Genomic DNA, 144,179 nt, shown 5'->3' with positions numbered 1-144,179 from the left:
CCTGAACATGCATAGCCTCTCACACATTGATGAATAGTATTTTTCAAGTCAAATAAGATGTTATTGGTCGCATACACATACACTGAGTATACCAAAGATTAGGAACACCTTTCTAATATTGAGTTGCACCCCCTTTTGCACTCAGAACATCCTCAATTCATCAGGACATGGACTCTACAAGGTGTCGAAAGCGTTCCACAGGGATCCAGGCCCATACTGACTACAATGCTTCCCGCATTTGTGTCAAGTTGGCTGGATGTCCTTTGGTGGTGGACCATTCTTGATACACATGGGATACTGTTGAACATGAAAAACCCAGCAGCGTTGCAATTCTTCACACAAACCGGTACGCCTGGCACCTACTACCAGTGGTGTAAAGTACTTAAGTAAAAATACTTTAAAGTACTACTTAAGTTTTATTGGGGGGGTATCTGTACTTTATTTTACTATTTATATTTTTGCCAACTTTTACTTTTGCTTCTCTATATTCCCAAAGAAAATAATGTACTTTTTACTCCATACATTTTCCCTGATACCCAAAAGTACTCGTTACATTTTGATAGGAAAATGGTCCCATTCACACACTTATCAAGAGAACATCCCTGGTCATCTCTACTGCCTCTGATCTGGCGGACTCACTAAACACAAATGCTTTGTTTGTAAATTATGTCTTGAGTGTTAGAGTGTGCCCCTGGCTATCCGTCAATAAAATAAAATAAAATACAATTATGCGTCTGGTTTGCTTAATATAAGGAATTTGAAATGGTTTATACCTTTCCTTTTGATATTTAAGTGCATTTGAGAAATTCCATTTACTATTGATACTTAAGTATATTTAAAACCAAATACTTTTAGACTTTCTGAAGTAGTATTTTACTGGATGACTTTCACTTTTACTTGAGCCATTTTCCATTAAGGTATCTTTACTTTTACTCAAGTATGACAATTAAGTACTTTTTCCACCACTGTCTACTACCATACCCCGTTCAAAGGCACTTAAATATTTTCTCTTGCCTATTCACTCTCTGAATGGCACACTTACACAATCCATGTCCCAATTGTCTCAAGGGTTTAAGTTGTCTCCTCCCCTTCATCTACACTGATTGAAGTGGATTTAATAAGTGACATCAATAAGGGATCATAACTTTCACCTGGTAGGTACATTGATTAGTAGAGTAGTGATACTAATGCAGTCGTTGTGTGCATCCCAATCAAGGACTGCTTTTCTGCCTGCCCTGTGCAGCGTGAGAGAGAGAGGCCATTTGAGAGAGGATGGAAGGTGTCTGCAGGCAAGCGCTATGACCTATTACTTAGTGAGAATGGACTGGTGACCAGAAGATTGCTGGCTCATACTCTGCTGTTCTCCTTTGCCCTTGAGCAAAGGTAATTAACCTGGATTTGGCCAGTAAATATCTAGCAGCCCCCCCTCTTCTGAAAAGTAAAATTTTTCAGAGGAAGGAGATGTAATCATGTGACACACTTCACCCAACATTAACATGACTAAGAAGGGGCGGGGGGTGACTGACTGACTGTAGCATGCAAGCAGAGAATGCGGCTGTGGGGGATGTCCTCCTGTTGGCCAATCAAACCAGTCAAAGGTTGAACATTGTGGAGGTCAACTTGTTAGAGCCAGGCTTCCCCTAGTCTCTACCCCTCGGATGACTCCTGTCATGATCTCAGCTGGAGCAAACAAAATGAAGCCCCACTAGTCCCGCCTGGGCCTTGCATGCTTTATTGTAATGGCAGCCAATGGCAGGTCAGGCAGGTTTAGTCAACATCTCGATCACTGATCCCAGGGTATGTCAGTTTGAAGGTCAGTCTGTGACTAAAGTGATTCATGTCCTTGCAGGATTCATGTTATTGCAGTTGTCTTGAGTCAGTCCTCTCGGCTACAGCAGCTGTCCCACTCTTTAAACTGTACCTGCTCCTGCCATACTTCCGCTTTCTTAGATGCTGACTGCTTTTCAGAGTATTTTTACTCAGTCATTATAGTATTTTTGCCCTTCTGATGTATTTGCCATATGTGCTGCCTAGTGAATGGAGCAACCTGATCTCTGTCTTAACACCACATTAACACATCCCAATGAAACTCTACGATTTCCATGAAGTGTGTAATGATACATTAGGCAGCAATCTCTCACTCACTCAGTATTTCTCCTCTCTTTTGTTCTCTCTCCCTTTTTCTCTCTCTCCACCTCCCTCTCTTTCCCCTCTACCCTTTTCTCTATCTCCACAAATGTAGTTAGCTTGAGGTTATAGGACTTTGGATCAAGGGTTAATTAGATGTTAAGTTCTTTTTATGGAATAAAGTATGCTTTATGAGTTCAACGCATATACAGAGTGGATGGAAAATCTGTATTTTCTAAGGTAATACTTGAGTGATAACAGAATTGGGTAACATAAAGGGGGTATTTTCAGTATGTAACCTAGGTGTTTTTCAGACAGACACACAGTCAGACAGACAGACAGACAGACAGACAGACAGACATTTTAATAGAAGGGTTAACATGTAGGGTTAGTAGCCCATGAGTAACCCTCAGCTTGTATACCTTGTTAGCATGTCAAGACATAGCATTAGCGCTGCACAAACACACAGCAGCTTGTGCAACTGTATTTACATGTCAGAGAATGGCTAGCATTTAAGTAGCTAACGCACATCTCAAGTATGTTTAAATCAGGGACGTGCTCAGGCAAAAAGATTCAGCAAGTGCCAAATAAAGCGGCTTAGACTTTAATGAATGAAATACTTAACCAATAGCTACCCGTGCTATCTGCATTGACCCTTTTTGCACTAACTCGTTTGACTCGTCACATACGCTGCTGTTACTGTTTATTATCTATCCTGTTGCCTAGTCACTTTATCCCTACCTATATGTCCATATCTACCTCAATTACCTGGTACGCCTGCTCATCGACTCGGTACTGGTACAGTGTGTACATAGCCAAGTTAGTGTTACTCATTGTGTTTTTATTCCTTGTGTTATTATCATTTTTTTCTCCTATTATTTCATTTTTTTTCTCTCTCTGCATTGTTGTGAATGGCCCGTAAGTAAGTTAGTATACACCTGTTGTTTAACGAAGCATGTGATAAATGAAATGTAATTTCATTTGATCCGTTACTGATGCTAATATACAGCTTGTGTAACATGGTTCGTCTATACCAGAGCTATTCTATGTCGGTCCTGGTTTTTGTTTCTACCTGGTAGTTAATTGCAATCGCCTGGTGTCCCAGGTCTGAATTAGTCCCTTATTAGAAGGAGAGGACGAAAAACAGAAGTGTTTTGGCTCTCCTGGACCGACAATGAACAGTCCTGGTCTACACGTACACGTACACGCACGCACACACACACACACACACACACACACACACACACACACACACACACACACACACACACACACACACACACACACACACACACACACACACTTGTGTCTTTATGTGGTTTAGCAAAGCCAGGCCTCTCTCTCTCTCTCTCTCTCTCTCTCTCTCTCTCTCTCTCTCTCTCTCTCTCTTTCTCTCTCTCCCTCTCTCTGTGTAAGCCACCTGCCGTTACATTCAGCAGCGTTGACCTTGGTGATTATGAGATCAGGCCTGACCTACACCCCAAAAACAGGTTTAGACTGTTCCACTTACTAACTTTTCCTAGGGAATCTCAACCATCAGAGGCCACATCAACCTATCTGACACACATTCACCCACAAGAGAATAAGGCCATGTTCCTCTGTTCTCACCTGCTGATGTTGCTCATTCACATCAGTTGTGGGTGTCTTGTGTTTTTGTCCAGTGTATTATGCCAGGATAGGCCAAGCGTAGGGGAAAGTGAAGCAGTAGCAGGGTTCATGATGATGACTGTCTCTGAGGCTACATCAGGTCTGTGTAGTAGCAGCAGCAGCACAGTAGGTCACCATTAACACGCAGAGGCTTAGCACTCTGCTGCTGAAAGTTTAGCGCTGTGTCAACCTGCTCTCTCTGCTTTTAAAGTAGAATGTCAGGCAATGGCTAATGCTATTCAGTTCACATGCAACCACATAGCAAATACGCTGCTGCTTCCACCGGTGTTACTCTGGTGCTTGTCCACACTGGGGTGAGACATGGGCTGAACTAGCTAAGGGATTCTAACATATAGCTAGCTTACCCACCACTGGCTAAAATCAATAGGTTTGACGAGTTATCGCTGAGTGCTTTGTGAAAACGAATTATCACGTTAGCAGATAACTGTGTTGTTGTTTCTTGGTACTCTGATTGCCTTGAGAGCAACATGCATGTGTCTCTGGCTGGCATTCATCCTGCCTCACATTATACCAGTCCTGGATTCTCCTAACCATTATCAATTCAAACAGTGTCAGTTTTGTTTTTTAGACGGTTGACGTGCCTTGAACTTTGTTGTTGTTTTTAAATATGTTTTATTGCGTTACAGACGTTAAATAACATGCAATCCCTCATGCACTAGTGCCTGTTGGGCAGTGTCCCAAATGGCACCCTATTCCCTATTTAGTGCACTGCGTTCTTTTCAAAAGCTGTGTGGCTCAGTTGGTAGAGCAGAGTGCTTGCATTGCCAGGGTTGTGGGTTTGATTCCCACAGGGTCTAGTACCAAAAAAATGTATGACAAAATATGTCAAATGTAGATCATCCTCAGGGACAAGAGGAGTTGTTGTCATGTTATCTGCTGCTGTTGTCACTACAGCTAACTGAACACCATGGCTAATGCAGGGGAGAACTCATGCATGACTGAATGCTGGTTAATGAAGAATTGTGTATGGGTGGTGATACCATGAGCTACAGTGTCAGGCAATACCAATGGTATTACATTGAGGGGCTAGAAATGCTACTAATTATTCTTGTCTGATGGCATGTCATAGCTACCTGTATGGGTGTTAGTAAAAAAGCACTGTTTTAAATAAGGCAAAGGATCATATTTAACATTCTGAGTAACAGATGAGCAAATGTACTCTGAGCTGAGTAGGGGTGGGGTGGGGTGGGGTGGGATGTGTGTGTGTGTGTGTGTGTGTGTGTGTGTGTGTGTGTGTGTGCATGTATATGTTCATGCATGCATGTGAATGCAGTAGACTGGCTGGTGTTTGTGCCCTGGGAGCAGTAGGTAGTTGTTTAATGAAGGCGTGGGAGGATTGCTCTTCCTACTGTACATACAGGCCAGGCCAAGCTGATAAGGGTCAACTCTGTTTCAAAGGCCACAGGAGCGAGGTCTCACAAACACTAGCGCTCATGAGGGTAGTCTCTTGTCTCTTTCTTTCTTTGTCTCTCTCTCTACCCCCCCTCTCCTTGTCTCCCTCCCCCACCCCCTTGCGCTCTCTCTCTCTGTCTCCCTTGATCATACTCTGCAGAACTCCTAGCACGGTCTCAGGGAGAAAAAGAAAGAAAGAAAAGTGGGTCAGGGCGACCTATTTTTTCCCACAGTTCACGGAGGCAGAGAGTGGCAGAGTTATCATCAGTTAGACTGTAGAGGAGGGAGGAGAGCCGAGCAGAGCCTGATAGGGAGGCAAGGCCCTGGCTGTCACGAGACACAGGCAGAGGCAGCCACTCAGAACTGGGTCAGCAGCAGAGGCTATGTCTTGTAAACGGCTTGTCATACAGGGTAGAAAAGCTGCAAATGAACCATAGATTATACGCCCCAAGCTGAGCGCTGTGGTCTCTCCTCACCATTCCTCAGCCGTACATCACACAGAGACACACACCACACACACACACATACACTACACACCCTACAGAGAAACACACACACACAGAGGGCCTACAGTAGTGTATGAGTCTGTGAAGAACTGCCACCTCATATAAGCTCCTCTGTTCCCCCCTTCATCTCTAGTAATAGCGTTTCATTACTGCAGTCAAAACTGACAAGCTCAAAGCCAAGCCAGTCAAGCCACACACAATCAGAAGAAATGAAGCTCTTTGCATTCTCTTCTTCTGACCTCAGCTTGTTATTTGTCTAAAAATAACCCAGATTTCTCCCAGATCTCTTCCCTCCCTCATCACATTCAGGTAAGGGTATTTACAGTGCAGTTGTCCGTGTTCAGTGGTAGGCCTAGCTAGCTCCTGGTGGATGGGTGATGGGACAATACTAATGCTCACTCCCCCTGAAACGATAACCATGCATATCGTTTGTATTTTCAAACAACTGTCATCTGATTCTGTATTCCCCTGTTATGTAATAAGATGTGTTCCTGATAAGTCAAGCACTACACTCTTAGAAATAAAGGTGCTATCTAGAAGGGTTATTCAGCTGCCCCCTTAGGAGAACCCTTTGAAGAACCCTTTTTGGTTCCAGGTAGAACCTTTTTGGGTTCCATGTTGAACCCCTTTATGTTCCTGTAACGTGCGTCGTATAGAGGGGACCAAGGCGCGGCGTGTTGAGTGCTCATGATTATACTTGAATGAAAACTAAACACTTTTACAGAGAAACAAAACGACAGCAAACAGTTCCGTCAGGCAAAAGACAACAAAACGGAAAACAACTACCCACAAACACAATAGAAAAAACCCCAAAAAGAAACCCCAAAACAAAAAGGGAGGGTAGGGAGGGTGACAATTGTCTATGGCGGTTCTAGTGCAGTACCCAGAACCTTACCATCCAGCAGATCCTCCAGCAGCGGAGGTGGCTCTGGTTCGGGGCGTAACCCCCGCTCCGCCCGCAGATCCCTCTGCTTCTGTAACACCGGACCGTGGATCGACGTCGGAGGAACCGGACCGTGGATCGTTGTCGGAGGAACCGGACTGTAGATCGCCACCGGAGGTTCTGGGCTGCATGCCGCCGCCGGAGGTTCTGGGCTGCAGGCTGCCGCCGGAGGTTCTGGGCTGCAGGCCGCCGCCGGAGGTTCTGGGCCGCAGGCCGTCGCCGAAGACTCCTGGATGCAGGCCGTCGCCGAAGACTCCGGACTGGGGAGCGTTGCCGGAGACCCCGGACTGGGGAGCGTCGCCGGAGGCTCCGGACTGGGGAGCATCACCGGAGGCTCCGGACTGAGGTTCCGGACTGAGGAGCATCGCCGGAGGCTCCGGACTGGGAAGCGTCATTATAGGTTCCGGACTAGGGACCATTGCTGCAGGCTCCATGCCATGGATCATCTCTACAGGTTCCGCGCCATGGATCATCACTGGAGGCTTTGTACCATGGACCATCTCTACAGGCTCCGGGCCGTGGATCATTCCTACAGGCTTCTTGCCATGGATTATCCCTACAGGCTCCGGACCATGGATAATCCCTACAGGCTTCTTGCCATGGATTACCTCTACAGGCTCCGGGCCATGGATTACCTCTGGAGGCTTCGTACCATGGAACATCCGTACAGGCTCCGGGCCATGGATCATCACTACAGGCTTCATGCCATGGATCATCTCTACAGGCTTCGGACCATAGATTATCACTGGAGGCTTTTCTCGTGGAGCTGGAACAGGTCTCACCGGACTGGAGAGACGCACTGAGGACCGGGTGCGCAGAGCGGGCACCGGCCGTACTGGGCTATGGAGGCGCACTGGAGGGAGAGTGCGAGGAGCAGGCACAGGACGTACTGGGCTATGGAGGCGCACTGGAGGGAGAGTGCGAGGAGCAGGCATAGGACGTACTGGGCTATGGAGGCGCACTGGAGGGAAAGTGCGAGGAGCAGGCACAGGACGTACTGGGCTATGGAGGCGCACTGGAGGGAGAGTGCGAGGAGCAGGCACAGGCTCACCACAATAAGCACGGGGAGTTGGCTCAGGTCTCACCCCTGGCCCAGCCAAACTACCCGTGTGCAGCCCCACCCAAAAAATTGGGGGCTGCCTCTCGTTCTTCCCCGGTAGGCTACGATACCTGTCTATTATGTGGCCCCAAGTCCATTTTCTCCTTTCGGTCCACTCCTTCATCGACCAGGTATCCATCTCTGCCCGGGCACGCCGCTTGATCCAATCGTGGTGGGTAGTTCTGTAACGTGCGTCGTATAGAGGGGACCAAGGCGCGGCGTGTTGAGTGCTCATGATTATACTTTAATGAAAACTAAACACTTTTACAGAGAAACAAAACGACAGCAAACAGTTCCGTCAGGCAACAGACAACAAAACGGAAAACAACTACCCACAAACACAATAGAAAAAAAAACTACTTATTTATGATCTCCAATTAGAGGCAACGAGGACCAGCTGCCTCCAATTGGAGATCAACCCAAAAAACAACAACATAGAAATAGAAAAACTAGAACTTAAACATCGAACTAGAAAACATAGAAAACCACCCAAAACACCCCCTGTCACGCCCTGACCTACAGGACGTGACAGTTCCGTGTAGAACCCATTCCACATAGGGTTCTACATGGAACCCAAAAGAGTTCTCCCTGGAACCAAAAAGGTTCTACCTGGAACCAAAAATATCCTATGGGGACAGCCAAAGAACCCTTTTGGAACCCTTTTTTTCTAAGAGCGTAGCATGTGTATGTATGTATACAGTCAGTCAGTGTGTAAGCTAAGCCTTCATCTGATGTCATCATCTTACATCCAAGGCAATCTTCATTCTACATCGAGGGGCTAAATTAAGAAGGCCATTGATGTTATGGGAGATTAACTACTGAGCAACACCAGCCCATGCTGATTCCTCTCACATCCTCATTAGTGTTGGAAGATATTATGATAGTATCGTCTATCGGCAATGATTGACAGCCATCGACAATGATTGACAGCCATTGTCGATTGTGACGAGGTTGTGATGTGACAGATGATGGTTTAGCCTATTTGAACTTGACTGGCCCTGTACTCGGATACAAGTGACATTCTGAGTAATTTGCCTATTCCTATTTGCTATAGCCTATTTTAATAAATATGTTAAATACAGAATACAAGAGGGGAATGTAGGCCAGAGAGAGAGAGAGAATTCCACCAAAGCAGCACAATGTTGGATGCATTGGCCTTATACCCTAAACCTATTCATTTTTTTATATAGGCTATATAACGGACACTCCTTAACTATCGTGTGTCTAGCAGTTTAAAAAAAATGTATATTCCCTTCTATCTCCATTCGATAGGCAATGAATAGTACTTTGAGCTAGGCTACGCTTTCATCATTTCATGCATGTATGGCTTTCTCCCGATCAAACAATGAATGAATCCAACGGAGTTCCATCTAAAAAAGTTATTTGAATAGCCTAAAAATGTAAGGTAGCCAGAGGACTATTAATGAGAGAGGACATACAATATCAATAGCCTATAGAAAAATCGAATGACAAGTTTAAATTAGTTTCAGCTTATTAAGAAAGAAATGATGTGTGGGGCGGAAGAATCTCTCCATGCGAGGTTGAAAACCAAATGGCCCATCCAATCATAAAAGCTTTAAGACAAGTAAAAGTTATGAACAGTAGCCTATTTCCTAAATATTCGAATAGCCTAAGAATGTCCGTCCTAAAGTTGCCACTTTCAAAAAGAACAAGAAGGAAAGTCAGAGTCTATACTCAATTACAGCTTTATGAGACATTGAACAAACAATAATATGAGCGGAGGATTAGGCAAATAAACTATTATTATCCAGTTCAGAAGAAGGTAGATTTTGCTTCTATCCAGCCCATGCTTTATAACATAACTCAGCAAGATAGCCTGTACCTTATTAGTTGACTGTCACTTTGCTTGGTGATGTGCTCGCCAAACAGACACAGACAGACACACTCTAACCTGTTTCATGCTAAAGCTCCACCAGAAAGGAATTTTTGAAAATATTTGCCTGCACTTAGCCTCTGTCCAGGCTTTCAACAACATTGTGTTTCGTCATGATTCGTCCAGTTGAATCATGCTATTTTGTGCTATAGCCCAACAGTGGTTTTTAGCTGAGTTTTATTTAAAACATTTCACAGGGAAAAAAAGGTTGGCGAATAGGGGGCGTGACCATCAATATCACAATGTTTTATAAGTACATAATCATGATAGGACAAAGGTTGACATCACCCAAACCTAATACCCATTTAAACCCTGTGAAATACACCACAGTCACTATAAGTTATTGGTATTGACTTCAAAACAAATTTATTAATTTACTTGGCATTGTTTATGTCTCCAAAAAGACAAAGCAGGATAAGCAGCGGTTGACTTGACAAAATATTTTCTTAGAAAATAATTGCCTGACTTTGCTGAGCTGGGACCTTGGAATTGAAATCAGGGCTTATCCTTGGATTGGGTTTGTTTATGGACCAATTCAATGTTCAGACAGTCCGGTAGCTCTCATTCATATTTCACTATGTGGAACAGAACTCCTTGTAATGAATCTCCTAGGCATTATAGAAGAGAGGTTCCACACCCCAGTCTGATTTTAGGCTTCTTGTCCTCCACAGTTTGAGAATACTGTTGTCATATTGAAATTTGTGATTATTATCACATTAATAAACACAGTAGAGCTCATTTCTCCACTGTGTGTAACTGTTGATAACCATCATAGGATAGCTAGTGGTAATTAGATGTTTCACTAACAGCGACCTCATTAAGCAGTGGCACTAACAACACAACATAGAGTCATGTCCTGAGGTGGGGAGCTATACATGGAGTGTGTAGTGTAGGATTAGCTCTTAACTCTCTCTCTCTCACATATACACACACACACACACTGCTCTGTGAAGTAGTCTAGCCTCCCTTTGCTTGTTATTCCTAGCCTCTGAACTTGTCTCGGTAAGAGAGCACCTTCCACTAATTGAGGAGTCTGTTTGTTGCTCATGTCACCAAACAAGAGTCCCTGAGGACACTCATATGTCATTGTGTGTCTGTCTACATGTGTTGTGTGTGTGTGTCATGTGCGTGGCATTTGTGTGTTTCTCTATATTTATGTGAAGGTGAAACATACTGAGCAGTAAACCAGTTAGATCCAGAGCTAGGCCTGGCCTGGTCTCTCCAGCCAGTACCAGAGCAGTGTTTAGTGAGGGGGCTACAGCCGCCATGGTGCCTCTAGCAAATGGTTTCCAGCAGGCCTTCCTGCGTATGACATGTGATAACATTACAGTCATGAAAGGTCAGGCATGAAGGGAGCTGCAAGGGAGAGGGCTGGGCCGGTGGTGCGGAGGGGGGCTAGGCCTGTCTCTCCCTGCTGCTCCCCTCAACACAGACCTAGCACACACACACTGATACACGCACACACACACAACACTGAGATTCCTGGAAGTTGTATTAGCTTTAAAGGCGAAAAGTCCACCCTGCATTTCCTTCTAGTTCACATATTGAAACAGCATCTCTTGGTGCAGTGTAAATATTAGCTCTATTCCATGAAGCTGGCTGACCTGCACTGTGCATCATGTTGAAAGGGAGCAGTGCTCTGCCTCTGTGTGCTTTACAGTGGCTTAGGTTAAGTTTCCAGCCCAGGTGAAAGTAGCAGTAATGACTGGCTAGTATGACAGTACAGAATGAGAGGAGGACTTTGTTCAGTGAACCTTGGTGTAGGGATGTTTGAATATCCAAACGGACGTTAGTATTCAAATACTTTTTATTTTTTATTTAACCTTTATTTAACTAGGCAAGTCAGTTAAGAACAAATTCTTATTTACAATGGCAGCCTACTGGGGAACAGTGGGTTAACTGCCTTGTTCAGGGGCAGAACAACAGATTTTTGCCTTGTCAGCTCGGGGATTCAATCTAGCAACCTTTCGGTTACTGGCCCAACGCTCTAACCACTAGGCCACCTGCCGCCCCAATACTAGTGTGAGTATTCATTTTTGCGGCCCAAAAAATGTATAGGCTAATTTTAACACTGAAAATACTTTTTGTAAATTATAATAAAATATTCATGTGACGTTATTACATACAAGGATATACCATGATCAATTTAATAAATAAACATTTCCAATGTAGTTTTTATGACTTGTGCCCCCCATAAAAAAGACTGGTAGCTGTCTGGTAGTCTTCATGTGTGAAGCTTGTTGTTTATGTTGGCCAATCAAAGCGGCTCAATTTGTAGCAGGTGTAGTGAGAGTTCACTAACGCAATGCAAAATGGAATAACATTACAGAATTAAAAGTTAGCTGAAGGAGTAGGCTACAATGAGCAACCAACAGGTAGGCAGTTGGCACAAAATATGGCCTCAATTAGCCTAGCTAGCAAGCTTCTCTTGGCTACTCCAGTCAAGATAGGCACTGTTATATGGTATGATAAATAACATAGTGGCTGCTACAAGTTAGGTAGTCTTGGCTGTCTGCCTCCCTCTGCTCGCTCCCATCTCACTGGCATCTCCCCAGCTGCACTAATAGAGCGCAAGCCTCAGCCTCACCCTCACACAGCAGTGCTCAATATTCGGATACCCGCCAAAAATGTATGATACTATTCTAATAGTGAAATTATTTAAAATCCCCATCCCTACCATGGTGTTGTTTACCCATGTAAATGTCACATTTCTTCACCATGACCTAGCATTCCTGCCAGTCACCATGGTTAGCCTGTTCATATCGACTGCCAACTGTTTAGAGGCTTCTCCCCTTTCTAAGTTAGTTAGAGAGGCAACCTCTTCAGCTGATGATTCAACACAAAGCTGTCAGATATCTAAAAGAGAGAGCAATGGGATGTTTGTTTGGAGAACCAGTACAGAGTCCTTGTGCCAACAGCCCGGAAGTGAAGGGGGGAAAACAGTCTGGGATTTCCTAGTATGTACCCAGCTAACAACAAATGTTCCCACAACTTTAGAGAACGTTCCCTTAAGAGTGTCATTAGGTCAAGGTTTTCATAGGAATGTTCCTATGATGTGCAAGTAATGTTTCCAAGTGACTATTCCCTTAATGTAAAATAGAACTTACCCAGAACCTGGTTGCCATGTTCTCGGATCATAAGATATTCATTCATGTGGGGGCAGCAGGTAGCCTAGTGGTTAGAGCGTTGGACTAGTAACCGAAAGGTTGCAAGATCAAATCCCTGAGCTGACAAGGTAAAAATCTGTTGTTCTGCCCCTGAACAAGGCAGTTAACCCACTAGGCTGTCATTGAAAATAAGAATTTGTTCTTAACTGACTTGCCTAGTAAAATAAATGTGTCCTGTTTTCTCTGGGTTTGGAGAATATTCCATCAATGTCCCAACAAACATGGTTGCCATGTTCTCAGAACATAAGATATGAATGGTTTAAACATGTTTCATTGGAATGTTGCAAGAACATTTGTGTCCAAAGAAAAATTCATGACAAGATGTCTTGTTACTCTTGCCGAGCCAACCCTGATTGGTGAACCACTGAGACATTTGGGGCATAGCTCTTAGTCTATTGGCAAGGGATAATCACACACAGTGCTTTTAACATACACATCTCCAACTTACATATTTGACACACATGATTGCATGTTCATTTATACAGTAATTATTATTCAACATGTCCTCACAAGGGATGTGAACTCACAACCTCCTGGTTCATGTTACTCCAATTTTCCTGCTACGTCACCATGTCCATGTCAGGTCTAAGCTAATCTGACTATTCTCTAATCATTGATTTTATTTACTTATTTAAGCAATTGAAGGGCTTCCTGTATAGTTGTCTAATGTTGGTGGGGCATATTAAGCTGTTTTCATGATACTCCTGAATGACTATTATCAATAAAATATTTTCTTGAGTGTATTTTTAACAGAGCTGAGATTTATTTCATAGTGCATTCACACTTTTGCTTAGACCTATCAAGTTGTTTCAGATCTACACAAGTGCCAAGGTAGGAGGGGTTAGGGTTTCTTCTGGACAGGGCCTAACTATACTAACCCAATAAGCACATGCCCTAGAGATATCCCTTATTGGGACAGCAGATAGGGCATTTGATGTTGGTGGCCTGGGTTTGAGACCTGCTAGGGGAGTCATCCTATTCTCACATTCTATTGCACATTATACCGAAACTTAGGTACACTATATATACAAAAGTACGTGGACACTCCTTCAAATTAGTGGATTCGGCTATTTCAGCCACACCCATTGCTGACAGGTGTATAAAATCGAGCACACAGCATTGCAATCTCCATACACAAACATTCCAATAGAAAAAAGAAAAAGCATTAGCTCTGAAATTGAACTTTAATTAAATGAGTTGACTCTTCACATGGGATGATTTCACTGAACAACAAAAGGGAATATTGAATGATCCCCAATGATCCATCGCATCTCCCAAAAACGTTTTCAAAATACATCTGTAAAATGATAGTCTAGAAACTAAAGCTTTGGTTATCTTCCTCTCAGGCTTCCATGTCTTCTCCCTGGACCTCCTCAAAGTCCACCTCTTGAACATCAGACTCTGAGGCCTCATCTTCAGTCACTTTCCAACCTTGTTGAGGATGGCTCCTTGTCAGGCTCAAAAAGCCTCAAATTTGCCCGGATGGCCACCAATTTTTCAACCCTTGTATTGGTCAGCCTGTTGCGTGCTTTGGTGTGTGTTCCCAAACAAGGACCAGTTGCGCTCTGAGGTAGCTGATGTTGGTGGGATTTGGACGATGATGGAGGCAACAGGGGAAAGAGCCTCAACAAAGTCCCTTCCACCAGGTAGCTGATGAGATATGTTCGCACGACTGCCATCTTGCATCTACATCCCAAAGCGTATTTCGCCAGACTGCCAACGACCTTGCCCTCATTCAGGCCAAGGTGGCGAGACACGGTATTGATGACACCATAGGCCTTGTTGATCTCTGCACCAGACAAGATGCTCTTGCCAGCATACCTGGGGTCCAACATGTACGCTGCGGCGTGTCTGGTCTTCAGGCAGAAGTCTTCACGCTTTTTGATGTATTTCAGAACTGCAGTTTCCTCTGCTTGGAGCAACACTGAAGTGGGCAGGGCAGTATGGATTTCTTCTCTTACATCTGCAAGCAGAGTCTGAACAGGATGGCATTGTCTCCCTCAATCCGTGCAATGGCTACTGCTATAGGTTTCAGGAGTTTCAGGCTGCTTACCACTCTCTCTCAAAATGTATTATGCAGGAGGATCCTCTTGATGGGGCTGTTCGGCAGAATGTGATATATCCATTTCTTGGAGAGACTCCTTCCCCCCCTGGGCAGCATCAATGTGGTGCTCTTATTCTTCTCACTTTGCTTGGTGAGGTAGATTGCTGCTATTACTTAATGACCCTTCACATACCTAACCATTTCCTTGGCTCTCTTGTAGAGTGCATCCATTGTTTTCAGTGCCATGATGTCCTTGAGGAGCAGATTCAATGCATGAGCAGCACAGCCTATGGGTGGGACCAAGCAGGCTTCATGTTCGCAGCATTGTCTATCACCAGTGCAAATACCTTCTGTGGTCCAAGATCATTGATGACTGCCTTCAGCTCATCTACAATGTAGAGACCGGTGTGTCTGTTGTCCCTTGTGTCTGTGCTCTTGTAGAATACTGGTTGAGGGGTGGATATGATGTAGTTAATTATTCCTTGCCCACGAACATTCGACCACCCATCAGAGATGATTACAATACAGTCTGCTTTCTCTATGATTTGCTTGACCTTCACTTGAATTCTGTTGAACTCTGCATCCAGAAAATGAGTAGATAAAGCATGTCTGGTTGGAGGGTTGTATGCTGGGCGAAGAACATTCAGAAATCTCTTCCGATACACATTGCCTGTGAGCATCAGAGGTTAACCAATTGCATACACAGCTCAATCAAGAGATTCATCAACATTTCTCTGACTACGTTCCTCCATTGAGTAAAAAAAACTTCTGACTCCAGGAGGACCATGAGCTGTTGCTATCGATAAGGTGTCTGATTCATCATTTTCACCTCAAATAGAAGTAGAGGGACTTTTGTCAGAGGTTTCTTGTTGTGAGCCCTGAGGGAACTTTATGCACTTGGCCAGATGATTCTGCATCTTTGTTACATTCTTCACATATGATTTGGCACAGTATTTGCAAATGTATACAGCTTTTCCTTCTACGTGCCTGTGGCATTTTCCTGTAAAGATTAGAAGACAAAAATTTGTAAAACAAATACAATTCCATGTACAAATAAATAGTTAAGCAGTTAGATTTAACAACTCCTTTGTAATAAATGTTTTATAATGAAACATGTATGGAAACAGATGAATTAACACTCCTCAGTTAGCAGGCTCAAGCAAGCTAAAACCCACATGGTAGCAATAACTACTATCAGAAATTGTTAACAAGTTAGAAATTATTTAAACACACTTTGCTGTAGGCTACTATTTACTAGGTAACAAAAAATTATGTATGTCATATAAATTATATTCACCTCACCTACTATTGTAATAAAAACTTACCAGAAAGCATGTAGTCATTGGCTCAGACACATATAGTTGTGTGGGCTCAATAGCATCTCATTAGTGTACAAGATCTTGAGAATCAGCTGTACATGTGACGGAAGAGTGCACTGTGCATGCAGAGGGTTGCAATTCCATTGAATTGTGGATAGTTTAACCAAAAAATGCCACAAGACCTAGAATTGCCTTATGTGTATCCCACAAAAAAGGTTCACTGTTATAAGCTAACTTTTTTGATGAATTTAAGTAAAATTCCCCAAATTCCTGGGCTTAACTTCCCATGGAAAATTGCAGGAAAAATTCCTAGTGTTCCTAATGTTTTGTACACTCAGTGTACAGTATGTCTAAGGGTGTCCAATAAGTTGAAAAGCCTGTATGTTAAAAGTACTGTGTGTGTGTGTGAGTATCCCTAACTTTGGCAACAGACAAAAAGAGCTGGGAATCAGTGGATCAGTGGTTCACCAATCAGGGCGTTGATGGGCTTGGCAACAGTAACAGGGCATGATGTGTAATGTAACACATTTTTGGGGGGGAACGTTTCCTTGGCACAGTCAGCTGACGCCCTGACAACTGATACACAGAAATGTTCTTGCAAAATCCCCATGAAACGTGTCAAGAACATTAATATCTTATATTCTTAGAACATGGCAACCATGTTCTGTGTATGTTTAGTGAGGTGATGTTGGAATATCAAATCAAAATCAAATTAAATGAATATGTCACATGCTTCGTAAACAACAGGTGTAGACTAACAGTGAAATGCTTACTTCCCAACAATGCAGGAAAAAAGAGAAATGATAGAAAAATAGAAAAATAATAACACAAGGAATAAATACACAATGGTTAATGATAACTTTGCTATAGAAATGGGGTACCAGTACCGAGTCGATGTGCAGGGGTACGATGTGATTGAGGTAGATATGTACATATAGGTAGGGATAAAGTGACTAGGCAACAGGATAGATAATAAACAGTAACAGCAGCATATGTGATGAGTCAAAATAGTTAGTGCAAAAAGTGTCAACGCAAATAGTTAAAGTGGAACTGACAGCGGTTTAATTACTTTGTAAGATATGAAACAAACAGACAATCATAATATCAAAATTCCCATTTTATTCAACAAACCCAACGTCATAAGATGTTTTAAAAATAGGTTCTATTTGACTGAAAATGTAATGACGTACAGCAAAGCATTGTTGGCAGAATAGATGGATGGAGTTCAATCCATGATTAATATTAAATCACCAATAGTCCAAAAAATATTGCCATCAGGTTGTAAATCACAGCTGACCTGGAACATTGTTTACTGCCTCCACCCATTCGGGATGCATTCAGATGTATTTTGTGGCTTTTGGCGGATGCTTGCGAATGATCTAAATTCGCGCTGTTGCTACTTTCTGTAAACACACTCCAGTTCAAAGTGAATGATGGCAGTCCCGTGTGGAAAATGGCTTATTTGCATAAAGGCAAATTGCTCTGATTGGCTATGGTGCAGCGTTTAGCGTAGACTCCGGTCCTGGATGAGACAGATGTTTTTATTAGGTTTTATTTACTGCAGTGTCTATTAATTGTCCAAACGCATGGCCGATTTCCCACTCTATATTGATATAGAGTTGTCACAAATGTCTGACTATACATCATTCCCAAACATTCTATGAATTCATGAAAAATTACCATATCTAAGGCCTTCCTTCAGAAAATGTAAAAAAAGGTGTCCTATTCTTTCTGGGGGTGTATATGAACATATTTTAATAAGATTTCATGTGGCTAAAACGCTGTCAGTTCCACTTTAAATCGTTAACCAATAGCTACCCTGGCTAACTATTTAGCAGTCTTATGGCTTGGGGGTAGAAGTTGCTCAGGGTTCCTGTTGGTTCCAGATTTGTTGCATCAGTACCACTTTAAAAAATATATATTTCACCTTTATTTAACCAGGTAGGCTAGTTGAGAATAAGTTCTCATTTACAACTGCGACCTGGCCAAGATAAAGCAAAGCAGTGCGACACAAACAACAACACAGAGTTACACATGGAATAAACAAATACAGTCAATAATACAATAGTAAAAGTCTATATACAGTGTGTGCAAATGAGGTAGGATAAGGGAGGTAAGGCAATAAATAGGCCATAGTGGAAAAATAGTTACAATATAGCAATTAAACACTGGAGTGATAGATGGGCAGACGATGAGTGTGCAAGTAGAGATACTGGAGTGCAAAGGCGCAAAATAAATAACAGTATGGGGATGAGGTAGTTGGATGAGCTACGTACAGGTACAGTGATCTGTGAGCTGCTCTGACAGCTGGTGCTTAAAGCTAGTGAGGGAGATATGAGTCTCCAGCTTCAGTGATTTTTGCAGTTCGTTCCAGTCATTGGCAGCAGAGAACTGGAAGGAAAGGCGGCCAAATGAGGAATTGGCTTTGGAGGTGACCAGTGAAATATACCTGCTTGAGCACGTGCTACGGGTGAGCTGAGATAAGGCGGGGCTTTACCTAGCAAAGACTTATAGATGACCTGGAGCCAGTGGGTTTGGCGACGTATATGAAGCGAGGGCCAGCCAACAAGAGCATACAGGTCGCAGTGGTGGGTAGTATATGGGGCTTTGGTGACAAAAGGATGGCACTGTGATAGACTGCATCCAATTCGCTGAGTAAAGTGTTGGAGAGTATTTTGTAAATGACATTGCCGAAGTCAAGGATCGGTAGGATAGTCAGTTTTACAAGGGTATGTTTGGCAGCATGAGTGAAGGATGCTTTGTTGCGAAATAGGAAGCCGATTCTAGATTTAATTTTGGATTGTAGATGCTTAATGTGAGTCTGGAAGGAGAGTTTACAGTCTAACCAGACACCTAGGTATTTGTAGTTGTCCACATATTCTAAGTCAGAACCGTCCAGAGTAGTGATGCTGGACAGGCGGGCAGGTGTGGGCAGCAATCGGTTGAAAAGCATGCATTTAGTTTTACTTGCATTTAAGAGCAGTTGGAGGCAACGGAAGGAGAGTTAAATGGCATTGAAGCTCGTCTCGTCTGGAGGTTGGTTAACACAGTGTCCAAAGAAGGGCCAGAAGTATACAGAATGGTGTCGTCTGCGTGGAGCTGGATCAGAGAATCACCAGCAGCAAGAGCGACATCCTTGATGTACACAGAGAAAAGAGTCGGCCCGAGGTTTGAACCCTGTGGCACCCCCATAGAGACTGCCAGAGTTCCAGACAACAGGCCCTCCGATTTGACACACTGAACTCTGTCTGAGAAGTAGTTGGTGAACCAGGCGAGGCAGTCATTTGAGAAACCAAGGCTGTTGAGTCTGCCAATAAGAATGTGGTGATTGACAGAGTCGAAAGCCTTGGCCAGGTCGATGAATACAGCTGCACAGTATTGTCTCTTATCGATGGCGGTTATGATATCGTTTAGGACCTTGAGCGTGGCTGAGGTGCACCCATGGCCAGCTTGGAAACCAGATTGCATAGCGGAGAAGGTACGGTGGGATTTGAAATGGTCAGTGAGCTGTTTGTTAGCCTCTATGGGCTAGGTGGGACGCTAGCGTGCCACCCGTGGTGCACTCCATCAACAGCAGGTGCATTTCAAGAGCGGCAAATTTGAATCCAAATAAATGTCAAAATTCAAATTTTTCAAACATACAACTATTTTACACCCTTTGAAAGATAAACATCTCCTTAATCTAACCACGTTTTACGATTTCAAAAAGGTTTTACGGCGAAAGCATAAATTTAGAGTATGTTAGGACAGTACATTTACAAGAGTTGTGTGTAATGTTTTGTCAAGTCAAAGACAGGGTCACCAAAACCATAAAACCAGCTAAAATGATGCACTAACCTTTTACAATCTCCATCAGATGACACTCCTAGGACATTATGTTAGACAATGCATGCATTTTTAGTTCTATCAAGTTCATATTTATATCCAAAAACAGCGTTTTACTATGGCATTGATGTTGAGGAAATCGTTTCCCTCCAATAACCGGCAGTCAAGTCAGCGTCACAAATTAAATAATTAAAATTAGAAAACATTGGTAAAATATTATATTGTCATTTAAAGAATTATAGATTTACATCTCTTGAACGCAATCAACTTGCCAGATTTAAAAATAACCTTACTGGGAAATCACACTTTGCAATAATCTGAGCACTGCGCCCAGAAAAATACGCGTTGCGATACAGACTAGACGTCATGTTGGGGAGATCTAAAATCGAAAATACTATGTAAATAATCCATTACCTTTGATTCTCTTCATCAGATGTCACTTCCAGGTATCACAGGTCCATAACGAATGTAGTTTTGTTCAAAAAAGCTCATCATTTATGTCCAAAAATCTCCGTCTTGTTAGCACATGATCTAAGCCAGCCGGACTTCTCGTCATGAACGAGGGGAAAAAATATATTTCCGTTCGTTCAAACATGTCAAACGTTGTATAGCATAAATCATTAGGGCCTTTTTTAACCAGAACATGAATAATATTCAAGGTGGACGAATGCATACTCTTTTATAACGTATTGGAACGAGGGTACCCAACATGAACTCGCGCGCCAGGTGTCTAATGGGACATCATCGTTCCATGGCTCTTGTTCGGTCAGATCTCCCTCCAGAAGACTCAAAACACTTTGTAAAGGCTGGTGACATCTAGTGGAAGCAATAGGAAGTGCCAAAATATTCCTCAGCCCCTGTGTTTTTCAATGGGATAGGTTTAAAGTCAATACAACACATCAGGTATCCACTTCCTGTCCGAAAATGTCTCAGGGTTTTGCCTGCCAAATGAGTTCTGTTATACTCACAGACACCATTCAAACAGTTTTAGAAACTTTAGAGTGTTTTCTATCCATATATAATAAGTATATGCATATTCTAGTTACTGGGTAGGATTAGTAACCAGATTAAATCGGGTACATTTTTTTTATCCAGACGTGCAAATGCTGCCCCCTAGACCCAACAGGTTAAGCATGTCCCAGTTTAGGTCACCTAACAGCACAGGCTCTGAAGATAGATGGGGGGCAATCAATTCACATATGGTGTCCAGGGCACAGCTGGAGGCAGAAGGTGGTCTATAGCAAGCGGCAACAGTGAGAGACTTGTTTCAGGAAAGGTGGATTTTTAAAAGTAGAAGCTCAAATTGTTTGGGCACAGACTTGGATAGTAAGACAGAACTCTGCAGTAGATTGCAACTCCGCCCCCTTTGGCAGTTCTATCTTGTCGGAAAATGTTATAGTTAGGAATGGACATTTCAGGGTTTTTGGTGGTCTTCCTAAGCCAGGATTCAGACACGGACACCACTTGCCATGCAGTAGGTGAGAGAACAGTCTATGACTTGGGTGGTTTGAGTCTTTGCCAATTTTTAAGGCCTTCTTCTGACACCGCCTGGTGTAGAGGTCCTGGATGGCAGAGAAGTTGATCCCATTGATGTACTAGGTCATTTGCACTACCCACTGTAGCGCCTTGTGGTCGGATGGCAAGCAGTTGCTATACTAAGCAGTGATGCAGCCAGTCAAGATGCTCTCAATGGTGCTGCTGTATAACTTTTTGAGGATCTGAGAGCCATGCTGAATATTTTCAGCCTTCTAAGGGAGGAGAGGTGTTGTTGAGCCCCTTCACGACTGTTTTGGTGTGTTTTGGACCATGATAATTCATTAGTGAATTCATTACCTGCTCAACTACAGCCCCATCGATGTGGATGGAGACGTGCTCGGCCTTCCTTTTCCTGTAGTCCATGTAGTCTACTTTTAATATTTGATACATTATGAATATGGTATTCAGGGGAGGTTATCTATGAGATTATCGGATTACCATTGTGCGCTCCTTTGTCTTGCTGACGTTGAAGGAGAGGTTGTTGTCCTGGCACCACACTGCCACGTCTCTGACCTCCTCCCTTTAGGCCGTCTCATCGTCGTCAGTGTCAGGCCTACCACCGTTGTGTCGTCTGTAAACTTAATGATGGTGTTGGAGTCGTGTGCTGCCATGCATTTGTGGGTGAACAAGGAGTACAAGAGGGGACTAGGCACACACCCCTGAGGGGCCCCCGTGTTGAGGGTCAGCGTGGCAAATATGTTGTTGCTACCCTCACCACCTGGGGGCCGCCCGTCAGGAAGTCCAGGATCCATATGCAAAGGGAGGTGTTTAACTTCTTATGGCTCAAATCCTGTTAACGGGATTGATTTGACAACATCCGGTGAAATGGCAGAGCGCGAAATTCCCCCAAAAATTTTCAAAATATTTAACTTTCATACTTTCACAAGTGCAATACACCAAATTAAAGCAGAACTTCTTGTTAATCTAGCCACAGTGTCAGATTTCAAAAAGGCTTTAAGGCGAAAGCAAACAATGCTATTATGTGAGGACAGCATCCCATCAAACAACACAGACAATCATATTTCATCCCGCCAGGTGCGACACAAAACTCAGAAATAACGATATAATTCATGCCTTACCTTTGACGAGCTTCTTCTGTTGGCACTCCAATATGTCCCATAAACATCACAAATGGTCCTTTTGTTCAATTAATTCCGTCGTTATATATCCAAAAGGTCCATTTATTTGGCGTGTTTGATCCAGAAAAACACCGGTTCCAACTCGCGCAACATGACTACAAAATATCTCAAGTTACCTTTAATCTTTGTCCAAACATTTCAAACAACTTTCCTAATACAACTTTAGGTATTTTTTTACGTAAATAATCAATAAAATTGAAGATGGGATAAGCTGCGTTCAATACCGGAGGAAAACAAAGTGGAGCGTGCTTTTCAGGTCACGCGCCTCTATCAAACAGTACTCTTCCCTCAAGCCTCATTCTGAACAGGCTACTTCTTCATTACACAAAGGAAAAACATCAACCAATTTCTAAAGACTGTTGACATCCAGTGGAAGCGATAGGAACTGCAAGCAACTGCCTTAGAATTATGGATTCCCAATGAAAAACCATTGAAAAGAAAGTGACCTAAAAAAAAAATCCTGGATGGTTTGTCCTCGGGATTTCGCCTGCCAAATAAGTTCTGTTATACTCACAGACATCGTTCAAACAGTTTTAGAAACCTTAGAGTGTTTCTATCAAAATCTACCAATATGCATATCCTAGCTTCTGGGCCTGAGTAGCAGGCAGTATACTTTGTGCACACTTTTCATCCGGACGTGAAAATAGCACCCTCAAGCCATAAGAAGTTAATCCCAAGGTCCTTAGCTTAGCGATAAGCTTGGAGGGCACTATGGTGTAGAATGCTGAGGTGTAGTCAATGAACATCATTATCATGTTGGTGTTCATTTTGTCCAGGTGGTAAAGGGCAGTGTAGAGGGCAATAGAGATTACATCATCTGTGGATCTGTTGTGGCGGTATGCGACTTGGAGTGGCGCCAGGGTATCTGGGATGATGGTGTTGATGTGAGCCATGACCAGCCTTTCAGAACATTTTGTGGCTACAGATGTGAGTGCTACGAGGCGATAGTCATTTAGACAGGTTACCTTGGCATTCTTGGGCACACTATGATGGTCTGCTTGAAACATGTAGGTATTACAGACTGGGTCAGGGAGAGGTTGAAAATGGCAGTGAAGACACTTGCCAGCTGGTCAGAGCATGCTCTGAGTATGGGTCCTAGTAATCCCTCTGGACCTGCAGCCTTGTGAATGTTAACCTGTTTAAAGGTCTGACTCACATCGGCTACGGAGAGCGTGATCACACAGTCGTCCGGAACAGCTGGTGCTCTCATGCATGGGTCAGTTTTGTTAGCCTTAGGGTGAGCATAGAAGGTATTTAGCTCATCTGGTAGGCTCCCTTCACTGGACAGTTAGCTGCTGGGTTTCCCTTTGTAATCCATGATAGTTTGCAAGCCCTGCCACATCCGATGAGCATCAGAGCCAGTGTAGTAGGATTCGATCTTAGTCCTGTATTGACGCTTTTCCTGTTTGATGGTTCGTCGGAGGGTGTAGCGGGATTTCTTATAAGCTTCCAGATTAGTGTCCCACTCCTTGATAGCAGCAGCTTTAGCTCAGTGCGATGTTTGCAGCAATTAGGTAAAACAGAGTTCAGTTTTCCTGCATTAAACTCACCGGCCACTAGGAGCGCCGCCTCTGGGTGAGCATTTTTTTGTTTGCTTATGGCCCTATACAGCTCGTTTAGTGCGGTCTTAGTGCCAGCTTCGGTTTGTGTTGGTAAATAGACAGCTACGAAAAATACAGATGACAACTCTTGGTAAATAGGGTGGTCTACAGTTTATCATGAGGTATTCTAGCTCAGGCAAGCAGAACCATCAGAAAACTGGACATAGGAATGTTCTTGCAATGTTCTCAGGAAATGTCTAGAACCTTAATGTCTTATATTCTGAGAACATGACAACCATGTTTTCTGTATGTTTCATGTGATGTTGATGAAATATTCCAGTAACCCTCAGTGGATAGAATGTTCCCCTAACTAACAAAAAACTAGACACTCAAACATTAGGGGAATGTTACGGGTAACATTACAAAAATGTTCTCTCTCCCTAGAATTGTTAGCTGGGTAAATAACACCTCAAGTGGACCCCTGCTCTGTCCTGGGTCAACCAGCCAGCTAGTTATCTTACTGCACACACACACACACACACACACACACACACACACACACACACACACACACCACACACACACACACACACACACACACACACACCCCGTGTATTCCAAAAACACTCCTCTCCTGAAATGGCATTGGTGCTCCAGCCAGTAGAATGAGGAGGAGGAGTTGGAGGGAGGTTTAAAAATATATCCACACAACCAGGCCGTTCAGACATTTTGATATTCTGTCTCTATCTTGGTCCGATCGGGAGGTCTTGATAAATCTCTTCCCACCGTGGGGACAGATAAGAGCAGCGCAGATTGAATAAAAAATAGCTAGGGAGAGATGGAGGGAACAAGAGAGAGAGGGGTACAGAGGAGATCTGAGATGTCTTTTAAGTTTGTTTTGTCTTGCAGATCCAGTTCAAGGACGCCCGCAGGCGAGGCAGCGGCAGCTCTCTCTCTTGCCGTGCCAACGATGCCACTCAAGGTCATATGAGCAGCCCTGTGATATTAAACAGGAAGGGGGAGGGGTGACAGCAAGGGAGAATGAGGGGGGGAGGGAATAGAAAAACATCACCCAACCACCAACTCCCTTCCCTTTCTACTGAGTAGCAAGGAGAAACAACCTTTAACTCACTCCACCATTCAATTTCCCAACATTTGGTTCTAAAGTGGGTTTTGTTGGAGTGGGAGTGTGACTGAGGTGGTTTGGTGATCATGAGTAACCTTGCCTGAGACCTGAACAGTTGCATTGGCACCCTGAGTCACTGCCAAGGCTTTGGCATGGCGGCCTATTACGCTCTTCTGGCATACAGTGCAGGAGACTCAGGTTTGAACCTTGTTGATCACAGGGGCACAGGGCATTTTAAGGGCTGTAATGAGTGTCTTATTCTCTCTCGCCTCAGAGCCCAGAGATGCTTGGATAACTACTTATCCAACTGTTGTTGTTGCCAGCAACACACACACACAGACAGAGCTATTTGAGTGTGATAAATCAGGTGATGGAGGGATAGTACAGAAAAGGTCTTAAAGGTTCGATGCAGCCATTTTTATCTCAATATCAAATAACTTCCCTTGCTCTGCCCTGCTTTGTAACCTTTTGTTTAGTTGTTTCGGTGGGCTGTCCCTCGTCATCTCTTCTGTAATCAAAGTAGTCCCATAGTTCGCTCCTGCAGCTGCGGGTGTGGAGGTATGTTTTCGTTTGAAGAAGCCATTATGTCTGCATTTCTCTCTCTTGCATGCTTCTCAAAGGTGGCTCACGCTGTGTCAGCTACATGTGCAAGCATAGCCTGGCTAGCTACTGCCCACTTGAAAAGATTCAGATAAATTACTAGACAGACTCGATCCTCTCAATCCGTATATGACATGAGACACATTTGACAGTAGAACTGAAAGTAACACAAATTCCAGTACCAAGCCGTTTTTTATGTACTAGTATCAACAAAGCACAGAAGTTTTGGTATACTGTGCAACACTAAAAGAGGCCTCATCATTGTATCCTTGCTATTATGGTGTCTGTGACAGCATTGAAGCTATCTCCATTTTGAAGTAGTCCATTTTCATCTTCACGAGTGCCTGATCGCTCCTGATGACCCAGTTGGACATGAATCTAACAGGGTCACCAGGAGGGATCAGCCAATGAAGTTGGAAGTCCCACCCAGTTGACTACATTAAAATGGTGGAAGCCCTCATTGGCGCTGCCCATGCGCTGCCCATGCTAAAACTGCCTTTTGACCACCAGAGGCCTCTATCATTTTCTAAGGTAACAATTACTGTAAGCACCTTACTGTGATTGTTTTACATGAAAATGGTCATAAAGAAACAAAAGTAGCTTCTTAGCAAAGAGTATCTGGGAATGGTCTGAATGGGGAGGGGAAAACTGAAAACTAGTTGTTATCGGCAGAGAGGTTTGGAACTCTCTTTCTTATTGGTCTATTAACTACCGTAAAAAAAAAATTCGGGGGGGCACAATGGCAGTTTTGCGGGGCAAGAATGGAGCCCCAGGCCAGCTCCCCGCACTAGCTTGGAGGTGCGTGTTCCCAGTCTGGTACGTCCAGTACCAGCACCACGCACCAGGCTTCAAGTGCGTCATCCCAGTCAAGAGTCGCCAGAACTGCCCGTCAGTCAAGAGTCGCCCGAACTGCCCGTCAGTCAAGAGTCGCCCGAACTGCCCGTCAGTCAAGAGTCGCCCGAACTGCCCGTCAGTCAAGAGTCGCCCGAACTGCCCGTCAGTCAAGAGTCGCCCGAACTGCCCATGAGTCAAGAGTCGCCCGAACTGCCCGTCAGTGAGGAATCTCCAGAGCCGCCCGTCAGTGAGGAATTGCCAGAGCCGCCCGTCAGTGAGGAATCGCCAGAGCCGCCCGTCAGTGAAGAGTCGCCAGAGCCACCCACTAGTCAGGAGATGCCAGAGTGGCCAGACTGCCCGGAGATGCCAGAGTGGCCAGACTGCCCGGAGATGCCAGAGTGGCCAGACTGCCCGGAGATGCCAGAGTGGCCAGAATGCCCGGAGATGCCAGAGTGGCCAGACTGCCCGGAGATGCCAGAGTGGCCAGACTGCCCGGAGATGCCAGAGTGGCCAGACTGCCCGGAGATGCCAGAGTGGCCAGAATGCCCGGCGATGCCAGACTGCCCGGCAATGCCAGACTGCCCGGCGATGCCAGACTGCCCGGCGATGCCAGACTGCCCGGCGAAGCCCGAGTGGCCCGTCTACCCGAAGCTGCCGGGGTGGGTCGTCTGCCCAAAACTGCCTGAACCAGAGCCACCTCCAGATATAGGTGGGTTGGGGAGGGGGGGTGTAGCACAGTGCCGTCGTTGACGGCAGCCACCCTCCCTTCCCTCCCTTTAGTTAGGGGGATTTTTTTTGGGGGGGGGGGTTTGTTATTTTTGAGGTGCTTCCGGGGTTAGCACCTTTAGGGGTGGGGGTACTGTCGCGTCCTGGCCAGTATAAGGATTAATTGTTATTGTAGTTTGGTCAGGACGTGGCAGAGGGTATTTGGTTTATGTGGTTCGGGGTGGTGGTTTTTCTAAAAAGGGCATTTGATTTATGTATTCCGGGGGTTTTGGGCACTGTTCCTTGTTTATGTAATTCTATGTTTAGTCTAGGTAATCTGTTTCTATGTTGAGTTAATTGGGGTGGACTTCCAATTGAAGGCAGCTGTGTGGTGTTGCCTTTGATTGGAAGTCCTATATTAGTTGGGTGTGTTTGTCGGTGTATTTGTGGGAGATTGTTTCTTGTTTTGCTGAGTGTGCCTTTCAAGACTGTTTCGTTGTTCGTAAGTTCGTTTTGTTGTTTTGGTGTGTTCATTCTGAGTTAATAAATGTCAAGATGAGCGTACACATGCCTGCTGCGTTTTGGTCCTCCATTACCAACGACAACCGTGACACTTATAGTGTGGAAATATATATAACACAGGAAAATCTAGTTTTAGACTGCGCTGTGCCTTTAAAGTTACTTAACGTCTCTAGGGGAGGTGGGATGAAATCGTCCCACACTATTCAACAGCCAGTGACAAATCAGAGCGCCAAATTTAAAACCACAAAATGTCATAATTCAAAGTTCTCAAACATAGGACTATTTTACACCATTTTATAGATACACTTCTCCTGAATCGAACCACGTTGTCCGATTTCAAAAGGCTTTACAGCGAAAGCAAAACATTACATTATGTTAGGAGAGTACATAGACACAAAAAACCACACAGCCATTTCCAAGCAACTAGCATGCATCACAAATACCCAAAACACAGCTAAATGCAGCACTAACCTTTGATGATCTTCATCAGATGACACTCCTAGGACATTATGTTATACAATACATGGATGTTTTGTTCAATCAAGTTCATATTTATATCAAAAAACAGCTTTTTACATTAGCATGTGATGTTCAGAACTAGCATACCCACCGAAAACTTTCGGTGAATTTATTAAATTACTCACGATAAACGTTGACAAAATACATAACAATTATTTTAAGAATTATAGATACAGAACTCCTTTATGCAATTGCTATGTCCGATTTTAAAATAGCTTTTCGGCGAAAGCACATTTTGCAATATTTTGAGTACATAGCTCGGCCATCACGGCTAGCTATTTTGACATCCGCCAACTTTGGGGTCACCTAAACTCAGAATTACTATTAGAAAAATTGGATTACCTTTGCTGTTCTTCGTCAGAATGCACTCCCAGGACTTCTACTTCAACAACAAATGTTGTTTTGGTTCCAAATAATCCATAGTTATATCCAAATACCGCCGTTTTGTTCATGCGTTCAGGTCACTATCCGAAGGGTAACGCGCGAGCGCATTTCGTGACAAATTTTTTTTAAAATATTCCATTACCGTACTTGGAAGCATGTCAAACGCTGTTTAAAATCCATTTTTATGCTACTTTTCTCGTAAAATAGCGATAATATTCCAACCGGGCAACGTTGTATTCATTCAAAGACTGGAAGAAAAAAATTGAGAAGTCTCGTGAACGCGAATCTCCAGTCTCACTGTCCCCAGGCTGACCACTTACAAATTCTGCTCCTCTACTTTGCCCAGAGACAGCAGACACCCCATTCCACTTTCTGGCAGCTTTAGAGAGCCAATGGAAGCCTTAGAAAGTGTCACGTTACAGCACAGATGCTGTAATTTCGATAGAGATGCAACAGAAGGACAACAAATTGTCAGACAGGGCACTTCCTGCATGGAATCTTCTCAGGTTTTGGCCTGCCATATGAGTTCTGTTATACTCACAGACACCATTCAAACATTTTTAGAAACTTTAGAGTGTTTTCTATCGAAATCTACTAATTATATGCATATTCTAGTTTCTGGGCAGGAGTAGTAACCAGATTAAATCGGGTACGTTTTTTATCCGGCCGTAAAAATACTGCCCCCTATACCACAACAGGTTAAAGAGCCAATGGTTGTGGCCTCCAAATTCTCATCTGTTGACTTGTTTTGGCTGGTAGGTGTCATGAACGTCGTAATGATTGGACCAAACTGCAGCGGGTATGTGAAACATCTTCTTGATTTATTAAAGAAATGAACACTGAACAAAAGAACGACGAAAAAAACAGTCCTGTAAGGTACTCTGACTATACATGGAACAACCACCCACAAAACACAAGACAAAAACCCCTACTTAAATATGGCCTCTAATCAGAGGAAACGAGATACAGCTGCCTCCAATTAGAGACCAATCCTAAACAATACCACATAGAAATAGAAATACTAGAAAACCAAACATAGAAATACATAACATAGAACGAACCCAAAAAACCCAACAACACAAAACAAACACACCCCTGCCACGTCCGGACCAACTACAATAACGAAATGACCCCTTTACTGGTCAGGACGTGACAGTACCCCCAAACCCCCCCCCAAAGGTCCAGACACCGAATGCACCTTAACCATAAGACACCAACAACAACCCACAACAAAAAACCCAAAACTAAAGGGAGGGAAGGGAGGGTGGCCACCGTCACCGACGGTTCCTGTGCAAACATCCCCCCTTCCCCAATACTCCCCCCTACGGAGGTGGCTCTGGTTCTGGCCTTAGTCCCCATTCAAACCTGCCCACCCCCGCTGCAGGCTCATGACTGTAGACCATCGCTGGAGACCTCGGGCTGAGGTGCGTCGCTGGAGACCTCGGGCTGAGGTGCGTCGCTGGAGACCTCGGGCTGAGGTGCGTCGCTGGAGACCTCGGGCTGAGGAGCGTCTCTGGAGGCTCAGGGCTGAGGAGCGTCTCTGGAGGCTCCGGACTGTGGGCCGTCTCTGCCGGCTCCGGACTGTGGGCCGTCTCTGCCGGCTCCGGACTGTGGGCCGTCTGTGCCGGCTCCGGACTGAGGGCCGTCTGTGCCGGCTCCGGACTGAGGGCCGTCTGTGCCGGCTCCGGACAGAGGGCCGTCTCTGTCGGTTCCGGACCGAGGGCCGTCTCTGTCGGTTCCGGACCGAGGGCCGTCTCTGTCGGTTCCGGACCGAGGGCCGTCTCTGTCGGTTCCGGACCGAGGGCCGTCTCTGTCGGTTCCGGACCGAGGGCCGTCTCTGTCGGTTCTGGACTGTAGGACGTCGCCGGAAGCTCTAGACGGGGCACTGTCGCCGGAAGCTCTAGACGGGGCACTGTCGCCGGAAGCTCTAGACGGGGACTGCGCACTGAAGGCCTGATGCATGCGACTGGCTTTGGAGGCGTCAGACTAGTGACACACACCACAGGGCTAGTGCGAGGAACAGGAAGTACTGGACTGGGCAGGTGCACTAAAGGCCTGGTGCGTGGGGCTGGCTTTGGAGGCGCCAGACTGGGGACATGCACCACAGGGCTAGTGCGAGGAGCAGGAACAGGACGTACTGGACTGGTCAGGCGCACTAAAGGCCTGGTGCGTGGGGCTGGCTTTGGAGGCGCCAGACTAGGGGCGCGCACCACAGGGCTAGTGCGAGGAGCAGGAACAGGACGTACTGGACTGGGCAGGCGCACTGGGAGCCTGGTGCTTGGGGCTGGCTTTGGAGGCGCCAGACTGGTGACATGCACCACAGGGCTAGTGCGAGGAGCAGGAACAGGGTAAACTGGACCCTGAAGATGCACTGGAGGTCTGGAGCATACGGCCTGCACAACCCTTCCTGGCTGAGTGCTCACCATAGCCTGGTCATACTGAGGAGCTTTCACCGATTGCACCCTCCTTTGAATGCGTCTGGGCAATACAGTGTGCATTTCCGCATAGCTCGGTGCTTTCTCGAGCCGTCGCTCCCCATAATAAGCACGAGGAGTTGGTTCAGGCCTATTGCCTGACTTACTCCAACTCCCCGTGTACTCCTCACCTCCACCTGCTTCCCCGGCAGGCTGTTGCAATAGTCCAATAGCTGTTCCCAAGTCCAGTCAATTCTTGCCTCCAATTCATCCAGCGACCAGGATGCCATCACCTCCCGAGCACGCCGCTTACTCCACTCCTGGTGCTGCTCCCTTCCACGCTGCTTGGTCCGTTGGTGGTGGGTGGTTCTGTCATGAACGTCGTAATGATCGGACCAAACTGCAGCGGGTATGTGAAACATCTTCTTGATTTATTAAAGAAATGAACACTGAACAAAAGAACGATGAAAAAACTGTCCTGTAAGGTACTCTGACTATTCATGGAACAACCACCTACAAAACACAAGACAAAAACCTCTACTTAAATATGGCCTCTAATCAGAGGCAATGAGATACAGCTGCCTCCAATTAGAGACCAATCCCAAACAATACCACATAGAAATACTAGAAAATCAAACATAGAAATACATAACAGAACTAACCCAAAAAACCCAACAACACAAAACAAACACACCCCTGCCACGCCCTGACCAACTACAATAACAAAATGACCCCTTTATTGGTCAGGACGTGACAGTAGGAGTTAGAATACTGAAGGGATAACCCATACATTCTGCTCTGGACAGACTGGAGCTGCTAACAAAAGAAAGTCTTGCTTCAAGAAACCTTCTGATGTTTTACTGAAGACTAGGCTGTTTCTCTTTTTAGCAGCTCCATTATTAAGAAGCATTATACCAAAACTGAGTAAATTAACCTTGCCTACACAGACTAACTTCAGAATGGTGCTTGAGGGGATGGCTGCCGTTTTACGGGCTCCTAAACAATTATGCTATTCTGTGTGTTTTTTCGTGTCGTTTGAAACTTTTTTTGTACATAATTTTTCTGCCACCATCTCCTATGATCGAAAAGAGCTTCTGGACATCAGAACAGCGATTACTCACCTCGGACTGAATTAAAACAATTTATTTAACGAATCAGAGGCGAATGGTTAATCCACCTTTACCATCTGTCCTACTGGCGAATGTGCATTCACTGGAGAATAAACTGGATGAGCTCTGTTTGAGACTATCCAACCAATGGGACATTAAAAACTGTAATATCTTATGTTTCACCGAGTCGTGGCTGAATGAGGACATAGATAATATACAGTTGGCTGTGTTTTACGAGCATCGGCAAAACAGAACTGTAACCTCCGGTAAGACTGGGGTGGTGGTCTGTGTCTATTTGTCAACTGAAGCTGGTGCGCGATTTCTAAAATTAAAGAAGTCTCAAGGTTTTGCTAACCTGGGGTAGAGTACCTCTTGATAAGCTGTAGACCACACTATTTACCAAGAGAGTTTTCATCTGTATTTGTTGTATTTGTCTATTTACCTTCACAAACTGATGCAGATACTAAGACCGCACTCAACGAGCCACAAGCAAACGAGAATGCTCACCCAGAAGCGGCGCTCCTAGTGGCTGTGGACTTTAATGCAGGAAAACTTAAATCAGTTTTACATAATTTCTACCAGCGTGTCATATGTGCAACCAGAGGGGAAAAAAACTCTAGACCACCTATACTCCACACATAGAGACGCGTACAAGCTCTCCCTTGCCTTCCATTTGGCAAATCTGACCGTAATTCTATCCTCCTGATTCCTGCTTACAGGCAAAAACTCAAGCATGAACTACTAGTGACTCGCTCAATACGGAAGTGGTCTGATGACATGGATGGTAAGCTACAGGACTGTTTTGCTAGCACATACTGGATTATGTTCCGGGTTTCATCCGATGGCATTGAGGAGTATACCACATAAGTCACCAGCTTCATCAATAAATGCATCGACGACGTCGTCCCCACAGTGACCATACGTACACTACCATTCAAAAGTTTGGGGCCACTTAGAAATGTCCTTGTTTTTTAAAGAAAATCACATTTTTGTCCATTAAAATAACATCAAATTGATCAGAAATATAGTGTAGACATTGTTAATGTTGTAAATGACTATTGTAGCTGGAAACGGCAGATTTTTTATGGAATATCTACATAGGCATACAGAGGCCCATTATCAGCAACCATCACTCCTGTGTTCCAATGGCACGTTGTGTTAGCTAATCCAAGTTTATCATTTTAAAAGGCTAATTGATCATTAGAAAACCTTTTTGCAATCGTGTTAGCACAGCTGAAAACTGTTGTGCTCATTAAAGAAGCAATAAAACTGGCCTTCTTTAGACTAGCTGAGTATCTGGAGCATCAGCATTTGTGGGTTTGATTACATGCTCAAAACGGCCAGAAACAAAATACTTTCTTCTGAAACTCGTCAGTCTATTCATGTTTTGAGAAATGAAGGCTATTCCATGCGAGAAATTGCCAAGAAACTGAAGATCTCTTACAACGCTGTGTACTACTCCCTTCACAGAACAGCGCAAACTGTCTCTAACCAGAATAGAAAGAGGAATGGGAGGCCCCAGTGCAAAACTGAGCAAGAGGACAAGTACATTAGAGTGTCTAGTTTGAGAAACAGACGCCTCACAAGTCCTCAACTGTCAGCTTCATTAAATAGTACTCGCAAAACACCAGTCTCAACATCAACAGTGAAGAGGCGACTCCAGGATGCTGGGCTTTTCGCTACAGTCACGAGTTTCAGGACATGAATTATGAAGTAGATTGTTTTAGTTTTTTTGCACCTGCCCCCTGAAAGGTCTGTGCATGGACCTAATCGCCAGTTGAGCCATACCAAAGACTCGAAAAATGGGATCCGATGCCTCTACTTGGCACTCAGCATTAAGGAGATGGATTGATTGTAAGGCCCTGCTTACATCAAGCTGCCTCACTCTACAGAAACAGTAGATAGGCTCCTGCCCTATGGGCCATTCTGGTTCGGACAAGGCTACTTAGACAAGAAGACGGAAACAAATCTTTGGTAACACTTGGTGTATATAGGCCCCAGTAGATGTTTAACTAGTTAACTTAACAAACGCTGCTACTTTTCAAACTAGCTAACCATGCTGAAACCGAACCACAAACAACCTCCACCCATCTCAGTCAGTCTCACTTGTTTGATTTAGATCTATTTTGTTGTTGATTAAACGGAAAACAATTTAGAGAAAACAATCAATAAGGAGCAATAGTGATTGGCCAGGGCATAAATCTCGCTGCTTCCTGTTTGGCAGGCAATACTCACTGTATAATTTCTGCTGATTACTTCTCCCATTACTCAAAACAGATGTATTGGGAGATGATGAGTTATCCAATTAGGGGCCGTTTGTCAGCTATTTGATATCTGGTGTACTTCGAAACACAATGGAAAGTCCTCTATCTCGCTGTCTGTCTGTCTCTCTGTCTGTCTGGTGGGGCTTCCTAAGAACTTCTCCACCAGCATGGCTGATTAGACAGATGGTTTAGTGTGGATAAATTGTGGGACAGCTACCATTAAATTTAGTTTTTTTGTATATGAAGAACAACCTACGATTATCCTCAACCAAGGGAGAAAGCCTTGGGAAACTTGCTGTTCTTTCTTTCTTTCTAGACAAGTCTCCTTCTACCTCTCCTTTATCATTTCATCACATCTGCAGGCTATTGATAGAGAGGAGACATTGTCATTGACAAATCTCCCGGGGAGACAGAGAACGAGAGGGGGGGACTCTTTGAAATGTCAAACTCAGTCCCAGTGGAAAGGCTGTCAGTGAGCTCTGATAATGTCCAGTGTTAGTAAGAGAGAATGGCATAGGTGGTGGTTTGATATTAAACGTAATGTAACGCAAATAGTGACTTCAAAACCCTTCCTGACCCATTCCTCCTCCTTCTCACATTAGAGGTCAGACACACCGAGAACACTGACGGCCGATAGGTACTTAGCACAGTAGGAAGCCGTTCTTTCAATTGCTAGAACAAAAGACGTACCTGCTGCGTACCGCCCTGATACCAATGAACCTGCCATTTCTACTTGTAAAATTGGCCTACACGTCAGTGGCCGACAACTTGACTTTGAGCCAATCAAAGAGCACAAACCTCCACGTGGGGTGGCCGACAGGAGTGACAAGAAAAAGTAAAAAAAGAGGCTGTAATCCACTCCCTTTTCATCATAATTGTTCTAACTAAAACAATAACTTATATTTCTAGACCACGCTTTTAAACAAACATTACAATAATTCACTGTGGTAATTTTATGATAATTCTTCTGGTGTTCTCTGCATTGTGCATCGCATGAAGAGTGAAAAAATGTAAGGTAAAAATCAATACATAATAGTAAATAAGGTTATCCAAACAATAATTACATCCCTAGAGCAGTAAAATAATATACATACACTACCGTTCACAAGTTTGGGACCACTTAGAAATGTCCTTGTTTTTGAAAGAAAAGCACATTTTTTTGTCCATTAAAATAACATCAAATTGATCCGAAATACAGTGTAGATATTGTTAATGTTGTAAATGACTATTGTAGCTGGAAAGGCTTATTTTTAATGGAATATCTACATAGGCGTACGGAGGCCCATTATCAGCAACCATCACTACTGTGTTCCAATGGCACGTTGTGTTAGCTAATCCAAGTTGATCATTTTAAAAGGCTAATTGATCATTAGAAAACCCTTTTGCAATTATGTTAGCACAGCTAAAAACTGTTGTCCTGATTAAAGAAGCAATAAAACTGGCCTTCTTTAGACTAGTTGAGTATCTGGAGCATCAGCATTTGTGGGTTCGATTACAGACTCAAAATGGCCAGAAACAAATAACTTTCTTCTGAAACTCAGTCTATTCTTGTTTTGAGAAATGAAGGCTATTCCATGCGAGAAATTGCCAAGAAACTGAAGATCTCGTACAACGCTGTGCACTACTCCCTTCATAGAACAGCGCAAACTGTCTCTAACCAGAATAGAAAGAGGAATGGGAGGCCCCGGTGCACAACTGAGCAAGAGGACAAGTACGTTAGAATGTCTAGTTAGAATGTCTAGTTAGGGTAAACCGGACCCTGAAGATGTATTGGAGGTCTGGAGTGTACGGCCTGCACAACCCTTCCTGGCTGAGTGCTCAATATAGCCTGGCCACGCTGAGGAGCTTCCATCGATCGCACCGGCCTTTGAATGCTTCTTCGCAATACAGTGCGCATTTCACCATAGCTCGGTGCTTTCTTCATTCGTCGCTCCCCATAATAAGCACGGGGAGTTGGCTCAGGTCTCCATCCTGACTCTGCCCAACTCCCCGTGTGCCCCCCCAATTTTTTGGGGGGGGGATGCCTCTCGGTCTTCCTTAAATCCTCCATTGCCCTGGATATACTCATCCTCATCTCCTCCCATGTCCATCCTTCTTCACAGGGCTCCTTCCTCCGCTGCTTGGTCCGTTGTTGGTGGGTAGTTCTGTCACGTTCGTCGTATGGAGTAGACCAAAATGCAGCGGGAATGTGTATACTCATCTTCCTTTTTATTTTAGGTAAAAATGTGAACACAAAAAAATAACAAAACAACGAAGAAACAGTCCTGTAAGGCTACTAGGCTATACACGGAACAACCACCCACAAACACAGCGACAAAAACCCCTTACTCAAATATGGCCTCCAATTAAAAGAACGAAGAACAGCTGCTTCCAATTGAAGGCCAAACCAAAAAACCCTGAACATAGAAACAGACTAAATAGACACAGACATAGAAATATACTAACATAGAACATTGCCCCAAAAAAAACGAAACACACTAAACAAACACCCCCTGCCACGCCCTGACCAAACCACAACAACAAACAACCCCCTTTACTGGTCAGGACTTGACACCATGTAAAACACCAGTCTCAACGTCAACAGTGAAGAGCCAACTCCAGGATGCTTGCCTTCTAGGCAAGCATGCCTTTTAAAATGATAAACTTGGATTAGCTAACACAACGTGCCATTGGAACACAGGAGTGATGGTTGCTGATAATGGGCCTCTGTACGCCTTTGTAGATATTCCATAAAAAATCTGCCGTTTCCAGCTACAATAGTCATTTACAACATTGACAATGTTGACAATGTATTTCTGTTGATGTTATTTTAATGGACAAAAAATGTGCTTTTCTTTAAAAAACAAAGACATTTCTAAGTGACCCCCAACTTTTGAACGGTAGTGTACATACATACATATACACATACATACATACATACATACATACATACATACATACTGTATATATACACATACATATATACATACGTAACATAACATATACAGATAAATAAATACTGATAAAGGAAACGCATATAATTGTATGTGTGGGGTACAGAAATAAGGTAGTCATTTAAAAAAAAAAAACATTTTAAACACTATTATTGCACACAGATTGAGTCCATGCAACTTATTATGTGACTTGTTAAGCACATTTTTACTACTGAATTTATTTAGGCTTGCCTTAACAAGGGGGTTGAGTACTTATTGACTATAGAAATTTCAGCTTTTCATATTTAATTAATTTGTACAAATTTCAAAAACATAATTCCACTTTGACATTATGGGGTATTGTGTATAGGCCAGTGACAGAAACATTTATATTTAATCCATTTGAAATTCAGGCAGTAACACAACATAATTTGGAAAAAGTCAAGGGGTGTGAATACTTTTTGAAGGCGCTGTATGTCCTCCATTGCCTCCCTCCCTCCCTCCCTCCCTCGATCCCTCTCTTTCCCCTGCTCTCTCCCGCTCTGCTGTGCTAGGCTGTGTGTGTGTGTCTTTGTGCGTATGTTTGAGGGTGACAGCTGCCTAATTGGGCATTCTCCCGTTGTTGGAGCGGCTGCCTCTCTTCTCTCCTCCAGCCTGGGCCGGGGCTGCTGACGAATGGCAGCGGATTACAGATGAGGACACGGTGACCCCCCCGACCTTGCCGCGCTGTTGCGCGGGAGGGAGGAGGTTTAGGAAAGGAGAAGGGGGGGTGGGGTGGGGGGAGGAGCGAACTGCATCGGGTCACCGGAGGATGAGGACAGGGGAAGGTGGGGACTGCCAGGTGGCTGCACGGCTGATGACAGAGTGTCACATGACAGGGGCCCCATGTCAGTATGTCAAGGGCACAAGCCTTGTGGCACGAACACTGCGGCATTTTCCCCTTCTTTTATTTATTTATTCACACTCTGGCTGGGGTATTGGTCAGTCGGGCAGCAGCAGCAGTAGCACAGAAGATGGCAGATCCCTGAGTGTGAAGAATTTACATTTCTACCCCTACTCCCTTCCACCCCCTTCACCTCCGCCCCACCCCCCTGCTATGCGTGTTAGACTACCAAGGTGAGGTTGCGTCCTCTTGTTAAGAGCGATTAATGGCACTCGTTATGTACATAATGAAATATCCCTGCTGATGCATAGGGTGGCGTTCTCCTCTCTCTCCTATCTGTGCTCCACGGCTGGCCTGTCTCTGTGTGCACACACACTGGGACCGAGGACGCACTGCTCCTACCTCCACGTAGAGAGACAGACAGACACACTAGAGGAACTGTTTGATACTGTGGAGACAGATAAAGAGACAGAGAATGAGACCCCCCTCATAAACCATCTCTGTCAATTCATGGTTGTCGAGTTTGTGCCCTTCATTTGAAATGTACACAACACCATGAAGCAGTGTTCATGAAGTGTGTTCAGAGAGAGAGAGAGAGATAGAGAGAGAGGGAAAGAGAGAGAGAGAGAGAGAGAGAGAGAGAGAGGCATGGTTTGCCAAAGGTTCCATTTTGACTGTAGGTGTAAATTTAGCTCTAATCGTGTTGTGCTGTGAGTTATTTTATAACTGTTCTCCTGCTGCAGCTTTTTATGTTGACCTCGTTTTAGTAGGGCGAGACACTTCTGGGTTGTTACAGGTTTTATTTTGACCTCATTGTGTGAGTGGATGAGTGTGTGAGTGGATGAGTGTGTGAGTGGATGAGTGTGTGAGTGGATGAGTGTGTGTGTGTGTGTGTGTGTGTGTGTGTGTGTGTGTGTGTGTGTGTGTGTGTGTGTGTGTGTGTGTGTGTGTGTGTGTGTGTGTGTGTGTGTGTGTGTGTGTGGGGATTTGTGTTTGTGTTTGTATGTGTGGCTGTGCTATTCAGTGCCTGAGTCAAGCTGTGCGAGCTCTTTAATCCCACGGCCCGGTGCACGTAGGCCTGATTAGTGGCAGCAGTTATCTGTGCAGAAGACAGCACGCTCTCCTTTAGCATTTGGTCAGGTCTGGGGCACAGGGGGATGTCAAGTCATGAGAAAGGTGAGCGAGGAAGGAGAAAGAGAGAGGACGAACAGAGGGAGGGAAGGAGAGAGAGAAGGAGAAGGTGGATGAGAATGAGGGAGGGTAGGGCAGTATAGGGCCTGATTAATATTCTGCAGGAGCGCTCCTGCCAGTAGAGCACATTGATTATTACACTTTACCTGTAAACAGCCTTCACAGCTAAGGATGACATGGTAGGGGAGAATTATGTGTGTCTGTGTTCACCTCGCAATCAGAGAAGACTTGTGTTAGCTAGCCTACAGTGCATTGCTTAGGGTAGCATTCACTACAGACTGCTACTGAATTATTCCCGCTGTCGGTCTTTCTACTGTATGTATCACTACATAGCCTAGTCTGCTTCCATTACTAAAAAGTAAAAGTGATGATGGTGGATTGGTGCCAATGACTGTATATATAAATGGAAAACCACTTGATCAGGTGACACAATTCATTCTTATGTGAAGACTTAATAGCGCATTAAAGCCAAATGAAGTCGGTTAAGGTACTCCAGGAAGTGACGTTGCAGGCTAGCTCAGTGCTGCCCCCTCTCATTGAGTAACTCAAGTTGAAGGCCTGTACTGTCCTGCACACTGCAGTGCTTCAATGAGTGCTTACTTGTTACTAGTAACTGGAACACACTGTGTGTGTGTGTGTGTGTGTGTGTGTGTGTGTGTGTGTGTGTGTGTGTGTGTGTGTGTGTGTGTGTGTGTGTGTGTGTGTGTGTGTGTGTGTGTGTGTGTGTGTGTGTGTGTGTGTGTGTGTGTGTGTGTGTGTGTGTGTGTGTGTGTGTGTGCGCGCGCGTGTGTGTTGTTAGCCAGTTAGACCCTTCAGTCAGTGTAGAGGAGGCAGGGAGAGAGGGGACATGGTGTTATGGCCTACAGCCCTGGAGTTGAGATCAATTTAATTTACATTCAGGTGATTCATTTCAGATTCCCAATTCTACAATTTAAAAGTGCCATTTGGTTTCAGTGAGGATTTTTCACATTCTTGAACTGTAATTTTCTATTCACTTCCTGAATTAAAACGGAAATGAGCCCTAACCCTGATCAGGACAGTATGGAGGGATGTGTAGCTACTAGCTTGCTAGCAGAAGTACTGTAGTATAATAGCACTGAAGTGTTTGTGGTTTAGCTCAAGCTGTAGCACAAGCAGGGCTGGCATTGTGGGCGGGCCTTAGGGGGCCTGGCCCGCCGTACCTCCTTGCCCGTCCAAATAAAATATTTAAATATTTATCATTTATTTGACTGAGACGCTCTCCAACAGAAAGATGCATCAATCTCAGTTAAAGCATCCGATTGAGCGAAACAGCTCCCCTCCATGGGAATAATATGCAGACCTAAGCTTGTCGCCTGCCTTCGCCCCCTTGGGACAAATACTCTTATTGTTAGGGCGGAGACATGAGCATCTCGTCATTATATACAGATCTTTGGTTCCAGCCTCTTGCGAATTGGAAAGGAAAGTTTGCTCGTGCACAGTGCACTGTCGGGATGCTGGATTGTCCTAAAGTTAATTGATATTTGGCCAAAATTATATAATTACTCCTGTCTAAAACAAATCATTCAAAATACTTCACCAAGGAGCATGACAGCCACAGAGGATCATTAGCTTCTTTAAAAATGTTTTGCTGTGGATTGTTTCAAATCACAAGTGTGTTTGGGAAGCCCGCAATTTGGGTAGTGCACGTGGTAATAGGTCTAGCTGATTGAGTTGCGGCTGTCAGTGAAAAGCATCTAAAATATGTGTGAAGATAATGTGTCTTGAGTGTAATTTAAAATGTTGCATCAAGAAGAAGGGGAGGGGTGTGTGGTGAAGATATGGTGTGTCTCTCTCCAGAATGCATGCGTATGTAGGAAAGTGCCCATTTGGCAATGTCTGATTCTGATTGTCTTAACTCACCACGTACACCACACATTTTTTCTTCGCCTCATACAAGTCAACAAAGTCAGTCTTTTAGCATCCACTGCGAATGATAGTTCCACAGCATTTGAATCTTTCCAACACTTCTAGCCTCGATAATCACCAAGCCGTGGGAAAGAGCAAAATATCATGATCTGATGGTCCCATATATCCAGTGGAAATGCCATAAAAAACAGCTTTCTGTCCTGAGCTCACTGGCGCAGGACATTTTCAGGGCCCAGAATAGGCTAGTTGATACAATGTTAGAAGTTCGCAAGAGACAGCATCAGGCCAGACCAAGTGATGATTTGATACAGTGTTGCACTTCACTAGCAGTAGCTCAAGTCAAGACAGATAAAAGAGAGGCAGACAGGTGGAATAGAGAGATGAATGTGATTGAAAGAACCAGAATTTTCATCAGGATATTTTCTACTGTTTTTATTTGTCAGCTTTAAGCCTATGTATTTTACTTAGTAGACGATGAACGTTATAGACTTACTGCTGCATCGCTGACTTCTATGCTCTCATTTCTTTAGCCTCTAATGGATCACAGTGTATCAGTTTGTCCATATGGCAGAGGCTAGTGCCCTCGGCATAGTTTCATTTTAACTTTGAGATTTTTATCATTTTACTTCAGATTTTTATGATTAACCACGAGACAATGATTTTGAGAAACAAAAAAGTTATTATTGAAATGAAACTGTTCCAAGAAAATGCGCATATAGAAATAATCATAACTGCCAAGCAGATCGGTAGAAATGGTTGGATAAATAGTAAGCTTCCCCAAACTTGAAACTCACAAGCTGCCTATGGTCTTTACTATTACAGCCATTTCAAATATTGCGTGCACACAAAGGAGGTCCTGTGAGAAAACGTGCCCCCCTATGGAATTCAAAGGCCCATCCAACTGATTCGTTCTGGCGCCGGGTCTGAGCACAAGGAGTACTGGATCTGGCTTAGAGCTCCAGGGGTATGTGTAGTCCTAATCGTGTTGAGGTGTCCTGGGATGTTTATTGGCATATGTTGGCTTCTGGCCTGACAACTAGATTGGTGCTGCTGCTGTGCTGCCTGCCTGCCTGCCTGCCTGCCTGCCTGCCTGCCTGCCTGAAATTTTCTCCCAAAAGGTTATGCATAGTTGTTGTTTCCTTTAGTGGGTTAAGTGCACTTAATTGATTAAAGATTTGCGTTTAATTGTGTTACTCTGAATGAGATGATATTCTTAGTTGTATCAAGAAACAGAAAAAGTTGAATGGTGGAAAGAGAAATGATATAGCCCATTGTACCCAAATCATGCCCCACCCTGCCATTCCCAGAGCTCACTGTGGGCAGAAACATTAGAATGATTGAAAGACTCCTGGCGAAGTAGGTCACTGGAGGCATTATGAATTGTGAAACGATGGGCGAGAATGCAAAGATGTTCCCTCTTTTTTTGTCACTTAGTCCTCTGTCACAGGATGGCCATCCTATTCACAAAGCATCCCATAATTACTCATCCTATAATCAGCAGACTACTCCTTTAAACCAATAAAGACCTATGCTGCTGACTCCCACAGAGAGAGAGAGGGAGCTGTTTAGGATGGAAGCCAAGGATATTATGGAAATTGTTCATTAAAGGCCAGGGTTTTTTAGCATGGTTTAGTAGCCAATGTTCTGGGCAGTAGCAGCAGCCTGACACAAGGAGGGACAGATGATTTCAATGGGAAAGTGGCCTATTTACCTCAGCCATTATCATCATGATCGCCAGCCCAGTGGTCTGGTTCAATACCTTCAAAGGGCTTCTAGATGACTAGATGTGTCCTTTGGCTTCATGGCCCTGGGCTAATCAGCTGTTCTGGCTTCCAGTTCCTCCAACCTCAATCACCCTCAGCTGAGGCCGCTTCCCATGGAAAATGGCTTGTTGCTTTGGGGTGGGGATTTTTTGGTGTCTATTTTGAATAGACAATGATAGCATAAGAATAGCATGGTTGCCCAATAGGGATGAATTGGTATAGATTGGTAGCGGCCACAGCTCATTAAGATATGGGAATGTGTGCGTGTGTGTTTTAATCAACACACTAATTCCCCAGCCCTCTCTCTCTCAGGAAATAGCCCTTGGGTGGGTCTTCCACCACCACACAAATATTTACTATGGACACAAACATTTTGATAGCCTTGCTGTTCTATTGTGGACCCAGGGCCATGCAGGCCATCCATGCAGGCCATCCATGCAGGCCATCCATGCAGGCCATCCATGCAGGCCATCCATGCAGGCCATCCATGCAGGCCATCCATGCAGGCCATCCATGCAGGCCATCCATGCAGGCCATCCATGCAGGCCATCCATGCAGGCCATCCATGCAGGCCATCCATGCAGGCCATCCATGCAGGCCAGGGCACAGTGGGGAAAGAGTGATATCATCCAGGGTCGTCTGGATTTGGCTGTCCTCCCCTCTGATCATCCTGCCAGTCTGCTAGGCTCTGAATCGCTTAGATGACTCATCAATGTGCATGAATTATTTTCTGTTGTCCCACCGAGAACTCTTTGTACTGATGTGTACAGAAGTTAAACCCCCCTCTCCTCTCGTCAAGGCCTGACACTGAAATAGGCCAAGAACTGTAACTGGGGAACTCTGTTCGGTTCATGTTTAGTCAGACAGTGATGTTAGTGTTAGGTCATCACGCAATGTTCATATTCACATGTTAGACTGGGGAGTATGGCTGTTTCAACGGGATGGTGTGTGTTTAGAGTGTGGACGAAGTACAGCTTTGTGGTTTTGAGTCCCACGGTAATGTCGGTGCGTTTTGGAATTCTAACCCCTTTTAAACATTGTGTGTTTGAGCTACGGATTGCTAGGTTGTTGCATTGGATTTATCTATGTCTTCTGCATCTGCTGATACAAACCATTCGCTAGAGCGGTGTTTGTGAGCAAGGGCGGAAACAAAAACAGTTCTTCTCACATAAATGTCTGTAAAGTCTGAACTAATTGAGCTTCAAACTATTATGACCTCACTATGAAAAACTTGAGACTCTGACTATGCTTCTATGACTATGACGCTCACAAGCCACACGAGTCGTTAGAAGGGAAGAGATTCTTCTACATAGAAGATCATAGGAAATCATTGTGTCTATAATACTCTAATAAGCTCACATAGTTGTGTCACGAACTATAAAATTCACACAGTTGTCGCTAACTATATTATATATTAATTACACACTGGGCAAACAATTTATATAGAGACAGCATTCTTTTAAATAGATGTTTTATCATGTTTTGCTATGTGGACCTCATTTGTCTATAAAACTCATGAATGCAACTGTTTTGTGTCAAATAGTTTTGTCTTCTACTTGTAGCTCTGGTTGTCCTTAAAAGAAAATGGTTAAACACTTCCATGTGATGCAAGCAGATTAATAAAAGTGAATTTCAATGTTTTCACTGTGGGAGGCCTGGGACCAATGGAGTTCCTTTTTTCTGTAGTGTGTGTGTGTGTGTGTGTGTGTGTGTGTGTGTGTGTGTGTGTGTGTGTGTGTGTGTGTGTGTGTGTGTGTGTGTGTGTGGGGGGGGGGGGGCGTGCGTGCGTGCGTGCGGCGGCGGCGGCGGCGGCGGCGGCGGGGCGGCGGCGGCGGCGGCGGCGGCGGCGGCGGCGGGAGAGCATGTGGGAGTGTGTGCACTATGCATGAGTTGTTTGGTCAATGCGGCCTTAGAATTGGGTCAGAGTGCCCTAGTTCTTGTGTGTGTGTCGTGTGTGGGCCGCGTGCGTGCTTGTGTGTTTTCCTTGTTACTTGGTCCTGATTTACTTATCTCTAACATAGTCTTTGGTTGTGGTCTCACGCTGTTCAGTAGCATGTTATTCTCTTGTTTACCTCTGCCAAGGTTAGACAGAGCTTTTAATTTGACTTTCCCACTGTGTGCAAGTTCACTTGTGTTCCCAGTTTGAACAATTGCATTTGGTCAGGTTGGCTTTTTGTCTTATTTAATCATGTCAGGCCCGGGCCATATTGAATTTACAAATGGCCGTCACGCTGCATGTGTAAGTGAGGTACCCTGTTGAGTATGTGCAGCAGGCTGGCCTGCAGATTACATGATATAATAGTGTTTAGGCATCGCCTCTCCTTTTAAATTCCTTTAACCTTGACTCCCCTTTAATGCAGGGAGAACACATCTGCCAGGCTGGTGTCAGACGTTAGTGATACACACCGCTCGGGCTGCATTGTCACTTTTTATTAACGCCCAGAGCTTTGCATGGACACCAGCTGTTGCGTCAAGTGGAAAGCCTGGGCGGTGTGAATGACCTTGACTTTAACTGCCTGCTCCTGTGGCTCTTCCCCTTTTTAATTCTTTTGTTTTGACTCATACATTTTAAATGGCTTAAATGGATTACCATTCCTGACAATGAAGGTCATTTAGGAAACTCTCATTTTGAGGAGGGTGGGGAGGGTGATGAGTGAGGAGGGTGGGGAGGGTGATGAGTGAGGAGGGTGGAGGGTGGGGAGGGTGATGAGTGAGGGGGATGAGTGAGGGGGATGAGTGAGGGGGATGAGTGAGGGGGATGAGTGAGGGGGATGAGTGAGGGGGATGAGTGAGGGGGATTGAAGGTCAGGCTTGGATATCTAATCCCTGACATCTGCATCGTGTCGTATTCATTCCAGTTTTCTGGTTATTCCACAGATGAAATGGCTGATGTGCACTGAACTTCCTGTTCCTAGTGCTTCTGGAGAAACGGTGGAGAGAGAGAGAGTGGAGAGGAGAGAGGAGAAGAGGAGTGAAAAATAGAGAGGAGGGTAGGAGAGAAGAGGAGAGGAAGGAAAGAGGAGGAGAAGAAAGGAGAGAAGAGAAGCAAAGAGAAAGGGAGGAAAGTGGAGAGGAGTACAGGGGAGGAGAAAGGAGGAGAGGAAAGCAGAAAGTAGAGGAGGAGAGCGACCAGTCAGTCAGGGGGATGATAAAGCTCTTGTCTCCATAGCTGTCTTCCCTTTCGCCCATGGCCACTGTAGTAAAAATCACTTTAGAATGCGTTTAGGTGTCATTGCGTGACATTGTCAAAGATAATGGATAATCACCACGGTAACTGGAGTCGGTGGAGGGTGGCTCATTGGCCCTCTGGTGTCTCACCATGGAGATGGGGAGAGGGGTCATGTTTTGGGGGCCAGGAATGATATGACATGTTAACAGATGCGTAAGGTCATTTTCAATATATACACCAGGCGAGATAATGTAATAGTAATACACACGCCCGTATCGCCTGTGCTGCTCCTGAAAGCAGAGGGGGGTCTGGGCTTTAGGGGCTAGGCTTAGATGACAGGCTCCATATATTAAGGTCATTTATTTGTTCACAGTGCACAGTGCTGCCCCTGCAATTCCAGGCCTTTTTTACCTCTGTCATGGCTGCTGTCAAGGGCCCTGTCCTTCACAAAGTTCCTACCAACCCCACCTATCCACAGACAGGACAGGGCACCTACCTACACTTAGATTTACATTAGGAATACAGTCCACTTTAGGGGCCTTGTAACCCTTTATTACATTTTATTTCCAGTTGATTATTATATTTTGATGGGTTATAGACAAGCTCAATGTCAAGCCTAAAATACCTTGCCACCAGCCGGGAATATGTCCGGTTTTGAACATGCTGAAAGTATGTAGGCCAGAATGCCAGTTCATTTTCAGGGTCTTTCGCATTTGTGGAATTTTTTCCATGGTCTGATTCTCAAGCACACAAGCACAAGCACAAGCACAAGCACAAGCGCACACACACACACACACAAGCACAAGCGCACACACACACACACACACACACACACACACACACACACACACACACACACACACACACACACACACACACACACACACACACACACACACACACACACAGTCTCGACAACTAATCTTGTGTGGACACACAATTCAGTCCCATTCAAACCGGAAAACCTAACCTAAACCTATCCCTAGCTCCTAACTCTAAAACTAATCCTAGCTCCTAAACCTTATTCTAACCCTAACGCGAATTCTAACCTTAACCCTAAACCCCCAACAAATTGCATTTGACCTTGTGGGGAATATTAAAATGTCCCCAGTTGGTCAAATTTTTATTTGTTTACTATTCCAGTATAGTTAAACACTGACACACACACACACAAGTGACTATGTTAACTTGACGGTACACATGTATTTACGTGTTTACTGCTCCTACCAAAAGCATTCATTGTGTTCCTTTTTTAATTGAGTTAAGCCCTCGGGTCGGCCAGCATGGCGGGAAAATAGACCTAATCCTGCCATCTAAGATTAGCAGGACAGTAGACGTCAGATGGTCTGTCGCTTCAGTCCAGGGGGTGAGCAGGTTGGCTTTTGTTGTGGTCAGATTTGGGTCAACAGCATAAAGCTAGCCTTGAACTGTAATCGATGCTGATTGGCCAATCTCAATTAAATAATTTCTGATCTTGGCCATTCGTGTTCCTTGGCCAGACGTGTTCCCAGACGTGTTCCTTAAAACCTTGAGTTACAGGCTGGGGTTCCTTTCCTTTTCTTGTTCCATCCTTAGTATTTCATTGCAGGCTGTCAGTTGGGCTAGCTGATCAACTGTTATCCCACAACTAATTACATTATTTTCAAGGTTGCACTTTGGTGGACATTACAGTTGTGCCAACCTGTGGACCTGAGCCATCCCATGAGATGGATTTCACTCAGATTATAGACAGCCTACTGTGCTGTTGTTGATCCTAGCTGCTTCATTACGCATATTAATATATAGGTTAGACTGATTGCATCATCACTGACCTCCAGTCATTATGATGGGCTATACTGTCCTGTACCACGGTTAGTCTGCATCATCACTGACCTCCATAATTAAGGAATAAGGCTAAATCCTATCTGTCCTTTCGTTGCGACCCATATTATTTAGGTTAGACAGCATCATCTATGACCTTCATCAAAATCAAGGGCCTCATTGTAATCAAGGGCTTCACTATCCTGACTCCTGTCGTTGTGACCCTGTATGTCGTCCTTCCGGTGAGTCACGCCAAAGGTAGGGCAGGCAGGCAGCTTCAGGGAGAGACGTTGGGAGTCAGGCAGGCAAGCAGGAAGGCAGCTGAGGTGGAGGTGGAAACTCTCTGTATTAATTAACCCTGATGGGCCACGGCTCTGACTGTGTGACGTGGCCTGTAACCATGGAGACCAGCCTGACAGGGTTCACACTGCGGGTCTCTTAGGACATTGCCATGTCAACTGACAACAGTGGTCAGTCGCCTGAGTGTCAGTGTCTTGCCCTCCTGACAGTGGCACAGCCACAGTGTGACAGGTGCACCGGATCCACACACACACACACACACACACACACACCCACACACACACACACACACATAAACAAACACAAAAACACACACACCTGGCAGCTCGACCGAGCCATATCCTGTCTCTTCTCTGTGGAGGCCAGTGTCAGTACTGAGGAAACCTGTGCTGGCTTTGTACATAATAACCGGGCTCATGTCAAGTCAATGCAGTTCTGGTTTTGTGGAATACCTTCAGGGCTCATGTCATTGACAATGAGAGCTGAAGTGTGGGTCCATATCTTGTCCAGACAGGGATCAACTGAGGCAGGTGGTGATAAGGCCAGTGCTCTCCATAGGCACCAGGGCAGCCAGGACTTTACCCAAGTGGGAGAGCACTGAGCCACTATATCCTCTGCGGCACTGGTGTGTGTGTGTGTGTGTGTGTGTGTGTGTGTGTGTGTGTGTGTGTGTGTGTGTGTGTGTGTGTGTGTGTGTGTGTGTGTGTGTGTGTGTGTGTGTGTGTGTGTGTGTGTGTGTGTGTGTGTGGAGAAAACGGAGGCAGGGTAGTGTGAGGTGCTCAAGTGCAGGAGGAGTGGTAGTAGGGAGGGAGGGGGGATAATCCACTCAAATGACAAGCTGTATAAGAAATGATTCACAGCTCTCACAGGCCCTTCACTTTTGAAAGACAGCGCAGACGCACTGCAACGAGGGCCTTACAGCTTGAAGACCAATGTTTTCGAGGTAGTGGGCTTGAATTAAAAAATTTGAATAAAATCTGACCCTAATCTACATTTGTTGTCATTGATTCGGTTTAAATAAAAAAAGACACAGGGATTAGGGGTTACCATGTGCAGTCAAACTGAAATGTTGCCAAGTAACAGGCATGGTGGACAAGGTGTTGAAATGAATGTGATGTAGTGCTGCCGTGATGTAGTCTCTGCTTCTCACGCTGTTACTCTCTCTCTCCCCATCTCTCGCTTTCTCCCTCTTTCTCGCTCTCTCTTCCCCTCTCTCTCTTCCCTCTCTCTCTCTCTCTCTGTCTGTCTCTCTCTTCTCTCTGCTCACGTAGGTCCCCCCTCTGAGATCAGGAGAGCAGAAAGGCACCACAGAGAGAACCGCCCCAAGGCTTCCTGACAGACAGACATCCGAAACATCCACAACCACGGAATGCATCAAAATCACTGTGGTGGTGAAACCCGCTGACTCCTCGTTCCTCACCGTTCGCTGCATAAGCTTGTACCCGGGCATTCTGGGAGCATCCGGTGTCACAGGCACACAGGAATGCCAGTGATTGCTGGGTGAGAGCCCCTAAATGGCTCCCGTCATGGCCACAGTTTCTTTGTGTTAGTGTCATTTTCCACTGTGGAGAAGGGAATACTGTACATTGAGCCAGTGGAATCCAGAACCTGTAAAATACTCTAGAACCTGCCCATGTGCATCCTCACCTCTTATCAATATCTGGAAGTACTGTACCTGATGACCTAGTGGAACTTGTTATTCCCAGTAGCAGTGCTGAACCATACGAGGGGGATCCTAGTATTGAACATGACTCATGGGGAGGAGCCTGGCCCTGAGACACACACGGATTCAGCTGTTCTAACTTATCTGGAAGGTTTACTGATGCATCCCGTGGCGGCTGGGCCTGGGGCCACGGCAACCCGGAGATCGGAGGCTCCCCACGGGCACGGCAACCAGATGGAGCAGGTCAACAAGGCGGCCCGGCCCTTCCAGCTGCCCAGCCACAGCCCTGCTATTGCCGCTGTTCAGAAGGCCGGCAATGGGAACGGTCCCAAACTGCACCATGGGGCCTCCCAGAACCTGAAGAAGGCCCGGCTGCTCCGCTCAGGGCCCTGGAACGAGCCTGGGGCCCAGAGGCTGAGCTCTCCCCCTGTGGAGCTGAATGGCCAGGGAGGAGAAGGAGGCCTGCAAAACGGGGCCCTGGAGGGCTCTCCTCACGCTGGGGAGAGCACACTGCTGGCCTCCCTGCTCCAGTCATTCAGCTCCAGACTGCAGAGTGTGGCCATGTCGCAGCAGTCCACCAAACCCCCCAGTGAGCACTCCCCGCCCACCGATCCCCCTCCTCCTGCAGACAAGGAGCAGCTCCCCTGCTACGGAATGGCCTCCAGCCGCCTCAAGGGCCTGATGAGGAAGACCAAGCTGCAGAACCACAGCAGCACGCCTTATAGCCGGCGAGGCCACAGCCACGGCCACAGCCAGGAAAGGCCCTGTGAGTCCCCCCGCTCGGTGCAGAGCAGCACGCCTCCCTCCGCCCCCACTGCTGCTGCTGCTGCCACTGATGCTGTGTCCTGTGCTGAACGGCTCAAGGCTGTGGCCAACCTGGTGAAGATCCGCTCCAGCCCTGCCCCCTCTCCCAAGCCCAGTGTGGCCTGCAGTCAGCTGGCCCTTCTGCTATCCAGTGAGGCCCACCTGCAGCAGTATTCCCGGGAGCACGCCCTCAAGGCCCAGCTCTCTGGACACTCGGCCAGCGAGAGGCTGGCCGCCATGGCAACGCAGCAGACCCAGGACAAGAGACCGCTCAGCACAGGAGATGCTCCGCCCACTAGCGCCACCACCACCCTAGACGTGCTAAGCTCCTTAACCACCCAAAAGGGGACAACGACAACAACACTCCCCCGACTGGCACTAAACTCCAGCTCCAGCCAGCGGAGCCCCTCTTCTCTGCTGCCAGTCCACAGCTCACCACACCCAACCCCCCCCCCTCTGCCCCTCACCCTCACCCCCAACACCCAGACCCAACCCCAAACCCCCACTAGGGAGAAACGGGGATTTGATTCGCGCTCCACCAGGCCCCCCCAGACCTGTAGCAGCCTGCTCCTGCTGCTCCTCAACAACCACAACAACCAGAAGCAGCTGACTAAGAACGGGCACCTGGAGGACGACTGCGGGGTCCTGCCTGCCAGCCGCGGCTCCTCGGTCACCTCTGACAGTGAGTGCTCTGTCCAGGAGAAAAGCCTGGCCAAGAGAGAGGAGAGCTGCAGCGATGCAGAGATCTCCTTCTCCAGCTGCTCTCCTATTGACCTCTCTATGAGGAGCAGGGCCAGCACCAGAGCTCCAGAGACCAGGCCTAAAGCCACCTCCTCCTCCACCTCTGCTTCTTACTCCTCCTCTTCTACTGCTTTCTCCTCCAACTCTTCTTCTGCTGTTTTTTCCTCTGCCCCAACTGTCTTTTCCTCTTCCACTACCACTTTCTCTTCCTCCTCTACCGTTCTCTTCTCTTCCTCCACCACTTTCTGTTCCTCCTCGTCCTCATCCTTAGACAAACTTACTGAGTCCCTTCTAAACAAGTGGAAGCCGGATCCCTCCGGGCCAAAGGTCACCCAGGTTAAGAAGGAGCTTGAAATGAGCCCAGACCTTAAATCCCAGCCCAAGGTCACTCTCATGCAGCTCCTTCTGGAGCGCAGGAATAATGACAAGGTAAACAAAATTGTGGTTAATCCAGATTTGCAGCATGACGCAACTCTGTCCAGTCTGTCACGGGTCCCACTTAAATCACTGGCCCCCTGGGAGGAAGTCAGGATACAAAGCCCTCTGGACAGACCAGGCCCAGGCCTTCCCATGTACTCTCTCAGCCGAGACCCCAGCAGCACCCCGTCCCCGTTCTCCTACCCCTCTCCCTATGTCCAGTCTAGCCCTCTGGATCTATGTAAGTCTAAACCCTTCCCTGTTGAGAAAGCTGCAACTGAGCCGGCGTTCAGCGCCAGCAAACTGTTACAGAACCTGGCCCAATGCGGCACCGCCTCACCCTCCCCACCCATGGCTCCCAGCAAAGTACCCAGCCAGGATCTGGAGGTGGGTGGTGGCAGGCCTCTGGCCCTGCTGGAGAGGCTCAACGCCCCCATCCAGAGGAACACAACATGTACCCCCCTCTCAGACGGGCCCTCAGGCAGCGGCACACCGTCGTTCAGCCGTTGGGGGGAAGTGTCGCCCCCCGCATCCCAGATTGAGAATCTTCTAGAGCGTCGCACGGTGCTGCAGCTCCTGCTGGGAGCAGGTTCCTCCTCTACCTCCTCCGTGGCCTCAGCCACCCACAGAGACAGGTCTGGTGGGAGGGGCAGTGTGGAGACGGCGGCAGGGGGCTGCTATGAGAAGCCCCCTGGCACTTCTGTCATCTGTGACAACTCCAACGGGCCCACGGCAGCAGACATGAAGGTCAAAACTGAACCGGGGGAGGAGGGCCTGGACCTGTTGTCCTCTGCTGTGTGTGAGGATGTGACGAGCCAAAAGAGACGGGGAGGAGGAGCAGGGTATAACTACAGGCATAACCCATTCTCTGAACCCCAGCAGGACCTAAAAACAGAGCCCCGGCCCACTGAAGTCATTGCTAAATATGGTCTCCTGAGCCAGCTCTTAAAACAGCAGAGCGCTACCTACTATACCAGCGCTGCACAACTACAAACAGATCGCCGGCCCAGCCCTGTCCATGTAAAGGAGGAGCAGGGAGACTACCACCACCAGGGGCCCAGCCCTAAAAAGAGACGGCTCTGCTCGGAGCTGGCTGAGAGCCTGAACAATAGCAGCCCTCAGCGGGCAGTGGTGGACAGTGGAGGCAGCTACAGCCACAGCAGCCTGGTTCACAGCCTGGTCCATAAGCAAATACAGGAGGAGCCTGACTACCACAGAGCCCTGAGGGGCCCTAAAGTGGAAGAGACCCCAGCCAAGAGCCCCAGCAGTGAAGCTCTCCTCCCTAGGGAGAGCCGGGGCTTCAATGTGCTCAAACAGCTGCTCTTGTCTGACAACTGTCTGAAGGAGCTGTCCCAGCATCCCCGGGGCGGGCCCAGCCCCTCTGTCCTGCAGGCCAATGGTAAAGCCAATGGGAGCGTCCTTAACCTCAATCAGCCGGGCTACAATCACCACAACCTCCTCAACCTGCCTACCCTGCCCTGGCACCACCCCAACCCCCATAACTCCCTCAGTTCAGGGTCCCCCAGCCACCTCAGACCGCAGCCAACCCCCCCAACAGGGGACAGCAGCCAACGCTCCCCCTGGGGGCGCCACACAGCCCTCCCACCCCACCAGGACTCGCCCAAACGGGACCCCACTCCAGTGAAACGGGAGCCGGAGAGCCCAGGGCGGTGGGCAGGTCGGGACCGGGAGGAGGAGGGCTCTGATTCGAGCCCAGACTCCCCCCGGCTGACCCGCTCCAACCCCATCCTATACTACATGCTGCAGAAAGGCAGCGCTCAGCTGAGGAGGGAGGGGAGGGACCAGGCAGAGGGGACCCAGGGGTTAGTGCCAGGGGGGGTGAGGGTGAAGGAGGAGCCGGGTACTAACAGCAATGATGCCTACAACCACAGACTGAGCTCCACCACCACCTCCACCCAGCACTCCTCCCTGTCCCCTCCCTACAACAACGACAAGCACAGTCACAAGAACTATAGGCTGAGCGACTCATCTGATAAATGGTAGTTTTATGAACTAATGACTTTTATGAACTAAAACATAAAAATGACACAAGGGGGAAAAGATCGCAATGTTTTTTTTTTCTTCCTTTTTTTACTGACTTGCCAAATTCATTTGTAGTTTAATGAGAAGAAGTAACAGCAAGTAATGCAGGATTGAGGATTTTGAAAGAGAAGAACAGAGAAAATGAGTTCAAAGCATTCGTTTCATTATTGTATCATAATTCTAGATGGCTCAGGTTACAGGATGGGTGGTACGATATAGCTCTACTTCAACAGAATGTCAAATTATGTGCACCAAAATAATCGTCGAATTTTAACATTGCCCACTGGTGATTTCCATACAGTATGTATTTCACGTTCTCAAATGATTGAAAGAAGGCACCATTCATTTTACTCCTATGATTTGTGCCTGTATTGCACACATATCACTATTCTGTGTCCTCTTTGTTGCTACTCGTAAAACATTGATGAAGAACATTTCCAGCTACATTTATTATTGATGACTCCAAAAATGTTAGCGCTCAGTTCACTGCATATTTATTTATTTTTTAGATTAACAGAGAACATCACTTTTAGATCAGATTCTAAATAAAGTCATACCGGGGCAAGCACAGCAGTACATTAAAATGTACACGTTAGAGACATTTTTAAAGGAAAACCTTGTGAACAATGTTAATCAAATCTACTAAAGGTACCTAGAGCTCCATTCTGTTTGAATGCTCTGTATTGGTTGCTACTGTAACTTCTCCTCAAGTGTGATTTAAGTTTTTGATCATCAGTGAGTCGGCTGTCAACTGATAGACTGGGCTCATGTGGTCACAACGCATTGCATTTTGCTTTGATCTGAAATGAACTTGTTGGGGCTTCGTTTTGACAGTGCAAATGCAAGGTAACATTGTCTTAATAGATGGTAATACAACTGGTAATAGAGCTATTACTAAATAGTAGTAGTAGAGGTTATTTTAAAACCTTGCCGAGCCTACCTGTGGGACATACAGTGAGTGTGTGGATGGTGTTAGTAGTTGTATACAGGTTCGGAGCAACAGTTAAAAGACTGCAGTATCTGCATAACTGTTACATTCCAAATGAATTCAAAATGAACACAGCTCTCTCACACATACTTAATTTTGGTTTTGAAATATAAATTAATATTCTGAAATAAATAATACAGTCTCATTTGATACTGTACCCCTGAGTTTGCACTGTCAAAGTTTAGCTCTTGGTGACCTTAAAAATAATATGTTTATGGCATGTAATGAAAAACTGTCAGTGTTGTTATCCGTTGAGAATTTGACAGTTTGTGAAGTTTATTTTGTGTTTATTGATTCTCGTGCTTTATGGACACCATTTACTTTTTTTGCGGTTTCTTAGCTCATATTAAAATGTCTAAATATTTGCATGGAAATAAAGAGAAAACCGCAGGTACATTTGAAAGCAGCAGGATATGACGTGAACCTGCCACCCAAGAATCATTGAGACATTTTTGGTGTCTTTTGAGGGCTTATCTGATGTCTAGCTCCTTATTTTGATTGTACTGTTTCTGGTTTCAGTTTCACACACTGCTGTCATGCATTTAGTCTTACATGTGATATTTTTTTATACATATACATATGAAGTAGATGTTTCTTCTATTATTAAAACATTTTCACAATGGTTAAACATATTTGTGTAAATAGTACTTTCATTATGAAAGATAACTATTTTGTATTGTTGAAGAAAAATATATGACCCTAGTTTTTAATGCCCTGAAAAATGTAAATATGAATTCAATGCCTATTAATGTACATACATACAAATGGCAGAGGATACTATGCCCGTTTTTTGGTTGGTTTGTTCTTTGCATGTGTCTCTATGTGGTAAATGATAATCTATCTTGCGCCGTGTTGTGTAATACTGTCTGACTCTCCTCACTGCTGCCTGTTGCATGCAGACGCATGGGAACTACCTGTGTATCCCTACTGGTGATGGGGCAAAATGTCAAGTCTTAAAATAGGTATTTTTATCACAGAGAGGGTCATTTAGAACATGAACAGTCCCTAAATAACCACAGACTGCTGAGCAAGTGGAGAAAACGTGTGAAAATAAACGTGCATTGAATATTTTTGTGATTTTATTTTCTGTTACTGGTTGACGACAGAGCTCGGATGGACGGAGCTTGAGGGTTTTAGCGGATGAATGAAGTACAATCATCATTGTGCATCGTGCATCTGAAACATGCATTTGTAGCAAAAAGAAGTGTTTCGTTTTTCCATGTGACAACCTGAAACATTATTTCATTTTTTATGTTTGAATTTTTTTTGGTGTTCATTTGCACTGATATCTCCAAAATAAAGTACTAAAATGCTTGACTGAGTTATGCTCCTGTTTCACCTTCCCTAACTATAATATGTAATTATGTTACTACTGTATTTCATATTATTTATTTAATGGTTTATTCCTCACACATTGAATGTTTCTTATTTATTTGTTTTAAATTGCTCTATATTCCCACGCACATAAGGTCAGTGTCAGTGCGAGTCAGTTGCTGTTCAGTTTCCTCATTCATAGTCCATTCTGAGTAATGTGGACGTGATCTATTTTCTGAGTTCAGAGAACTTTGATTCTGAGTTCTTTGCCAGATCTTCACAAAGGCAGGAAAGGCATTGAAAAGAGTGAGGACAGGAGTGGAGGTCAGCAGATGTGCCCTAGATGCATGCATCATGGTATACTCTTTGAAACTGAATCCACATCACATTTCTTCCTCAGACTAAAATAGATCACATTATATTCTCGCCATAAAACCTGAAATCCTGTTTTCAGACATTTCATGAAGCAGCAGCTCTGCTCAGGGACAGAAAACAGCCCTTAGTGAAAGAGAAGGAAGAGAAAGAGGAGAGAGATTTTTTAAAGGTAAAGGAAGTTCACCCCAAACTTTCTTTGTCCCTGGGTCCTGAATGTTGAAGTCCACTAGGTGAACAGTCAGGTTTTTGTCCGTCTGCAGACAGTGCACTTTTGAAATCCTGCTTGGTTTTCTCAGCAGCCCTAGCCTGACTAGCTTCCCCTTTATTTAATCCTCCCCATGACTGGCTGCACACTCTAAACTCTCAGTAACCTTTCCCCTGGGTGAACTTCTCCCTCCCAAGATCCTTATCAAGCCCTGAACTGCCAATAACCCCTCCATTTCCTCCCACTGCCATAACAGCGGTGAGCATAAAGGAGGCAAGTCACAAGTTTAAATTGAGGTCAAGGTGTAAAACTTGACAATCGGCTGTTTGTCTGTGCTTCCCCGTTTGATTTCCTGACCTCAGCATGGGGCCAGCAGGATGTGAACGCAGCACAGCAGGTCACCAATGATAAAATGGAGTCAAACAAGGCCTTTTGATGTCAAGAGAACTTGTCTTTTCTCATAGGCTTGTCAGAGGCCTCAAAAACAAGTTCCCGGTGTCATTTAAAAAAGCTCACAGCGTGAAATAGATCACAATCGATGATTGTGATTGACGGTGAACTTCTTCAAGCTTATAACACATGCCGTAAATATCCTCACAGCATAAAAATTATCAAGGGTCAATTGCTCGCGCTTTTGCTTCAATTCTGCTTCCGGGTTATCTGTGTTTCTTAGGTGGATAACGTCAGTGCCTGATTGAAATTGATACTGTAAACATGAATAAATAAGTATTATCACTTTCAAATATATTATCGACTCTTTTGCGCTTTTGTCATGGCTGGCTAGCTAGCGAGTGTCGGGTAACTTTAGCAACTGTGGTGAAAGGCAAGAGTTAGCTGTTTATGCATTAGCATAGTGATTGCTGAATTAGCCGCCAGTTGGTTGGCTAGTTGTGTAGATGGCTGCGTTCGTGCAGATCTCTCACCTCTCACCCTTGAATTACAGTGCCTTCCACATTTTGTTGTGTTACAGCTTGAATTCAGAATGTATTAAATATTTTTTTCCTAACCCATAATGACAAAGTGAAAACATGTATTTAGAAATTTTTGCAAATGTATTGTAAATGAAATACAGAAATATGTCATTTACACACCCCTGATTCAATAATTTGTAGAAACACCTTTGGCAGTGATTAGCTGTGAGTTTTTCTGGGTAAGTCTAAGAGCTTTCCACACCTGGATTGTGCAACAGTTGCCCATGATTGTTTTCAGAATTCTTCAAGCTCTGTCAAATTGGTTGTTGATCATTGCTAGACAACCATTTTCAGGCAGATTTAAGTCAAAACTGTAACTCAGCCACTGAGAAACATTCAACTCATCTCCCAGTGTCTGGTGGAAAGCAGACTGAACCAGGTTTTACTATAGGATTTTACCTGTGCTTAAATCCTAGAGGAAAACGTTTATTTTTTATTCTGAAAAACTCCCCAGTCCTTAACAATTACAAGCATACCCATAACATGATGTAGCCACCACTATGCTTGAACTCAGTAATGTAACTTAGGAATGTGTAGCATTGGATTTGCCCCAAAAACTTAACACGGTATTCATGGCAAAAAGTGAACTGCTTTGCCAAAAAATGTTGTGCCTTGTTGCAAAACAGGATGCATGTTTTGGAATATTTGTATTCTGTACAGGTTTCCTTTTTTTTGCTCTGTCAATTTGGTTAATATTGTGGAGTAACTACAGTGTTGTTGAGCCATTCTCAGTTTTCTCCCATCACACCCATTAAACTCTGTGACTGTTTTAAAGTCACCATTGCGTGAAGAAAAGACAGAGAAAAGGGGGCGGAGGTCGGCCTTCTGAGAATTCGTAGGCGAGTGAGTAAACCTCCACTACCATCTGTTCTATTGGCCAATGTGCAATCATTGGAAAACAAAATGGATGATATACGATCAAGACTATCCTACCAATGGGACATTAAAAACTGTAAGATCTTATGTTTCACCGAGTCATGGCTGAACGACGATGCGGATAATAGAGCTGGCGGGATTCTCCATGCATCGGCAGGACAGAGAAGCTACGTCTGGTAAGACGAGGGGAGGGGGTGTGTGTCTATTTGTCAATAACAGCTGGTGCACGATGTCTAATATTAAAGAAGTCTCGAGGTATTGCTCACCTGAGATAGAGTACCTTATGATGAGCTGTAGACCACACTATCTACCAAGAAAGTTCTCATCTACATTATTCGTAGCCGTTTATTTACCACCACAAACCGATGCTGGCACTAATCCGGCCACTTATAAGAAATCCCGCTACGCCCTCAGATGAACAGGCAAAGCATCAATACAGGACTGAGATTGAATCCTACTACACCAGCTCTAACGCTCGTCGGATGTGGCAGGGCTTGAAAACTATTACGGACTACAAAGAGACACCCAGCTGTGAGCTGCCCAGTGACACGAGCCTACCAGATGAGCTAAATGCCTTTTATGCTCGCTTCAAGGCAAGCAACACTGAAGCATGCATGAGAGCACCAGCTGTTCTGGACGACTGTGTGATCACGATCTCCGTAGCCGATGTGAGCAAGACCATTAAACAGGCCAACATTCACAAACCTGCGGGGCCAGACGGATTACCAGGACGTGTACGCAAAGCATGCACGGACCAACTGGCAAGTGTCTTCACTGACATTTTCAACTTCTCCATGACCGATTCTATATTACTTACATGTTTCAAACAGACCACCATAGTCCCTGTGCTCAAGGGAGCGAAGGTAACCTGCCCAAATGATTACTGCCCGTAACACTCACGTCGGTAGCCATGAAGTGCTTTGAAAGGCTGGTCATGGCTCACATCAACAGCATCATCCCAGATACCCTAGACCCACTCCAATTCGCATACTGCCCCAACAGATCCACAGATGACGCAATTTCAATTGCACTCCACACTGCCCTTTCCCACCTGGACAAAAGGAACACCTATGTGAGAATGCTATTCATTGACTACAGCTCAGCGTTCAACAACATAGTGCCCACAAACTCATCACTAAGCTAAGGACCCTGGGACCCTGGTACTAAACACCTCCCTCTGCAACTAGATCCTGGACTTCCTGACACGCCGTCCCCAAGGTGGTAAGAGTAGTCTGCCACACTGATCCTCAACACTGGGGCCCCTCAAGGGTGCGTGCTTAGTCCCTTCCTGTACTCCCTGTTCACCCACGACTGCGTGGCCAAACTCAACTACAACACAATCATTAAGTTTGCTGACGACAGCGGTGGTAGGCCTGATTACCGACAACGATGACACAGCCTATAGGGAGGAGGTCAGAGACCTGGCAGTGTGGTGCCAGGACAACAACATCTCCCTCAATATGAGCAAAACAAAGGAGCTGATCATGGACTAAAGGAAAGGCAGGTAGAACAGGCCCCCATTAACATCAATGGGGCTGTAGTGGAGCGGGTGGAGAGTTTTAAGTTCCTTGGTGTCCACATCACCAACGAAGACAGTTGTGAAGAGGGCACGACAACACCTTTTCCCCCTCAGGAGACTGAAAAGATTTGGAATGGGTCCCCAGATCCTCAAAAAGTTCTACAGCTGCACCATCGAGAGCATCCTGACCGGTTGCATCACCGCCTGGTATGGCAACTGATCAGCATTTGACCGTAAAGCACAACAGATGTTAATGCGTATAGCCCAGTACATCACTGGAACCAAGCTTTTGGGGTCCCAAACATTTGTGTGTTGAAAATTCCTAACCACTTGTAAAATCTATTTGCATAGACTTCAAACAAACATACAGTTGAAGTCGGAAGTTTACATACACTTAGGGTGGAGTCATTAAAACTAGTTTTTCAACCACTCCACAAATTTCTTGTCAGCAAACTATAGTTTTCGCAAGTCGGTTAGGACATCTACTTTGTGCATGACACAAGTAATTTTTCCAACAATTGTTTACAGACAGATTATTTCACTTATAATTCACTGTATCACAATTCCAGTGGGTCGGAAGTTTACATACAGTAAGTTGACTGTGACCTTAAACATCTTGGAAAGTTCCAGAAAATGATGTCATGGCTTTAGAAGCTTCTGAAAGGTTAATTGACATAATTTGAGTCAGTTGGAGGTGTACCTGTGGATGTATTTCAAGGCCTACCTTCAAACTCAGTGCCTCTTTGCTCTACTTCCGGTGCCGACAGAGATGGCCGCCTTGCTTCGCGTTCTTAGGAAACTATGCAGTATTTTGTTTTTTTATGTATTATTTCTTACACTATTACATTTTAAGTCTTATTACATACAGCCGGGAGGAACTATTGGATATAAGAGCAACGTCAACTTACCAATATTATGACCTGGAATACGACTTTCCCGAAGTGGATCCTCTGTTTGGTCCACCACCCAGGACAATGGATCGGATCCCAGCAGGCGACCCAAAACACCGGCGCCGCAGAAGGGGCAGATGGAGCAGTCTTCTGGTCAGGCTCCGTAGACGGGCACATCGCCCACCGCTCCCAAAGATACTACTCGCCAATGTCCAGTCTCTTGACAACAAGGTAGATGAAATCTGAGCAAGGGTTGCCTTCCAGAGAGATATCAGAGATTGTAAAATTCTCTTTTTCACAGAAACATGGCTCACCCGGGATACGTTATCAGAGTTGGTACAGCTCTGATAACGTATCGCGCTGGTAAGAAGAAGTGCATCAAGAACAACAACCACCCGAGCCACTGCCTGTTCACCCCGCTATCATCCAGAAGGCGAGGTCAGTACAGGTGCATCAAAGCTGGGACCGAGAGACTGAAAAACAGCTTCTATCTCAAGGCCATCAGACTGTTAAACACCCATCACTAACATTGAATGGCTGCTGCCAACATACTGGCTCAAATCTCTAACCACTTTAATAATAAAAAATTCAATGTAATAAATGTATCACTAGTCACTTTAAACAATGGCACTTTTATATAATGTTTACTTAAAACCTCTTACATCTAGACGTTCCGCTAGCGGAACACCTGCTCCAATATCCAATGATAGGCGTGGCGCGAATTACAAATTCCTCAAAAATACAAAAACTTCAATTTTTCAAACATATGACTATTTCACAGCATTTTAAAGACAAGACTCTCCTTTATCTAACCACACTGTCCGATTTCAAAAAGGCTTTACAGCGAAAGCAAAACATTAGATTATGTCAGCAGAGTACCAAGCCAGAAATAATCAGACACCCATTTTTCAAGCTAGCATATGTCACCAAAACCCAGAAGACAGCTAAATGCAGCACTAACCTTTGATGATTTTCATCAGATGACAACCCTAGGACATTATGTTATACAATACATGCATGTTTTGTTCAATCAAGTTCATATTTATATCAAAAAACAGCTTTTTACATTAGCATGTGACGTTCAGAACTAGCATACCCCCCGCAAACTTCCGGGGAATTTGCTAACAATTTACTAAATTACTCACGATAAACGTTCACAAAAAGCATAACAATTATTTTAAGAATTATAGATACAGAACTCCTCTATGCACTCGATATGTCCGATTTTAAAATAGCTTTTTGGTGAAAGCACATTGTGCTATATTCTAAGTACATAGCCCAGGCATCACGGGCTAGCTAATTAGACACCCGGCAAGTTTAGCACTCACCAATATCAGATTTACTATTATAAAAGTTTGATTACCTTTTGTTGTCTTCGTCAGAATGCACTCCCAGGACTGCTACTTCAATAACAAATGTTGGTTTGGTCCAAAATAATCCATCGTTATATCCGAATAGCGGCGTTTTGTTCGTGCGTCCCAGACACTATCCGAATGGTAAAGAAGGGTCGCGCGCATGGCGCAATTCGTGACAAAAAAAATCTAAATATTCCATTACCGTACTTCGAAGCATGTCAACCTCTGTTTAAAATCCATTTTTATGCCATTTTTCTCGTAAAAAAGCGATAATATTCCGACCGGGAATCTCCTTTTCGGCAAACAGAGGAAAAATCACAAAGACGGGGGCGGCCAGGTCACGCGCCTAAGCCCACAGTCCCTTGATCGGCCACTTGAGAAAGGCGATAATGTGTTTCAGCCTGGGGCTGGGATGACGACATTCAGGTTTTTCCTGGGCTCTGAGCGCCTATGGACGACGTAGGAAGTGTCACGTTAGAGCAGAGATCCGTTGTAAAAGATAGAGATGGCAAAGAAGTTCAAGAAATGGTCAGACAGGCCACTTCCTGTAAAGGAATCTCTCAGGTTTTGACCTGCCATTTGAGTTCTGTTATACTCACAGACACCATTCAAACAGTTTTAGAAACTTGAGTGTTTTCTATCCAAAGCCAATAATTATATGCATATTCTAGTTACTGGGCAGGAGTAGTAACCAGATTAAATCGGGTACGTTTTTTATCCAGCCGTGAAAATACTGCCCCCTAGCCATAACAGGATAACCTACATTACTCATTTCATATGTATACACTGTACTCTATACCATCTACTGCATCTTGCCTATGCCGTTCGGCCATCGCTCATCCATATATTTATATGTACATATTCTTATTCATTCCTTTACACTTGTGTGTAAAAGGTAGTTGTTGTGAAATTGTTAAATTACTTGTTAGATATTACTGCATGGTCAGAACTAGAAGCACAAGCATTTCTCTACACTCGCATTAACATCTGCTAACCATGTGTAAGTGAACAATAACATTTGATTTGACATCATGGGATAATCAAAAGAAATCACCCAAGACGTCCACAAGTCTGGTTCATCCTTGGGAGCAATTTCCAATGCCTGAAGGTATCACATTCACCTGTACAAACAATAGCACACAAGTTTAAACACATTACATTTACATTTACATTTAAGTCATTTAGCAGACGCTCTTATCCAGAGCGACTTACAAATTGCACATGGTAGATAGTTGGTAGTGCTGAGCGATTAACCAACATTTAGTTCATTTTTGGGGGGTTATTAATCAACGAATTGACCGACATCGGTTAAATTACTTGAATTACATTTATTTATTTATTTCTTTGTGAGCCCAACGTGCTGTTTCTCTAGAGAGAAATCAAATCATCCACGAGAGAAATCAACTCTAGACCTATGTGGGACGCTGGGCTGAAGGATGGTGTAGTTTTCATTAAACAAATATTCAGCATAGTTCAGCGCAGAAACATGTTAATTAACTACGATGACCATAAGCCATTGCACCATTTCCCCCGTCTCCGGACACGTCAGAGAGGAAGAGGCTAATTGAGAAGTTTCACTCTCGACAGAATCTTGTCCAAAATAATCCCAATTCATTTCAATGTCTTATTGGACCTAAATTTGTTGCCCGCCTTCCCGACTTTGGGACGACTCCCATTGTTAGGTCATAGACATGAGCATCCCCTCATTATATTCAGATCTCTGGACAGATACACTTTTACGCCTACTACGTTAGGTTACATACACACAGACCGCATGAGAGAGGAATGTACACAACACAATGACGAGAGAGAAAGAGATAGTTCACGTGAAATGTAAAATGATTTTGTCATACAACTCTGCAGCATATTTAGGCAGGCTAGCTAAGTAGGATGACTAAAGATGTATGGGGAGACATAACGTTAGATGGTCTGGCTGACTGCTACTGCCTGATCAGAAATGAGGTGATGACTACAGACAGTACAGTATGGGGAGACATAACGTTAGATGGTCTGGCTGACTGCTACTGCCTGATCAGAAATGAGGTGATGACTACAGACAGTACAGTATGGGGAGACATAACGTTAGATGGTCTGGCTGACTGCTACTGCCTGATCAGAAATGAGATGACTTTTGCACAAAGAAAAATAATAAAAACTAAGTAATATACACAACTGAAATATTTGATTATTTCATAGTCATTTCCTATTTTTGTACCCAATGTGGACCTGACGGAGACAATGGAATATTTTCAATGTTTTGCAAATTGAATGTTCACAATTTTTTTGTCTTTGGAATTTCCATTAAAAAGCTCGACAATCATTTTAATGACATTATTTCATAATGCATTTAATGTTAAAAAAATATAATCTATAAAAAATAAAAATAAATATATAATATACTCCCCTCCTTACACAGGGGAGTAAATGAAATGGACCTCCTTACACAGGGGAGTAAATGGAATGGACCTCCTTACACAGGGGAGTAAATGAAATGGACCTCCTTACACAGGGGAGTAAATGAAATGGACCTCCTTACACAGGGGAGTAAATGAAATGGACCTCCTTACACAGGGGAGTAAATGGAATGGACCTCCTTACACAGGGGAGTAAATGGAATGGACCTCCTTTATTTAAGTACTCCTGTAAAAATCTAAAGTCCTTGTCCCTCCTCCATATGCACACCAGTAGATCCGAAGGGATTGGATAGGTGTAAGAAATATGGGGAAATTCCAGCCAGCCTATCAGAAGGCAAGGTGAAGCTGGTAGGACATTATGTACTGCTTATTACATATCCACTCCTTTCAGGTCTACAGGGGTTGATTTGGCATTCAGCGGTGGTGACTTCAGTCATGGTTATAGTGTCTTCTGGGACTTGCACCATGGGACCACGCAGCCGCCATACCGCTCTGGAAGGAGAGGCATTCTGTCTCCTAGAGATGAAGGTACTTTGGTATGAAAAGTGCAAATCAATCCCAGAACAACAGCAAAGGACCTTGTGAAGATGCTGGAGGAAACAGGTACAAAAGTATCTATATCCACAGTAAAACGAGTCCTATATCGACATAACCTGAAATTCAGCTCAGCAAGGAAGAAGCCACTGCTCCAAAACCACCATAAAAGCCAGACTATGGTTTGCAACTGCACATGGGGACAAAGATCGTACTTTTTGGAGAAATGTCCTCTGGTCTGATGAAACAAAAATAGAACTGTTTGGCCATAATGACCATCGATATGTTTGGAGGAAAAAGGGGGAGGCTTGCAAGCGGAAGAACACCATCACAACCGTGAAACACGGGGGTTGCAGCATCATGTTGTCAGGGTGCTTTGCTGCAGGAGGGACTGGTGCACTTCACAAAATAGATGGCATCATGAGGGAGGAAAATTACGTGGATATATTGAAGCAACATCTCAAGACATCAGTCAGGAAGTTAAAGCTTGGTCGCAAATGGGTCTTCCAAATGGACAATGACCCCAAGCATACTTTCAAAGTTGTGGCAAAATGGCTTAAGGACAACAAAGTCAAGGTATCGGAGTGGCCATCACAAAGCCCTGACCTCAATCCTATAGAAAATTTGTGGGCAGAACTGAAAAAGCATGTGCGAGCAAGGAGGCCTACAAACCTGACACCAGCTCTGTCAGGAGGAATGGGCCAAAATTCATCCAACTTATTGTGGGAAGCTTGTGGAAGGCTACCCAAAACGTTTGACCCAAGTTAAACAATTTAAAGGCAATGCTACCAAATACTAATTGAGTGTATGTAAACTTCTGACCCACTAGTAATGTGATGAAAGAAATAAAAGCTTGTCACGATCCTCTTCATCTGAAGATATGGAGAAATCGCTGTCGGAAAAAGTGGACCAATACGCAGCGGGTTGCGTGCTCATCATTATATTTATTAAAATGTGAACACCACAAAAAAAAACAAGAACCAACGACCGACAGGAAGCGTTTTGCAGGCTATAACAAATACTAGCAGTGCAAAATCAACAACCCACAAACCCCAGGTGAAAAACACACTCCTAATATATGACTCCCAATCAGGAACAACGATAACCAGCTGTTCCTGATCGGGAGCCACACAGACCAACAAAGAAACAGACATACTAGAAAAACCATACAACGTCCTGACCAAAATACTAATACAATACTCCCTCTGCTGGTCAGGACGTGACAGTACCCCCCCCCCTAAAGGTGCAAACCCCGGATGCACCTTAAAAGAACACACAAAAATCCCCCAATACCACAACAACAACAAAAAACAAATACCCCATAAACAAAAAGGGACGCAAGAGAGGGTGGCTGCAGTCAACCACGGCACTTGTGCTACACCCCCCCCTCCCCAACCCACCTACACTGAAGGAGGCTCTGGTTCTGGCCTCCTGTCCTCCCGACTGACGACATAGTCTCTTGGTTCTGGACCGTAGGCAGACTCCCTCAGTTCTGGGTTGTAGGCAGACTCATTTGGTTCAACGCTGTAGGCAGACTCACACAGTTCATAGTTAATTTCAATCTCACCCGGTTCCGGGTCGCAGGCAGACTTACCCGGTTCTGGATCGCGGGCAGACTCACACAGTTCATAGTTAATTTCAATCTCACCCGGTTCCGGGTCACAGGCAGACTCACCCGGTTCATAGTTCATTTCAATCTCAACCGGTTCCGGGTCGCAGGCAGACTCAACCGGTTCCGGGTCACAGGGAGACTCAACCGGTTCCGGGTCGCAGGCAGACTCAACCGGTTCCGGACAGTGGGCAGACTCAACCGGTTCCGGACAGTGGGCAGACTCACCCGGTTCCGGACAGTGGGCAGACTCACCCGGTTCCGGACGTGGGCCGTCTCCCCTGGTTCCGGACAGTGGGTCGTCTCCCCTGGTTCCGGACACTCTGGACGAGGCACTGTTGCCGGACACTCTGGACGAGGCACTGTTGCCGGACACTCTAGGCTGGGCTGACGCACCTGACACCTGATGCTTGTGGCTGGTAGACGAGGTACCAGGCTGGATACACGCACCCCAGGACTAGTGCGAGGAGCGGAAACAGGCTGAATAGGACTAGGCTGACTCATGAGAAGCTTGATCCGTGGTGCTGGTACTGGTCGTGCCAGACTGGAGGTACTCACTTCTGGGTTAGCACGAGAGGCGGGAACTGGAAAGACTGGGCCATGGAGGCGCACAGGTGGCCTAGATCGCACCTCCTGTACAACCCGTCCTGGCTGGATGGAACTAGCAGCCCTGTACGAGCGGGGTGCTAGTACAGGGTGAACTGGGCTGTGCAGGGGCTTGATGGTTACCGTGCATAGAGCGGGCGCAGGGTAGCCTGGTCCTAGTAGGCGTACCGGCGACCAGACGCGCTGCGCAGGCATCCTCCTACCAGGCTGGATGCCCACTCTAGCACGGCATCTGCGATGGGCTGGAATAGCTTGCACCGGACTGTGCGAGCGTATGGGCGAGTTCGTGCGCACTTCTTCAAACTTAGGCGCCATCCACTCCATACGTTTCTTCCTATAATCACGGGTAGCTGGCTTAGGGCTCACCCATGGCCCAGCCAAACTACATGTGTGCCCCCCCCAAAAAAATGTATTGGGGTTGCCTCTCGTGCTTTATTTGCGCGTATATGGCTTCATACCTTCGCCGCTCTGCCTTGGCTGCTTCAATCTCCTCCGGTGGGAGACGGTAATCCCCAGCCTGATGCCAAGGTCCAGCCCCGTCCAGAATCTGTTCCCATGTCCATTTCTCTCGATAGTCCTTATAATCCACCTGCTCCTTTCTCCGCTGCTTGGTCTTTGTTTGGTGGGTTGTTCTGTCACGATCCTCTTCGTCTGAAGATATGGAGAAATCACTGTCGGAAAAAGTGGACCAATACGCAGCGGGTTGCGTGCTCATCATTATATTTATTAAAATGTGAACACCACAAAAAAAAACAAGAACCAATGACCGACAGGAACCGTTTTGCAGGCTATAACAAATACTAGCAGTGCAAAATCAACAACCCACAAACCCCAGGTGAAAAACACACTCCTAATATATGACTCCCAATCAGGAACAATGATAACCAGCTGTTCCTGATCGGAAGCCACACAGACCAACAAAGAAACAGACCATAGTAGAAAAACCATACAACACAAACCCTTCTGCCACGTCCTGACCAAAATACTAATACAATACTCCCTCTGCTGGTCAGGATGTGACAAAGCTGAAATAAATAATTCCCTCTACTATTATTCTGACATTTCACATTCTTAAAATAAAGTGGTGATCCTAACTGACCTAAAACAGGGAATGTTTACTCAGATTAAATGTCAGGAATTGTGAAAAACTGAGTTGAAATGTATTTGGCTAAGGTGTATGTAAACTTCCGACTTCAACTGTACGTACCCCGCCAGACATGCCATTATGGGTTTCTTCACTGTACCCAAACCAGAAAAAGATTTAATGTGTCACTCAGTTATGTACAGAGCCATGTCATCAACCACTAGAGTTTACTTGGGGAAAAAAGCTAATTTAGCTTTAAAAAACAGAAAAAAGCATCTCTTCTCTTTTTAAAGATCTAATTTAACTGTACTACATATAACAATAATACTTTTTTATATATTATTACGTTCTATGTGGACCCCAGGAAGAGTAGCTGCTGCATTTCCAGTAGCTAATGAGGATACTAATCCTAATAAACTAAACTAAACTGCATAAGGAACATTGGGGCTAGTTGTGGTCATATAGCTAGCTAGTCATGTGATCCACAGAATGGCATCTTGCTAGCTCAATACATTTGGTTATCAAAATCAGAGGCATCATGCCAATAGGCGGCACAGGGGAACATGCCCCCTCAGATTAGTCATGTCAGATTAGTCGCATATATATATAAATTGGTTGTTGTTTCTCTGTAGCCACCTAGCAATTTTATGAACTTGGCTTTAGCTAGCCTAGATTGGAAACCTATCTCCCAACCTCATAATTAGCTACAAAGAAGCCATTTCAGGCTATCAATCAAGTTAGAGTAGTTAGCTTGTCTAATGTTTGGTTGACTTTAGAAAAGCAAGCAATTGCTAAATGTACTGAATAAGATTCACATTCCTTTCAATATTTTACCCTGATTTCAGCATAGATGCAGAGAAGGTTAGCTAGATTCTCTAAAAAAAATTATCACCAGTCAGGAGGATAAAAACAGCTCAAGACGTATGCTTAGATATGTAGAACAATAAACATATTTTTGTCGTAGAATAAAGCATAATTATTATGGCTCTAGATAGCAGGAAAAAAACAGTTTCAGGTGTTTGAAAAATGCTTTATTCTCCAACTACCCGACGGGGCCCCTCCGAACCATCTTCACATAATTTGTGCCCCCTCTGATTTTTGTGATGCATGACGCCCCTGATCAATATAACATATTTGAACAATGTAAAATCAAAGTAACTGATAGTGGAGATGTGGCTGAGGGAAGTGAGAGGAAAGAGATCCGCAGCCACGTGCTCAGCCATCTACAGAGTCAGTGTTCACAACTTGCTAACAGGCTTGCTGCTAAATGACTATGCTGAGGCATAAACAGCTACAGTAACTCTCGCCATTCCATCCAGTTGTTTTGCTCCCCGATAGAAGCGCAAAACAATCAATAATATATTTTAAAAGGGATCATTACTTATTTATTCACGTTTGAAGTGTCAATTTCAATCAGGCACTGACGTTATCCACCTAAGAAACACAGATAACCTAGAAACAGAATTGAAGCAGAAGCGCAAGCAGTTAATTGACCAGTGAAAATTCTCAAGCTGTGAGCTTTTTCACGCTTTGACGTCACAATCAGAAGCGTGAAAATAATCACAATAATAAGATTTTTCACATGGCATTCGGCATTGCTTAGCATTGTTCACTTGAAATTCTAAAGTTTGTCAAGGATCTGCACATCTTTCCACTAATAAGGGTAATTCAAACGTACAAAAGTTCACAAAAGGTTTAAAAAAAAAAAAACTATTTTATTGGGATGATCGTCATTGAAACTGTTGTTTTTATTTTCTGTCCTATTTGATCAAATCCTTTTGTTTACTCACATGGGGGCCATGCACTGCCAACACTTGTCTTTAGTTGTCATGGTGATTGTTCTAATGCATCCCCCACAGATGTTCAGTCATCCCTGCTTATACTAGTATTTGATCTTTGAGCACATGGTTTGACCTGCCATGTACTGTAAACACCCACAACACCTCCCTATGGAGGAGTGGAATTAACATTTTATGGGTAATGTGACCTCCTTTGAAAGAGGTGTGTCAGGCGCTCCTCGTCCTGATGAGAACTTCACAATTAGATGTAAAAGAGTAAAAAAAGAGTAAACATACTAAGAAGCCTTAAAGCTTTTTTTATTTGATACAATAGATTAGCTCTTTGAAATTAGATGGGTTTAATACTTCAATGAATCGACGAAATTTGAAAGTAAAACTTGCAGAGAACCAACATAAAATCAAATTAAAAATAGCATCAAGTAACCGGGGGAGGAAAATCCTGTTCTAAGAGAAAGAGGTCACATTTGTTTATTTTCCTGCCCTAACCTGTTTCCCCAATGGGGCCTTAGCTTTTGAAGATGTACCTCTTGTGAAGTCTGGAGCCTTAACCCCCAAAGGTCATAACCTCTGAACCTCCTCTCAGCCTGACCGCCCTCTGTCTCTTGGCAGCCCAGGATCAAGTGTTGCCCCGCAGCTGTGAGCCGGGCCCCCCTCCGCTTCACAATTCCATTCTTCAAAGGGCCTCCGTAAATATAACAACTGGCAGCATGATTTCAGTTCTTTCTTTTAATCACACCTGATAGCCTTTTGACCTTTTGACTTTCTCTGCTCCCCAGATGTCACGTCCTGACCAGTATAAGGGTTATTTGTTATTGTAGTTTGGTCAGGACGTGGCAGAGGGTATTTGTTTTATGTGGTTCGGGGTGGTGTTTTTGTAGAAGGGTATTTGATTTATGTATTCCGGGGTTTTTGGGCACTGTTCTATGTTTATGTATTTCTATGTTTAGTCTAGTTAGTTGTATTTCTATGTTTAGGTTAATGGGGGGTTGGACTCTCAATTGGAGGCAGGTGCTTTCTCATTGCCTCTGATTGAGAGTCCTATATATGGGTATGTGTTTGGTTTAGTGTTTGTGGGAGATTGTCTCTTGTTTTGCGTGTGTGAGCCTTACAAGACTGTTTAGTTGTTCGTCCGTTTTTTCCGTGTTTATTATTTTGGTGTTGTTTTTGGTTTCAATAAATATCAAGATGAGCATCCACATTCCTGCTGCGTTTTGGTCCTCCTTTCCCGACGACAACTGTGACACCAGACCTCTCTGTGGGTGAACCCCTCTCTCCACTGGGATTCTCTGCCTCTAACCCTATTACAGGGACTGAGTCACTGGCTTACTGGTGTTCTTCCATGCCATCCATGGGAGGGGTGCGTCACTTGAGTGGGTTGAGTCACTGACGTGGTCTTCCTGTCTGGGTTGGCGCCCCCCCCTTGGGTTGTGCCGTGGCGGAGATCTTTGTGGGATATACCTGGACTTGTCTTAGGACGGTAAGTTGGTGGTTGGAGACATCCCCCGAGTGGTGTGGTGGCTGTGCTTTGGCAAAGTGGGTGGGGTTATATCCTGCCTGTTTGGCCCTGTCCGGGGGTATCATCGGATGGGGCCACAGTGTCTTCTGATCCCTCCTGTCTCAGCCTCCAGTATTTATGCTGCAGTAGTTTATGTGTCGGGGGGCTAGGGTCAGTCTGTTACAACTGGAGTATTTCTCTTGTCTTACCCGGTGTCCTGTGTGAATTTAAATATGCTCTCTCTAATTCTCTCTTTCTCTCTTCTCTTTCTTTCTTTCTTTCTTTCTTTCTTCTTCTTTCTTTCTTTCTTTCTTCTCTTTCTTTCTTTCTTTCTTTCTTTCTCTCGGAGGACCTGAGCCCTAGGACCATGCCTCAGGACTACCTGGCATGATGACTCCTTGCTGTCCCCAGTCCACCTGGCCGTGCTGCTGCTCCAGTTTCAACTGTTCTGCCTGCGGCTATGGAACCCTGACCTGTTCACCGGACGTGCTTGTTGCACCCTCGACAACTACTATGATAATTATTATTTGACCATGCTGGTCATTTATGAACATTTTAACATCTTGACCATGTTCTGTTATAATATCCACCCGGCACAGCCAGAAGAGGACTGGCCAACCCTCATAGCCTGGTTCCTCTCTAGGTTTCTTCCTGGGTTTTTGGCCTTTCTAGGGAGTTTTCCTAGGGAGTTTTTCCTAGCCACCGTGCTTCTTTCACATGCATTGCTTGCTGTTTGGGGTTTTAGGCTGGGTTTCTGTACAGCACTTTGAGATATCAGCTGATGTACGAAGGGCTATATAAATAAATTTGATTTGATTTGAACATAAATGTTTTGGTAATTATTACATGTCATAAATTAGTAATTATCTTGATGTGTGGAATGGCGCTTTAAGATGATTTCCGTGGTTCCTGTGATAGTTACAATTCAGTAGGTTAATATAGAATGGACTGAAAATATGATGGTCTATTAGAGCTAATGGATAACTGCTCTGTTTACTAAGACACTGTTTACTGTGTCAAGGAAACCAGTCTCAAAGACGCACAGGGTTCACATTTATTATTTTTATATATATATATTTGATTTCACAGAAGTGTGATTGACTTGGACTTACATTGTGTTGTTTAAGTGTTCCCTTTATTTTTTTGAGCAGTGTATATATATATATATCTTTTGCACCAAAGAAAACAAGTGAAAGACAAAAATACAGATAAAAAAACAAAAAATATAAAATGGTGTGCAGGTGAGGTTGGATGCCCAAGGTCTTATATGAAAACCAAACCACAAAAAAAAACGATATACAATACATAAGTACACAAATTTAATTGATCAGTAATCTCGAAAAATATATATGTTTGGTTTAAATGTGTGTGTGCCCTAAATTATTGACAAGGTAAAATAACGCATTTTTTATAGCCTGCATATTGATGGTCAAGTGAATACATGTAAACAGAGTGAGTGAAATATTAATGATCCCTAATAGTGTCTCTCTGCAGTCAGAGCTTCAGTGCAGCAGCCTGCCTGCCTGTCCATTTGAGGGATCTTGGCTGACAATGAAAGAGCATGGCTGACATCTGCAATGTCAGACAAGCACAAGGGTAAATGTTTTACAAACTGGCTGGGGAAAGCTAGTGGTGTCAATCTCCTGTCTGTTAATGTCTTCCTCCCAGGAAGGTACTCACATATAATCCTTTCCCCCACTCTCCTTAAACAAAACCTTTTACTAATATTTATGCTCTTCGAGGCGAGTATATTCCTACAAAATGCCTAAAGATTTTTTGGGTTATCCGCAATTACCTAGGCCAAATTTCACACTGAGCAGTAAAGGTCCACGTTGGCTAGAACTGAAACTACACAGTTCTCGATTCTGACTATGTCCCCATTATCCAAATCAAACAATTAAAAATAAACAACAATGATTAAAGTTGATTTGACCAATTTAACCCAATTTTCAATTCTCAAAGCACATTTTTTAAGGAAACAGTTTGATTGTGATTGTCTGTGTAGTTCCACCACATGATGACACTGTGGCCATGAACTTTCCAAGTAAACATTTCTCAAAAACCCCAGTCGAATGAGAAAGGGCAGTTCAGTGTCAGCTGGTCTTGCTGAGACCAGATTGAGATGTAAACTTTGTGCCAGTGGAGTCCAAGGGCCATTTAGGGGAAACATGCAACATTTAACTCTGTTGTTGACTGGTTTCTGACCTCCAGTTCCATGGGTTGAGGGGAGGGACAGAGGCTCAACATTACTTACTGCATCTGGCATTCAGAGGGGATTTTGAGACATCTCCAAATCACATAGCTTGCATATTTATGTTGTTATGCTTTGAACTGTGAAAGATGTGCAGTCAGAGACGACACAAACTCTGTGTGGGACATGAGGGGATAGAAGAAAACATTTGCTATACGTGACTCAAAAAACAATGTTCAGTACAGTACAAAGAAAGTGCCTGGACAATTGACAGGTAAAAACATAAAGAACACATTAATGAATACATTCATGAAAAACATGAATACAACTGAAAAACAATTGTAGTTTGTTGCATGAAGTGGGGGTAAGTGAATTTGGCCTCAACAAATCGTCAAAATCTGGTACTATCAAGTTTGGATGGATTTTACAGGACATAGGCCTCTGCTGGATGCCCTTTTTCCAAACCCAGCTGGCTTTAACTAGTCCAATCAGTTGTCATAAAATCAATACTCACCTTGCTCTCAGATCTCAATAAATGCAGAGAGGGGAAAGGGAACGTCAACTGTGAAGCGATCTTTCTAGCCAGGTAAGCTCTGTCATTTCGGTCAGTCTTACTACCATCTAAAAAATTGTATGAAAAAATAATGATGTCAATTAAAATATTTAGGGATTACAATAAATTCAAGGTGTGCTTACACCTTACACTAGTAGTATCTCTGTTACACAATAATAGCAAATCCGCCAGACTGTCTTCTGGTATGTGAATGTTTCAGTGTGTGCAGCCTATCATTTTTGTGTTTTGAACAAAAAAGTGTTTGTTTCTTTGGCAACAATTTAAGTGAAACCAGCTATAATCAGCCTAAAACATGGAAACCTTGGAATACCATGAACTTGTTCAGGTATATATTTTCCCTCACTAGCATACTGTGCTGTAATTTAACATATTTTTGCCACTGTATCTGATGTTAAATGTCTGAATCATATTTATTTGAACTACTATAATCCTCCTCACTGTAGAGATACTATGGCTCTCGCCTGGAGATACATGGTAGTCTAAAGACCAGTGCATCATGCATGTCACCATCCACCCCAATACCCCAGAGCACTTTTGATGCACTTCGACAAGTCCACCCCTCGGTCTGCAAAAAGTATGCTAAGTCTCTCTGGTTTATAACCCCATATTGTTATATTGTTGTGTTCCTAATAATAAACATGTTGTAATTGATAACAGGCAAAATCAATAACATCTAATTCACTGTTTGTCTATGTGAAAAGCATCAATACTATATTTGCATTGCACCAGCATTGATCACTCTCAGTAACAATGCACCTTCAATGCATCAGTCTCTACTATCATGGGTGCTACTGTGCTGTTCTGCAGATACTCTGGTTGTGGGCTGGTTGTTCCTGAGAAGCTACAGGGCTGTAAGGTGCTGGATCTGGGCAGTGGCTCTGGCAGAGACTGCTTCATTCTCAGTAAACTAGTGGGCCAGAGCGGTCATGTCATCGGCATTGACATGACAGCTGAACAGGTAGGCTTACAGTGCCACACAATATATTTTGTGGGAATTCCCTATCTAATATCTTATCACAAATAAAACTGTGGATCACAAGTGATTTTCATACTATGTATCCTTTACCCAGATCCTGGCATCACGCAAATATGTCCAGTACCACCAAGAGAAGTATGGCTACGAGAAGCCCAACACCATATTTGTGCAGGGTTACATAGAGAAACTGAATGAGACGGGAATACAGAGTGGTTCGCTGGATGTTCTGGTGTGAGTAAAGCTGTTCCTTCCTTCAACACCCTTAGGCTTGCTTTCTGCTGGGGATCTATTCGAGTGTCTTACTGAAGAAAATCCCACACAACACATTTCCAATGACAATCCCTCCTCTCCATCTCCTTTGAGCTAATAGTCTGTTAAGGGAAAATGCCTTATCTATTTACCATTTATTCACTGACTGGCTCACAGATTGATTTATCAATTTGTTCCCTGATTGGTGACCTGATCCGTTCCCAGATACCCTGACTAACTGATGTCTCTGCCATCTTCCTGCCTGTCTGTCTGTCTGTAGGTCAAACTGTGCCATGTGTCTGTGTCCTGACAAGAAGCCGGTTCTCAGGGAGGCTTTCAGAGTGCTCAAGGTAACCTTCACACTCTCTGGTGGTCAGCCAATACCTCAGCAGCATGCTGCATGCCTCACATAAATATATAAAATATTGACTAAGTAGCAATGCTGAAATTGGAAACAAGACTATGTGATTTTCAAAGCTACTTGATTTACAAAGTGGCATCATTTTCATGAATCATTTGCTTTTCCTCATTTATCTTTGTCGGTATGTGAACCTATCGTTATGCAACACGCAGTGTGAAATCAGATACTCTATTGCCATCTGCTGATACTCTATTGCCATCTGCTGGAGAAACAATGAACTTTTGCTTATGAGGATATGGTTTGATTTGCCTTCACCTACAACATTGTAAAACATTTATTTTTGTAAAGATTAGCACCAAAATAAATGACCAAAATAAAACAATAAAACTATTCCCTCATAATATATCATATGATCTTCATACAATAATATAGTATTTTGATTGTCTCTTGAGCCTTCTTGTCAGAATTCTGATACATTTTATAGATTGGAAAATGTTTAATTCATGTCAAATCCTATGTATTTACAGGAGGGTGGGGAACTTTACTTTAGTGACATATATTCCAGCAAGGCTGTTCCGGAACATTTGAAACAAGACCCAGTTCTGTGGGGTAAGAATGCTTGATTTGTGACAGCTGACAGAGTTAAAAGTTGAATGTATGCTATCTGACAGGAATAATGATGTTGAGCCAATGCGAGACCCAATAACACACTGTTCTAGATACATTAAAATATCAACGTGGAGGGGGGTTTGAGTTGGTTGGGAATTGTTTAATCTAATGTCATGTTTTCTGTGTGTTGTGACAGGTGAAGGCTTGAGTGGTGCCCTCTACTGGCGAGACCTGATCTCTCTAGTGCACGAGGTGGGCTTTAGTACTCCATACCTTCTCACTGCAAGCCACATCATAGTCCACAATAGTGAGCTACAGAAGAAAGCAAGTAAGATGGCACATTAATGTCTGCCTCTCAATGATCTCATGAATAGGACAACGAGATGAAGGTAGACTTCGATGTCTAGCAAGGTGCAACCGTTCCATTCTCTGTTACCATCTCTCTTGAGCATTATTCTGAAACATGATTGGGTGAGAACAAAGGAATATAATGTTTAATTTCAACCACTTCCTTTAGCAACTATCAGATCAAAACATCTGTTTCTTTGTTTTCTTGTTCCCCACAGGTGGCATCACACACACCTCTGCAACTTACCGCCTCTTCAAGTTGCCCAAAAATAGAAAGCAGAGCGACGCAGTTGTGGCTTACAAAGGAACGGTCCCTGACCATCCCGACCTACTCAAGTTTGACATGTATCATTGTTTTGAGGTGTGTCCAAGTAATTTGTCACCAAACGTATTCCCCTATTAAAAAGCTGGCAAGTATTCCTCTTCTCCCTTTCTGGACCTGCGTTTTGCCTCTGAAGAGCTGTGTTCTGTGTTTCTGCTTGATCCCTACAGACAGACATAGAGGTAACCGTGGATGCAGAAATGGCAGCCGTGCTTCAGCATTCCCGATTCTCCTCTGACTTCTCCATCCAAAGCTCAGACAAACCTGCACCAAGCCCTAAATGTACCCCTCAGGTAAACCCTCTAGTATATTTCCTCTGGGCTATCCAGAAACCATCATGCATTTGTATATTTTTCCACCATACATATAGACCATAACAATATGTGCTACATTACATAAAGAGAAAGAAAGAGAAATTCGAGTCAGAAATTCTTATCATTGTAATTAATAAATCCTCATAAGTTGATCCTATGGTCATGTATCTGGCAGGGCTACATGTTCTCTGTTATGTAGAAGTACAGCACTTTTCAGCACCTTCATCCCACTCAGGTCACAGCATCACTCTGAGCAGGAGGAGGAGGCTTACCACACAGCTCAGCCCACTCAGTGTCTCAAAAGCCCTACTGCCGAATAGATAGCTATATGCAGTAGTCTGCAAGCACCAGTAGCTAATTCTCTTTCTCTCTCCTCTCTCTCCTCTCCTTTGTGATGTGCTTTTCAGAGCTGCCACCTTAATAACCCATTCCTACTTGCTGATAACCTCAAACTTCATTCAAAGCCCTCCACCAAGATTGGGAACACTGGAGAACCAGTGGAAAAGTATGACACTACCAACTGAAGGGAGATACTATTTTCTTCCTGAAAATTAATATAATAAACATGTTACATGATTTTGTTAACTACATTTTTTTTGTGATTTGCAAATATATTTCATGTGGGCTCTGTTTAATTATTAATACATTGCTATTAGAAATGGACTGAGTTGGTCCCTAACCTTACGCCACACATTTAAGGCATTAAAGTGTAATCTAGAAAATACACACATTGTATCAAGGCTGTCTTTCTCTCTCTGGGAAAAATAAAGTTATTATATACCACACATTATTACCCTTATTCACAGTCATTGGTAATCACACAAGACACAAATATGTTCAAACCTTTAATAGTGAAGCTGACATGTTATTAAACAAAATCCAAACCGTTGGTTTTAAATGATTGGTTTCGTATTGGAAGAAATGGAAAGGGAAAGTATGCAAGAATACAGAACTGAAAGTTGTTCATTACGTAATTCTAAAACTAGATCAGTGACGTAAATGCAGTCCAACAAGGCAGTACTAATCAAAAACAGAAAAGCGATCGCTTACCAGCTGCATTTATTTTTCCTCCATGCTTGCATTTCCCATGGCGCCCGCTATCGTGTTGGTTAACTGGGGGACATATTAACTGTTATTTTATTTCACTTGGATATAACTAGGTATTGTTTTACCTTTGTTGAAATTATTTTCGTTTCATTCTCAACCGGCCATGACCGTGGAGCAGAATGTCCTCCAACAGCATTCTCAGAAGGTTGGTACATCGTAGTGGCAATGTTTTCCTTCTTCGCCTGGTTGCTAGCTAGCAAAACTGCCAGAGAAAGTTAGCTTGTCGTTTGTTCCCAAGTGTGGCGTCAGATCCTTGGATATTTTCTCAATCGATTGTACAGTCCCTGAAAGTATTTACAAACAACATGCATCGTTAAATAATCCCATTGCCTTGTCAAAGAAATCACGAGGGCAGATTGGTATCCAACTACAGTAGCTAATTAGGTATCTAGACCTAGCTACATTGTCAGCAAGTTAGCTAGCGCGTTATCTTGCTAACGTTACAGCTAGCCCCGCTAACATAAGTTTACCAACAGTGACACGCCTATGAGGGCAACAGCTAGCTAGCTGGGTAACTAGCTGATGTCGTCAATTTAGCATTACATGCTGGTCGTTACTGGGTGGCCAAATGTTAGCTGTCTCAAGTTCAGACAATCTTTGCCCTGTGATCATCTGTCGTCAGATGCTAGCAGCTACGGTCAAATGTAGCTATATTGTTAGCTAGCTAGTCGGCTAAGGAGTCAGAAGCGTTAGAAGTAATTTACAGTTATTGATTGTTGAAGGGTTATACTAGCAAGTCAATATTGCTTTCACCATGCAAGCAAGACACTTGATCCAGGCTGTGTGCTTGATCTGGTTTGCTAACGTTACTGAAATGACTGTTGGGATATGTTTGTTTACGTGCAGTGACTGCCAGGCAGCCAGGAGTGACAACGATGCAACTACATTACTGCAAGCTTGCTGGGTGTGGGTTGGTTAGTTATGACAGGTTACGTTAGAGAACATATATTTGATAAACATTTATCTAGTACAACTATGCAGATATGCATTTTTGATTGTAAGATGGAAAAACATTGGTCACATTGCACCTTAACTCTTATTTGGTTTTGGAAGAGGAGGTGCAACAACATTACTTCTTCATTTTAGTTAATTATTAGAGGGCAGAATGAGCAATAGGTTGTTAACCAACATTAACTATATGAAGCAAATGATCTTGCCTAGTACTAGTGAGCTGGCTGCTGACAGCATAGCCCTCACACCATAGCAGCTGGTTACGTAATTCAACTCTTTTTAGGTAAGGTAGCTAGGTAGCTACCAGCAGTATTACACTGTCATGGGATTTGTCTGAGGGTGTTACCATCCCTCAGATTACCATCCAGCACCACATCCTTTGATCAGTGTTGATGGTGACATGATTTGGCAACATGTTTAGACTCTACTCTCTATTGACTTAGTTCAGAACAGCAGGAGGTTTATCATCATCATGTTATTGGACTATATAAGGCTATTTTATATTGCTGCCCTGTGAAGTTGCAATACACCTAGGTAGTGACACACAATTAGCATTCAAAACACAAGTATATTTCCTTCATGCCTGGTTGCATGTAGACTTAAATTCACTCAGATTGGATATGGGATAAGATTTGCGTTTCTGAAACATTATTTTGTTGAAATAAAATGTTATCACAGAGAAATTAAGAAAATTGATTGCAAACAAATTGTCAATTATTTAAATGTATTGCATTGATATAATCAGTAACAATAGTACCTAATCAATTAGCTTCATTTCTCAGAGAGCAAATTATATTTTGACAAAATGTTTCAGTAATGCTTATCTTATCTGTTTCTAACTACAGAAATTATTTCAGAACAATCGGAGATGGTGGATGTCAAGTCTCTTTCTTGTGCTTTTTGTAAACTCATTGGTCTCGTAACACTAAGGAATGCTCATTCGTGTAAGGCTCGGTGTACTAGTGTCATTCACTGACCTCATGGTAAGGAGAGACTTTGTGCGACAGACAGACGCTCTAGACTTGCCACATGCGGATGAGTCGAGGTGTGTGTGGATCAGCTTCCAGGCAACTTGAAGCTGGTAGCCTAGTGGTTAGAGCGTCGTGCCAGTAACCGAAAGGTTGCAAGATCGAATCCCCAAGCTGACAAGGTAAAAATCTGTCGTTATGCCCCTGAACAAGGTAGTTAACCCACTGTTCCTAGGCCATCATTGAAAATAATAAGTATATGTTCTTAACTGACTTGCCTAATTAAATAACATATAAAAGGGGGCCTGACCTTTCATCCACTGTCACGTTCTGCCTGTGTAACCGATGTGAAATGGCTAGCTAGTTAGCGGGGTTCACTCAAGCCCAGGTAGGGGCGAGGAGAGGGACGGAAGCTAACGTGACCAAACTAAAATGCACTTTCTACAAGACAGTGGTTTGTTATTCACAACGCAAGACGGAGGTCTTGGATACAGCCCTTAGCCGTGGTATATAGGCCATATACCACTAACCCCAGGGGCGGAAATCCCGGGGGGGACACGACCCCCCCGTCCATGGGAAAAATATGATTTGTCCCCCCCAATATATCACTGAAACATAACTATGTAATTTCAATAATATTAATAATACGCAATGAAAGCAATTGTGCTGATTATAGACACTTAATAGCGCGTTTTTAAGTTTCAAAAGATTGCAACCCCCCCACCCTTTGCCTCACAATGGTTTGATCCACTGCCAGTTCCTTAGCTTGCTAGGTAACAGAGAGGTCGTATCTACTGTCTGAAAGGCACTCAATACACGTAACTGACGTGAGGTTAATCCAGTCAATCGCGCACACACACTAGCTGAATATGCAGAGCTAGCGCGCAAATATTAACTATTAAGCTAGCTAGTACCTATTCCATTTATGTGGCGTCGTCAAAGATGGAATCAGCATGCAGATGATGTAAGTTAGTGCTTCAAAGTCCCTGTGATAAGGTTAGCGATAAACTGAAATCCAAACTGAACAGAACTACACTCTTCTACCATTGTCTTAAATATATTTAATGGTCTCGTTGCAAAAGCTAAATTGTCGCAAGTGAACTTTTATTTATTTATTTTATTTCACCTTTATTTAACCCGGGTAGCAAAGATTATAGCAAACACCACTGAAACTGAATTGGTGCTCGCTACCTTTGCAAATTCAGCTATTGTTGGAAGCCAGCCAATATGAAACAAACTATTAAAATTACAAAAGGTTGCAGCATATGTTGTGTAAATGGTGAACTCATACAGCTGTCAACTCTTGTCATTTTAATCCGTTTCACATTTGCTAGCTACCTTTTTTAGATTGAAGCCCAAATAGAATGATTGAAGATGATAGAAGCCCATCTCCTACTGTAAATAACCTACACACTGTGTGTGTAGCCAGCCAGCCAGCCAGGTAGAAAACTGGCAGAAAAATAAAAGACGGACATCAGAGTATTTTTCAATACACCAAAACGCATAGTAAGAACCCTAGTAGCCTAATATCTGAAAGACTAGTTGATAAAATGTTCATAAGAAAGAAATGAAATTCTAATGGAAATGTTTCACAATGATGTCATTAGGCAGAGCAGGCAACAGATGGCACACAGACAGCAGAGTTGGGGACAGATATGCAGGGACAGACTGGCAGAGACAGGGAGTCTCAGGTAAGTTTGTTGAGTCTTTGTTTGGCAACATTATGAAAGGTTCTCAATTTTTTTTACTTGTAAAATAGGAACATAATTGGAAAATGCCACGGATACCCCTACTCTCAACTTAAACTGGTGACTGAACTAAGATTTGTTAAAGGTATTGGTGTTGTGTAGTTTTGGGTACCGGTAGTTAGGAGTACGGCAGACACCTTATTTCTTTGGTTCCTCAATATACATTTACCATATTACAATGTAGGCTATGTTTTACAGCACTACTTTTGGTGTCCCCCTCAGGAATTGCTCTTGAGAAAATGTCATGTAATTGTCCCCTCCAAAGTTGATATCAGATTTTCGCCAATGACTAACCCCCGAGGTGCCTTATTGCTTTAATAAACCGGTTGCCAACACAGTAATGCAAGGAACTACACATTTAAATTCATAATAAATGCACTTTACCTGAAAAAGTAGTTGGGACAAAATTCTTGTTGCTATGTAACATAACCACAGGCTAGCTAGCAAGCGTACATTAAATGTATGCAAATACCGAGCATTAGCGCCACTTCTAGAGTGACTAACACTCGCCAATTATTTATTAATGTTGATATGAATGTTTCCATTTTATTGTGCACGAATTAAATAAATTGTCCCATGTTATTGTTTGTTGGCTCCACTAGAAATTGATGCCGTTCTTTTAGCTGGAGAAGATGCTGCTGTGTCGTTGTTCCACCGCTTTCTCGCTTCCAGATTTGGCATCCAGTAACTTTGAAGCGAGGTTTAGAATCTGTGTCCAATGACATACATTATTTCTCGTGCCTCTACTCCAGCATCCGACAGTTTCTGGATCTTGGTGGTTCGGAGGCAGTGGTTTGTGTAAATCTGCGACCTGCCAGCTGTTTTGAAGATCTTTGGAAACATTGTTGCGAGGATGTTCACTCCCATCGGCTCTTTTGTGTACCTGAAACGTATAAGACAACATAACGTTAGCTAATAGTTAGGTCTACATAGCGACCAGTTATATTGCCAGGATACATTAGAATGATTTAGCTAGCTAGCTTACAGTGAACCATAAAAATCCTGTAGAATGAGGTTCCGCTACGTTTGATGTCTTCCCAAACTCACAATGTATCCATTTTTCTGCACACCAGTCAGTGATGCAGGTAAATGCCACTTTGTTTATTTCACAATGTTCGTTTCGGATTCTCTCAAGTTCAATTAAACACACATTTTCTACACCGGCATGTCAAGCTATTGTTAATGTAGCCATTCTATCAAGGTAAAAAGGCGCAATGATATCAAGCTGAAAAGACGAAACGTCATAGTCATGGTATACGGTGTCACATACACACGGCTAAATGCTGTTTTAGCCAATCAGCATCCAGTATCCAAACTACCTCGTTTATGATTGGAATTAAGAGACACCCAATAAAAGTGAGGTTCTTTTGAATTCCAGTATGGGGTGGAGTGTGTTTGTTTGGCTCAGAGAGAACTTGGCCTAGCAGCTGTCTCTGGGTTTGACTCACTGTCCTAAGAGCACTGCCTAGTAGTATTTACTGCCTAGCCTGCATGGGAGCTGGGCCAGAGAGACTGAGACGGAGGACTTGGTTGGTGCGTTGTTTATGTTCAGTTACTCTAACAGAGGTGTGAACTGTGTTTTCCCTCTCTCTCTCTTGTGGCCCTGTGAAACACAGGTGCCCCAGGCAGGACCAGAGTGAAACTCTAACTTTTAACCCTCTGTGAAATATCTGGAGCTAGTTGCTAAGGAGCTGCTGCACAGTGGACCCAAGTGGAGAACTAGTACACACTACGCACCCATATATATTTTTACTCAAACATGGGCCGTCCATGATGACATCTTTGCAGCACGACAGCCACTTTTAACAGTGTAGGGCCTACTTACTGTACAAGCCTCTATGGCTACGATACCAGGACCTAGAATAGTGGCCTGAGCCTCAGGCCCTGACAGTAAGTGTTCTCCATCATTGTTTGGAGCGTTGGAGTGCACTCGGCCAGTAAGTGTAATGCACTGGCTCATTGTTTAGTGGACACAGCCATTGTGTGGTGGTAAGCCCTTGCATCCCAGCTGGGGTTGACATGCAACAGTTACAGCAGGGCAGACATGAGTGCACAGTGCAGTCTCATCCTCTCCACTAGCTAAAGCCTAACTGTCTGGTGTTTAGAGAAACGGTCAGGGGTCCAGATAAGGCATGCATGGATTCGGTAAAACATTGTTGTCTACTTGCAATGCAACACCCTCTGCAGCCTAGCGAGCTTGGTTCACTTATGATTCACTCAGACATTATGTGCTCCTGCTGATGTGTAGTGCAGTTATTGAAGTGATGGAGAGTGATGTGTGTCCTGTCCTGTTATGTCCTCTTCTCGCTTTCTATGAATCTCTCTGCCTCTGTTCCCCCCCAACATCTCTGACTGCCTGTTTCTCTGATGACGTGTGCATCTCTCGCTCCTGACAGCACCAGCAGACTCTACTGAACCAGCTGAGGGAGGTCACAGGCACCACAGACGTCCAGCTGCTCCAGCAGGCCCTGCAGGTAACACACACACACACAAGGCCCTGCGGTGCGGATGCAGTGATGTTTTTTTTTTTTTTCCATTTACTAAACAACTAACTACTTGAATTCCATTTTTATTTTTTAATTTTTTTGTGAGCCGAACGTGCTGTTTCTTAGAGAGAAATCAAATCATTCACGAGAGAAATCAAGTCAAGAACTATGGGGCTGAAAGGAGTTTTCATTTAGCAAATATCCAACCTAGTTCAGCACAGAAACGTGGTAATTAACTACAATGACCCTAATCCATTGCACCAGTTTTTTTCAGGCTCAGACAGTGACAGATTACGGTGGAAGAGGCAAAGCGAGTGGTTTCACTCGCCAAAATCTGTCCATAATAATCCCATTGAGTTTATATTGGCTTAATTTGGACCTACAGTGGGGGGAAAAAGTATTTGATCCCCTGCTGATTTTGTACGTTTGCCCACTTAAAAAGAAATGATCAGTCTATCATTTTAATGGTAGGTTTATATGAACAGTGAGAGACAGAATAACAACAACAAAAATCCAGAAAACGCATGTCAAAAATGTTATAAAATGATTTCCATTTTAATGAGGGAAATAACTATTTGACCCCTCTGCAAAACATGACTTAGTACTTTGTGGCAAAACCCTTGTTGGCAATCACAGAGGTCAGACGTTTCTTGTCGTTGGCCACCAGGTTTGCACTCATCTCAGGAGGGATTTTGTCCCACTCCTCTTTGCAGATCTTCTCCAAGTCATTAAGGTTTCGAGGCTGACGTTTGGCAACTTGAACCTTCAGCTCCCTCCACAGATTTTCTATGGGATTAAGGTCTGGAGACTGGCTAGGCCACTCCAGGACCTTAACCTCTCTAGGGTATGTGGGACGAAATCGTCCCACCTACTCAACAGCCAGTGGAATGGCACGTTATTCAAATACCTTAGAAATGCTATTACTTCAATTTCTCAATCATATGACTATTTTACACCATTTTAAAGACAAGACTCTCGTTAATCTAACCACACTGTCCGATTTCAAAAAGGCTTTACAACGAAAGCAAAACATTAGATTATGTCAGCAGAGTACCCAGCCAGAAATAATCAGACACCCATTTTTCAAGCTAGCATATAATGTCACATAAACCTCAAACCACAGCTAAATGCAGCACTAACCTTTGATCTTCATCAGATGACACTTCTAGGACATTATGTTATACAATACATGCATGTTTTGTTCAATCAAGTTCATATTTATATCAAAAACCAGCTTTTTACATTAGCATGTGATGTTCAGAACTAGCATACCCACCGCAAACTTCCGGTGAATTTACTAAATTACTCACGATAAACGTTCACAAAAAACATAATTATTTTAAGAATTATAGATACAGAACTCCTTTATGCAATCGCTATGTCCGATTTTTAAAATAGCTTTTCGGCAAAAGCACATTTTGCAATATTCTGAGTATATAGCCCAGCCATCACGGGCTAGCTAATTTGACACCCACCAAGTTTGGCCCTCACCAAACTCCGATTTACTATTAGAAAAATTTGATTACCTTTGTTGTTCTTCGTCAGAATGCACTCCCAGGACTTCTACTTCAATAACAAATGTTGGTTTGGTTCAAAATAATCCATAGTTATGTTCAAATATCCTCTGTTTTGTTTGTGCGTTCAAGACACTATCCGAAGGGTGACGAAGGGTGACGCGCCCGACGCGTTTCGTGACAAAACATTTCTAAATATTCCATTACCGTACTTCGAAGCATGTCAACCGCTGTTTAAAATCAATTTTTTATGCGATTTTTCTCATAAAAAAGCGATAATATTCCGACCGGGAAACCCTGTTTACGTTCAAAGACAGAGAAAATAAAAACATGGTGTCGCCACGTGCACGCGCCTCAGTCTCATTGTCCTCAGATCGACCACTATCCAAATGCGCTAATGTTTTTCTGCCATGGCCTGCAAAGCCACCATTCATCCTTCTGGCGCCTTCTGAGAGCCTATGGGAGCGTTAGAAAATGTCACGTTATGCCAGAGATCCCCTGTTTTGGTTAGAGATGATCAAGAAGGCCAAGAAATAGTCAGAGAGAGCGCTTCCTGTTTGCAATCTTCTCAGGTTTTGGCCTGCAAAATGAGTTCTGTTATACTCACAGACACCATTCAAACAGTTTTAGAAACTTTCGGGTGTTTTCTATCCAAATCAAACAATTATATGCATATTCTAGTTACTGGGCAGGAGTAGTAACCAGATTAAATCGGGTACGTTTTTTTATCCGGCCGTGCAAATACTGCCCCCTATCCCCAACAGGTTAATGTGCTTCTTCTTGAGCTACTCCTTTGTTGCCTTGGCCGTGTGTTTTGGGTCATTGTCATGCTGGAATACCCATCCACGACCCATTTTCAATGCCCTGGCTGAGGGAAGGAGGTTCTCACCCAAGATTTGACAGTACATGGCCCCGTCAAATGATGCGGTGAAGTTGTCCTGTCCCCTTAACAGAAAAACACCCCCAAAGCATAATGTTTGCACCTCCATGTTTGACGGTGGAGATGGTGTTCTTGGGGTCATAGGCAGCATTCCTCCTCCTCCAAACACGGCGAGTTGAGTTGATGCCAAAGAGCTCCATTATGGTCTCATCTGACCACAACACTTTCACCAGTTGTCCTTTGAATCATTCAGATGTTCATTGGCAAACTTCAGACGGGCATGTATATGTATTCTTGAGCAGGGGGACCTTGCGGGCGCTGCAGGATTTCAGTCCTTCACGGCGTAGTGTGTTACCAATTGTTTTCTTGGTGACAATGGTCCCAGCTGCCTTGAGATCATTGACAAGATCCTCCCATGTAGTTCTGGGCTGATTCCTCACCGTTCTCATGATCATTGCAACCCCACGAGGTGAGATCTTGCATGGAGCCCCAGGCCGAGGGATGTTGACAGTTCATTTGTGTTTCTTCCATTTGCGAATAATCGCACCAAATGTTGTCACCTTCTCACCAAGCTGCTTGGCGATGGTCTTGTAGCCCATTCCAGCCTTGTGTAGGTCTACAAGCTTGTCCCTGACATCCTTGGAGAGCTCTTTGGTCTTGGCCATGGTGGAGAGTTTGGAATCTGATTGATTTACATTTACATTTAAGTCATTTAGCAGACGCTCTTATCCAGAGCGACTTACAAAATGGTGCATTCACCTTATGATATCCAGTGGAACAACCACTTTACAATAGTGCATCTAAATCTTTTAAGGGGGGGGGGGGGGGTTAGAAGGATTACTTTATCCTATCCTAGGTATTCCTTAAAGAGGTGGGGTTTCAGGTGTCTCCGGAAGGTGGTGATTGACTCCGCTGTCCTGGCGTCGTGAGGGAGCTTGTTCCACCATTGGGGTGCCAGAGCAGCGAACAGTTTTGACTGGGCTGAGCGGGAACTGTGCTTCCTCAGAGGTAGGGGGGCCAGCAGGCCAGTGGTGGATGAACGCAGTGCCCTTGTTTGGGTGTAGGGCCTGATCAGAGCCTGAAGGTATGGAGGTGCCGTTCCCTTCACAGCTCCGTAGGCAATCACCATGGTCTTGTAGCGGATGCGAGCTTCAACTGGAAGCCAGTGGAGAGAGCGGAGGAGCGGGGTGACGTGAGAGAACTTGGGAAGGTTGAACACCAGACGGGCTGCGGCGTTCTGGATGAGTTGTAGGGGTTTAATGGCACAGGCAGGGAGCCCAGCCAACAGCGAGTTGCAGTAATCCAGACGGGAGATGACAAGTGCCTGGATTAGGACCTGCGCCGCTTCCTGTGTGAGGCAGGGTCGTACTCTGCGAATGTTGTAGAGCATGAACCTGAACCTCGTGATGGCGAGATCATGGAACGGGCAGTCCTTCCCCGGGAGGAAGAGCAGCTCCGTCTTGCCGAGGTTCAGCTTGAGCTGGTGATCCGTCATCCACACTGATATGTCTGACAGACATGCAGAGATGCGATTCGCCGCCTGGTTATCAGAAGGGGGAAAGGAGAAGATTAATTGTGTGTCGTCTGCATAGCAATGATAGGAGAGACCATGTGAGGATATGACAGAGCCAAGTGACTTGGTGTATAGCGAGAATAGGAGAGGGCCTAGAACAGAGCCCTGGGGGACACCAGTGGTGAGAGCGCATGGTGCTGAGACAGATTCTCGCCACGCCACCTGGTAGGAGCGACCTGTCAGGTAGGACGCAATCCAAGCGTGGGCCGCGCCGGAGATGCCCAACTCGGAGAGGGTGGAGAGGAGGATCTGATGGTTCACAGTATCAAAGGCAGCAGATAGGTCTAGAAGGATGAGCGCAGAGGAGAGAGAGTTAGCTTTAGCAGTGCGGAGAGCCTCCGTGACACAGAGAAGAGCAGTTTCAGTTGAATGCCCAGTCTTGAAACCTGACTGATTAGGATCAAGAAGGTCATTCTGAGAGAGATAGCAGGAGAGCTGGCCAAGGACGGCACGTTCAAGAGTTTTGGAGAGAAAAGAAAGAAGGGATACTGGTCTGTAGTTGTTGACATCGGAGGGATCGAGTGTAGGTTTTTTCAGAAGGGGTGCAACTCTCGCTCTCTTGAAGACGGAAGGGACGTAGCCAGCGGTCAAGGATGAGTTGATGAGCGAGGTGAGGAAGGGGAGAAGGTCTCCGGAAATGGTCTGGAGAAGAGAGGAGGGGATAGGGTCAAGTGGGCAGGTTGTTGGGCGGCCGGCCGTCACAAGACGCGAGATTTCATCTGGAGAGAGAGGGGAGAAAGAGGTCAAAGCACAGGGTAGGGCAGTGTGAGCAGGACCAGCGGTGTCGTTTGACTTAGCAAACGAGGATCGGATATCGTCAACCTTCTTTTCAAAATGGTTGACGAAGTCATCTGCAGAGAGGGAGGAGGGGGGGGGGAGGGGGAGGAGGATTCAGGAGGGAGGAGAAGGTAGCAAAGAGCTTCCTAGGGTTAGAGGCAGATGCTTGGAATTTAGAGTGGTAGAAAGTGGCTTTAGCAGCAGAGACAGAAGAGGAGAATGTAGAGAGGAGTGAGTGAAAGGATGCCAGGTCCGCAGGGAGGCGAGTTTTCCTCCATTTCCGCTCGGCTGCCCGGAGCCCTGTTCTGTGAGCTCGTAGTGAGTCGTCGAGCCACGGAGCAGGAGGGGAGGACCGAGCCGGCCTGGAGGATAGGGGACAGAGAAAATCAAAGGATGCAGAAAGGGAGGAGAGGAGGGTTGAGGAGGCAGAATCAGGAGATAGGTTGGAGAAGGTTTGAGCAGAGGGAAGAGATGATAGGATGGAAGAGGAGAGAGTAGCGGGAGAGAGAGAGAGAGCGAAGGTTGGGACGGCGCAATACCATCCGAGTAGGGGCAGAGTGAGAAGTGTTGGATGAGAGCAAGAGGGAAAAGGATACAAGGTAGTGGTCGGAGATTTGGAGGGGAGTTGCAATGAGATTAGTGGAAGAACAGCATCTAGTAAAGATGAGGTCAAGCGTATTGCCTGCCTTGTGAGTAGGGGGGGAAGGTGAGAGGGTGAGGTCAAAAGAGGAGAGGAGTGGAAAGAAGGAGGCAAAGAGGAATGAGTCAAAGGTAGACGTGGGGAGGTTAAAGTCACCCAGAACTGTGAGAGGTGAGCTATCCTCAGGAAAGGAACTTATCAAGGCGTCAAGCTCATTGATGAACTCTCCAAGGGAACCTGGAGGGCGATAAATGATAAGGATATTAAGCTTGAAAGGGCTGGTAACTGTGACAGCATGGAATTCAAATGAGGAGATAGACAGATGGGTCAGGGGAGAAAGAGAGAATGTCCACTTGGGAGAGATGAGGATTCCAGTGCCACCACCCCGCTGGCTCGATGCTCTAGGGGTATGCGAGAACACGTGGGCAGACGAAGAGAGAGCAGTAGGAGTAGCAGTGTTATCTGTGGTAATCCATGTTTCCGTCAGCGCCAGGAAGTCTAGGGACTGGAGGGTAGCATAGGCTGAGATGAACTCAGCCTTGTTGGCCGCAGACCGGCAGTTCCAGAGGCTGCCGGAGACCTGGAACTCCACGTGGGTCGTGCGCGCTGGGACCACCAGGTTAGAGTGGCAGCGGCCACGCGGTGTGAAGCGTTTGTATGGCCTGTGCAGAGAGGAGAGAACAGGGATAGACAGACGCATAGTTGACAAGCTACAGAAGTGTTGTTTCTTGTATTATTGTCTCCTGTGTCTTTAGAGAACTGTTTCACTTTGATATCCTTTTTCTTCTGTCCTGATTTTCTCTTTCTTTTCTTCTGTTAACTAGATATTCTTTGTTGTTCTTCGTTAGCTAGCTAGCTTCTTCCAAAAGAGTCCCTAGCAACTGCTTAGCAACTGGTAAACAATTCAGCTAGCTAAGATAACTACAATTTTATGAAAAATAGTTATTTTTCAAAAGCCTATCTTCTTTGTTTGTTGCTTGTTTTTTCTCCTATTCAGTCTTGCAGTTTTCTTTTGCTTTTTTCCGATGTACTTCACTCTAAAAACCATGTAAATTTCAATATTTGAATCCTACAGACGAAGAACCGTATATGTGACATTTTTCAAAAAAATGAGATATACATGAAAAATCATTATTGGACACCCTTTTTCTATAGTGAACCGGTTTCACAAGCTTTCCACGCGCTAATTAACAATATGTTTAAATTTAAAGATAGGCTCTCGTGGAATAACCGTTTATGTGCACCACTCAGAATGGACGGACAAGCGCACAACTTTTCTGTTGCTGATGAAAATCACCGAAATGTGGGAAAGAAACGTAAAACAAAACTAAAAGAATGGAAAGACAGGCAAAGGAAGATCTTACAGGATGCGGGAAAACCCTATACAAATCGTAAGGGTCAAGAAAAAACTGGGAAAAGCTGTCCAAAAGAGGTATGTGGAAGAACCGTATATCAAACAATCAAGCTAGCTAGCTATAGAGTACAGTAACTAACATGTATGTTCTGGGTTGTCTAATTTGTAACTATAGAGAAAACATATTAGCTAAAGTTCGTTGGCTACTAACTTATACATTATCGTTACAAATGTTATTGCTAGATTATAGAAGAAACATAGCTAGCTACTTTTTGTCCATCCACCGGATGATTCGACATGGCTACAGTAGCTAGCTAGTTATATGTAACGTTACACTGTATCCTGCAGGGAAGAGCGTGTTCCACGACGTGCAGAAAGGATTGTGGAAAGTTGATTGATGAGCGCAAGCTGCATCTGTTCAACAGTTTCTACACTGTCCCATACGAGAAACAACAAGCACAACCAGCAAAACCATTCAAGGTGATGAGGATGCAATGTGAAGACTTCAGTCACCTCCCAGATTCTGTTCTCAAGCGACCAGCTGGACTACAGATCACTTCAGTGAGGTGGTTAAAAGTCACATGTATTGCACAGAGAATAGTTTACTAACATCCCATCAACATGCAACATGTTGTTCTAACAATAAAATATCCTAATGATTCCCTTTTTTTATTCATTACAATATACATCTCTGTCACCACATTTAGCATCAACTCTAAGCAGTTAATACTTATTTACTGCTGTCACCTCAGTACAGAAGGACGTTTCTTGCCTTTAGCATGGGTTAAACGCAATTCAAAACTTAATTGCAGATCATAGTGTTAAACGCAAAGAGAATGGTTTTCTGAACGTTTTGTAATATTGACCTTAGGGACCTGCATAATGGACATGCATATTGGCACATCACATTGATCCATATTTGATATGTACAAGTTGTACTTCTTTTGATTGAATTAATTTAATTGTATTCTATTTTTGTAGTTATTCTATGGTATGTTCACATTGAGGGCTTCATTTTAAATGAGACTAAGATTTCATGACTCAACTTTTAAGAAAAGTCATCGGTGCTAAAGTTGATAGACCACCTTTAAATGAACCTCCATTAAATGAATTAACTACATATTGCATTTAAGTTATTTACATGAAGGGCATCTGTACTTGAAAGTACTTAAAACATCATATCAGGTATTAAAAAAGGACATCTTACAAGTGTCATGCAAAATGTCACATATACTGTTCTTCCACAAACTGAAATCATCACTGGAGATATACTGTTCTTCCACATTCTAAAAATTAAAACGGCAATAAAAAAAGTATTTTTTGAAATAACAAAAAAATATCAATTGTTGTTGGAAGATATGAGTATGGTGAATTATTTGTCAACCATAAAACACCCAATGTGGTACACACAATGAATAATATAAAAATAACTGATTATCTTAAAATGGAAAAATTGTCACATATATGGTTCTTCGTCTGTAGGATTCATTTGTAGGAGCTCATTTTTCAGCTGCTGCTGCTCAAATTGGAGTTCCGGAACTTTCGGAACTTTTGATTGATTGCTTATGTGGACATGTCTTTTTTACAGGTAACAAGCTGCGGTTAGGAGCACTCCCTTTAAGAGTGTGCTCCTAATCTCAGCTCGTTACCTGTATAAAAGACACCTGGGAGCCAGAAATCTTTCTGATTTGAGAGGGGGTCAAATACTAATTTCCCTCATTAAAATGCAAATCAATTTATAACATTTTTGACATGCGTTTTTCTGGATATTTTTGTTGTTATTCTGTCTCTCACTGTTCAAATAAACCTACCATTAAAATTATAGACTGATCCTTTCTTTATCAGTGGGCAAACGTACAAAATCAGCAGGGGATCAAATACTTTTTTCCCCCACTGTAAGTTTGTCTCCTGCCTTTGGGACGACTCCCCCCATTGTTAGGGCGGAGACATTCTGTACAGATCTCTGGACGGATACACTTTTACACCTGCTACCATAGGCTAGATTGTACAGTCATTGGGCTAGATGCACACAGACCGCATAGACCGCAACGACAGGGATCGAGACAGTTTGAAAGTATGCCTTATCTACTTTGAAGAACTAGTAAAATGATTTAATCAGACAGCTCTGCAGCATACTTAGGCATATAGCTAAATAGGAAGACCGTACAATATATGGAGCACATAGATACCATTATGTTCTGGCTGACTGATACTGCCAGACCATATAGCGGATATTGATTTTCAGGAATGCATTTCAAAATGGTTTGACACAATTTGAAATGTTACCGATTTTATGTTCGGAAATCTCCAGTTGGAGTTCTGGAAATTGCTTATTTTCACCAAGTTCATCAGCTTTATTGATCTCCCAGAATAAGTGTTGACAGTCTACATCTAAACCAGTCTCTGACAGTAGAGCTCTAACTATCCCTGCAGGTCAGTAATGGAGACCTGGCGGAGGCGGTGGCCTTTCTGACAGAGAAGAATGCCAAGGTGCCCCAGCAGGATGAGGCTGCCTACTACCAGACCACCCAGGTGGGCAACGACAGATACATCAGCGTGGGCAGCCAGGCAGACACTAGTGAGTACTTACCTCACCCAGCACTGCCCGGGGCAGTCCCTAGCCAGGGAGTTACCAGTGAGTACCACTACCTACCTCATCTCTGGTGTGTGCATAAGAAAAAATCTGTAGACCTCAAACCCATTATATACAGTACATTCGGAAAGTATTCAGACCCCTTGACTTTTTCCACGTTTTGTTATGTTACAGCCTTATTCTTAAATGGATTAAATAATTTTTCCCCCTATCAATCTACATACGATACCCGTTAATGACAAAGCAAAAACAGTTTATTTGAATTTTTTGCGAATTAATAAAAAAAAGAAACACATTTACGTCAGTATTCAGACCCTTTACTCAGTACTTTGTTGAGGCAACTTTGGCAGTGATTACAGCCTTGAGTCTTCTTCTGCTACAAGCTTGGCATGCTGTTATTTGGGGGGGGGGGGGTTCTCCCATTCTTCTCTGCAGATCCTCTCAAGTTCTGTCAGGTTAGATGGGGAGCGTTGCTGCACAGCTATTTTCAGGTCTCTCCAGGGATGTTTGATCGAGTTCAAGTCCGGGCTGAGCCACTCAAGGACATTGAGAATTGTCCCGAAGCCACTCCTGCGTTGTCTTGTCTGTGTGCTTAGGGTCATTGACCTGTTGGAAGGTGAACCTTCGCCCCAGTCTGAGGTCCTGAGTGCTCTGGAGCAGGTTTTCATCAAGTATCTCTCTGTACTTTTCTCCGTTCATCTTTCCCTCCATCCTGACTAGTCTCCCAGTCCCTGCTGCTGAAAAACATCCCCACAGGATGGTGCTGCCACCACCATGCTTCACCGTAAGGATGGTGCCAGGTTTCCTCCAGACATGACGCATGGCATTTAGGCAAAAAAGTTCAAACTTGGTTTCATCAGACCAGAGAATCTTGTTTCTTATGGTCTGAGTCCTTTAGGTGCCTTTTAGCGAACTCCAGAGTGACCATCGGGTTCTTGGTCACCTCCCTGACCAAGGCCCTTCTCCCCCGACTGCTCAGTTTGGCCCGGCGGCTTGTTCTAGGAAGAGTCTTGGTGGTTCCAAACTTCTTCCATTTTTAAGAGTGATGGAGGCCACTGTGTTCTTGGGGACCGTCAATGCTTCAGACATTTTTTTGGTACCCTTCTCCAGATCTGTGCCTTGACACAATACCTGTCTCGGCGCTCTGCGGACAATTCCTTCGACCTCATGGCTTGGTTTTGACATGCACTGTCAACTCTGGGACTTATATAGACCGGTTTGTGCCTGTCCAAATCATGTCCAATCAATTGAATTGTAGAAACCACTCAAGCATGATCAATGGAAACAGGATGCATCTGAGCTCAATTTCGAGTCTCCTAGCAAAGGGTCTGAATACTTATGTAAATAAGGTAATTTGTGTGTAAACATTTATTAAAAACCTGTTTTCACTGTGTTTTTATGGGGTATTGTGATGTTTGATGAGGAAACAACATTTTTTTAATACATTTTATAATACGGCTGTAACGTAACAAAATGTGGAAAAAGTCAAGGGTTCTGAATACTTTCTGAATGCACTGTATGTGAATGAATAACATTACTGTCTCCCTAATTATATTTTATCATATTTTGCAAATCGTTCCCATTTTAGTTTCGTATTGAAGCTCGAAGTAAGCATTTAGCATTGTATAAAGGTCTGTGGGATGGCTCTTAGTAGGATGCCTCCTGGTTCTCATGTGAGACAAGGAGTTACTTTGTTGAAATTAAGAGATGTCATCTCTGTGGAATTTTCTGAGATGGGCATGAGAAGTCCTGCCTTTACTGCAGAGGTATATCCTTCTCCGTTCGGGAACACCGGAGAACACCATATCCTGATATGCCCCTTTTGACTTTCATGCAGGAATGGCCTGATTTAATGAACTTACTCACTCCTTTGGATATGTGTCAAATAAGGAAAACAACCTATAACAGGGGTGACAAACTCCTTCCACGGAGGGCAGAGTGTCTGCAGGTTTTTGGTTTTTCTTTCAGTTAATAGCTAGACAACCAGGTGAGGGGAGTTCCTTACTAATTAGTGACCTTAATTCATCAATCGAGTACGAGGGTGGAGCAAAAACCAGCAGACACTCGGCCCTCCGTGGAATGAGTTTGACACGTGACCTATAATTTAACCCAGTCAATAGAACTGAGAGTTGTCTGGGAGGAGGGGAGAGAACCTTTTGCTCTATTTACTACTCTGATGATGACTCACCTTAGTCTTTTTATAGGTTTGTCTAATATTATAGGCTACTGCACCAAATTTTAAGCTCTCCTCTTCTCTTTGTGGTCTTTTAAGCTGGGATAAAAAAAAGGATATTGTCTGTCTGCCCTTTCCTCTCAGTCTGTCTGTGAAACACCGCAGCATGACTGGGATTATAAAATCAGTAGGGGTTGGATATTAACTTGGAGTACTTAACTTTAAGCGTAAATCGTAAATTGTTGTCAGTGGAAGATTGGTGTGAAAAACTTGAGTTATGAAGAAGGTCTAAGTAATGTATGTATATGTGTGTATGTAAGTAAGGAGTTGTACGTATGTGTTGTTTTAGATGTGATTGACCTGACTGGTGATGATAAGGATGACCTCCAGAGGGCTATCGCTCTCAGCCTGGAGGAGTCCAGCCGGGCCTTCAGGGAGACGGGCATCACCGACGAGGAGCAAGCCATCAGCAGGTACACCACCGTCGCACCATCAGCTGGGCTGAGGGGAGAGGAGGTGCGTTCAGGGAGTGTTTGAGTGGAAAAATGTCAACGATCTGCGCATTTGAGGGGATTAGACTGAGCAAGTCGCTGTGCAGTTTCGCTAATATGCTTTATTGACGTTGTTAGGGCTTTGAAATAATAAAATATCCTTTTGATGAAAGTGTTTTCTTTAACTTGTTGTACTCTTTGCAGAGTTCTGGAGGCCAGCATAGCGGAGAACAAGGCAAGCCTGAAGCGGACACACACGGAGGTGTGGAGTGACTCGCCCAACCCTCACGACAGGAAAAGGATGGAGAACTGCCCCGTCGGGCTCAAGAACGTGGGCAACACCTGCTGGTTCAGCGCCGTCATCCAGGTGGGGATAAACACACACCTTCCATTTTGACTCTGCTAAACATCCTATATCAATGTAATGCATTCAATATAGGCCTTGACCCTCATCCTCTTATGGCATAGATGTAGAGCTCTTTCTAGAGAGACTTGGAAAGACTAGCCCTCCCCATCATAAGGTATGTACGATCCTGTAGGTTCATGCTCTACAACATTCGCAGAGTACGACCCTGCCTCACACAGGAAGCGGCGCAGGTCCTAATCCAAGCACTTGTCATCTCCCGTCTGGATTACTGCAACTCGCTGTTGGCTGGGCTCCCTGCCTGTGCCATTAAACCCCTACAACTCATCCAGAACGCCGCAGCCCGTCTGGTGTTCAACCTTCCCAAGTTCTCTCACGTCACCCCGCTCCTCCGCTCTCTCCACTGGCTTCCAGTTGAAGCTCGCATCCGCTACAAGACCATGGTGATTGCCTACGGAGCTGTGAAGGGAACGGCACCTCCATACCTTCAGGCTCTGATCAGGCCCTACACCCAAACAAGGGCACTGCGTTCATCCACCTCTGGCTTGCTGGCCCCCCTACCTCTGAGGAAGCACAGTTCCCGCTCAGCCCAGTCAAAACTGTTCGCTGCTCTGGCACCCCAATGGTGGAACAAGCTCCCTCACGACGCCAGGACAGCGGAGTCAATCACCACCTTCCGGAGACACCTGAAACCCCACCTCTTTATGGAATACCTAGGATAGGATAAAGTAATCCTTCTAACCCCCCCCCCCCCCCTTAAAATATTTAGATGCACTATTGTAAAGTGGTTGTTCCACTGGATATCATAAGGTGAATGCACCAATTTGTAAGTCGCTCTGCTAAATGACTTAAATGTAAATGTAAATGTATGGATTACGTTGTTAATGTATAGACCCCCTGGTAGAGGGTAAAGTGAGCTGACATATTCTGAATGAACACTGGATACATGGTCCCTGTCTGCCTGTGTGTAATGGGACTCCTTAAGGAGACAGCAGTCACACATTTCAGTTCGGTCTCTAACCGCAATTAGAGATTCAATGAAAGCAGGTGATAAAATGAAGTGACAACTCCGCTAATCATTCTCCTTTACTAATTATTTAATCCTTTTATCAAAAGGTATGGAAGTTTGGTTCGTAACTTCGAACTCTAACATTCTTCTGTAATCCATCATACCCATACAGCATTCCAGCTAGCAGCAACAGTGTAATAACATCCATAGTAAAACAGCTGTTGACTACCTCACTGTACAGCAACATGCATGATCTCTTTTGATAGTGCACAAATGTTTAGTGCTGGTTCAAAGCTAAATTAAAGTTATTCAAGAAAGCTGACGGGTTTCTGTTTGTTTCTAGTCTCTGTTCAACCTGTTGGAGTTCCAGAGGCTGGTGCTGCATTACTCCCCTCCTGCCAGAGTCCAGGACCTGCCTCGCAACCAGAAGGTGAACCACCTATCGTCCTCCACTCACCCAGACAACTCATATCAACTCTCAGCAGTGAAGCTTAGGTCAAATCCCCCGGACCAATACGCTACAGAGATAGTGACACTGAAAAACTCCCCTTCTGTTAGGAACATATTAGGAACATATGTTAAACCCGATAGGCGATAGCTGGGGAAAGGTCCGGTTAGCTCTCTCCTGACTTTGAGATCCATGGCCCTCAGCTGGACAGCTATCATTCCTGTTAGCCTCTGAGCTGGGCAGTGGCCATCTGAAGAGAGGCTCGACTCTCTGGGTTGCAAAATCAATACCCTCACTGTGCAACATCTCTATTTGGTTGCAGCATGTGATCTCATTTCCCCTCAGGTTCCAGTGGTTCACGCTCCCCCTGACTGCTCTGTCTATTTAGCACCCCCCCCCCCCCTTCTCTCTCTGCAGCAGCTGCAGTCTTTTCCTCATTGGTTTCCACAACTGCGATCTTATCTGCACAGCACGTTCCTCCCACCCGCTTCCCATGGAGCACTCCATAGGGTTAATGGTTAGCGCACATCCGCTAATCTGGGATGAGCCTCTGCTGCTGTTGCCATATAGCGACAGTCTAAACAGTTTGCGCATTATGCCCGAAATCTTGATGTTTTTGTTCGTCTTGGTCTTCGGGCAGGTTTTTTTTTCAGCTGTTCGTGCAATAATTTTTTCTTGAGGCAAGTCGAAGTTCAGTAGCCAAAGTCTACCCACCTTCGTCGGTGATTGGTCAACAGTACTACTCCTAGTAAGAGTGGAACATGAAGTGTTTGTTTTCATTGAAAGAGAGAAGACTAGTTTTCCTGCACATTTTTTGACTTGAGAAATTTGGACTATTTTGAGGAAGAGTTTCTGGCTATGTTGTTGCTACGGCGTCTCGAGGGGAAAATGGTAGGTAATATTGCCCCTTTTTTACCGTTTTTCAACAGAAGGGCTCCCATACTCAGTCCTTTTAGGGCTTAGACCCTAACCTGTCATCAATAGCCGCAACCCTCGAGTACCGAGCACCTAGTTTTCTTTTAATATGCTCTTTTCTGTCAACAAGGTTCGACTTCGAAGCAAGGCTTTGCTCTTTGCTTTTAACACCTACCATAGGCTTAGTGTGTAATTTATAACTCATTGATTCATTGCCAGTAGTTGTGGTGCAGCCATCCAGTCAGTGTCCTACTGTATATAGAGCAGTGGAGGACACCCTCTGGTTGTCACATCTCACACCAGCACCAGCTCAGATTTACTGGGTCAGCTAAGCATCGCTAGGATCCAACAGAAAAACACATTCCCTCGCATAAACTGGGGACATACCCATTCTTCATATTTTGATAGGCACACTACCACCATCATAAAGCACTGAATGTGAAAATATTATAATAGTATTACTTCTCAATGCAGTCTCTACGGTCTGAAAAATTGTTAACATTAAAACTCTGGAATATGACTGTGATTTGGAAACCATTATTCCCTTACTCTAGAAGGCGAGTTGTCATGGTAACTAACGTCCCTGTGTGTGTTGTTCCTGTTGTCGTTCCTTAGGAGCACAGGAACCTGCCCTTTATGCAGGAGCTGAGGAACCTTTTCTCACTCATGGTGGGTTCTAAGAGGAAGTACGTAGACCCATCGCGCGCCGTGGAGATCCTCAAGGACGCCTTCAAGTCCAGCGAGTCTCAGCAGGTAAACCTCCTAGTTATCACTCTACCCTTCAAATGTATTTATAATGGCTTTTTTACATAAACAGTTGTCACAAAGTGCTTTACAGTAACCCAACCTAGACCCCTCAAAAAGCAAGCAACAGCACAGTGGCAAGGCAAGACAAAATTATTTATGAAGCCAGCTATGCCATCCATAGTCATCCAGACATCTGGTGTGATCAAATTCAGTGTATTATTTGATCCAGCAAGTGTAGCTATGGGGTACATGGACAGGGCTACAGGGGCTTGCTGTAAAATAAATGTCTGACTGGAGCAAATGCTCTTATTGAGCAATCAATTTGAATGTGGTTATTCTACTCCAGTAGAACAATGTCTAATGTACACTACATTACCAAAAGTATGTGGACACCTGCTCTTCGAACATCTCATTCCAAAATCATGGGCATTAACATGGAGTTTGTCCCCCTTTTGCTGCTATAACGTTCCACTAGTTGTTGAAATATTGCTGTGGGGACTTGCTTCCATTCAACCACGAGCAGTTGGAGTTCCAATTCATCCCAAAGGTGTTCAATGGGGGTTGAGGTCAAGGCTCTGTGCGGGCCGGCAAAGTTCTTCCACACCAATCTCGACAAACCATTGGACTTCGCTTTGTGCAGGGGGGCATTGTCATACTGAAACAGGAAAGAGCCTTCCCCAAACTGTTGCCACAAAGTTGGAAACACAGAATTGTCTAGAATGTCATTGTATGCTGTAGCATTAAGATTTCCCTTCATTGGAACTAAGGGGCCTATCCTGAAACCATGAAAATTAAAAAAACGGATCATTATTCCTCCATCAAAATTTACTGTTGGCACTATGCATTGGTGCAGGTTCTCCTGGGATCCGCCAAACCCAGATTCGTCTATCGGACTGCCCTATGGTGAAGTGTGATTGATCACTCCAGAGAATGCGCTTCCACTGCTCCAGAGTACAATGGCGGCGAGCTTTACACCACTCCAGCCAACGCTTGGCATTGCGCATAGTTATCTTAGGCAGCTGCTCGCTCATGGAAACCCATTTCATGAAGCTACTGAAGAACAGTTCTTGTGCTGACATTGCTTCCAGAGGCAGTTTGGAACTCGGTAGTGAGTGTGGTTGCAACACACTTCAGCACTCGGCGGTCCCGTTCTGTGAGCTTGTGTGGCCTACCACTTCGCGACTGAGACGTTGTTGCTCCTAGAAGTTTCCACTTCACAATAACAGCACTTACAGTTGACCGGGGCAGCTCTAGCAGGGCAGAAATCTGACTAACTAAATTGTTGGAAAGGTGGCATTCTATGACCGTGCCATGTTGAATGTCACTGAGCTCTTCAGAAAGGCCATTCTACTGCCATTTGTTTGTCTTTTGTAAAAACAAAAGTGGGTGCTAGGTCAGCTTTAGTATTGCCGATTGTGGCTTCTATCAACTGCCAATGCTTGTCTATTGAGATTGCATGGCTGTGTACTTGATTTTATACACCTGTCAGCAAAGGGTGTGGCTGAAATAGCCAAATCTACTAATTTGAAGGGGTGTCCACTTACATATCTGATATACACTATATACACAAAGTATGTCTTTTTTTTAAGCGACCAAGATACCATTGTTTTGTCAGTTGGTAAATGCATGATTAGAATTCTCTCCTACCTTCTCATTGTCTCTTTGGCAGAGGACCGACCCCTCCCTTAACTATTTGGCTGAGTCTGCAAGGGTAAAAAGGCCCAGTGAAACAGCGGAAGTTGGAACACCAGGCCCTCCCCTGTCCCCCTGACACCATCAACCACGCTTGTCTATAATGTTAATCCCTAGACCACGATTAGCTCCTTTATGCTGTAATGTAATGGTAATATGACACAGTCCCTAAACTGTTCAGTGTCTGCCCCCCAAAACCTGATAATGCTGAGCTAATGTTTCTGTTAAGGTCCTGTGAGGTCGGCCGCCTGACCACTGTACTCATCAGTAATGTCTGTAGTCCGCTCTGCTCTTGCCCCTTCGTGTGTCTGGGGTTAGAGAAGCGTTGACCCCAAAACAGACGTCCATTGCGCCCTCTGAAAGTATCCTCTGGGCTGTTGGTTGCTTTTGAGGCCTAACAATTACATTTGACCCAACTGGGGGAATATAAATTGACTTTAGCAATTTACGAGTCCCTCAGTATAATCCCACTTACCTCCTTTCCATGTTTTAAACCTTGGCTAAGTTCTCTAGGTCTAGGAGTTCTAGGCCTATTATATTCTACAGTGATTTTAAGTGATTGGACCTGTGCTGCTGGGCATAGTTGGAGCCTGTGTAAACTCTTCACTACTGACAGTTGCCCTCAAAGCATTGTTCTAATTGTCCAGTCTCTCTATGTTGTGCCCTAAAGCAGCTTTCTAATTGGTTTGTCTTTGTGTGCTGCTTGTAAGTAGTGTTGTAATTGGTCTGTTTCTCTCTGTGTTCCCGGAACAGCAGGATGTCAGTGAGTTTACACACAAGCTGTTGGACTGGCTGGAGGATGCCTTCCAGATGAAGGCAGAGGAGGACAGGTATGGAAAAACACCTCGCTAATGTCACACACATGATATGTCTATAAAAGCACATGAAACACACACTGTGATTAATCCTCCTAGGGGACAATAGGACACATGCCCTCTATGTTTTCATACAGTATGTACCGTAGTGAATTTAGTAAGCATTTTATGAAGGTACCTGTGCAAAAGGGGCTAGGATCATTATTCACATAGCTTAGAGGCCTAAACATCCTCTTCCACGTGTGTGTGTGTGTGTGTGTGTGTGTGTGTGTGTGTGTGTGTGTGTGTGTGTGTGTGTGTGGGGGGGCATGCGTGCTGACACCCCAATGAGTGTGTGTTTTGATTCTGACCTCTTTCCGTTCCCAGAGAGGGCGAGAAGCCAAAGAACCCGATGGTTGAGCTGTTCTATGGCCGCTTCCAGGCTGTGGGGGTTCTGGAAGGTAAGAGAGGGAAGCAAACATGTTAGAACGCCCCTGGTGTAGGAGGATAGATGATTGGAGAGTGATAGAGAGACGAGGCTCAGCCGTCTGTAGCAGTAGCAGCAATGAGAGAGGGAGAGAGTCCTTGCCCCCGGTAGTGAAAGGTGACCTTGTTTTAAAGATGCACTCTCAAACATTTGTATAATTTCAGCCAGTAGTTTTGAAAGTGGTGCTCACGAGCCCTGTTTTTGTGTACTATATCATTAAATTGTGTACTAGGTCATCCATTTCGTATGATATGTTCGTCCTTTTTTTGTGCAATTCGTATGATTTATATTGCGACTCCAATTCCACCTAGAGAGGTGTGTTTTTTTGCATTGGAGGCATCTCAATCCACTGCATCCGCCGCCAGTGTCGCACTTCCACATCTGTGGTGGAGGGTGGCAGAGCTAGAGCGGTGTTTGTCAGACCATGCAATGTCCCAGAAATCGGTCTTCTCACAAATGTCTGTAGCGTCCGAACAGTTTGACCTACAAACTGTTATGACCACTCTCACGAACACGATACTGTTCTCACACAAGTGTCACAAGAATCGTCTGAAGGTACCCGGTACAAGTTTAATTTTTTTAATGGAAGTATGAAGGTAGTTTTGTGCCTAACCCTAAAAAAAGGGGTTAAATATCTCCTAGATATAGGACAGACACTTTTTTTTTGTATATGTAAAGGGCTCCTACAATTCAAAATCAAATAGCTAAATGATCCATCTTAACACAATTCCATATGTCAGCTTAGCCCCCCCAACATCTTAGACTGTAAAGAAATATGTTACGAATTTGTTGTGCTTAAGATCCTGGAGGTCATCTTTAATGAGATGTGGCACATTTAAAAGTACCGGGGCTGCAGAGCATTGATCCTGGAGGACCTTGACATCTGATTGACATTGTGCTTATTATGCATGACAATACTGGCTCAGAACCGCCAGATACAAAGCTGGGGCAGCTTCTGCTCTTCTTATGACCTTAATGCCTCATTTGCATGTCCGCTAGCTTTCCCTCTCCACTCCCTGGGTTCTGTTTTTTTTTCCTGGTCAGTCAGCACTCAGGTGCTGTAGTCAGTGCAGTGGGTCAGCTGAGGCTCTGCAAATGCAGAAAGCTGTGCTGTATTTAGTCAGTTAGTGGATGTGATGGCCACATCTGGGTTCAAATGTTATTTGTCTTCTTTGTTTGGTTGAGCTTACCTGGCGCAATGGACCAATGGAAAAGGTATAAACCCTGCCCATCTGGCATCCCAGGCAGGCTCAATCAAATGCTTTAAGTATTTGAAACGAAATAAATCCTATTTGAAACCAGACCTGGCTGATAAATTAGTGTGAATTGGGTTTCTCCTCTCTCTCACACGCCTGGACCACTTTCTCCCTAGCCTCCCCATATGGCACGTGCTCGCAAGCAAGCTAGGGCTAGGCCTTGGGACCGCACCTCGGAGGAGTAGTACTGCATAATCGGGTTCAACTGCCTCTACCAAATCCCAGTGCTTCTTTAATTAGTTGTTGGTTATGGCCACAACTGTTAGTGTGAGGTACATAAATGTAGTTTACATTTCTGTGCTCCTGTTCCCTTCCTCACAGGAAAGAAGTTTGAGAACACAGAGATGTTCGGGCAGTACCCTCTGCAGGTGAATGGCTTTAAGGACCTGCACGAGTGTTTAGAGGCAGCCATGATCGAGGGGGAGATCGAGTCCCTACACTCATCTGCAGAGAACTCTGCCAAGTCTGGACAGGAGGTCAGTGCTGCTGCTCACTGAGACACACCAACAACAACTGACAGTGGAGTTTGGCATTTTAACCGTAATAGATGTGTAATATGGAAAATTAAACTCAAACATCTTCAAAATCTATGGTTATTCACACAAAATGTACAGGCAAACAGGAAGTACTATTACGCTACTGTTCAACTACCAAATGTTATCAGTAGCCCACTAAACTGTGATTGCTGATCCTGAACACTGGGGCCCCTCAGGGGTGTGTACTTAGTCCTCTCCTGTACTCCCTGTTCACCCACGACTGCGTGGCCAAACACGACTCCAACACCATCATTAAGTTTGCTAACGATACAACAGTGGTAGGCCTGATTATCGACAATGATGAGACAGCCGAACAGGCCCCAATTAACATCGACGGGGCTTTAGTGGAGTGGGCCGAGAGTTTGAAGTTCATTGGTGTCCAAATCACCAACGAACTATCATGTTCCAAACACACCAAGACTGTTGTGAAGAGGGCTCGACAACACCTTTTCCCCCTCAGGAGACTGAAAAGATTTGGCATTGGTCCCCAGATCCTCATAAAGTTCTACAGCTACGCCATTGAGAGCATCCTGACCGGTTGCATCACCGCCTGATATGGCAACTGCTCGGCCTCTGACCGTAAGGCGCTACAGAGGGTAGTGTGTACGGCCAGTACATCACTGGGGCCAAGCTTCCTGCCATCCAGGACCTATATAATAGGCGGTGTCAGAGGAAAGCCCAAAAAATTGTCAGAGACTCCAGTCACCCAAGTCATAGACAGTTTTCTCTGCTACCGCACGGCAAGCGGTACCGGAGCACCAAGTCTAGGACCAAAAGGCTCCTTAACAGCTTCTACCCCCAAGCCATAAGACTGCTGAACAATTAATGAAATGGCCACTGGACTATTTACATTGACACACCCCCCCCCCCCCCCCCCCTTTGTTTTGTACACTGCTGCTACTCGCTGTTTATTATCTACAGTTGGAATCGGAAGTTTACATACACTTAGGTTGGAGTCATTAAAACTCGTTTTTCAACCACTCCACAAATTTCTTGTTAACAAACTATAGTTTTGGCAAGTCGGTTAGGACATCTACTTTGTGTTTGACACAAGTAATTTTTCCAACAATTGTTTACAGACAGATTATTTCACTTATAATTCACTGCATCACAATTCTAGTGGGCCACAAGTTTACATACACTAAGTTGACTGTGCCTTTAACCAGCTTGAAAAGTTCCAGAAAATGATGGCATGGCTTTAAAAGCTTCTGATAGGCTAATTGACATCATTTGAGTCAATTGGAGGTGTACCTGTGGATGTATTTCAAGGCCTACCTTCAAACTTAGTGCCTCTTTGCTTGACATGGGAAAATCAAAATAAATCCGCAAAGACCTCAGAAGAAAATTGTAGACCTCCACAAGTCTGGTTCATCCATGGTAGCAATTTCCAAACGCCTGAAGGTACCACGTTCATTTGTACAAACAATTGCACGCAAGTATAAACACCATGGGACCACGCAGCCATCATACCGCTCAGGAAGGAGATGCATTTTGTCTCCTAGAGATTAATGTACTTTGGTGCGAAAAGTACAAATCTATCCCAGAACAACAGCAAAGGACCTTGTGAAGATGCTGGAGGAAACAGGCACAAAAGTATCTATATCCACTCAAACGAGTCCTATATCGACATAACCTGAAAGGCCGCTCAGCAAGGAAGAAGCCACAGCTCCAAAATCGCCATAAAAAAGCCAGACTACGGTTTGCAATTGCACATGGGGACAAAGATTGTACTTTTTGGAGAAATGTCCTCTGGTCTGATGAAACTAAAACAGAACTGTTTGGCCATAATGACCATCGATATGTTTGGAGGGAAAAGGGGGAGGCTTGCAAGCCGAAGAACACCATCCCAACCGTGAAGCATGGAGGTGGCAGCTTCATGTTGTGGGGGTGCTTTGCTGCAGGTGGGACTGGTGCACTTCACAAAATACATGGCATCATGAGGTAAGAAGATGTATGTGGATATATTGAAGCAACATCTCAAGACATCAGTCAGGAAGTTAAAGCTTGGTCACAAATGGGTCTTCCAAATGGACAATGACCCCAAGCATACTTCCAAAGTTGTGGCAAAATGGCTTAAGGACAACAAAGTCAAGGTATTGGAGTGGCCATCACAAAGCCCTGACCTCAATCCCATAGAAAATTTGTGGGCAGAACTGAAAACTTGTGTGAGCAAGGAGGCCTACAAACCTGACTCAGTTACACGAGCTCTGTCAGGAGGAATGGGCCAAAATTCTCTCAACTTATTGTGGGAAGCTTGTGGAAGGCTACCCTTAAACTTTTGACCCAAGTTAAACAATTTAAAGGCAATGCTACCAAATACTAATTGAGTGTATGTAAACTTCTGACTCACTGGGAATGTGATGAAATAAATAAAAGCTGAATTAAATCACTCTCTACTATTATTCTGACATTTCACATTCTTAAAATAATGTGGTGATCCTAACTGACCTAAGACTGGGAATTTTTACTAGGATTAAATGTCAAGAATTGTGAAAAACTGAGTTTAAATGTATTTGGCTAAGGTGTATGTAAACTTCCGACTTCAACTGTATGCATAGTCACTTCATCCCTACCTACATGTACAAATTACCTCGACTAACCTCTACCCCCGCACATTGACTCGGTACCGGTACCCCCTGTATATTGCCTCGTTATTGTTATTTTGTGTTACTTTTTAGTTTATTTGGTAAATATATTCTTAACTCTTCTTGAACTCCACTGTTGGTTAAGGGCTTGTAAGTAAGCATTTCATGGTGATGCCTGCACTTGTTGTATTTGGCACATGTGACAAATACAATTTGCTTTAAAACAGTCCATCTAGGCCTACTTTAAAAATTGACGGGCACTTGAATAATTCCGGAGATTCAGTGGGGGACCGACTGACTCCCACAGCGTTGGCCTAGCCTGTGACATTTGACTTTTGCTATGACCCTGCTAGCCTGGCGTTGACCCCTGGCCGGGGTTAGCCTTGCCTCAGCCTTGGTCGCCAGCCCCACGTCACAGCAGCTGTGACTAGCTAATTACTAGTCCCCCTCACATCACAGATGGACCTGGAACTGTGCCCTCTTTACTGGACCCAGTATGCGAAACATTAAGAACACCTTCCTAATAGTGAGTTGCCCTCAACAGCCTCAATTCGTCGTTGACTGGATTTCTTTTGGATGGTGGACCATTGTTGATACACACAGGAAACTGTTGAGTGTGAAAAACCCAGCAGTGTTGCAGTTCTTGACACACTCAAATCAGTGCGCCTGGCACCTACTACCATACCATGTTCAAAGGCACTTAAATGTTGTCTTGTCCATTCACACTCTGAATGGCACACACACACAATCCATGGCTGTGTTTCAAACTCAAAGTAGACAGCCCTCTGCCCTAAACCCTCAGCCCTTGAATGTCGTTTTACATCGTCACGTCCGAGTGTACCGTAAATGTCCCTTGCCCAAGCGAGGGAGAGTGATGATCGGAGAGGCAAGGTCCTTGTTGGAAATCTTGAAGTTGAGCTTAAAATCAACCAACCTAAAGCTATTAATGTACCTAGTAAGCTAACATAGCTAGGTAGCCCTCCTGTCAGGTAGCTAGCTACAGTTACCCATAGCTAGCTACAGTTACCCATACATTTCAGAATTGCAAAAAATGCTTATGAATCTAGCAACGTTTTATTGACTCCTCACTACGGGACTAAGCCAATTTGCCAAATAAATAATATATAAACTCAGCAAAAGAAGAAACGTCCTCTCACTATCAACTGCGTTTGTTTTCAGCAAACTTAGCATGTTGAATCTTATGTTCATACAAATATTTACACAACTGAGACAAAAACTGAACAAGTTCCACAGACGTGACTAACAAAAATGTAATAATGTGTCCCTGAACGAAGGGGGGGTCAAAATCAAAAGTAACAGTCGGTATCTGGTGTGGCCACCAGCTGCATTAAGTACTGCAGTACATCTCCTCCTCATGGACTGCTCACCAGGTTTTCCAGTTCTTGCTGTGAGATGTTCCACCAAGGTACCTGCAATTTCCCGGACATTTCTGGGGGGAATGGCCCTAGCCCTCTGATCCAACAGGTCCCAGACGTGCTCAATGGGATTGAGATCCGGGCTCTTCGCTGGCCATGGCAGAACACTGATATTCCTGTCTTGCAGGAAATCATGCACAGAACGAGCAGTATGGCTGGTGGCATTGTCATGTCAGGATGAGCCTGCAGGAAGGGTACCACATGAGGGAGGAGGATGTCTTCCCTGTAACGCACAGCGTTGAGATTGCCTGCAATGACAACAAGCTCAGTCCGATGATGCTGTGACACTCCGCCCCAGACCATGACGGACGCTCCACCTCCAAATCGATCCTGCTCCAGAGTACAGGCCTCGATGTAACGCTCATTCCTTCGACGATAAACGCAATTCTGACCATCACCCCCGGTGTGACAAAACCGCGACTCGTCAGTGAAGAGCACTATTTGCCAGTCCTGTCTGGTCCAGCGACAGTGGGTTTGTGCCCATAGGCGACGTTGTTGCCGGTGATGTCTGGTGAGGACCTGCCTTACAACAGGCCTACAAGCACTCAGTCCAGCCTCTCTCAGCCTATCGAGGACAGTCTGAGCACTGATGGAGGGATTGTGCGTTCCTGGTGTAACTCGGACAGCTGTTGTTGCCATCCTGTATCTGTCCCGCAGGTGTGATGTTCGGATGTACTGATCCTGTGCAGGTGTTGTTACATGTGGTCTGCCACTGCGAGGACGATCAGCTGTCCATCCTGTCTCCCTGTAGCGCTGTCTTAGGCGTCTCACGGTACGGACATTGCAATTTATTGCCCTGGCCACGTGCAGTCCTCATGCCTCCTTGCAGCATGCCTAAGGCACGTTCACGCAGATGAGCAGGGACCTTGGGCATCTCTCTTTTGTTGTTTTTCAGAGTCAGTAGAAAGGCCTCTTTTAGTGTCCAAAGTTTTCATAACTGTGACCTTAATTGCCTACCGTCTGTAGTAGAGGTCGACCGATTATGATTTTTCAAAGCCGATACTGATTATTGGATGACCCAAAAAAAAGCCGATGCCGATTAATCGTCCGTTTAAAAAAAAAAAAAAAAAAAAATCAAAACAATATTATATATATTTTTTTTAATAAAAAAAATAAGATTTTTTTTTTTTTTTTTTTAATTTAAAAAAATATATATAATATTGTTTTGATTTTTTTTTTTAATCTTTTTTTTTGTAATAATGACAATTACAACAATACTGAATGAACACTTATTTTAACTTTAATATAATACATCAATCAATTTAGCCTCAAATAAATAATGAAATATGTTCAATTTGGTTTAAATAATGCAAAAACAAAGTGTTGGAGAAGAAAGTAAAAGTGCAATATGCGCCATGTAAAAAAGCTAATGTTTAAGTTCCTTGCTCAGAACATGAGAACATATGAAAGCTGGTGGTTTCTTTTAACATGAGTCTTCAATATTCCCAGGTAAGATGTTTTAGGTTGTAGTTATTATAGGAATTATAGGATTATTTCTCTCTCTACGATTTGTATTTCATATACCTTTGACTATTGGATGTTCTTATAGGCACTTTAGTATTGCCAGTGTAACAGTATAGCTTCCGACCCGCTCCTCGCTTCTACCTGGGCTCAAACCAGGAACACATCGACAACAGCCACCCTTGAAGCAGCGTTACCCATGCAGAGCAAGGGAAACAACTACTCCAAGTCTCAGAGCGAGTGACGTTTGAAACGCTATTAGCGCGCACCCGGCTAACTAGCTAGCCATTTCACATCGGTTACACCAGCCTCATCTTGGGAGTTGATAGGCTTGAAGTCATAAACAGCGCAATGCATTGCGAAGGGCTGAATGAATGTTTACGAGCCTGCTGCTGCCTACCATCGCTCAGTCAGACTGCTCTATCAAATCATAGACTTAATTATAACATAACACACAGAAATATGAGCCTTAGGTCATTAATATGGTCGAATCCGGAAACTATCATCTCGAAAACAAAACGTTTTTCCTGTCAGTGAAATGCGGAACTGTTCCGTATTTTATCTAACGGGTGGCATCCCTAAGTCAAAATATTCCTGTTACATTGCACAACCTTCAATGTTATGTCATAATTACGTAAGATTCTGGCAAATTAGTTCGCAACGAGCCAGGCGGCCCAAACTGTTGCATATACCCTGACTCTGCTTGCAATGAACGCAAAATGAAACAATTTCACCTGGTTAATATTGCCTGCTTACGTGGATTTCTTTTAGCTAAATATGCAGGTTTAAAAAATATATACTTCTGTGTACTGATTTTAAGAAGGGCATTGATGGTTAGGTACAGTCGTGCAACGATTGTACTTTTTTCGCAAATGCGCTTTTGTTAAATCATCCCCGTTTGGCGAAGTCGGCTGTCTTTGTTAGGAAGAAATAGTCTTCACAGTTCGCAACGTGCCAGGCGGCCCAAACTGCTGCATATACCCTGACTCTGTTTGTAAGAGAAGTGACACATTTTCCCTAGTTAAAAGAAATTCATGTTAGCAGGCAATATTAACTGAATATGCAGGTTTAAAAATGTGTATTGATTTTAAGAAAGGCATTGACGTTTATGGTTGGAGCAACGTGTACCTAAGCGATTATATGCAATGCAGGACAGGCTAGATAACTACACATGGTTGATGATATTACTAGTTTAACTAGTGATTATGATTGATTCATTGTTTTTTATAAGATACGTTTAATGCTAGCTAGCAACTTACCTTGACTTCTTACTGCATTTGTGTAACAGGCAGGCTCCTCGTGGAGTGCAATGTAAAGCAGGTGGTTAGAGCATTGGACTAGTTAACCGTAAGGTTGCAAGATTGAATCCCCGAGCTGACAAGGTAAAAATCTGTCATTCTGCCCCTGAACAAGGCAGTTAACCTACCGTTCCTAGGCCGTCATTGAAAATAAGAATGTGTTCTTAACTGATTTGCCTAATTAAATAAATGTCTAAAAAAGAAAATTTAAAAAAAATCGGCCAAATCGGCGTACCAAAAATACCGATTTCCGATTTGTTATGAAAACTTGAAATCGGCCCTAATTAATCGGCCATTCCGATTAATCGGTCGACCTCTAGTCTGTAAGCTGTTAGTGTCTTAACGACTGTTACACAGGTGCATGTTCATTAATTGTTTATGGTTCATTGAACAAGCATGGGAAACAGTGTTTAAACCCTTTACAATAAAGATCTGTGAAGTTAATTTCTAAAAATCCATCTTTGAAAGACAGGGTTCTAAAAAAGGACTTCTTTTTTTGCTGAGTTTATATACGGACTGACGATCAAATTTGTTGGTACCCCTCCACAAAAAACAAAGAATGCACAATTTTCTCTTAAATTGTTTTTTTCCATATTAAATAGATAGACTTTGCTGTTGATTTAATTTTTTTATTCAACATGATTTTGTAAATAATAAAACAAAGGAAAATGGCATGGACAAAAATAATGGGAATCTTAACCTAATATGTTGTTGCACAACCTTTAGAGGCAATCACTTCAATCAAACATTTTCTGTTGCTTTCAATGAGACTTCTGCAACTGTTAACAGATAGTTTGGCCCACTCTTCCTGAGAGAACTGCCCCAGCTGTCTCAGGTTTGATGGGTGCCTTCTCCAGACGGCAAGTTTCAGCTCTTTCCATAGATGTTCGATAGGATTCAGATCAGGACTCATAGAAGGCCACTTCAGAATAGTCCAATGTTTTGTTCTTATCCATTCTTGGGTGCGTTTAGCTGTGCGTTTTGGGTCATTATCTGTTGGAGGACCCATGACCTGCTACTGAGACAGAGCTTTCTGACACTGGGCAGTACGTTTCGCTCCAGAATGCCTTGGTAGCCTTGAGATTTCATTGTGCCCTGCAAAGATTCATGGCACCCTGTGCCAGGCGCAGCAAAGCAGCCCCAAAACATAACTCAGCCTCCTCCATGTTTCACTGTAGGTATGGTGTTCTTTTCTTTGAAATCTACATTTTTTTTGTCTGTGAACATAGAGCTGATGTGACTTGCCAAAAAGCTCCAATTTTGACTCATCTGTCCAAAGGACATTCTCCCAGAAGGAGTGTGGCTTGTCAATATGCATTGTAGCAAATTCCAGTCTGGCTTTTTTATGTTTTTCTTTCAAAATTGGAGTCCTGGGTCTTCTTCCATGGAGCCCACTTTCGCTCAAAAAGTGGCAGATGGTGCGATCAGAAACTGACGTACCTTCACCTTGGAGTTCAGCTTGTATCTCATTGGCAGTTATCCTTAGTTCTTTTTCTACCATTCGCACTATCCTTCTGTTCGATGGGGTCGACTCACTTTTGTGGCCGCGCCCAGGGAGGTTGGCTAAAGTTCCATGGACCTTAAACTTGTTAATAATATTTGTAACTGTTGTCACAGGAACATCAAGCTGCTTGGAGATGGTCTTGTAGCCTTTACCTTTACCATGCTTGTCTATTTTCTTTCTGATCTCCTCAGACAAATCTCTCCTTTGCTTTCTCTGGTCCATGTTCAGTGTGGTGCACACAATGATACCAAACAGCACAGTGACTACTTTACTCCATTTAAATAGGCTGAATGACTGATTACAAGATTGGAGACGTGTGATTCTAATTAAAGAAACTAATTAGTTTGAAATATCACTAATCCAATTATTTATTATCTTTTCTAAGGGGTACCAACATGTGTCCAGGCCATTTTGGAATATCTTTGTAAAATAAGCAGTAATTCATCTCTTTTCACAGCTTCTTTGCTTTGTTCTTTGACATACCAAAGGCATGCAAGTATACATGATAAAATAGCTTTTAATTTCATTGCTTTTCAGGAGGAATTAAACATTATTTCAATGAGCTGTAAGGGTAACAACAACTAAGTGTGTGTGTCTTAGGGATGCACGATATATCGGTGAACATATCGGACGATATTAGCTAAAAATGCCAACATCAGTATCGGCCCAATGTCTAGTTTAACGCCGATGTCAAAGCTACCGTGCATATGTATATAACGTAGGTAGAGGACGTGAAGACGCCACGATAAATGTTGCGCTACACGTGCAACACAGCATTCTAACCTAGCCCACAATGTCTGCTATGTGGATCGAGCAGTCAACAAGTTGAGCAGTCCTTTGACAACTCAAAGGCGAAATCCATTAAAGCCAAGATAATGGAAATTCATTGCCCTTGACAATCAACCGTTCTCTGTCCTGGGTGATGTTGGCTTTCGCCGACTGGTCGAGCACCGGTACACACTACCAAGTGTGCTATTTTTTCCGATGATGTTGCCTTACCGGAGTTACACAGTAATAGCTTCACGACATACATACTATGGAACTCCGTTTGGGTCTTTTTGCGTGTCAAAAAAGATACAGTAGCACTGTCAAAGCTGTACAAAAAAAGTCTGCAAACACCGGCCACGAATGATGTGTTTACAATACCGCGTTGGTAATAAAGCATAATTTGTTCGACCCCCCCCCCCCCCCCCCCCCCCCAACTTCTGGGGTAGCTAGCTTTAACTTGGTACCTAGCTAGCGCCAATACAACCAGCCTGAAAACAATGACCAGTAAACACTGCAGTCATTTTCATTATTCTTAGCAATGATTTAGGAATCCTTGTGAGTAAGTATTAGCTAGGTAGCCACTTGTTGTTCGCCTATTGAAATTGAACTTCAATTCATGAAAAATAAATAGCTAGCCAGCTACTTAACCCTGTTGCCCAAAGATAACGTTATAAGAAGCCAGCTAGCTTCATCTGGCTAGTGAAGCTCGACCAGGCCGGATTATGTGTTGTGAAGCTAGCCACAATAAGGATTCGGCACAATAGTGGAATTTGCAGTTTGCCTTCAAAATAAAAGTATGTCATTGACAGTGATGCAAATTAATACAAATAGTAGAATTATGCCATACTTTTATTTTGAAGGCTAAGCGCAAAGTCAAATATTGTGGCTAATCTTTATTGTGGCTAGCTTCATATAGATGGGTCCGACCACCATTAATCAAATAAGAACTGTCTTATAAATTAGGGTTATTTTAAATGACACCTAATGAAACATTGTCGTTTTGCTATGTTTTTGGGGAAGAACTACATAGTTTGCATCCATGAGCTAGCTAGCTTTTTTAATGACCAGCACTGTAGGTGCACGAAACAACTTCACCAGTGTCATAGCATACGTTTCTATGAATCGTTGTGACATAAAATACGAGTGATAGTGTAATCAATGTGTAATAATTACATAAATGTATGAACGCATTCAATTATTATTTGAGGTGCAGTTATATTCAGGTCCTGATTGGTCAACAAGCTTATTTGACACATCAAATAGTGTTGTTAGAAGTGCATCTTTTTTTGACATGCAAAGACCCAAACGGCGTTCCATAGAAATCCTGGTTGATAATGAAGCGACTAAACAACAAAACAGCACAGCAAGTCAGTGAAAGAAATAGGTTTTGATTATGTTTTACTGGTAATGTGGACATATGTAAATGCCAGCAAAATAACTTTTTGGTGTGTGTGTAACCTTTATTTAACTAGGCAAGTCAGTTAAGAACAAATCCTTATTTACAATGACAGCCCGGACGACGCTGGGCCAATTGTACGCCGCCCTATGAGACTCCCAATCGTTGGATGTGATACAGCCTTGATTCGAACCAGTAGTGACTCCTCTTGCACTGAGATGCAGTGCCTTAGACCGCTGCGTCCGTGTGTGTGTTAATGCTTAAAAGGCCACTAAAATTTTAAATATCGGTATCGTTTTTTTGGGGCAAGGAAAATATCGGATATCGCTCTCGGCCAAAAATGTAACTTCGGTGCATCACTAGTGTATATGTGTTTTAGCAAGCTAGCTTCATACCTTTTTTTTTTATGACATGCCGAAACTTCACGGCCACCAGAGTTTGACATGTGACTACAGTTGGCATTGAATTGTGGGTCATATCAACCCCGCAAGTGAAAAGTTCTTCACTTGCTCCCTCGAGCTAAATTGATGGCCGAGGGGGCAACGTTAGTGAATTGGACCTCCCCTTAAGATGGCAGTCAAACTGTATCCGGTTTCAATGGGGATTTCCCCGAGGGAAAGTGGATAGCGTAAGGGCTGAGGGGGTAAAAATGTGTTTGGACCGCAGCCGGTGTCTCAAGGCTTAAAAATCCTTTAGGCTGTCTCCTCCCCTTCATCTACAATGATTTGAAGTGGATTTAACAGGTGTAAGGGATCATAGCTTTCACCTGGTCAGTCTGTCATGGAAAGAGCAGGTGTTCCTAATGTTTTGTACACTCAGTGTATATACCATCGGTGTCTGCTTGGACATAAATAATAGACTGGAGAGACAACAATATTAGCGGGACAGGCATGAGTCATGTAGGAATGATTTCTAAACACGCTACTCAAGACTACTCATTAAGAAGGGCCCAATTTAAAAAATCTAAAATGTGGTGTTTATGGAAAACCAATGACTCATATGACCTATTTTAGAAAACGGGAACTCCATTATAATGACATATTTGGAATTTCCCCCTCAGCACTGGTTTACCGAACTTCCTCCTGTCTTGACCTTTGAATTGTCAAGATTTGAGTTCAACCAAGCCCTGGGTCGACCTGAGAAGATCCACAACAAGCTGGAGTTCCCTTCCATGCTGTACATGGACAGGTAAGGAAAATGTTATTCAACTCGCATATTGTGATTTAGGGCCTTTTTCTCTGACCCAGATTAAGCATATTCCTGGCCTAAAAAACACATTCAATGGAGATTCTCCATTGAGAAGGTATTTCAGTTCAGGAGAGGAATTTATGAACTTGTATGATTTCTGTTGTATTTCGTCAGGTATATGGACAGGAACCGAGAGATCACCAGGATTAAACGAGAGGAGATCAGGAGACTGAAAGAGCAACTGACTTTACTTCAACAGCGTCTGGAGAGGTACAGTAAACTGAGCTAGGCTGTCACACACACTCACACTCACACTCACACACACACACACACACACAGGGGGGTAAACCATAAAGAAATTATATAACTATTCATTCACTGACCGGTTTGGGTTTTCACTTTACCTTCTTTAAAGGTATTTTAATGTTTGATTTCTTACATTAAAATAATTCCTTAATGACAAAAATGGCACTCAGCCATTTTTATATTAAGAAAACTGCTAACAACTGAGAACTGCTAGCTAACTTTCTAGTACAACAAGTCAACCACTTCAGGAGGGCAAGCTTGCCAAATAGACCACTAGAAATTGTCCAACTACCTCTAGGGACAAAAGTAAGAATTGCAATTGAAGCCAAAAATATAGAGGACAATAGTTATTCTCCATAAATGTAATGTTTTTTTTTTATGAAATGGAGGCATACTAAGACGAAATAAAACGTGACACTGTGTACCGTTACATGCACACAATAATGCAATTATTGTGGATAGTCAGATTTAATATGATAGTTTGTTTAAAATGTTAATATGATTTTGGGCCTTCCGAGTGCCACAGTGGTCTAAGATGTCACTACAGACCCGGGTTCAATCCCGGGCTGTATCACAACCGGCCGTGATCGGGAGTCCCATAGGGTGGCGTACAATTGGCCCAGCGTCGTCCTACTGTCATAATCCGATTTAATATCGAATTATTAGTGTGCATGATGCAGGACATTAAGAAATGTATAAAAATTCTTGAATTGAACAAATAACTGCAAATGGTAACCATTGGTTGAGTACCAGATTTTGATTCCTATGTAATGTTCTACAAATAAGACTGTCAGTTTTGTCCTCCTATTATTTTTTGTGAAAGTTTGGTTGAACAGTATGTAGAAAGCCTATTAAAGCCACTACCTATACAGCATATTTAGAAATGTTATTATTCAGAGACATTATATAACATCAAAAATATGATAAATATTGAGATATTTTGGTCATATCGCCCAGCCCTAACACGTGTACACACACACACACACCTCTGTTTACTTTCTTACATTGATAAACTATCAAAATGACTGGTCATTCCCTAGCAACAGTCATAGCAACAATACAATACCCACTCCTGGAGACAAAACAGAACAGTGTAATCATTAACGACTGATTTTATTTCTGGCATTGTTGGTATGTACAACATGTCCCCAGCAGTCACATTCTGTACACAATTTCTTACTTTCGTAATGCATTAACATTTTATAATGCTGGTATGGTGTTTTATAGATGCTCTTTCACTTTATAGATAGTCTTTCATCCTCTCTCTTCCCTCACTCTCTCTCTCTCTCCCAGGTATCTGAGCTATGGCTCTGGTCCCAAGAGGTTTCCTCTGGCAGATGTCCTGCAGTACGCCATGGAGTTTGCCTCCAGTAAGCCAGTCTGCACCTCTCCCTTGGAGGACATTGACACATCAGCACCCCCCGGTGGCACAACGGGGCAGCTGCTGCCCGCTCTAAGGCAAGTCATGCAACACCATGCAGCTACAACCGCTCATTGTGTCAGGATTTACGTGTTCATGTGTACATGTTTCTGATACCTTTTTTTTTCCAGTAATTCTGTCTGATTGAGCTGTTAAATAAGTGGGATTCAGAAGTACAGAGTTGTGGTTTTGACTTCTTCACACTCGTCTGCACCTGACATTACAGCACAGCCGAACAGGGTCCCTCCTGCACCCTTCCAGAAGGTTTGGCCGCCGCCCCCACCCAAGCTCCCTCCACCCAGCAGAGGGTGCCCATCCACAAGCCCTTCACCCATTCCCGACTGCCCCCTGACCTGCCCATGCACCCAGCCCCACGCCACATCACTGAGGAGGAGCTCCGGGTGCTGGAGGGCTGCCTGCACCGCTGGAGGAGTGAGGTGGAGAACGACACCCATGGTACGTACGACCTCTGGCCTCAAACAGCCTCGTATAATACAGCGTCTTGTTTACCTCCATCTCTCATATGCTCTCAAGCACACAAATATCTTAATTCTAATGATGGGTTGATTTTGCTTCTCCAGATCTTCAGGGCAGCATATCCAGAATCCACAGAACCATCGAGCTGATGTACTCTGACAAGTCCATGATGCAGGTAAGAGATTCCCTGCCTAAACCTGACGAACCACCTTCACACAAAAAATAAATAAATAAATAAATTCACTGGCTGTAATACTTAAACACCAAATGGAGGTGTTATTGTCTTGATTTGAGAGCACTCACATTTAACACACATTGAGTTAACACAACTCAGGGGATTGCATTGTATTCCTGGTCACTCCATTCTCCCCCCCCTGCTGGCTACCAGGTTCCGTTCCGTCTGCATGCGGTGCTGGTGCACGAGGGCCAGGCTAACGCTGGCCATTACTGGGCCTACATCTACGACCCCCACCAGCAGCGCTGGATGAAGTACAACGACATCTCGGTCACCAAGTCCTCCTGGGAGGAGCTGGTCAGGGACTCGTTCGGAGGCTACCGCAACGCCAGCGCCTACTGCCTCATGTACATCAATGACAAGAAGCCTTTCCTCATAGAAGGTAGCTACCGCTCACTGTAGATAAATATATTTATTTGGCTTTTGTTATGGTATACTGTATTTTCTTTGTTCTTGTGTTAAAAAGCAGTAATTGCAGCTGTAATCACTATCAGAGTATGTAATTAGGATATGGGCAAGCGTGTTGGTTATTCTTAGGGTCTGTTTATGCTGAACGTGCACAGGACTTTCCATTTCTGAGCATGTTTATAATATACACCTGGTGACTGTAGCTGACTGCCTGGTTGTGTGTGTGTGTGTGTCTCTGCAGAGGAGTTTGATAAGGAGACAGGTCAGATGCTGAGTGGTCTTGATAAGCTCCCTTCGGACCTGAAGGCCTACGTGAAGGAGGACAATGGCCTGTTTGACAAGGAGATGGAGGAGTGGGACAAACTGCAGGCACGCAAGGCCCAGCAGGAGAAGCTGGCCCTGGCTGCAGCTGCTGCAGCCACTGCAGAAACAACAACATCCCATCAACCTATGAGCACAGAGCCCAGTCCACCAGACAGCTGGGGTGAGGACCAGGGGTCTTCTCTACAACATTTAAACACTACTGAGCTGGTCTGGTTACGATTTGACCAGTTTCTGGAAGTGTGACAATAACATTTCCAGGCCAGCACAGTTGGGGCCAGATGTTAGGCAGATGACAAATGTCATGAGTCTAATAAGAGACTTGTGCTTCCACTGCAGTGTTGGTTTATGTGTCTGTGTGTGGTTCCTCCAGGCCCTCAGCAGGACCCAGAGTACATGGAACAGCCGTCCCCCACAGACGACTCCAAGCACCTGCAGGAGGACACAGAGAGGGCCATCTCCAAGGCTGCAGCCGAGCAACAGGAGGAGAGGAGCCCTGAGGGACTGCTTACTGCAGTAAGACCAAACATCTCTCTCTCTCACACACACACACACACACACACACACACACACACACACACACACGCTCGGACGCATACACCTCTTAACCACTACTCCTCCTACGCTTCTGTTACTGAACCACGTAGGCCTACCACACAACCCCAGTTAAAGTTCTTAATTTCACCCTTTTTCTTAGTTTCTCTTTCTGTTTAACGTTGCCCACCATGCCTCTCGCTCTTTCTTGTTTGTTCTCTCGCTCTCTCCACAGTCCAGTGGGGGGAGTCTCTCCCCACCCCTTCCCCCCAAACCCCAGTCCGATGTCCAGGTGAACACTGAAACCCCCCTCGCCCCTCCCTCTGACCCTCAGCCTGTGGATCCTTCCCTCACCCCTCCCTCTGACCCTGACCCCCCCATGGAGGATGAGCCCCTTTCCCAGCGTACGATAGAGGTTGCCATTCCCCAGGTGGGAACCTTTGTCATCGAGTCAGAGGAAGGGGGGTACGATGATGAGGTAGCGCTCGACTCTCAGCTCACCCAGCTGACTCTTCTTTGGTGTGCTGAAAAGTCTCTCTGCCTGTTTGGTGATTAGAATGAGGAGATGTTCTCCTCTTGGCTCTTTTTATAGGGTTTTCACACTTGAGTAAATTTTCATTTAGAGCAGTCTTCAAACCAGAGTCATGGTTAGCTCAGGGCAAGTTTCTCACAGTTGGCATTTTCACCAAACTTCTTGGCAGACCATGATAGGAGTGCTATATTAGACTACAGTCAGTGTACTATCCTAGAAGATGAAACTAGCCTTCGGCTAGCTTTAAAAACATATTGTGTGAAAAGCCTATCCCTATCAAGCCTACCTGCATCTTGCAACAGAAGCACTCTCTCTTCTACACAAAACAGAAGCCTTTGGTTCTCATCAGAGATATATGGACATAAATTTCACCTAAACATCGACTCAATTGTCTGGAGAGAATATTTTTAACTGCATCTCGGCAGCAAATGTGAAAAGTAAATGTGATTTGCACAGTTTGTATTACTATTCCCAACATAATTTTTGATACATAGAAATCTGTATCATACTAAACTCTTGAGGGGAAAAGAAAAGTACGTTGAATAATGTAAGCGCATCGTCTCACTGTTCCTAACAATAAATTATTTGGTTTTGCTTGGTTTGGCATTTTATAGTAGTGTGTGGCGAATAATGTTGTCAAAGTGCTGCAGTAGAATCAATGTTGTTTAGTTTCAAACCCCCTCAGATGGACCATAGGCTGGCTGTATACAATATGACTGTCTGTACCATAGGGACCTTGATCTTCACAGGGCTGCCTTTCAGAGGCCCCACTTCATAGACAGAGACTCTCCTTCTTAGGACAATTTAAGCATGTACTTCGTCCCTCACATGACAGGGGCTGTGTATGTACCTCACAGTAGTAGAATAACTATTAACATATGCATGGACTGCTGAGTGATGTACGGTATGCTTGTCGTGACAGAGTTGCATGGCCCAGGGCAGCTCAAATAGTGCTGTGCCAAAAAGGTATTATTTTGGGGGCTTGCTCCGAGGGGTCCAAGGGATCTATTTTCTACTGTTGTAACATGCTTCCCCTCCTTGGCTACTGCAGGCCATGATGACTCCAAACATGCAGGGTATTATAATGTCCATTGGCAAGGCCAGGAGTGTGTTTGAAAAGCTTGGGCCTGAAGCCGCCTTCTTCAAGGTACATACATCCAGATCCCATTTTCTCTTTCTTTTCTCTTTCACTCCTTTATTTATTCACTGACTCTATTTCACTGCATGCCTCTCCACAACCATCCTCTCATCCCTATTTACCTGGCATTTCTCCATCTGATCTTTTTTAGTCAGTTCTTTTCAAAAGCATCTTCCAGAAGTGGGACTTGAGATTCATTTGAACAAAGCAAACTTGAAACCAATCTTTGAGTTTTGGATGAGAAGGATGATGATGATGATGATGATGATCTTGACAACTCTGTGCGGAAGACGCTAGTTTTGTCTCCTGCTGCTGTAGATGTTTGTCAGTGTTGTAATACAGGCCTACACTCTGAAGTTCTAATGCTTATTGGGCCTACCATGTCCATTCACCCTATGCTTTTTGTTTTTCAGGCCATTAAGGTGGAGTACACCCGTCTGCTGAGGTTTGCCCAGGAGGACACGGCCCCGGAGAATGACTACCGTCTGCAGCACGTCATCGTCTACTTCATCCATAACCAGGCCCCCAAGAAGATCCTGGAGAGAACCCTCCTCATGCAGTTCGCAGACCGCAACCTAAGCTTTGACGAACGGTCTGTATGGGTTACGCCACCATAACCGTCTTATCTTTATTAAAACAGTGGTTAGAGCGTTCGGCCAGGAATCGAAAGGTTGCTAGATTGAATCCCCGAGCTGACAAGGTAAAAATCTGTCGTTCTGCCACTGAACAAGGCAGTTAACCCACTGCTCCTAGGCCGTCATTGTCAATAAGAATCTGTTCTTAACTGACTTGCCTAGTTAAATAAAAAATGTAAATAAAACAAAAACAACACCAGGTTATTACCACTGAACTTCCCAAAAACACCAGCAGAGGGTAGCAAAAAGCAAAGCCTTTGAATATGTTATATAATCTGAAATGACCTGAAGTTGTTTTTGAAGTCAGCTATAGCTTGATAATGCCCAGTCCGTTAGATTTATTCCAGTAGGACAGCCTTACAGAACTTTTATAGAGTTACTTTATAAGTTTGCCCTTTTTGAGGACTAAAGAAGAACATCACATTTCTCTGGATAAATCACATCTCTTCTAATGTCTTCTAAGTTCACGCACTGAGATGTTTGTGGTAATCCATATTCTTGAATTCATTGATTCAACTCTCCTCTTCTGAGCGGTATAATTGTGTTGCATGTGGTCTCAATAAGACCCTCTGGAAAGGAGGAGTGTCTGGTTAAGTAGTAAGGAGTGACTCATTGGGCCTGTGTTTCACGACCGCGAGACCACGTGCAATATTTAATCTCCTGGAGTAGCTAGTACTTCACCAGTATGATTCATCGTACCGCTGCTGTAACATCACTCTCCCTTTCTCTCCGCTTTCCTCTCTTTCTCTCTCACTTTCCCTTTCTCTCCATTCCCTCCCTTCTCTCTCTCAGGTGTAAGAGCATTATGAAGGTGGCCCGTGCCAAACTAGACCTTGTTAAGCCAGAAGAGGTCAACATGGAGGAGTATGAGGTCAGCGTTCTGCAACACTTTGGTTTTGACTGGTTTCAAATGTTTGGTCTGGTACATACAGTACCAGTCAAAAGTTTGGACACACCTACTCATTCCAGGGTTTTTCTTTATTTTTACTATTTTCTACATTAGAGAATAATAGTGAAGACATCAAAACACATATGGAATATGTAGTAACCAAAAAAGTGTTAAACAAATTCTTCAAAGTAGCCACCCTTATCTTGATGACAGGTTTGCACACTCTTGGCATTCTCTCAACCAGCTTCATGAGGTTGTCACCTGGAATGCATTTCAGTTAACTTCCCTAGTCAACAGCCAGTGGAATCGCGTGGCGTGAAATACAAATACCTAAAAAATGCTATAACTTCAATTTTTCAAACATATTACTATTTTACACCATTTTAAAGACCAGACTCTCGTTAATCTAACCACATTGTCCGATTTCAAAAAGGCTTTACAGCGAAAGCAAAACATTAGATTATGTCAGGAGAGTACCCTGCCAAAAATAATCACACAGCCATTTTCAAAGCAAGCATATATGTCACAAAAACCAAAACCACAGCTAAATGCAGCACTAACCTTTGATGATCTTCATCAGATGACACTCCTAGGACATTATGTTATACAATACATGCATGTTTTGTTCAATCAAGTTCATATTTATATCAAAAACCAGCTTTTTACATTAGCATGTGATGTTCATAACTAGCATACCCACCGCAAACTTCCGGTGAATTTACTAAATTACTCATGATTAACGTTGACAAAATACATAACAATTATTTTAAGAATTATAGATACAGAACTCCTTTATGCAATCGTGGTGTCAGATTTTAAAATAGCTTTTTGGCGAAAGCACATTTTGCAATATTCTGAGTACATAGCCCGGCCATCACGGCTAGCTAATTTGACACACACCAAGTTTGGCCCTCACCAAACTCGGATTTACTATAAGAAAAATTTGATTACCTTTGCTGTTCTTCGTCAGAATGCACTCCCAGGACTTCTACAACAAATGTTGTTTTGGTTCCAAATAATCCATAGTTATATTCAAATCCCTCCGTTTTGTTTGTGCGTATCGTGACAGAAAAATTCAAAATATTCCATTACCGTACTTCGAAGCATGTCAAACGCTGTTTTAAATCAATTTTTATGCTATTTTTCTCGTAAAATAGCGATAATATTCCAACCGGGCGACGTTGTATTCATCCAGTGTCACTGTTCCCAGGCTGACCACTCACAAATTTTCTTGCTGTTCTTCGCCCAGAGACAGCAAACACCCCATTACACTTTCTGGCGCCTTCTGAGAGCCAATGGAAGCCTTAGAAAATGTCACGTTACGGCAGAGATGCTGTATTTTCGATAGAGATGCAACTGAAGGACAACAAATTGTCAGACAGGGCACTTCCTGTAAGGAATCTTCTCAGGTTTTGGCCTGCCATATGAGTTCTGTTATACTCAGACACCATTTAAACAGTTTTAGAAACTTTAGAGTGTTTTCTATCCAAATCTACTAATTATATGCATATTCTCGTTTCTGGGCAAGAGTAGTAACCAGTTTAAATCGGGTACGTTTTTTTATCCGGCCGTGCAAATACTGCCCCTAGCCCCAACAGGTTAACAGGTGTGCCTTGTTAAAAGTTCATTTGTGGAATTTCTTTCCTTTATGCATTTGAGCCAATCATTTGTGTTGTGACAAGGTGGGGGGTATACAGAAGATAGCCTTATTTGGTAAAAGACCAAGTCCGTATTATGGCGAGAACAGCTCAAATAAGCAAAGAGAAACAACAGTCCATTACTTTAAGACATGAAGGTCAGTCAATCATGGAAAATTTCAAGAACTTTGAAAGTTTCTTCAAGTGCAATCGCAAAAACCATGAAATGCTATGATGAAACTGGCTCTCATGAGGACCGCCACGGGAAAAGGAAAACCCAGAGACCCTAATGAAGACCATAAGACCCTAATGAACTTATCCTCTGCTGCAGAGGATAAGTTCATTCTGCTGCAGAGGATAAGTTCATTAGTTACCAGCCTCAGAAATTGCAGCCCAAATAAATGCTTCGGAGTTCAAGTAACAGACACATCTCAACTGTTCAGAGGAGACTGCATGAATCAGGCCTTCATGGTTGAATTTCCGCAAAGAAACCACTAATAAAGGACACTAATAATAATAATAAGAGACTTGCTTGGGCCAAGAAACACGAGCAATGGAGCAATCTGTCCTTTGGTCTGGAGGAAAATTTGAGAATTTTGGTTCCAACTGCTGTGTCTAAGGGATTTGTGAATATTCTATAGCGATATAGAGTGGGAAAGCGGCCGTGCGTTTGGACAATTAATAGACACTGCCGTAAATAAAACCAAAATAAAAAACATCTGTCTTGTCCAGGAGTGGAGTCTATCCAGACCGAGTGTACCATTGCCAATCAGAGCGCTACGGTTGGTCTACATGCAAACAAGCCATTTGCTACAAGGGCCTGCCATCATTCACTTTGAACTGGACTGTTTGTTACAGGCAGTTGCAACAGCGCAAATTTGGATCATTAGAACACATTCTGCAAAAGCCACAAAATACACTTGAAATGTAAACCCTCTTACATTTCTGAACTTTACGGTCCAGTTGATCAAACAACCATAAAAAGGTAGGTTATCTTTTACTATATGCAAATCAACAAGACCAACAACTAATGCTAGCCAGAGCAAGATGAGCTAAAATCTAAAGAAGGATCATTAGATAAACCCTTAAACTTTTTCAGCTAGTTGGCTTTCAAAATTGCACTGATAAACAATGGGGAATAGCCAGCTCGCCCTTCTGCAGCTTGCCTGCCAGTACATGCTTTGTCCCAACCAAGCACCCAAGCTAACTGGCTAAAGTAACTAGCTACTTCCAGACACAAATGAGAGAGAACCTCACTGACCATTTTACTCGCCCTAGCAGAGCTGTTTACATGTTATATAGAGCGTTGTTATATAGAGAGTTCGTGACGAACTAGTACTTTTTTTTTGCCTACGTTTACTGACACTGGTCATATTCAGCCGATCTTACTGCATAACAGTCGTTCAGAATAGCTAGCTAGTAAAGTGATTCACATTTCTTGCTAGCTAACCAAATGACATGTGCATCTCTAGCTGTGTAGCCACTGAAAATGATATGAGGAGACGGTCAGTCACTCTGCATGTGTGGTTCCCACCGTGAAGCTTGGAGGGGGTGATGTGGATGGTGCTTTGCTGGTGACACTGTCAGTGATTTATTTAGAATTCAAGGCACCCTTAACCAGCATGGCTAGCAGAGCATTCTGCAGCGATACGCTGTCACATCTGGTTTGCGCTTAGTCCCACTATCATTTGTTTTTCAACAGGGCAATGACCCAACACAGCCCCAGGCTGTGTGAGGGCTATTTGACCAAGAATGAGAGTGATGGGAGTGCTGCATTAGATTACCTGGCCTCCACAATCACCCGACCTCAACCCAATTGAGATGATTTGGGATGAGTTGGACTGCAGAGTAAAGGAAAAGCAGCCAACATGTGCTCAGCATATGTGGGAACTCCTTCAAGACTGTTGGAAAAGCATTCCAGGTTAAGCTGGTTGAGAATGCCAAGAGTGTGCAAAGCTGTCAAAGGCAAAGGGTGGCTACTTTGAAGAATCTAAAATATATTTAGATTTGTTTAAAAAAGATTGGGTTACTACATTATTCCATATGTGTTATTTCATAATTTGATATATTCACTATTATTCTACTATGTAGAGCAGTAAAAATAAAGACCTTTCAATGAGTAGGTGTGTCCAAACTTTTGACTGGTAATTTATATAAAGACATTTTTACAGTTGAAATGTTTATTTTATTTATTTAACTAGGCAAGTCAGTTAAGAACAAATTATTACTTACAATGACGGCCTACCCTGGCCAAACCCTGACCGGGACGACACTGGGCCAATTGTGCGCCGCCCTATGGGACTCCTAATCATGGCCGGTTGTGATACAGCCTGGAATCAAACCAGGGTCTGTAGTGACACCTCACGCACTGAGATGCAGTGCCTTAGACCACTGTGCCACTCAGGAACCCAAATGAGATGAGCGTGTGCACAATATTTAGCATTCAAGTAAAAGTTTTAAATTATTATTATCTCTACATTTGAACTGATCCCACTAACCCTTCTATCCAATGGAAAAAAACACGGATGTGATGTTAATCTTCAATGTTAGATCCAAATGTTCCAGATCCGTCCTTAAAATCCTTTAAAGCTCATTTATGAACCTTTGGCCCCTACATTTTTCCCAGATGTGGCATCAGGACTACAGGAATTTCCGCGAGACAACAATCTTCCTGATGATTGGCTTAGAGCTGTTCCAGAAGAAATGGTGAGACTGCTAATTGGCAGGGCTGTTATTACATTCTGCTCTACACAATGCAGAGCTTCTAACTCAAGTGTCCTTTTCTTACTTTAAGCGTGAACTGATATTCTTGAACCATTTCTGTATTGAATGTATTGTTTTGAAAATAGAGATTGAAATACTCTCTGTAGATGATTGCATTATTAATAGTAGGACCTGAACTTCTTAAAGTCACCTGCAGAGGGCAGCAGATCCTTCTGGAGCATAGAGCTCAGTCTGGCATTGATCAAGATGGTTGTTCATGTATTTGGTTATTTCTTCTGTTAATTCTCCCTCCAGTACATCCGTTTTTAAATCCTCTATGAAAAAAGCCTGATAGTTCCTTCTCTAGTTTCCTTTTGTAGACACAGCTAAACCTGATTTAGATCTCTGCTGCCTCTCCTTGTGGTTAAGTTTGTACCACCCTGATGCTTCTATAATGTATCTGACTCTCCTGTGTGTCTGCTTTTCTGCAGCTTTGTGGAGGCCTTGATGTACCTGATCTACTCGTACCAGTACAACAGAGAACTGTTGGTCAAAGGGCTGTACAGAGGTCACAACGATGAGCTCATAGGTCACTACCGCAGAGAGTGCCTGCTGGTGAGACAAACCTCTATCACTCACAATCATACAACTGAACCACTGCACTATTGCAAATCTCTGTCAGCAGTTGACTTTATTTATTTACTTAGTAAGTTCATGTAGGATTTTCTGATGCTAGCAGGTTTAACATTTGGGACAGAAACTTTTTAAAGAGACAATGTTGCAGCCTAAATGAGAGGAAGTGGTCGGAGTTCATCCATAGTGTTTTAAAGATCATCACATGTTTCCAGTCAAAACAATAGGTCACAGTGGAAGTAGTTAAGTCATTCTCTTTGAAAATGAACACCGCTATCGTCTTATCAGCAAGGCTGTCTGTCTCTGACCTCCTAACTCATCCTTGCCTTCCCTTGAGTCACGTTGACTCAGCCAAACTGTGATGTCGACCAAGATCATCCCTCCACCCAATAATCTCTAGGATTGATGCAAGGCTTGTTCCTGTTCTAGCTGAGATATTACATTGTCTTTTTTATTGCCCATAAAGATTCCCACTGAACTTTTCTCAGCAAATGCTCTTGATGTGGGGGAAAGATCCTAATCTTTTCAATATTCTGATCAGACTACAGCTTCACTTTTGTTTTTCATATCCCATCTCCAAACTGTGCTCTGGTTCTATTTGTTAGGGCTTAGATGGAATGATTCCCTGGCCGGTCAGATCAAGCTGTGACTGGTCTGGTCTGAACCGGGAGAGAAAGAGGGGTAACCCTGTTTCTCCTCGGTTGGCCCTGTTGCTGCTCCTGCACTCAGTAACCCTACACCGGCATTGTGCTCCTAATGTAATCATCCGAGTGGGAATAGGAAGCAGTAGGCCCAGCAAGTGTAAACACATTACCAGGAGACATGGCTGTGTCCTGAGCTAACCTTGGCTCTGCTCCTTCAGGGCTCTGCTAGTTAGAGCCGCCATCTCAGATCTCTGGCCAGAATGAACCCCTGGCTCCCGCTCCAGCCCCGCTCCCTCCAGCCCCGCTGTTTACCTCCTTCTCTGTTTTAATTGAAAACACTGCTGACATTGACACAGTTATGTTTTGTGAACCCCCACCAAGTCTCTCTGGTTCCGGAATGGCCGTCTGCATCTGTGTAAGGTACCCCAGAGCTGAGGTCAGGGAGTTTCTGTGTCAGCAGCATTGCAAGGCTTAGCTAAGACGAACATAGCGAAGTGTCTGTGTGCATCATGTAGTACGTCACTGCCCACGTCAGTACCACAGGCCTTGAGAACATCCGCTGACATTGACAATGTCTGTGGGGATGGGTGACTACCAGATAGTGGTAAAAAAAAAAGTATAATAATTTAACTAGGCAAGTCAGTTAAGAACAAATTCCTATTTGTTGATGACGGCCTAGGAACAGTGGGTTAACTGCCTTGTTCAGGGACAGAACGACAGATTTTTACCTTGTCAGCTCGGGGATTCGATCTAGCAACCTTTTGGTTACTTGCCCAACGCTCTAACTACTATGCTACCTGCCGCCTCAGCAATGCAAATGGTCTGTGTCTTACCTGGGCTGCAGCCCCTCACACAGAGGTGGTCTCTAATGTAAAATACATATACATTAATAACATAGGAACATGTAATACCTGGCTGTCCTGTAAGTCTGTTTTGACAGAGTAGCTAATACTGGTAAATTTGTTAGCATACCACTTCAAGCTAATCCCTAGCATATGAAGCAAATCCATAACTCATCGATCTATATGCATGTGCTTTACCCATAGAAACTGAACGAGAATGCGGCGAGGATGTTTGAGTCTGGTGAGGAGCCGGAGGTTTGCAATGGGCTGAGCATAATGAATGAGCTGGTGGTGCCGTGTATCCCCCTACTGCTTGTCCATGACACAGAGAAGGACCTGCTGGCTGTGGAGGACATGAGGAACCGCTGGTGCTCCTACCTGGGGCAGGAGATGGAGCGTGAGTTTGTTTGGATTATTTTTAACCCAAATTTGAAGATTAGAGGACTAATCTACCAAGAGTCTAAAAAAGTCATAGGGCAGAGAGAACAAAGAGCATTTTCACACTACTGACCCAGCTGTACTGTATGTACCCATAAAACATTGATATACGATGCTATCGCCCCTATTGTGTTGAAGCTTTTATGATCGGCTATTTGGTTTTCAACCTAGCATGGAGGGATATTCACTGCCCGCAAGGATATTTTTTTTTCTTAATAAGCTTAAACTAATTTCAACTTGTCATTCAATTTTTCTATTGGCTATTGATATCGTCTGTTCCTTCTCATTATTAGTCCTCTAGCTACCTTACCTTTTTAGGGTATTCAAATAACGTTTTGAGATGGAACTCCGTTACATTCATTGTTTGATCAGGAGATGCACAGAATGATGAAGCATAGCCTTCCGTCATGAAGAGAGAAGGCAATATAGGCTGTGTTTTTTAAAACACAAGATAGTTAAAATAATAATTTACAAATGTTTTACATTTTTTGACAAGCGAGCACTTAGATATGGTAATTTTCACGGTTTCATAAATTCTTAGAATGTTTAGCAATTACTAAGGCATTTGTGAATATTCTATAGCAATATAGATTGGGAAAGCGACCGTGTGTTTGGACAATTAATAGACACGGTAGGAGCGGAGTCTATGCAGACTGAGTGCACCATTGCCAATCAGAGAGCTACAGTAGGCCTACATGCAAACAAGCCATTTGCTACAAGAGCCTGCCATAATTCATTTTGAACTGGAATGTGTGTTTATAGGCAGTTGCAACAGTGTACATTTGGATCATTAGAACGCGTTACACAAAAGCCACAAAATACACTTGAATGGATTTCTGCAAATATATGTAGCTAAATGCCACGGAAGTCCTCTTTCGTTTGTGAACTTTACAGTCCTATTGAAACAACCATAAAAAGGTAGGTTATCTTTTACTATATGCACATCAACAAGATCAACAACTAATGCTAGCCAGAGCAAGATGAGCTAAAATCTAAAGAAGGATCATTAGATAAATCCTCAAACTTTTTCAGCTAGTTGGCTGTCAAAATTGCACTGATAAACGATGGGGAATAGCCAGCTCGCCCTTCTGCAACTTGCCTGCCAATGCATGCGTTGTCCCAACCAAGCACCCAAGCTAACTGGCTAAAGTAGCTAGCTACTTCCAGACACAAATGAGAGAACACCTCACTGCCTACGTTTACTGACACCGGTCATATTCAGCGGGTCTTACTTAAAAAAAAAAAAATGCTAACTGCATAACAGTCATTCAGAATAGCTAGCTAGTAAAGTGATTCACATTTCTTGCTAGCTAACCAAATGACACGTGCATCTTTAGCTGTGTAGCCACTGAAAAACTATTTGAGGAGAAAAGTCAGTCATGACATGACGTCCTAGCTAGAAAAATGGATACGCTAGCATATTAGCCACATTATGATTCTTTGCTAGTTTGATTGTATTGACATTCCCAGCCTTAGTTACATTTCTGTTTTTGTCAAAAATATTTAGTCATTGGAACTGACAGTGCATTCCGAATGGAGGCAGCAAACAATGTACCAGGCCAGCTGTGATTTACAACCTGATAGCAGTAGTTTTGGAGTAGCAAGAAATGTATTGGTGAATTATATTAATCATGCATTAAACTGCATCCATCTATTCTGCCAACAATGCCTTAGTGTACGTCATGGAATGTTGAGTCAAATAGAACCTATTTTGAAAATTTCTTATAAAGTTGGTTTTGTAGCATAAACTGGGAATTTTATATTTTTGACTGATATATTATGATTGTCTGTTTCATATCCGCAAAGTAGCTAAAACGCTGTCAGTTTCACTTTGTGTCGATTATTTAAAAAAATCTAGGTTTAGGCTATAGCCCATGCATCTGACAGAGAGGGAGAGAAACAATATTTTCTGACTGCATTTTGAGCCGCTTTGGAATTCTCCGCTCTGTCTGGCCTACATTCAAATCAAATTTCAAATCAAATTTATTTATAAAGCCCTTCTTACATCAGCTGATATCTCAAAGTGCTGTACAGTAACCCAGCCTAAAACCCCAAACAGCAAGCAATGCAGGTGTAGAAGCACGGTGGCTAGGAAAAACTCCCTAGATTCCTCCTCTCTTGCGTTCTGTAGGCTATATAACATATTTATTGAAATGGCCTATAGGAATAGGAAAATTACTCGGAATGTCACTTGTGTGATGCTGTGCGCTGCGAGACTGTTTTTTTTTTATTGCCAGGCTCCAGTCATGTTCAAATGGGCTAAACCATCGTCTGTCACGTCACGATGTTATCACCATCGACAATGGCTGTCAATCATCGTCGATAGACGATGCTATTGTAATATCGTCCTACCCTATTAGGCACCCTCGGTAGTTGCTGGAACCGACAATAACATATCTGAGGCAACACAGTACGGTTTGGGCTAGCGCCACAATGTGAAAAGGGTACAAGAGCCTAGAGGCAGGGGGGTTCGATTTTTGGTACTGGAGATCTGTTGTGTGATTGGTTGTTTTTTCTGCTGTAGTTTAATTTGTGAGTGACATGGAACATGGTCAGGGACACGGTCATATTAGCTGATATTAGCAGCCAGAACAGGCAAGCCATAACAAACAGGGATATACCCACTTTGTGTTGGCAGAATTTGACCCAAATTGTTAGTTCAGAGAACGTGGTTCAGTGGAGTTCTAGCCTCTACTCCAGGAAAAAGTTTGATTGGTTTTCAGAAAAGTGACCCAGCAGCATCTTCTTAGAACTACAGCCAACCCTGGGCCTCTTTCATCTTGTTTTCTCAATCTGTGTTTTCCTAGAGGAGCATGCTTACCAAGAGCTTGTGCTATCACAGTGAAAATATTTAGCTTATGATTTATCTGTTTGGTAACTGGATGTGACTCTGAAGAGTGACGCAAGCAAGGACTTTGAAATAATCACTCTCTCCAACTCTCTTTTTCTCTCCAACTCTCCGTCATTGTTCTCCCCCTCCTGCTGCAGCCAACCTGCAGGAGAAGCTGACTGACTTCCTACCCAAGTTACTTGACTGCTCGACAGAGATAAAAAGCTTCCACGACCCTCCAAAGCTGCCCACCTACTCCACCCTGGAGCTGGTTGAGCGCTACGGCCGTGTCATGGCCTCCTTGTGCCGGGTGCCTGCGGATGGGAGATGAGCTGAGGGGGCAGCAGCCCCCCTCACAGTCCCACGGCCCCCTCAGCACCCAGGCCACTCACCAATGGAACTCTTTTAACCCATGCCTTCCTTATAAAACAGGGGTCACTCGCTATAGCTGTTACTCCTCTATCTCTTTTGCTGCTCTAGGTTTTATCATTATAATAATTATTATTTCAATTCGATTTAAGTAAAACGCAACAGAGAAACGAATGAACAGACAGTTGGAAAAGGAGGAGCGGGAGTGGTGAAAATGGCGCTCTTGCAGTGATTGAAAGCCAGTGCATGCTGCTCCAAGCTTTGTTAAATGAGGTGGGGTGTTTTTTGTTGTTGTTCTGTTTATGCCCCCTCCCACCCCCACCCGCCTCTTTCTTAAAGCACCCCTTCTCTGCAGAAGAAGGATCGCCCTGCTGCTCTGCCATCAGTTTGGTACAGTATTATCACGTTTTTGTTTTATTTTTCTAAAGGAAGCGACAAAATGAGAACCTTGAGATTTTATCAGCGGCTTTAAGTATCTCAAGTGGGTCTGTGAACTCTGGACTGCACCAGAAAGAGAAGTTTTAAGTGCTGTGGTAGACAGCCATGGACACTCTGTGGCTTGTTAATAAATCAAGATAATAAAATTTTATTTATGGCCCTTTTAGGCCAAATACATCGTTCCTTTGTCTGATGTCCCATGTCTTTCTGCACTAACACTGATATAATGCAATCATGTATTACACGGCTGTTAACTGTGTGAATGTACAGGTAACTGCCAAAATAAAGGAAACGCCAACATAAAGTGTCTTACAGGTCCAATTCAGCCATTCTTATCTCAATATGAAATCATTTCTGGGTAACAAGTAAGTTGCTGTGATTTTCTTTCTAATAAAATGGTCAAAATAAAGAGCAATTTCTCAAGCAAGAATTTAGCTAGGACTGTCTGGGAGTGGACTGAGTGTGGAGGGGAAAACTGAAAACTACAGGTGATGTCTGCAGTTTACATACACTTAGGTTGGAGTCATTAAAACTCGTTTTTCAACCACTCCACACATATCTTGTTAACAAACTATAGTTTTGGCAAGTCGGTTAGGACATCTACTTTGTGCATGACACAAGTACATTTTCCAACAATTGTTTAGACAGATTATTTCACTTATAATTCACTGTATCACAATTCCAGTGGGTCATAAGTTTACATACACTAAGTTGACTGTGCCTTCAAACAGCTTGGAAAATTCCAGAAAATGATGGCATGGCTTTAGAAGCTTCTGATGGGCTAATTCACATAATTTGAGTCAGTTGGAGCTGTACCTGTGGATGTATTTCAAGGCCTACCTTCAAACTCAGTGCCTCTTTGCTTGACATGGGAAAATCAAAAGAATCAGCCAAGACCTCAGAAAGTAAAATTGTAGATCTCCACAATTCTGGTTCATCCTTGGGAGCAATTTCCAAATGCCTGAAGGTACCACGTTCATCTGTACAAACAATAGCACGCAAGTATAAACACCATGGGACCACGCACCCATCATACCGCTCAGGTAGGAGATGCGTTCTGTCTCCTAGAGATGAACGTACTTTGGTGCGAAAAGTGCAAATCAATCCCAGAACAACAGCGAAGGACCTTGTGAAGATGCTGGAGAAAACGGGTACAAAAGTATCTATATCCACAGTAAAATGAGTCCTATATCGACATAACCTGAAAGGCCGCTCAGCAAGGAAGAAGCCACTGCTCCAAAACGGCCATAAGAAAAGCCAGACTACGGTTTGCAACTGCACATGGGGACAAAGATCGTACTTTTTGGAGAATTTTCCTTTGGTCTGATTAAACAAAAAAATCTAACTGTTTGGCCCTAATGACAATCGTTGTGTTTGGAGGTAAAAGGGGGAGGCTTGCAAGCCGAAGAACACCATCCCAACCGTGAAGCATTATGTTGTGGGGGTGCTTTGCTGCAGGAGGGACTGGTGCACTTCACAAAATAGATGGCATCATGAGGAAGAAAATTATGTGGATATATTGAAGCAACATCTCAAGACATCAGTCATGAAGTTATATCTTGGTCGCAAATGGGTCTTCCACGTGGACAATGACCCCAAGCATACTTCCAAAGTTGTGGCAAAATAGCTTAAGGACAACAAAGTCAAGGTACTGGAGTGGCCATCACAAAGCCCTGACCTCAGTCCTATGGAAAATTTGTGGGCAGAACTGAAAAAGTGTGTGTGCGAGCAAGGAGGCCTACAAACCTGACTCAGTTACACGAGCTCTGTCAGGGGGAATGGGCTAAAATTCACCCAACTTATTGTGGAAGGCTACCCTTAAACGTTTGACCCAAGTTAAACAATTTAAAGGCAATGCTACCAAATACTAATTGAGTGTATGTAAACTGACCCACTGGGAACGTGATGAAAGAAATAAAAGCTGAAATGAATCATTCTCTCTACTATTATTCTGACACTTCACATTCTTAAAATAAAGTGGTGATCCTAACTGACCTAAGACAGTGAATTGTTGCTAGGATTAAATGTCAGGAATTGTGAAAAACTGAGTTTAAAGTATTTGGCTAAGGTGCATATAAACTTCCGACTTCTACTGTACCTGTTATTGGCAGGGATGTTTGGAACTGTCTTTCTTATTGGTCTGTTAACTAATTTACTGCCGGGTATCACCAGGCATGCCACAACTTGTGTGATCACGCTCTCCATAGCCGATGTGAGCAAGACCTTTTTAAACAGGTCAACATTCACAAGGCCGTGGGGCCAGACGGATTACAAGGACGTGTACTCAGAACATGCGCGGACCAAATGGCAAGTGTCTTCACTGACCTTTTCAACCTATCCCTGACCGAGTCTGTAATACCTGCATGTTTCGAGCAGACCACCATAGTCTCTGTGCCCAAGGAAGCGAAGGTAACCTGCCTAAATGACTACCGTCCCGTAGCACTCACGTCGGTAGCCATGAGTGCTTTGAAAGGCTTGTCATCGCTCACATCAACACCATCATCCCGGAAACCCTAGACCTACTCCAATACGCATACTTCCCCAACAGATGACGCTATCTCAATCGCACTCCACACTGCCCTTTCCCACCTGGACAAAAGGAACCCCTATGTGAGAATGATGTTCATTGACAACAGCTCAACGTTCTACACCATAGTGCCCACAAAGCTCATCACTAACCTAAGGACCCTGGGACTTAACACCTCCCTCTTCAACTGGATCCTGGACTTCCTGACAGGCTGCTTCCAGGTGGTAAGGGTAGGCAAAACACTTGCCACGCTGATCTTCAACACGGGGGGCCCCTCAGGGGTGTGTGCTTAGTCCCCTCCTGTACTTCCTGTCCACCCAAGCACGACACCATTAAGTTTGCTGACGACAACTTTGTAAGGCCTTATCACCGACAACAATGAAACTACCTATAGGGAGGAGGTCAGAGACCTGGCAGTGTGGTGCCAGGACAACAACGTCTCCCTCAATGTGAGCAAGACAAATAAGTACGGAGGAAAAAAAAGAAAAAAAAAAGATATAAATAAATAAAAAGTATGAAATGTATGCACTCACTACTGTAAGTCGCTCTGGATAAGAGCGTCTGCTAAATGACTCAAATGTAAATGTAAGATGATTGTGGACTAAAGGAAAAGGAGGGCCGAACGCCCCCATTTACATCGACAGGGCTGTAGTGGAGCAGGTAGAGTTCTTCAAGTTCCTTTGTGTCCACATCACCAACAAACTGGCAGAGTTGTGAGGAGAGCACGACAACGACTTTTCCCCCTCAGGAGACTGAAAATATTTGGCATGGGACCCCGGATCCTCAAGTTCTACAGCTGCACCATCGAGACCATCCTGTGTGTGTAAATTGACTATGCAAACTATTTGGGATTTTCAACACCATATTTCTTATAAAAATAAGGGATGCGGTTAGTCTCTCTTCAACTCTTAGCCAAGAGAGACTGGCATGCATCGTATTAACGGTGCATTCGGAAAGTATTCAGACCCCTTACCTTTTACCACATTTTAAGTTATAGCCTTATTCTAAAATAGATTTCAATTAAATGTTTTCCTTTCAATCTACACACAATAATTAATGAATTGCAATATAAAAGTGACAAACGGTGCCCACAAACTGGTAAGGTAAGACACAGGGCCTACATAAAGCTGTCCCAACACCTTACCGCTGCTATAGTTCATTCAGCCTCATTTACTGCCTTTTTAAAAAAAACATAGCTGGTATGGCTGACTTGTTAAAACAAATGTGATTTCTACTGACAATTGAGATGTACAAGCTATGGCATAAGGGGACGACAAGTGGATAAGAGGAAATCCGTAATTTCAATTAAGACAATGAGCAAGAGACGACGGACGTAATCAATATATAACTTTTGAACTGTACAGCGACAAAATTCAGAACATGGGCTGTTCTTACATATAAACAGACAAATCAAAGTGTATTTGTCACGTGCGCCGAATACAACAGGTTTAGACCTTAGTGAAATGCTTACTTACAGGCTCTAACCAATAGTGCAAAAAAGGTATTAGGTGAACAATAAGTAAAGAAATAAAAACAGTAGAAAGCTCTTACGATATTCAATGATTCAATTTCTCTAAACATTAAACGCTGTTTGGGTCTTTGCATGTCAAAAAAGATACACGTCATAACACTTTGAGGTGTTAAATAAGCTTTTAATTTGACACATAAATTAACAATTCTATTATAGAATGTGTGTGCTGAATTTGCACGTGCAAGCCACTACTATCAGTAGCACTGTCAAAGCTGTACAAAAAAAAGTTGCAACCAAGCACACACCGGCCACGAACATTGTTTAAAATACCGTGTTGGTGAAAATAGACCAAATTATTAGGGTGAGGCACATGGGCTACTAACAGCTTACTACACAACATACAATTAGTATTACTTTAGCTACAGTATACATATCTCTGGCATCCTATATAATTTATGAAGCAACATAAGACATTTTTGTGATGTGCTTGAACAGGAAAGTGGTGCGGCGGTCCTTCGTCAGCAAATTTTGTCATCAAAGAGAAAGATGCCAGATTTACAATTCCGAGTTGAATGACTGTTCAAAACTTATTTTCCCAGCCGTAGCTCGTTTTTCCCCCGAGTTCTCAGTTGTCTTGAACTCAGTTAGCCACTAATTTCTTCCCAAACCACTCATTGTAGAATTTGCGATTTCCAACGTTTATGGCCGATGAGCACCGAGACGTTTTATCTCTAATTTCTCTTCATATGGCAAGGATAGAAAAGGATTTGATTGTCGACTTGATTCATGGTGACGACTGCTAGCTAAGATTTTGAAAGTATGATGTTGACATGATCAATCCAATCAAAGCTACTGTAGATAATGACATGAAATCACGTTCTATCTGTGGCCAATGACCTTGAGCCTTCTTGGATGGGCACTTCTAATATAACTCTATAGCAGAACCCAAGGGGCAAAATTTTTCGAGCTCTAACCTTAGAATTGGGGATGACGTACTGTCCCATGAGTGACAGAAAACTGAGCCAATCAGGCGCCGCGCTCTGTATTTTCTGCTAGCTAGCCCCACCACCACAAAGCACTGAGCTAGGCTGAAACACCTGTGTTTTGGAGCTGCCTTTCTCAAGAAAGCAAAAAAGAGACAAACATGGTATGTAGCGTTAACTCAATTATTTTTTTTTATACATTGTTTGCAAACTAATATGCGACACGTATTAATGTCAAAATAACAAGCAAAACAGGCAAGCCCCCATATATATATATATACTGCTCAAAAAAATAAAGGGAACACTAAAATAACACATCCTAGATCTGAATGAATGAAATAATCTTATTAAATACTTTTTTCTTTACATAGTTGAATGTGCTGACAACAAAATCACACAAAAATAATCAATGGAAATTCAATTTATCAACCCATGGAGGTCTGGATTTGTAGTCGCACTCAAAATTCAAGTGGAAAACCACACTACAGGCTGATCCAACTTTGATGTAATGTCCTTAAAACAAGTCAAAATGAGGCTCAATAGTGTGTGTGGCCTCCACGTGCCTGTATGACCTCCCTACAACGCCTGGGCATGCTCCTGATGAGGTGGTGGATGGTCTCTTGAGGGATCTCCTCCCAGACCTGGACTAAAGCATCCGCCAACTCCTGGACAGTCTGTGGTGCAACGTGGTGTTGGTGGATGGAGCGAGACATGATGTCCCAGATTTGCTCAATTGGATTCAGGTCTGGGGAACGGGCGGGCCAGTCCATAGCATCAATGCATTCCTCTTGCAGGAACTGCTGACACACTCCAGCCACATGAGGTCTAGCATTGTCTTGCATTAGGAGGAACCCAGGGCCAACCGCACCAGCATATGGTCTCACAAGGGGTCTGAGGATCTCATCTCGGTACCTAATGGCAGTCAGGCTACCTCTGCCGAGCACATGGAGGGCTGTGCGGCCCCCCAAAGAAATGCCACCCCACACCATGACTGACCCACCGCCAAACCGGTCATGCTGGAGGATGTTGCAGGCAGCAGAACGTTCTCCACGGCGTCTCCAGACTCTGTCACGTGCTCAGTGTGAACCTGCTTTCATCTGTGAAGAGCACTGGGCGCCAGTGGCGAATTTGCCAATCTTGGTGTTCTCTGGCAAATGCCAAACGTCCTGCATGGTGTTGGGGTATAAGCACAACCCCCACCTGTGGACGTCGGGCCCTCATATCACTCTCATGGAGTCTGTTTCTGACCGTTTTGAGCAGACACATGCACATTTGTGGCCTGCTGGAGGTCATTTTGCAGGGCTCTGGCAGTGCTTCTCCTGCTCCTCCTTGCACAAAGGCGGAGGTAGCGGTCCTGCTGCTGGGTTGTTGCCCTCCTACGGCCTCCTCCACGTCTCCTGATGTACTGGCCTGTCTCCTGGTAGCGCCTCCATGCTCTGGACACTACGCTGACAGACACAGCAAACCTTCTTGCCACAGCTCGCATTGATGTGCCATCCTGGATGAGCTGCACTACCTGAGCCACTTGTGTGGGTTGTAGACTCCGTCTCATGCTACCACTAGAGTGAAAGCACCGCCAGCATTCAAAAGTGACCAAAACATCAGCCAGGAAGCATAGGAACTGAGAAGTGGTCTGTGGTTCCCACCTGCAGAACCACTCCTTTATTGGGGGTGTCTTGCTAATTGCCTATAATTTCCACCTGTTGTCTATTCCATTTGCACAACAGCATGTGAAATTTATTGTCAATCAGTGTTGCTTCCTAAGTGGACAGTTTGATTTCACAGAAGTGTGATTGACTTGGAGTTACATTGTGTTGTTTAAGTGTTACCTTTATTTTTTTGAGCAGTGTATATGTGTGTGTGTATATGTGTGTGTGTGTATATATATGTATGCACACACACAGCCTCCAACACTCCACTATATATATATATTTCTTTTTACCTAAGTGTGGGGCTCAAAGCAGGTGGCTAGCCCCACCTGCCCTGAATGACGGGTCGCCACTGCTCGAGGCTGTAATCGCTGCCAATCGTGCTTCAATAAAGTACTGAGTAAAGAGCCTGAATACTTATGTAAATGTGTTTTTTTTTTTTTTTTTTTTTTTTTCTTCCTAAAAACCTGTTTGTCATGGGGTGCTGTGTTTAGATTGAGGGGAAAAAACGATTTCATTAATTTTAGAACAAAGCTGTAACAACATTTGGAAAAAGTCAAGGTGTCTGAATACTTTCTGAATACAATATATCTGCCCTTTTTTTTCTCACCTTTCTTTAACCAGGTAGGCAAGTTGAGAACAAGTTCTCATTTACAATTGCAACCTGGCCAAGATAAAGCAAGCAGTTTGACACATACAACAACAGAGTTACACATGGAGTAAAACAAACATACAGTCAATAATATAGTAGAAAAATAAGTCTATATACAAAGTGAGCAAATGAGGTGAGATGGGAGGTAAAGGCAAAAAAGGCCATGGTGGCGAAGTAAATACAATATAGCAAGTGAAACACTGGAGTGGTAGATTTGCAGTGGAAGAAAATGCAAAGTAGAAATAGAAATAATGGGGTGCAAAGGAGCAAAATAAATACAGTAGGGGAAGAGGTAGTTGTTTGGGCTAAATTATAGATGGGCTATGTACAGGTGCAGTAATCTGTGAGCTACTCTGACAGCTGGTGCTTAAAGCTAGTGAGGGAGATAAGTGTTTCCAGTTTTAGAGATTTTTGTAGTTTGTTCCAGTCATTGGCAGCAGAGAACTGGAAGGAGATGCGGCCGAAGGAGGAATTGGCTTTCGGGGTGACCAGTGAGATATACCTGCTGGAGCGCGTGCTACAGGTGGGTGCTGCTATGGTGACCAGCGAGCTGCGATAAGGGGGAACTTTACCTAGCAGGGTCTTGTAGATGACCTGGAGCCAGTGGGTTTGGCAACGAGTATGAAGCGAGGGCCGGCCAACGAGAGCCTACAGGTCGCAGTGGTGGGTAGTATATGGGGCTTTGGTGACAAAACGGATGGCACTGTGATAGACTGCATCCAATTTATTGAGCAGGGTATTGGAGGCTATTTTGTAAATGACATCGCCGAAGTCGAGGATCGGTAGGATGGTCAGTTTTACGAGGGTATGTTTGGCAGCATGAGTGAAAGATGCTTTGTTGAGAAATAGGAAGCCAATTATAGGTTTAACTTTGGATTGGAGATGTTTGATGTGAGTCTGGAAGGAGAGTTTACAGTCTAACCAGACACCTAGGTATTTGTAGTTGTCCACATATTCTAAGTCAGAACTGTCCAGAGTAGTGATGCTGGACGGGCATGCAGGTGCAGGCAGCGATCGGTTGAAGAGCATGCATTTAGTTTTACTTGTATTTAAGAGCAGTTGGAGGCCACGGAAGGAGAGTTGTATGGCATTGAAGCTCGTCTGGAGGGTAGTTAACACAGTGTCCAAAGAAGGGCCAGAAGTATACAGAATGGTGTCGTCTGCGTAGATGTGGATCAGAGACTCACCAGCAGCAAGAGCGACATCATTGATGTATACAGAGAAAAGAGTCGGCCCAAGTATTGAACCCTGTGGCACCCCCATAGAGACTGCCAGGGGCCCGGACAACAGGCTCTCCGATTTGACACACTGAACTCTGTCAGAGAAGTAGTTGGTGAACCAGGCGAGGCAATCATTTGAGAAACCAAGGCTATTGAGTCTGCCGATGAGGTGATTGACAGAGTCGAAAGCCTTGGCCAGGTCAATGAATTTTATTTTTATTTTATTTCACCTTTATTTAACCAGGTAGGCTAGTTGAGAACAAATTCTCATTTGCAACTGCGACCTGGCCAAGATGAAGCATAGCAATTCGACGCATACAACAACAGAGTTACACATGGAATAAACAAAACATACAGTCAATAATACAGTAGAACAAAAGAAAACAAAAAGTCTATATACAGTGAGTGCAAATGAGGTAAGTTAAGGCAATAAATAGGCCATGGTGGTGAAGTAATTACAATATAGTAATTAAACACTGGAATGGTAGATGTGCAGAAGATGAATGTGCAAGTAGAGATACTGGGGTTCAAAGGAGCAAGATAAATAAATAAATACAGTATGGGGATGAGGTAGATAGATGGGCTGTTTACAGATGGGCTATGTAAGGTGCAGTGATCTGTGAGCTGCTCTGACAGCTGGTGCTTAAAGCTAGTGAGGGAGATATGAGTCTCCAGCTTCAGAGATTTTTGCACTTCGTTCCAGTCATTGGCAGCAGAGAACTGGAAGGAAAGGTGGCCAAAGGAGGAATTGGCTTTGGGGGTGACCAGTGAGATATACCTCCTGGAGCGCATGCTACGAGTGGGTGCTGCTATGGTAAGCAGTGAGCTGAGATAAGGGGGAACTTTACCTAGCAGAGACTTGTAGATAACCTGTAGCCAAT

General features: G+C 44.0%; 3 protein-coding genes and 1 long non-coding RNA gene across 12 annotated transcripts in view; all 4 read left to right on the top strand.

The window, feature by feature from the left end:
* Positions 1–56,552, top strand: part of LOC106567930 (nuclear receptor-interacting protein 1) — a 62,710-nt gene extending 6,158 nt beyond the window's left edge. Inside the window, exon 2 of the mRNA XM_082960369.1 lies at positions 49,854–56,552. Coding sequence (XP_082816495.1) covers positions 50,330–54,211 — 3,882 coding nt within the window. The 5' untranslated portion in view covers positions 49,854–50,329 and the 3' untranslated portion in view covers positions 54,212–56,552. The remainder of the gene's footprint in view (positions 1–49,853) is intronic.
* Positions 56,553–74,997: 18,445 nt separating this feature from the next.
* Positions 74,998–79,025, top strand: LOC106568062 (arsenite methyltransferase). Its single transcript, XM_014138066.3, has 11 exons — positions 74,998–75,061; positions 75,315–75,374; positions 75,493–75,623; positions 75,857–76,007; positions 76,120–76,256; positions 76,555–76,624; positions 77,163–77,244; positions 77,441–77,572; positions 77,811–77,953; positions 78,085–78,207; positions 78,636–79,025. The coding sequence occupies exons 2-11, from the start codon at positions 75,342–75,344 to the stop codon at positions 78,750–78,752; spliced, it is 1,119 nt and encodes a 372-aa protein (XP_013993541.1). The 5' UTR covers positions 74,998–75,061; positions 75,315–75,341; the 3' UTR covers positions 78,753–79,025.
* A 220-nt stretch (positions 79,026–79,245) lies between these two features.
* Positions 79,246–134,978, top strand: LOC106567933 (ubiquitin carboxyl-terminal hydrolase 25). Of its 9 annotated transcripts, none has more exons than XM_014137843.3 (27): positions 79,251–79,480; positions 82,862–82,945; positions 85,399–85,476; positions 94,660–94,804; positions 97,342–97,465; positions 97,688–97,850; positions 99,200–99,286; positions 100,835–100,972; positions 103,412–103,488; positions 103,840–103,913; positions 105,517–105,671; positions 117,240–117,367; positions 117,542–117,637; positions 118,967–119,131; positions 119,320–119,549; positions 119,675–119,745; positions 119,959–120,187; positions 120,455–120,697; positions 120,908–121,050; positions 121,304–121,546; positions 122,652–122,747; positions 123,152–123,330; positions 124,166–124,244; positions 128,526–128,605; positions 129,094–129,217; positions 130,926–131,118; positions 134,148–134,978. In XM_014137843.3, exons 1-27 carry the CDS (start codon positions 79,439–79,441, stop codon positions 134,318–134,320), a joined length of 3,639 nt encoding a protein of 1,212 aa, XP_013993318.3. In that variant the 5' UTR covers positions 79,251–79,438; the 3' UTR covers positions 134,321–134,978. The 9 variants fall into 9 exon arrangements, with proteins under 9 accessions (XP_013993320.3, XP_013993319.3, XP_013993323.3 ...); XM_014137841.3 differs by having other exon boundaries at positions 94,660–94,861; positions 103,415–103,488; XM_014137840.3 differs by having other exon boundaries at positions 94,660–94,861.
* LOC123724144 (uncharacterized) lies at positions 90,333–92,887 on the top strand. Its single transcript, XR_006756829.2, has 2 exons — positions 90,333–92,304; positions 92,575–92,887. It is a non-coding gene; the product is annotated as an uncharacterized LOC123724144 (long non-coding RNA).
* Positions 134,979–144,179: the final 9,201 nt, after the last annotated feature.

This window comes from Salmo salar, chromosome 13 (genome assembly GCF_965601325.2).
Source record: "Salmo salar chromosome 13, fSalSal1, whole genome shotgun sequence".
In the NCBI taxonomy this organism is placed as follows: domain Eukaryota; kingdom Metazoa; phylum Chordata; class Actinopteri; order Salmoniformes; family Salmonidae; genus Salmo; species Salmo salar.
Note: the sequence above shows the minus strand (reverse complement) of the source record. Positions and strands in the feature narration are given on the sequence as shown.

What these genes read in the sequence shown, in the direction of transcription:
- LOC106568062 (XM_014138066.3), top strand. Translation starts at nt 75,342, where the DNA reads ATGGAAACCTTGGAATACCATGAACTTGTTCAG. An exon ending in GGTTCGCTGGATGTTCTGGT is followed by an intron (nt 76,257 to 76,554) that starts GTGAGTAAAGCT and finishes GTCTGTCTGTAG; the next exon opens with GTCAAACTGTGCCATGTGTC. An exon ending in ACAAGACCCAGTTCTGTGGG is followed by an intron (nt 77,245 to 77,440) that starts GTAAGAATGCTT and finishes GTGTTGTGACAG; the next exon opens with GTGAAGGCTTGAGTGGTGCC.
- LOC106567933 (XM_014137840.3), top strand. Translation starts at nt 79,439, where the DNA reads ATGACCGTGGAGCAGAATGTCCTCCAACAGCATTCTCAGAAG. An exon ending in AACCTAAGCTTTGACGAACG is followed by an intron (nt 123,331 to 124,165) that starts GTCTGTATGGGT and finishes TCTCTCTCTCAG; the next exon opens with GTGTAAGAGCATTATGAAGG. An exon ending in TCAACATGGAGGAGTATGAG is followed by an intron (nt 124,245 to 128,525) that starts GTCAGCGTTCTG and finishes CATTTTTCCCAG; the next exon opens with ATGTGGCATCAGGACTACAG.